Raw genomic sequence first — 120,091 nt, forward strand, 5'->3', positions numbered from 1 at the left:
AGTATAACTCAATTATTATTATTATTCTCACTCCCAAAACATATGAGATATAAAAACCTAGGTTACTAACTACTACCTCCGGTCTTTATGAGTTTATCCGTATTTCTTTTTGGGGATGTCCCTTATTAGTTTACCCATTTCTTTTGTTTCTATTTTAAAATGGGACCATTAACTTTCCTTCACACATACATTCAACTTTAACATAAATAAAAAAACTAATATGAAGCCGGTGCACACTAATATAGTGTGCACCCGATCCATATCACGTGAGTTTAGGATAATGTATGTTAAAATGATATAGTGTATGTTAAAATGATATAGTGTACCTACTATGTATAATATAGTATATCTATTTTTGATATAGTGTATCTATTTTTGATATAGTGTATCTATTTTTGATATAGTGTATGTTTCTGTAATGCGTTTAAGTAAATATTTTCCTATAGGATAAAATGTACCTAGTTATGATATAGTGGTCCTATAAGATATAGTGTGCGTTAAAATGATACAGTGTATGTTAAAATGATATAGTTTATGTTAAAATGATATAGTGTGCGTTAAAATGATATAGTGTATGTTAAAATGATATAGTATATGTTAAAATGATATAGCGTATGTTAAAATGATATAGTACTGTGTTTTTGGATAGTATATATTGATATGAGTACTTCTTAACGGGTCACATGTCTAGGCCTGGTCCACACTATTTTTAGTGTGAACCGGGTCCATGCCAGACGGATTGTAACATAAAATAATAATTTCTCTTTCTTTCCACGTCTCACAATATTGTTTCTCCTAAAACTTTGTTTAAAAGAAACGTGTAACTAATAAAAATCGAAGAGAGTAATAAGTAAAACTTAATGTTTTTTGGCAGGGAAAGAAAAAGTCTACGAAAGCAGCATGTAATAAATTTTCGTTATTAGGGCACGTACACTTGCATTACATGCAGGAAGCTTATCTAACAAAATTTTGTCTCTCGTTCCTTTAATGTCACATTCATAAATTCAGTATATAGAACTATAGAAGAGAAAAAACAGGCTAAGATCAAAATTCAAAACATAGAGGTCAAGTTAGCTGCTAGAAAAGAAAATGGGTGATATATCAAGTGGAAGCTCAAATTCGTGCGTCAAAATCCCGGATATCAAGTTTACAAAGCTTTTCATCAACGGGGAATTTGTGGATGCTGTTTCAGGTAATTGTTGCATGTTACATCAAATTTTTGAGTGTAATTGTTACGCTATATGTCTATCCAAAAACTACCACTTATTTTGTAAAAAGAACTCAAATGACATGAAAAATATGACATATAATAATATAATTTATGTCATTTTAAGTCATGCATTTTGTTGCAGTCTATATCTCTGATCGTTACGAAAATTTTTACCACAATAAGTTATGATGTAACATGTTACACCCCAAGACGCTCTCCTTTTTCTTTTGGTTGCAGATACTTGATCTCTATCGCTCCAACGTCATTTTTTATCCTAGAGTTCCCTAATTTGGTGGATTTTTAGCAACCAGTCTAAGTTCTGACGATTATAAACATTATATATATCTAAAACAGGAAATACCTTAGAGACAATTGATCCTAGAAATGGTGAAGTGATAGCAAGAGTGGCCGAAGGAAATAAAGATGACATCAATTTAGCCGTCAAGGCAGCTCGTCGAGCCTTTGATCATGGCCCTTGGCCTCGCATGTCCGGATACGTAAGTATTACTTCCTCCGGTTTTTTTAGTTGTACCATATTGACTTTTGACATTATTCACTAATAATTTCGTTTCACCATATTGTATTATTTACATGTAAGGAGATAACAGATATATACAGTCATGTGGGATCTTGTTAGCACTTAGCAGGGGTGAAGCTAGAAAGGGGGCTGGCAGGACCTGGCCCCCACAGCCCACCTTTGCAGTCCACATATTTTTAAAATGGTTTCTATTTTTTATTTTTTTTATTAGGAAATTAAGTCAGCCCAAGGGTTTAAAGTGGCCTCTATAGGTTTGTAAAATGTACTTTATTAAATTGGCTATTATATCATATAAATTCTCTTATTTGAGTGGTAAAGTGGGAAAGGTGACATTTTTTTAAAAAAATTGTTTAAAATATTATTGGCTCGTTGACTTTTGATTCATGACTTCAACCCTGCTTGCTGTCAGATTATATTCCTCTCGACATATATTTTTAAGATATCAACTTTTTGTAATTTTCTTATATATATATAATTAGATATTAACGCAAATAAGTACATGCACCCAAGTGCATGTAGAGCATGGTGCACCCTTTTCTAAACTACGTCGTTTTATCATTTTTAGAGTCTATAATTTTAAAAGATTATTGTTATTTGTTTCCTTAAATTTTGTAAGTAAAGATTCCTTTTTCAAATTTAAATTTCAAAGGTATATGTTCTTTTACCTTAAGTGTAGATGTTCATTTACTATATGTTCTTTTCATTATAACATTTGTTCTTTTATAAATATAGGTTTACACATTCTTTAATTTTAAGCGTTGTGTTCTTTTTTAAAGTAGAAAAGTTAGTTGAAAAAAGTCCGTGTTCTTTTATATTAATTGTATGTTCTTTTTGGGTGCACAATGAGCATTGTGCACCCTAGTCCATAATCCACGCTTTGAGATATTAATGTCTAAAATTATATATCGGCAAACTTGCAAAGTACTTTGGTTACCACAAAAAAAATGGATCAAGTATAACACAAACTCCATACATGACATGATCAATTGTTAATCTCTTAACTTTTTCTTTCTTCCAATTTTTATTACAATTAGGAGAGGGGAAGGGTGATGATGAAATTAGCAGACTTAATCGATGAACATGTGGAAGAACTTGCAGCATTAGATACAATGGATGCAGGAAAACTGTTTGAGAGGGGGAAATCCTTGGACATCCCTGAAGCAGCTCATTGCCTCCGATACTATGCCGGAGCAGCTGACAAAATACACGGCGCGACGTTAAAGATGTCAAGTGCAATGCAGGGATACACCCTAAGAGAGCCAATTGGGGTGGTTGGCCACATTATTCCATGGAATTTCCCAACTACATTGTTTTTCATGAAAGTGGCTCCTTCGTTAGCTGCTGGATGTACTATGGTGGTTAAGCCTGCTGAGCAAACCCCTCTCTCGGCTCTTTATTATGCTCATCTCTCAAAGCTAGTAAGCCAAGGGTTCCTATGTTTTTTGATTAGTAGTTGTTCTATTTGAATTTTCATGGTACTAATCAAGATGCATGTTTTAACCCGATAATTATAACAAGATTACACGTGATAATGTTTATAGACACACGCAATGACACGAAGTATTACAAAAGTTCACCTTGAAAAGTCAAATAGAATTACTAGAAAAAGGATGGAGCGAGTAACTTATACTTCAATTCCTTTGGTTTTTTTAGCAATTGTTTGACTTTCATGTTTGTCAATGTATAACGTTAACCATTAATATCTTTTTTTACCGATAATTAAAAATTATGAAAAGTAGATATTCGAAAAATATACATTTAGACGAATCTAACAAGATCCTACATGAATATATGTTTTTCCTTAACTATAAATCACCAAAGATAAACAAAGTAAAGTTGGTGAATAGTGTAAAAGTCAGATTGTTGCAAGTAAAAAAAAAAACGGTTGAAGTATAAATGATACATGCAGGAGAAATTTGCACTATTATGAAATTCTCTGAGTCATATATAATACACATAGAAGAACATGAATTGAAGTTCTATGTCATGACTTCAAATGCTCAATAATACACATCATGATTCGCATGAAATTACACTAGGTAGTTTGTGTTATTTTCATATGGGCCAATTATGTTTGGCATGACAACAGGAATTTATAAGTTGAAAAATGTAGGCTGGTATACCCGAGGGAGTGCTAAATGTTGTGACTGGATATGGACATACTGCTGGTGCTGCAATCGCCTCTCATATGGACATTGATAAAGTATGTAAGACTATTTTATCGCAAATTTACCTGTTCCTTAATTTTGAGTTGTGTGTTAAGTTTTTAAGTCGAAAAGTTGTTAAAAAAAGTTCGTATTCTTTTATATAAATGGACAAACGGTATGTTATTTTTGGATGTACAATGAGCACTGTGTACCATAGTGCATAATCCACGCTTTGCAATTTTATTTTGTAAGTTAGACCCTTCAATATAATTTTCTAAATGTTTTTATTACTTAAAGAAGCTGATTTCAAACTTATAAATTTGTAGGTAAGCTTCACAGGATCTCCAGAAGTAGGGCGTCTCGTAATGCAAGCAGCTGCAACAAGCAACTTAAAACCTGTTACCCTGGAACTTGGAGGGAAATCTCCTCTCATCATTTTCGATGACGCCGATGTCGATACAGCGGCCGAGCTTGCTATTGAGGGCGGCCTCTACAATAAGGCATAATCAAATACTTATATATCCATAGTAATTGAAAAGTGGATTTCTTTGTTCTGTTTTGATGTTACCAAAAAGAAAAAATTACTTCGTTTTCCTGTGATGCATCACATGATCAAATGATAGCGTGACATTTATGGGTTGTCTTATATATGCATAAAAAGTATCATCATTTGTGCTTGCTAGTTAGTAGAGGTGGGCATGGACCTAGCCAGCACGTCTAGATGGCCCGTAGGTCGAACGCTTCTTTCCTTTATTTTTTAGCATAAAACTGTCAAAATTCCAAAAATTCAGCATGAAATTAAACATGGGTCAGGCCTGCAGGAGGCACGAGCCTGGCCCACGGGCCATGGGCAAAACTTGTAAATTTCAAGCACGGCCCAACATTTTCCCAAACCCGCGGGCCGAGCCCGTGAAATGGTCCGACCCAACCCGGGTCTACTAGCTAGTAACCCAATATATGTATTTATAACGCCATTACAACTTTAATAATTCTTGCTCATATAACCCTATCTATATATGCTAATCAATTTTCTACATCGCACCATCAATTGATAGTGTGTGTGGCATGTCTCTCATACAAGATTTTTGTAAAATAAAAAAATACTAATTCTAGAATTCTAGAATATAGTAAGAAATGTGATTTAAATATGTCTTCGTGTTTGTTTTATTATTAGGGAGAAATTTGTGTGGCGGGATCTCGTGTTCTTGTTCAAGAAGGAATTTATGAAAAGATGACAAGAAAACTAGTAGAGAAGGCTAAAAATTGGGTTGTTGGAGATCCATTTCACCCTGATGTTCAACAAGGACCACAGGTGATCACTTGTTTTGCAACACTACTACTATTTTCGTTTTCTTTTGTTATTCCTATTTGGAAACTTTTCGTAAGAGGAAATCGATCAAAGTAGGAAACACTTTTGGAAACGTAGGGAGTATTATAACTGGTCTGTTAGTACATTCGTTCAATCTCTGATTACAAAACCATAGTTAATAATCCAAGTATGGTCTAATCCTCTTTCTACAAAGTAGACAATGAAAAAAATTCTAGCTAGTAATTTGATCATATTCTCAATCTCATTGCATTATAATACCATTTTGATTAAGGTAATCTTTCACTATGTAGGTTGACAAGCAGCAATATGAGAAGATACTTTCATATATTAAGAGTGGCAGAGAAGAAGGTGCTGATTTACTAGTTGGTGGCGAACCATGTGGCGAAAAAGGATATTACATTGCCCCGACCATATTCTCTGATGTTAAGGTAACTTTGCTAGCTACAACTAAATAGTATTTGGTCACTTGACAAGACTTCTACCTTTGATCCTTTAGGTCTAAGGTTCGAACTTTGCCAAATGTGGTATTTGGGAGTAGGGATCCCGTTATCCCCTCCCCCTTATTATCAAGCACTTGATCAATCCATGCATGTCAGACCAAAAAACTATGAGAGTTGAGGTCTACATAAAGACCTTCTTACTATTAAAAAAGACTAGGAGATCATATCCTATATATCTTCAGTTTGACAATAGTTACCTCACAAGTCACATCAGAACGATCAAATTGGCTTAATACCTAATTATGTTTGACTTCATCTCCAAATATATATTTTTCTCAGTTTATCTTTAGATGCAACATCTGCCTTTTTGATGAGTGGATTGAAAATAATCAAATATTGCATCTAAAAAAACAGAGGTAGTATAAATATAGATCAGATTACATATTTAGTTGTCCCATATCTCACAAACTATAGGGTACATTCTAGCTTAGTGTTACATTAATAGCAAATTATAGTTATATTACATAGTTTAGTATCTAATTCTGTCACCAAGTAATGCAGGACGATATGAAGATAGCAAAGGATGAAATTTTTGGCCCTGTCATGTCTTTGATGAAGTTCAAGTGAGTTATATCATGCTGCACATAATCCTTACATGTTACTTGGAATATGCAGATTAATTTCTGGGATTTTTGTTTGGAACTCTTTAAACACCCATGTTTCAAGTCCAACTTTAAGGGACCTAAAATTTTCATTTTGTGAGAAATTGTAGGACTATAGATGATGCAATACAAAGAGCAAACGCTACAAGATATGGTCTAGCAGCTGGGATAGTAACCAAGAACATAGACATTGCTAATACTGTTTCACGATCGATTCGAGCTGGTACCATTTGGATCAATTGCTACTTCGCCTTTGATTGCGATGCACCAGTTGGTGGATACAAAATTAGCGGGTTTGGGCGAGAACAAGGACTGGATGGCCTCTATGCATACACTCAACTCAAATCTGTTGTCACCCCTCTTTATAACTCCCCTTGGCTGTAAACATTGCTTCTAATTAGTGTCTGTAAGTTTGAACTGCAAGATATTGCATCTTAGCTTTAGTTGCTTTTGTTGTTTGATTTCACATAAATAATTTACAACAAACACTAAGTATAGAATAATGTGCGTGTGTCTCGATTCACGTGCATGAGCTTGATGCACACAAAATTTTACTATGAACCAGGTTTACATACACAAGTCAGATTGAAAAAGTTATCATATAGCACCAAGATATACTATAAGAGTATATGAATTTTTAATGGACAGAAGAAATAGTAGTTTTCTTCATTACTATAATACACAGTAACCCACTATATATCACAAATAGATACATTATATAAGATAGAAATATACTATATCACAAAGAGAAAAAAGTAGTTAAAATAAAATATATATGTATATGTATTATCAAAGGAAGTTCAAAGTAGCTAAAATAAACTTTCATAACAATATGTGTATTGAAAAAAAAAAGTTTATGATTGAAGAACAAATTAACATAACTAAAACAGTTTTCAAATCAATTACAAAATCAAATACATAAAATTTTAATGTTACCTAAACTTTGAAATGCAATAACAATATACCAACATCCATTGACAAGTAATAAAAATACCAAGAAAATAACTTTTTCATCAAGTAATTTTTATATTTTGTATTTATACCATAAGATATTTAATTAGAACTAATGATGATTATCAATTACCTCCTTCAAAATTACATTTAGATGAAATTTAATAATAATCGCTAATATAATTCACGTACGCATCGCGTACAATAAAGTCTAGTATTATAAGACGAAGGGGTATGATTTATGGGCTCGTCATGGAGAGCATATCAATTATCATAGTCACCAATCTCAATCATTTTTTTTTTTAAGGGGAATCAATCTCAATCATTTTGATTAACCAAGTATTATTTCCCTTTCCAATCAATTCAATAATCATGCAGATCACTCTAGGTTAAATTTTCATATTGTTTTACGTGGTCAACTTGCATTGTTGTCATGGTCATGCGGACATGCCACCGTGTCCTAATTTTGTGCTTTCATTTATCTGTCTTTAATATTATGTGCAAGTTTTTAGAAAATACTAGTTATTAGGCCTGGGCTATACTAGTTATTAGGCCTGGGCTAAGCCCCGGGTAAGAAATTTATTTATTTATTTATATAATGCTTTATGAAAAACACTAAATACAATTTAGCCTAGTGGTTGAAACTTTAATATATGTACTTGAGGTCTTGGGATCAAACACTATATTATGCAATTTTTTAATTTTTTTTATTGTACATGGATTACATGAACTAAAACTCTCTAGGGAGAGCGCCACGTGACACATTTTCTTATTTTCGCACGCCTTTTGATATATTTGTATAGATTGATCCGTTAATAAATCAATATATATTAAACTAACCAGCTATATTGAATTTGAATTTAAAACAAAGATTAATTTATAGTGTATCATTATTTAGAATGACTTATATACCACATACATATTGAAAACGACCATTATTAATGTAAGTGGTCCATAATAGATGTATAACGAGGGACCGTTAATAAATATCAAAGATTTTGTAAAAGGACTTAAGGTTAAGATCAAAAACTAGAAAGCAAAATTATGCTATATACTCTACAAGGAGAAAATCAGAGATAAAAAAATGGGTGATATATCAAATGGAAGATCTGAAACATGCGTCGACAAAATCCCAGAGATCAAGTTCACAAATCTCTTCATCAATGGAGAATTTGTTGAGGCCACTTCTGGTTAGTTATTTCCAACACTTTTATACTCCTATCTGTCGATTTGGTAATCGTAGTAAATGGTGGTAACGAACATGAATATTAAGTGTAATATTACAAGAGAATTAGAGAAGTGCCCTTAATGTTGGGTATATGCCGTCAGAGGTGTATGAGTGTGGAGATGAGGTTCGTAAAGGGAAAATGTCATATGGGGTATAAGGCTGACTTTGAATGCACATATCTCTCAATCTATAAATGGTTTTGAGGTGATTCAAATTGAAGGTGATAGCTTGTTCCGAGAGCTTTCCAGCGATAGGTCATATGCCAATTCCGCTGAGAAACGAGAAAGTTATGGGTGTTTTAAATTTTTCATAGAGAAGAAATTTCAACTACCAAACAGGATGTATATCAAGTCTTGAATCATAAGATTAACATAAAGATGTTGGTGTTAAAAAAAAGGATTAACAAAAAGATAAAGAAGTGTATGTTTTTGTAACATGTACTTCATCAAATACATATCTATATTTTGTATGTATGTATTCATGTTAGTCATTAGAGTAATTTCTAAAGTTGAAGCTTACCTAAATATTTGTTGGTTCATATAGGAAACACATTTGAAACAATTGATCCAAGAAATGGTGAAGTGATAGCAAGGCTTGCAGAAGGAGATAAGGAAGATGTTGATTTGGCTGTTAAGGCTGCTCGTGAAGCCTTCGATCATGGACCTTGGCCTCGTATGTCTGGATATGTAAGTGCTCTAGGTCTAGTATTGAAATTCGAGATGATTATGGTAATGATAATGCATTATAGCGTAAATTTTTAAAGAATATCTTATATTCTGATATGTTGGTAATGTTACTTCATATTCAAATATTTATTTTCTTCTTAAAATTTCATGATCCATTATCAATTGGAAAATTAGATAAGGGTGGTATTGAAAATATATAAAGGAAACCCCTTGAGCTGTAATGAAATAAATTTAATCATCATAGATATCGATATTAGAATTTCCTTACAAATTTATACTAAAACACGTTATTATTACTATAAAGGTGTTTAAAGTTATTGTACAATAAAATAAAAATTAGTTCATAATCTTTTTTGGACAAAGTGAGGTTGAGTCGTACCACTCTTTACAACATTTTTTGGGGCATAATTATAACTCTCTTTTTTTCTTCTACTTGTTGGAATTTTCACGATCTGATCTCATGGAACGAACTTTAATCAATGTCTCCTTTTATACTTCTAATAAATATTAATATTACTTTCGAAAGCACCTAAAACTAGATGCTCTTTTCGCTTTTTGTTTCACATTTTGCGTATTGTTCATTTGAGCAAAATATGTGACAAATTTTTTAAAAGAAATATAATTGTGAGCATATAGTTCTAGATGCTACGGACTCTGTAACATTTAAGAATTTTCTCGCGAAACATCAAGTAATAACAATTTTAATTCCTCTCAAAATTTATTAAGATCAATAACTAAGCCTTGCATGTGTGACAAAAAATGACGGAAAAAAAAATTGTAAGTACTTCTTCTTCGGGGTAAATGTTACAAGTCAAAATGACTTTGAGTCCGTTTTCCACGTTGTCGAAAAAAATAACTTTGAGAATAAGTAACATTAGCCGTTGATTGCATTATGTAATTGTTGTTACTAATTTCACTTTTCTCATGATTAATTAGGATAGAGGAAGGGTTATGATGAAATTTGCGGACCTAATTGAAGAACACGTGGAAGAATTGGCAGCGTTGGATTCAATTGATGCAGGAAAACTCTTTGGTATGGGTAAAGTATTGGACATTCCAGGTGCAGTCCACTGCTTACGATACTACGCAGGTGCAGCGGATAAAATTCATGGAAAAACATTGAAGATGTCACGTGCGATGCAAGGGTACACCTTAAGAGAACCAATAGGTGTGGTTGGCCACATTATACCATGGAATTATCCAACCACCATGTTTTTCTTAAAGGTGGCTCCAGCCTTAGCAGCTGGGTGCACCATGGTGGTCAAGCCAGCTGAGCAAACACCTCTCTCCGCTCTTTTCTACGCTCATCTTTCCAAATTGGTAAGTCGGTTTAGAGACGAAATATGTTTAATTCGACTGTCTTGCTGTTTATTTTAAGGGATCATTTTCGTTACATTTTAAGAGCTCTCTTTGAAATCTAATTTAATTTTTATTTTTGAAATGTGTCTTAGTCTCATGTCTCTATCTATCATTAAACAATAATACTTGATGATGGGGGTTAAGCAATTGATGATCTGTTAAACTTATATCCCCGTATTTTGTGCAAGAATCTTAAAGTAGATAACTTATAATAATAACTAGTCGTTAGGTCCGGACTATGTCCCGGATAAGAAAAAAATTCATTTATTAATATAATACTTTATGATAATAACACTAAATATAACTTAGTCTAGTAGACTTTAGTATATGTACTTGAGGTCTCGAGATCAAACCTTATACTATGCAATTTCTAAATTTTTTTATTGTACATGGATTATATAAACTAAAAATCCTTAGAGAGTATTTGTATAGATTAAATCAGCTAAAAAAATTTAAAAAATAATTAACGTAATGATGTTGATGTTTTTGGTCAAAACATGTAATCTAGAATATAGTATGTAAAATTAGCAATTTGAGGTTCCAATTTTTCTCTCTAACGTGGGCATTTATCAATCAAATAATTTGTAGTTATGCGCAATTCCACTTTGAAGTTGACTTATTTTATTATTGGGTGGTAATAAGTACTAACTACTAACTAACTGGTATACAATTACAGGCTGGTGTCCCTGATGGAGTACTAAATGTTGTGAATGGATACGGTGAAACTGCTGGCGCTGCAATTGCCTCTCATATGGACATTGACAAAGTATGTAAGATATCATGCATCACTATATATCATGATTCATGCATGTATGCTTCTTAAAAAATTTAATCTCGAATAATTTATGAGTTTAATACATAAAAAGAAACGAGTGGAGTAACAAATTAACATGATATAGTATATTATGTTATATGTATTATCAATAAGGGAATTGTATATCATTATAAGACATGAAAAGGTACATTTTAGGCCTATTAGTTTAATTTCGTCCCTATAGGATCGATGAATTAACACGAAATAACCAATGAGATATAATGGCGAGAACCATTTACTTTGATGATATATCAGTATCTTATATTAAGAGACTTGTTTGAAGTTTATATGAAAACACTTAGAGAAAATACAATGTAATTTTCTTGTAAGCTTGCAAGTTTCTTTGTAAGAATGAAAAACTGATTTTTCAAGATCATACCATTTAGAAAGAAGTTATCCTTTTATTAGTTTTAAAGATCAACTTTAGAGAGGTTATTAATGATGTTTATATATCCTAAGTGAGTGAAAAAAGACCTATCTATACAAATATATTAAAAGGCGTGCGAAAACAAGAAACTTTGCCATGTGACACTCTCCTTATGGAGTTTTAGTTCATGTAATCCATGTACAATAAAAAAAATTAAAAAATTGCATAGTATAGGGTTTGATCTCATTGCCTCAAGTACATATACTAAAATTTTAACCACTAGACTAAGTTGTATTTAATGTTATCATCATAGAGTATTATATTAATAAACGAAATTTTTTTTTACCCGGGACATAGCTCGGGCCTAATAACTAGTTAATTCACCTAAAACCGGATAATAACGAACCATCACAAAACAATGTACATAAACGTCAAAATCAAAACCCACAGCGAAAAAATCAGTAGCGAATCTCACGGTGCGAGCTATATATAATAGCTCGCACCTTGTGACCTCGCAACCCATGCTCCTGATTTTAGCTCGCGTTTCCTTTAGGGGGTGTTTGTTTCATAAAATGTTATGGGTTTGAAATCAGGAATGAAACCAATGTAGTATAGGTTTGGAACTTGATACCTGATACCATGTGTTTGGTTTTATTTGGAAATGGATTTTTTTTCTTCTATTTGATACCTTGAGCTATTGGTATGAGCCATACCCACCTACCCCCTTGGGTTTCTAAACTAAATACCTTATGAGTTTGAGGTATTGGTTTTAAATCTTTTAATTTTGTAAACAAACACTAGGTATGGATTTTGTTCATTTTAAACCCATACCTCATACCAAAATCATATGAACCAAACGCCCCCTTAGTAATCCAACAACCTCCATAAAACCATTCGATCCATATGCATGATCTAAAGCCCATTTTACTATAAATGTTCCAACATATCATCGATTACTTTGCCTATTAAACGTATTCTTGATTCAAATAATAGAATAGCTAACATTAAATTTGACAATTTGCAGATAAGTTTTACAGGATCTCCAGAAGTAGGGCGCCTAATAATGCAAGCAGCAGCAACAAGTAACTTAAAACCAGTGTCCCTAGAACTTGGAGGGAAATCCCCTCTTATCATTTTCGATGATGCTGATGTTGATATAGCTACACAGCTTGCTCTTCAAGGATGTCTCCTTAATAAAGTACTTCATAATTTATTACATTACCTAAAATCTTTATGAAACAATTTGTGTTTTCTTTTTTGCTTCTATATAGTAACAATGTATTCTCACTAATGCTATTTCAGGGGGAAGTTTGTGTGTCTAGTTCTCGTATTCTTGTTCAAGAAGGAATTTATGAGGAGATAGCACAAAAATTAGTAGAAAAGGCTAAATCTTGGGTTGTTGGTGATCCATTTGATCCTAGAGCTCAGCAAGGACCTCAGGTGATGTTTTTTTATTGTACTGTTGTCTAATGTCTACTTATAATCTTATATCGTCACTACTACTACATTATTGGGTATACATCTCAAGTCCCACATCTGATATATAAAGAGTTACGTAATTTATAAGAGTCCACCAACTATATTAGTATGAAGTAATTTGGAAAAGAGCTCAAAACAATCCGTGCGAGATAAGCCCAAATTGGACAGTATCATACTAATGATGGAATTGTAGGTGGGCTCATGGGTCCTATATACACTTCTTATTGTTAATTAATTTTGAAAAACAATCTCATTCAAATATGTTTACCAAGTTGGACTAATTTTCTCTTTGTTTTATTTTTAACCTCTTCAAAGGTTCGGATTAGGCTAGGCTAGGTTATACCTTAGTTTGAGATGGGATCTTATCCAAAGTCCGGTTTGGGCCGAACTTGGATAGACTCGGCCCAACTTCACCATAATGGAATGTATGGAGATGGAACAAAGATATCATAATGTAGAGTGTAAAGAATTTGAGTCTCGCGAGTCGTGACCTGTTTTCTTCGACATAAAACAAATGAACTGAATTAAACTGAATTGAACTTATTGCAACTGAAATGAATTGAATAGAATTGAACTGAACTGAATTAAACTGAAATGAATTAAACTATAACTAATAGAAATGATAGTTGGAGCTGAACTGAATTGAATCGAATTGAACTGAATTGATTGCAATTGAACTGAACTGAACTGTGTTGTTTGATCAAAGATTTTCTTGTTTGCAGTACTATAAGTACTAAAAGTTGTAATATTATTTTCTACAAATGTCAAATTAGTAAATATTATATTTACAATTACGTAGGTCGACAAGAAACAATTTGAGAGAGTACTTTCATATATTCAAAAAGGCAAAGAAGAAGGTGCTGAATTACTAGTTGGTGGTGAGCGTCATGGTGAAACGGGTTATTATATTTCCCCAACTATATTCTCTGATGTCAAGGTAAAGTTATGAGCTTTTTATTGATTAAATGGGAATTAAGAATCAATAATGAACAAGTAATTTCATCAAAATTTAGTTACTAAATTTGTCACCAATTTCTGCAGGATGATATGCAAATAGCAACGGATGAAATATTTGGCCCTGTCATGTCTTTGATGAAGTTCAAGTGAGTTTTACTTTTACCTACCATGAGCAAAACTTTAACAGCCCGTTTAATTAGTGATTATAAGTAATGATATAGCTAGTAAAGTAATTCAGTGTAAATTTGTATCCGTAATATCTATTGATTTCAACGAATTATCAATTAAAATCTTTTAAGTCCAACTTGATGGGATGCTCGTACTTAAAATGATCAATAGATGATATTTCGATCCAATTGCACCTAAGGGTATCATCCTCAATTGTCAATAGAATGGTTTAAGATTTTAAAATCATTATAATCATCTTAGCTTTATGTATCCTTTATTATGATCAAAGTAACATTATTATCCTATGGAAAAATGTAGGACTGTAGATGATGCTATACAAAGAGCAAATGCCACAAGGTATGGTCTAGCAGCTGGAATAGTAACCAAGAACTTAGACATTGCCAACACTGTTTCGAGGTCGATTCGTGCTGGTTCCATTTGGATCAATTGCTACTTTGGTTTCGATTATGACGCACCATTTGGTGGATATAAAATGAGCGGGTTTGGGAGAGAACACGGACTTGATGGCCTTTATATGTACACCCAAGTCAAGTCTGTTGTCACACCTATTTACAATTCCCCTTGGCTGTAGAACATCAAATGTCACCTAACATTTTTGCAGCTCAAAGAGGTTACATCTTCCTTTTGGTTGTGTAATTATTGCATAAAGATATTCACTCATTTTTATTGTGAGCCTTGCAATTTTTAAAACCTAAGTTATTATTTGTACAAACATGTTTATTATTACGATTGAATTCACGAGGCATAAACAGTGTAATGAAAGTACGAAACCCATGTTTGTTTTTACATCAAACGAGATACAATTTAAAGTTTACCTTTCAGCAGGCCCGTAGCAAGGGGTGTGCAAAGTGCCCCTTTGCACAGGGCCCCAATTTGGAAAAAAAAATCGTGTAGTTTAGAGGGCCCAAAAGAAATTTTAGCCCACTACTTTGTCATCCTTCGCGCTTCACTATTCACGGCCTTCAATCTTCAGATTTCACGCTTCAATATTCACTCCACTAATTAAGCAACTTTCTCCCTCTATCTTGATTCACGCTCCATTCTTCAATCTTCATGATTCACCTTCCTCAATTTTCAATTCTTTCAAAATTATGCGATTTTTCATCAATTACTTCTCGATTTCTTAGAGCTTTTCATCAATTATTTCTACTATCTATGGAAAGTTGGGGTTTTTTACTCACTCTAATAGGAAAAAAATTATTTTTATCCAATTTGAGATTTCCATTCATTATCAATGGCAAGCAACAATTAATTTTGATTTCTCCTAAATTTTTCATCACATACAGCTAATATTTGAGAGGTATATATAAAGGAGGAATTTTCAAGGTTCTTAATCATCCACTTCCCAATTTTCAATCGGGTTCATTGAAGATTTGAAGTAAGTAGTATTTTGATTTTGATTTTCTACAATTATGTGTTCTTATGCTTGAATTTGGTTCAGTTTTGAATCCGATTATTTTTCTGCAATTAGTTTTGTGTTAAATTATGTGGAATATCCTTATATCTGAATATGCTTGATTTAATTTCGATTTTGATTAGTGTAAAAGGGAAATATTACATTAATGTAGAATCAGGGGAAGTATATAACAAATGTAATTTATACAAGGCACAAAAAAATGAACTATTGGGTATTGGCAGCATGAAATTTGTGGTGGTGGAATCTTATAGCTTCTCGTATGTTTGTGTTCTCGGAGGTTTAGATAAATTCATGAATTACTTGGTTGTTGAAAAAAAATTCTTGACACATTGTGGATTATTGTTCTGGGAGCAGACGAGTAGTACCAAAGTGCTTATGCTTGATAATTGTTACCTTGTTGGTTGACTATTGTTCTACAATTGTTGCCTTGTTGCTTGATTTAATTTCTGCAATAAATTTTCGATTTTTTTTCTGCAATAAATTTTCGATTTTTTTCTGCAATTATAAATCCTTGTTACAGAAATTAGTAGTTCATTATTCATATATACTTGATACTTCATAAGAATGAAGTGTTACAGAATTAGATGGTTTTTAGATATTCAAGATCATGTAATTCATGTTACTATTATGTCATTTACTTATTTAAAATGCATCACATATTGGTTCTTTAACTTAAGAATAGCTTGTTCCGAGTTCCGAACCTTGTCCCTGATTTTGAGTTATGCAGATGAGATAAAATGATGAGATGATTAAATTTACTTTTTCTACAGCTTATATCATATCTTGAATGTATATGTGTATTCTTAGCTATAACTATGTCAATTCCAATTTCAATTAGTAACTATGTCATGTATGTGTATTCTTTTCAATACAGCTTGTTGATTTCAATTAGTAACTATGTCATGTATAGGAGTCTAGATCTTGATATGTGCATATTATGTCGACTTTGTAATTCTTCTAATTTTCATATTATTAATTGGTAAAGTTTAAATTGTATTGATTTACTATTATTGATTTGAATAAAAATTTGAAAATTTTGGTGTTTAAAAAGATATTTGTTCTGTTGAGAATGAATATATATAGGGCCCAATTTCGATTTTAGAACAGGGCCCCATAAATCACCAAGACGGCCCTGCCTTTCAGTGACCTTAGCTTCTTGTATTTTGCTTATGCAAATGAAGCAAAACATGTCACTTTTTCACAAACTCGTTTTCCGTGGATGTATGTTCCATTACATTTTCCTATATCGTATAAGTTTTGACATTTTCAACCGTTTAATATAAACAAAAAATATCATGTAAGAAAGCATAATTATGTAGTGAGATTTTATGAAAATTAAATCGAAGAAAAATTAACCCATCTAACTCGACCCGAATAGAACCCCAAAAATAGCATGTTAGGTCAGGATTCTCAACCCATTCGACTAAATGGTTTGAACTATTTGTCGTTTCAATTAAATGAGTTAGGTTAAAGAGTAACATTTTCAACCTAAAATTCAGTTTAATCCTTTAACTCGTGAATATACTATTTAGAATTTACATCTTACATTTAGTATCTTTGATAATTTGTACTCCTCCCGTCGTAAACTTACTATTTAGAGGGCGTTTGGTATAATCAACGTAAACGGAATGGAAAGGGTTTGGATAAGAAGGGGAAATAGAAATAATAACCATTACCTTTAATAGTTGTTTGGTATCCTAGTGGAATGGTAACAATTGAGAGGTTTATGATTGAGGGAAGAAACGTGGTTTGTTTCCACTAGCTTGATACGAGTAACAAACGAGGGGATTATGTTTCCCTCCAGAAACGATATTTGTTACTTAGCACTCATCCCAAACAATTAGAAATGAAAACGCTTATTTGAATCTGTTTCCTACATCAAAATTTTCCATACCAAACGCCCTCTTAGTATTTACATCTAATATTTAGATTATCATTAATAATTTATACTTTCCTCATCTCATAATATAGTACTTACATTCTACTTTAAGTAACCTAAAATATTATGCCTACTTCATTTTTATTAATTTATTTTCACTAATTTATCCTTAATTTTTACACAAATTCTGCAAAATATTCGCTATCTTTCTTTTCAAGTATATGTTCCTATAATTGCTTTTATGTATTGCTTTACGTCATTTCAGAAAAAAATATATTACTTTTTTTCTTTTTTAAAAGGAAAAGAAAATAAAAAATACTACTTCATTAATTTTTTTATTTTACATTCCTACTATTCTCTTCGGTTTCCTTAATTCTCATGACATAAAACAAGTATATTATAAGAGAAGGGAAGTATTTTAAAAAAACACGTACTTAAGTAAAGTCAAATCTTGTTATATTTATTTCAACGTATATTTTTTAACAATAAATTTTTTATAATTTTTAATAATTAATAATTAAAAATAGGATTTTTTGTTCAAAACCATCTGAACTTTTCACCTTTTTAAAAACTCCCACCTTAATGATTTTTTTTTATAAATTTTCACCTATCATTTCCTATTTTATTAAAAACTCCCACCACGTAACGATTTTTGTTAAATTTCGTTAACAAAACCGTTCAGTAAACCTCGCATATGCATTTCATTATTAATTTAAGCTGAAATCGAAGTCAATTTCATCAATTTAAGGACAAAATCTCAACAATTTTGGAGCAAGTTTGGAAGGAATTATAACTATTTGGAAAGACTTGCAACTATTTCAAGTTCAATTTTGTTAACAAAATGTATATGAGGGACCTACTAAACGGTTTTGTTAACGAAATTTAACAAAAATCATTAAGTGATGGAAGTTTTTAATAAAACTGAAATTGATAGGTGAAAATTTATAAAAAAAATTGATTAAGGTGGGAGTTTTTAAAAACATGAAAAATCTAAGTGGTAAGATGCAATTTATCCTTAAAAATATTAATAATTAATATTAAACTTATGTATGGACATGTAAGAAAAGAGGAAGTATGAGTTTTAATGAGAGATGGTACTGTAGAAATTTTATAAATACTAATAGCAGAATACATCTCTAACAACTTGTTAAGTCATTACATTACAACATTACTATTTACTAATTACGCCAATTAACCAAATCAGATCATTTCCCACCCTTCCCTCTAAGTTTAACACCAAGAACTCTTTCCATTTTAGCAAGAACCATATGATTAGGAACAGCTTTCCCATTCTCATACTCTTGAACAACTTGAGTCCTTTCATTAATCAATTTACCAAGTTCAAATTGACTCATCTTCTTCTCAATCCTCGCCTTCTGAATAGCTAATCGAACCTCAGAAGATACCTTAGCTAGCGCAGCTGGCTCGGTCTCCTCATCGAGTTTCCGAGCATTCACCGCCGTAGAAGTTACCTTCTTGTTTGTCCCTGCTACGCCTTTTTTCACCGTCTCCACTGCTTTGCCTGTGCGTAAAGCTTCGTTTACGGCTTTTCGGTCTCGGAGATCTTGGGATTTTGGGCGGGTTTTGTGGAGTACTATTGGTTCCCAATCTTGGGAGATTGGCCCGGATGATCTTGTTGGCATTTTTCAATGGAGGAATTGAAGTTTTAGAGGAGAGAGAATTGTATTGTTGATGGTGTTTTGTGGGTTGAGAGGGAAGAAAGAAAAATGGGGTATTTATAAGGTGAAGAGAGTCTGGAAGGTTCTTGGAGAAATGAGAGGAGATATTTGTGGTGGATAGGATTATTAGAAGGTTCTAGGTGGTGGGAATGTGGAAACTATGGGTTGGGTGTTTTTTTGGGTTGTCTTGGTGGTCAAGGTAAAGGGTAAAATGGGAATTTTAAGTGATGAGTGTTTTGATAAAGAAAATTATAGTTGTCTTGGTGGGCAAGTTATTGGAGGAGGAGAATTTTCAAATTTTTGGATGACGTTTTCAAATTATAGTTAGTTTTTTTACAAATGGGGAACTTCAATGTAGGTGCTCTTCAATCATCAATGGTTTAGCCTTTTTGAGTCTTACAAGGACAGATGGGTAATATCGTCATATTATTTTATTCTTTAGTTTTTTCAAATATTAGATGTTCATTTTATTACCTCTGTTTCATTTTACTTGTAATACTTATTATTTATGGTTGTTTCAAACTGCTTGTAACACTAATTTTTTTTGAATATTTTTTCTCTTTATCTTCACCTAAATTATTGTGCATTACCTCCTTGTTGCAATTAGAATAGAAGGCGGGTAGTATATCTCAATAATATTCTAAATTAGATCTTTAATGATCGCGAATGTGAAGATACTCTTATCATATACACATAAGTTTATGATGTAAAATTAATATATTCGACATAAAAAAAATTAATAGATTTTAAATTCAAAACCTATGTGATAAAAGATAAAAGACTTGTCAAGTGACGATATACCACTTGGTAAGTACTATTTGAACCAGCGGTAAAAAAAAAAAGTACTATTTGAAAGTGGTAACTCACCAACAAGAGTTACCTCAAGTGGTAAGCAGCTTGATGTTGCTTAAGGGAGGTCTCGATTTCGAGCCTCACCGTATGCAAAAACTCTTGTTGGGAGATTAACCCACCAAAATCAGGTGTGCAACCCGAATCGGATCCGATGTAGTCGGACTAAAACTCCGATGAACCGGGTGGGCAACAAAAAAAAAAAAAAAGTGGTAACTCGTAAAGCCAAGTCAATTTGCCAAGCACTTCAACTGTTAAAAGATACTGGATAGTAAAACTTGTAGAAAAGCTAAGCCCAAAAAATTCATATCCCTATCATTATAAGACTGGCCATATATGGAGTTGAAACTTCGAAAGGAAGAAGTTTAAAAACATATCCGCAATGGGCCAAATGGAAAAGGGCCATACAAAAGCAAGCCCGAATCCTTTCTCCTTTTTGCAATATTATTTGGGCTGAACGAAACTCTCGATGAACGGTAGAAGAAGTAAAGAATTCCTCTGGTGTGCGGATCAACAAATACACAAAACAAAGTTAGACATAAATATTACTTCCGTCTTCTTTATATAATAATTCCTCTGTTTCTAAATAAGTGCAACATTTGCATAGTGTTTACTATTCACAGTTTAAACTTTAATTAGTTTTGGTGATTTACATTTTAGGAAAAACATAGTAATGTGGGATCTTGTTAGATTCGTCTGAATGTGAATTTTTTTAATATCAACTTTATATAATTTTTATTTATTGATAATTGAAGATATTAATGGTTAAAATAATGCATTGGCAAACGTGAAAACAAGAAGTGTTGCACTTATTTAGAAACGGAGGAAGTATTTGATTATTTTAATATTTTCTCCATTTCAAATTACTCGCTACACTTTAACTTTCATGTTTGTCAGTGCACCACTTTGACTATTAATATCTTTAATTATGTATTAAAGTAAAGTATAAAAATTTAATTTTCTGAAAATATACATTAAGACGAATCCAACAACATATTATATTATAACATTTGATTTTATCTAATAGTAAATAATGCATGGTCAAACCTCGTTAATAAATAGTGAAATTTTCAAAGTGTAGGGAAATTCGAAACAGAGGAAGTACATTTATTAATAAATCAAATTATTGCATCTAAAAAAAATAATAGTACTACATTCATTCAAAATGAACTTTACATTAGGTTATAAGTGAAAAGATGGCTATAGCAGATGTGAAAATTTGTAAAGGTAGTAATATAATAATATAGTGACATCATAAGTAATAATTGAGAAAAGTATTTTTCATTCTACTATCACACATCTAAAACATTGAGACAATAGCACTACCTCGAATCTAAATTAACTTGACATTTTTCATCTTGAGGTGTTCTATATATAGAATTGAATTCCTCCGTTTTTTTTTTCAAATGATAAAGAGAAAGTGTGGAAATAATAAGGAGCGAGTCTACAGATAAAAAAGTCGGGACCACATGGTTAAGTAATATTAAGTGATAAAGTAAAAGTGGGTCGCAATTTTTTAAATAAGTGGAAGAATTTTTTTTACTCATTTTGAGGTACAGCCGTACAGGTCACCTATTGTGACCTTTTTAAATAAGAAAAGCATGTCACTTAAAAAGAAAAGTAGGAAATACTTGTAATATTTATTTTTCACGCTTCCTAATGTACAACTTAATTCTTGATATCTTCTATTATCTATAAATTAAAGTCGTGAAAAATTGGTATTTTGAAAGTATACACCGAGAAAAAAAAAAATCTAATAATGCAAGATGAACATGTTTATCCTTACATATTAATCATACTAAATGGTCAAAATAGTATAAAGATATATTTGTTGCAAGTAATTTCGAACTTTAGAACGGATGAAATATAAGAAAACAAAAATTTTAGGATTTAAATCTTTACATTAATCTCTATTATATAAGGGAAGGGGGGAGCAATGGTGTCCTCTTTTGAAACGCCTATTTTGCCACCCTTCCCTTCTAAATTACAAAAGGAATGTTAAAATCAAAACTGACACTCAAATAAAACTACCAAAAATAAATTTACAACACTCACTCACAAATCACTTAAAAGAAGAAACTTTACAATTCACCCATACAATTGAGAAAATCACGTTATAAAAATCACACAAATCACTCAAATAATCAGGAAACTTTATTAAAACGTAAAATAACATACAAACTAAAACTAGCTAATAACCTAGAACGTCAATAATACATACAAAAACATTTACAAAAATTTACTTACAAATCACTATTCTCAAGAACCATTCACAATTAATGGTGGGTCATGATAAATCAAATAGGGCTTCAAACAAAAATATCAAAAATATAATTATAACAATCACTCACAAGTCAACTAAAATCATAAAATTGCATAATTTACGTTATGCAAATCACTAAAATGAGGAAACTTTGCAAAAACTTAAAAATTCACTTACAAACTACAACCTATGAAAAAATTGACTTGAAATCAAAGTGTCTACTTTCTTTACACTTTATGAAGTACTGTACTTAATTCAAAAATCAACTAAAAAATTATAATATTAGAATCATAGATAAATACAATAAAATTTCTATTTTGTTCATAGAATTAAACTTTGAAAAGTAAAAATAAAAAATAAAACAAAAAAAATGGTGAGAGACTTAAGTGACATAAACTAAACCAATCAAATTTTGCAACTAAAAACAATTATACTTCGTATGTCTAATGTTCAAATTTTGACTAAAATTCAAGCACGCATCGCGTGAAAAAAATCTGGTTTCTTATGGACATATTGGACTCTTTAAGATTGGTCTACAGATAAACATAGAGAGGGGAGGGGGGAAGCTTAAACATTTGATGTATCACATACTCATATAATAACCTTACATTAATTAAAAACATATACAAACGAGCAATTTTCATTAAAAACACAAGGAGTAGAATCTAGAAGGTAACATTTTTCAGCCAAAACTTGCAAAACCAAACCTAGCTAGCTATCCCTAATCCTAATTTTGCAAAGTGATATGCTTAATTATATCAAATAACAAAAGCTTGGCTCTTATTTCACAAACCCTAGATTTTGTTCCCACTAACCTAATTAGTGGAAATTGCATGCATATACTTGAGAAAAATCCAAGCATATCAGGAATCCAACACCTTACTAAGGACATTTAGGAGCTCATTATGTGCAGTCAAGTGTGGGAAATGGCCATCAACATCGATGATTTCGACCTTCGATTTCGCCTTGATCATCTTCTTTTGCATGTAATAAGGCACTGAGGAAGGAACTACAAGGTCATTTGTGGTGCTTATGATGGTGCATGGTGTATCAACTTTTTCAAGAACATGACGATAATCGCCTAAGAAGATGATCTTTGCAACAGCTAGGGCAACTTCTGGCTTCATTTTCTTTAAACTTTTCTCAAATTTTTCAGCTAAAAGAGTGTCTCCACCTACGGCTATAGGAGCAAATGCCGTGGTCCAAGGATAGAAATTGGTTTCTATGGTAGAAAGGAGTTGCTCTATTTGTAAAGCGTCAAACCCTCCTTCATAATCTTCTGAATTTAAGTACCTATGAGTTCATTTTGTGTACATTAGATCATCACATTGGTAATACTAATAGAATAATATCATCATCATATGTATTATGAAACTACACAGATATTGTACTAAGGATTTCAAGTATAATTAATGAGTTTGAGTACAAGGATACATACTTCCTCCGTTCTATAATAAACACTTCTCTAAAAAAAGCTCTCACATAAAGGAGAGAAGTGTTTCACTTACTACCTTTGTTTTTATTTATAAGTTGCAACATTTTGACTTGCACGCTTGCCAATGTACAATTTCAAATCGTTTTATCTCTAATTGTATGCAAGTAAAAATTATAAAAATTTAATATTATGAAAGCATTTCAAATCGTTTTATCTCTAATTGTATGCAAGTAAAAATTATAAAAATTTAATATTATGAAAGCTTAAATCGAAACGAATCAAACAAGACCCCACATGACTATATTTTGTTTAACATATAAATCAATAAATGTGGTCAAGTAAGAGAACATGAATACTGCAATTTGTCAAACGTTGCAACTAAAAAAGAACGGAGGTAGTATTATGGAACGGATGAAGTATGTAGTATGTTGGTATATGGGCATAAAGAAAATTAATAGAGGGTATATGTACATTGTTTATTGAAAACTGGTATATGGGCATAAAGAAAATTAATAGAGGGTATATGTACATTGTTTATTGAAAACTGACAATCAGATCGAACAGGACAAATCTAAAAGTGAAATATATGTTTGAAAATAAGGGAGTAGCAACTCCTCGATATATTGCTAAGCAATAAGTTAAGAATTTGTTTTTTTCAACGAAGAAAAAAATAAATTTAAATAAGTTTAGATAAGCTATTTTAAGTTCAAATAATATCAGTAATGATGAAGTAGGTACAAATTAATACTCCATCTGTTTTATAATATAAGTCATTCACGCAATCACGCTTTACGGAAATTTGCTTTGACCATAAATATCTCTCAAATACGATAAATAAAACTTATACCGTTGGATTCGTCTTGAAAAATACTATAATAATATTATTTTTTTTGAAAATTTTCTATCAACATAAATTAAGAGTAATTAATGATCAAAGTTCGACCTCAAATATTATGCGTGCCTATATTGTGAAACAAAGTGAGTAAAATTTAAACATTTTCTAGTTAAATAGCTTGTGTCAAGTTGCTAATTGGCCACAAATAAGAGAGAAAAACAATGCAGAGAGCAATTCCAAAAGCTGATATTGAATAGTATTACAGTACTAGCTTAGCTGTCATAAACCAAACATCTATTAAGACAAAGCTCCACATGAATAGGAAGCACAAGAAAAGATTTTCAAGCCGATTGTTTTGTGATTCTAAGCCAACTACTTGTTGCCACATGCCCAATTAGGCAATGACTCTTGTCAATAGCTTTCTGAAATTTATTGCAAGCAAAAAGTTAGGAATTGTCCACATTCTTACATGCAATTTACATCACTCAATTATCGGATTCGGATCCTCTAGAGTTTTATGAAAACTCTACAAAGTAGAGTTGTATCCTGACCATATATTATTAAATCAAGGGCTCATGATTAGTGGGAAAGGAAAAAATATGGGCAGGATATTCGGGGGGAAAATAGGGGGGATTTTTGGGAAAGAAATACAAGCCTTTGATTTCTTAATCAACGACTGATATTTAACGAACTCTACCGTGTAGAGTTATTTTGAAACTCTAAAGGATCTCAACACCTCAATTATCTTAGACCTAAAACGCCCTTCGTCCCTACTAGTAATTGTGAAAGTGACTTTTTTTTTTCAACAATTCACACCATTAATTTAACTTCTTGGAGTAATTTTCTGCATTATTTTTAATGCTAAATTTGGAAATACCTTTTTTTTTAAATATTAATCCGAGTTTAAAGTTGACTAATTTTACAAGTAAATATTAAATCTATATGTCATGTTTTGATTTACTATAGTAGCTTGATAAGTAGAAAGAAGGGTACAAAAGGGGGGGATTTGGGTATAAGAAAAAAGTAAAAAATGTTTAAACATGTAATATAGGTCACTTGGACTAATACATAACTATATTTGTAAACATGAGATTATTAATAAAATATTTTAAATATTGGATTAGTAAGAAAAGACCTCCGAAATTTTGAATTTTTTATTTCAATAATTATATAAAAAGTAGTTGTTAAACATGGTGACTACTTTAATTACTGCACTTTCTAACTTTATAATAATGCTTTTTTTGTAAGGGCAATTGATATATGTAGACGAAATTTGATCCCTGGTATTAAGCGTCATCTCTTAAGACTTTAACCAACTAAGATAATTGACATCCAATAAATTTATGATAGTGTAGATGTAGCTACATATACTTTTGTAGCATAATAAGTTAGGAATTAGTTAGATATAAGTACTAAACAACTTTCAATTTTTAGTAGGTTATGTCTTTTCATTGAAACAAAAGAAAAAAAAAACTTAACTTTTAGTACTAATGGTCTCATAGTGAGTTTAGGATATACTTCCTCCGTTTCTAAATAAGTGCAACATATGCATAGTGTTTACTATTCGCAGTTTAAACTTTAATTAGCTTTAGTGATTTACATTTTCGGAAAAACATAGTCATGTGGGATCTTGTTAGATTCGTCTGAATGTGAATTTTTTTAATATCAACTTTTTATAATTTTTACTTATTGATCATTGAAGATGGTTAAAATAATGCATTAGCAAACGTGCAAACAAGAAATGTTGCACTTATTTAGAAACGGAGGAAGTATATGGTCATTTTTTATGGCATGTGACCATAGTCTCAGACTTCTCACTCTTAAAAAGTACTAAAGTCCAAATTCCTAAGTAAAGGGTAGGGACCTATTTGAAAATCTATTTTACTAAATAGAATAAATCATGAAATATAACCATGAATAATTATTAAATACTTAAATATACTAAACAATTGATTAACAAATAAGTAGAATTACAAGAATATATGCACTGAGAATTCATAGATGATGATGGTGTTAATCTTTTAAGTTGCAAAACTATATTCTACATAGCTACTTGTTTTTTGATGCAAATTTAAGATGATTAACATAGAATAAAGAATTCTCAAAATATTTTCTATACAACAGTTGGGTGTATTTTATATGAAGGTAATTCTAAAGTTGCTTTAAAAAAAATAAAAAAATTCTAAAGTTGCTTGACTGTCAAAATATATATTTGAAGAAAGTAAATTCCCAGCAGAATTGCCAAGTTATAGACGTAGTTTCAGTTCTCAACTAAGTTTGTAATTCGAGTTTTATTAATGCAAGTTTTTCTAAGGTAAAAAAAATAAGTTGTTTTACAAGCCCAAAGCAACCAAATTCAACATGCATATTAATAATTAATCAACAAAGTAAAGTAGTGTTTTAGTTACTAACTAACCTGGGTGATGCTCCAATGAGTATAAGCTTCTTAAAAAGGTGAGGCCTTTTAATGGAAGCAATACAACCAATCATACCAGACATAGAGTGTCCAACAAAAACACATGATTTTATGTTCATTTCATCCATTAAACTCACCAAATCATCAGCAAAAGTATCAAGAGAACCATACTTAATCTCATCAAAGGTATGATTATCTTGAACTTTATCATTAAAAGCACCAGAAAAATTCCAATCAAAAACAACAACTTTGTGTTTTTCTTCTAAAAAAGGAGCAACTTTTTCCCAAAAGGATTGATCTCCACCATAACCATGAGCTAAAACAATGAACTCGTCCCCGGTACCGGAGATTTTTGCATTCATGGAAGCAGAAAGACCCTTTAGCATCACCATGGTTGAAGCAAGAGAGTTGATCTAGAGAGAGAAAGCTAAGGAGGGTTTTTTAGTAGGAAGTGATGAAAAAAAGGGTGTAAAGGGTATTGTGTTAAGTAAGGAGAGACTTTGTCTTATATAGAAAAGGTGATAATAGTGCATTCATAAATAAATTAGTTAAATGGAAGAATGGGGTCATATAACTATCTACCACTATTTGATGATATGTTATGTTAGCAATATATTGGTGATTATATATTTCTATTTTCTTTTTCTTGACATAGTGTTGTTTATCTGATGATTGTGATAGAAATCTAATTTGGTTTTTAAATCATTGTCTTCTATTTCTATATATGTATATGTATGAGATCATATATAATTAATCATATGTGTAAACTTAAAAAGATGTATTATTAGTAGATAAAAAAAAATTCCATCCAAAAAAAAGACTTAAAATTACATATTTACTTAAGGTCATTTGTTAATACATTTGGTATCATTATCCGTTTTTTATAATATGTGATATAACAATCTAAACAAAGTCACTTATTACGATTTTAAGAAGTTTGAAAATAGTAACTCGGAATATAAAATCACTTATTACGATTTTAGGGATTTTGAAACCAATTAGAATTATAAATAATATTAAATGGCCATTATTGAGTTCAAACTAGGGATTTAATCGGCTTTAATTTCTCAGGTTCTTTTAGGATATAAAACTTCACTTTTCAACACAATAGTCAAATAAAGTGCATCTTGGCCTAATAAAAGGGTTTCTAAGAACTTTTTTGTTTTAATATGATGAGACAATATAATCTAAGAAAGGAGATTGGGAGAGCTAAAACTTGAAATAATCCTAAAACTAAATTATATCCTCTTTTGGTTAAAGAACTTTTTTAATTAAATAGATAGTTATGTATTAATCTACTCCTAAGTTCTTTTTTCCTATGGGATCCAACTTCTAAGTTTATCTCATCAATTTCTATATTCTATAAAAAAAAATTCACCAAAAAACATATTAAGATTATATAAAAACCTCCAAATGTTTTGAAAGATAAACAACTTTCACTGCTATATTTTAAAATTATCACTTTGCTAGGACTTTTAAAGAAGTACAATATAGAATTGAATTTCAACAAATTCAAATTATATATTTCGTTTTCTAATTTATAGCGAAAAACATTATCCATTAGAAATAAATGGGATTATGAAAAGTTTATTCAAAAAAATTGCTATAATATATACCATGATATTGCAGTAATCGGTAATATAATGTATGTTATATATAGATATTAACTAGGACTTTAGGAGTATTAATCCGTAAAAAACATTGATAACTAAAACCTTGGTTCCAAATGTTGGTTGGCTATATAAGTTAGGTAAAATTGGCCTACAGCTTGAACTATAGCGCGGTTGCACCAAACCGTCCCAACTACGGCTTAAAACACCTCAAAATACGGATCTGGGTGCAATTCGTATCATAAATGAGGTCGGTGTCTAGAATTCTCACCGGATTCTCTCCCATTTCTTATTTTCTTTTTCTTTAACCCTAATCTTTTTACTTAAACAAAAAAAAGCATGTGCCTTCATTTTCTCTTTCCTCAACTAAACACAAAGAGTTTCTTCCCTAAATTCCTTCTTATTTCCCCAAATTCCCACTTCTTCCCAAATGAACCCTAAATTCTAAAAGAGTAAAATCCGCATAACAACAATGAGCTCCACTTCATTTTCAAGTTTCAAGAAGAAATCATATACCAGTTTAGGACTTTAGGTAATGGTAGGGTTTATAGTCGACATTGATTGCTTGCATTAGTTCAAACTACTTAAAAGTTCAACAACAATTAAGGAAAACGCTTCTATGACTTCTCGGTATCTAACACTCGACTTACAACCAGTGAGAATTCCGATTACCGACCTCATTTATAATACTTTGAGGTGTTCTGACTATAAATTTTAGTTGGACTATTTGATATACCCGCGCTATACATGAGGTCAATTTTTTCAAGGTTATGATTTTTTCATATAATACTTAATGCTTATAATATGGATTACTTTTCAAAAAAAAAAAAAACAAATTTTTACATTTGCGTGCTGAGCATGCAGAGCCAATCTCGGCACCACGGAAGCCAAGAGATTTATAGATAACTAGATATTGCTCGAGTGGAGGAAGATTATGAAAATTGAAAGTTCATACTCATCTTATAGACAGTTGGAAGCCATAAATTGAGTTAAGAGACTTTTTAGATTAATTGTTTTATGATGAGGCCCACATTGCCTGCCTTTATGCTTTAGGTATTAGCATCCCAATGACTATGACCCCATCCACACAAAAACACAAACATTATCTTTATGCCATTCTCAACTTCTGATGAAATTATAGACAGCCGAAATAAGGTGTTTTGGTCGTTCTCGTCCAACCAACACAATTCAATGACTAAGTTTGCTTCTATACTTTAAATCTACTACTCCCTACGTTTCACAATATAAGACATACACGATGTTCGAAGTTGAACTTTAACCTTTAATTACTCTCAATTTATGTTGCTAGAAAATTAAAAAAAATAATATTATTATAGTATTTTTCAAGACGAATCCAATAGTATAATTTTTATAATTTTTATTTATCGTAATTGAGAGATATATGTGGTCAAAGCAAATTTTCGTAAAGCGTGAATGCCTTATATCTTAAAATAGAGGGAGTACCATTTTTGACCTCTAACCTACAATTCAATAAACGTTATGTATATAATTATTAATAGTAATTATTCTAATATAGAATATATATATATATATATAGATATATATCACTTAGCTTGATAATATATAGCGTCACACCAACTCTTGTGCTCTACAAGTCCTTTTTTTCAAGTTCTAGTTAATATTAAGGGTTAGGCCCTATCCTCTTAGCTAGACACACTTCTTTAATTTTTTAGTATAAGATAGTTTGACTCGTAGAGGTTCAATTCAGTTTAAATGATTTTAGTTTAAAAAAATAGGGCATATGTTATTAATTAAATGATCTACCCACCACTATGCATGAAGTTAAAATTAGAGTTAAAAAATATGCATAAGGGGTAAGAAAAAAGCATACATACAATAATATGAATCTCGCCATGAGACTAATTCAAATAAATCTAGTCACAAGAAATTTGTTCATGTCTTTCTTCTTTATTAGCTGATTTAAATTGAGTCAAGGCTTAAAAAAAAGTAACATCTGCAATCAAATGCTACATATATATATATATATATGATATAGCGTTTAGTAAATATATATCGAGATGAATATAGTAAAACCTTATATGCTTATGTATTTGCTTGTGTAGATATTACATAAGTAAAAACGGAGAAGGTATTATTTGAAGGAAGGAAAGCCCAGGTAAACAGTTGCCTGTGATTCAAGGCAACCAGAATGAGCAAGCCATCAAAGGACCTAACAAGTTCATAAATCAGAACACAAACCACAAACAAGTGGTTAATACTTAATTAATGACATAAAGGACCTTTTTGTCCTATATATATTGGATCTTTCCATGAAATAGAGTATTTAAACCTTTAAGATACTTCCAACGTCCACCTTTTTCTCTATTTAAAGCACTGGGAGCCACCACGTTCAACATTTTTGTGCAAGTGCACTTATTGACATGATGGATATATATGACTAATATGAGTATATGTAACAAGAAGAAAACATGCTTATCTGAAGGAAAACCCAAAAAAAAAAAAATTGCTATGTCAAGTCATTCAAGTGAAAAGTAGGATTTTTTTTAGGAGATTGGTAAATTTTGTTGACAACACTGGGAAAAAAAAAAAAAAAATTCGAGTGACGAAAAAGTAAGATAAATTTTTTAAAACATGTAGAAAATAATTTGAATATTTATTGAAGTAATTTGAACATAACATGAACAGGAGTTATTATTTGTGGATCCTATTAATAAAGAAGAAGTTACTGTATCATGGTTATGTTTTTGATCATTAAGGATTTTCTTTTGTATGATGATTATTATTGGGGAAATTAAGTACATGGACACTTAGTAATCAATCAATTTTGTGTTCAAATTACGTGTTTTTAATACTTTTGTAGACATTAACACATATCAAAATTTGATTTTAAAACAAGTAAATACCATTTTGAAAATGATGATCAATTTAGGTATTATACGAGAAAATGCTGAACAATTTAATTTGTTGATTTTATGACTATTAAAAAAATAAGTTGTACATATTAGAATACACTAATAGAGTATTAGTTTAATTATAAAGGTTTGTGTAAGTACAATCATATGATATAATTTTTTCTATATCTCTACTTTTTATTTCTCTCTACGACTCTACACTCTAAAGTCTAAATATCTAATGCTTCTATAGTCGAAGTTGAAGGTTGGTCTTAGTTAAAAATAAAACCTATGCGTGATAGACTTTGCTAGCAATGAAAATGTCATAATAAGAATGATAAAAGCTTCAAGAATTTGGACTTTTTTTTTGACGGATTCACGGATTTGGATTTTATTCTCTCATTACATTTCAAATTTTCATCCTATGAAAGTGTTCAAAATCTCTTTCTCTCTTATTTATCTTTTTATTTTTTGAGGACAAAGCAAGTCAATATTCTTTGATCATTTTCTAATTAATTACATTTGTTTTTGGAGGATATTATTCCAAAATCTAAATGTAGAAGATACATTGTGGTGATTATCAGTGGACCACTAATTTTGCCTTGTAGTAATCTCTATCTATGCAATTTTTGAAAGATAAATATCATCCCAAATTATTTAGACCAATTATATTTGGCCATATTTTAAGCCTCTTATAGTCATTATTGATCGAGAATCATTTTCTGTATGTACAAATTAAAGATGGAGTGCGACAAAAAAAAATTAAATCAATTTTTTCTCATTCAATCTATTGATCCTCCCTTTTTGTGTGTCAGATGCCAAAAAAAATACATACAAATGTGTATGACTTTTACGCATAAAGAGGGGGATAAAAAGAAGGATTAATGAATAAAAGTTGGACTTCTTTGGCCAGTTAATGACAACTATGTCTGAAAAAGTGTCATCTAAGGTTTTTCCTAACAAAAAATTTGAAAAGTGTTTACTCACAAAAATTATAACAAATAATTAAGATCTTATCAACATAATTTTCGGCTTAGGAAATTATTATTAGTATTATAATCCATTCAAAATTACTGTTATGTGTAATCGCTTGGTTTATTATTGAATGAAAGAAAAATGATATTTTCTCTTTATTTCTCTATTTCAGTATGAAAACTAAGAAAATCAATCATAAGTTAGTAACTAGTAAGGTCATCATATTTTTGAATATATGATAGACAATGTCGATTTCAAACCTTTTGGATCATATATTTTAGAGTTGATCAACTCCGGCCAGGCCCGGTCCGATTTTTGGGCGGGTTTGGGTAGAATTTTTTGCCCCACCCCCCTGATTTTTTTTGCTTTGGGTTGGGCTTCGGACAAGCCAAAAATGTCCTTTTAGTTTATTTTTTGGCTCGACTTGATTTTGGCCCGAAAAGTCCGCTCATTTTGGCCCGAAATAGCGGGCGTTGGGCATAAAATTTAGCCCGAATATTGGCCCGGTCCGGCCAATGATCACCTCTAATTTATTTGCTCCTTGAAAATAGTTTTTTCTTTGTTTATTGAACCTAAGGGTTGAATTAGTTATATATTTAATGTTCTTTCACCCATTATGAACCATTCTCTCTCCTAAAATCAGCTTTTTTTTCAAACAACATCAGTGATCAATTGCTTATCACTCATGTTCTACTTTCCTCAATTCTCGTAAAAAAATTAGAAATAAGCATTATATTATAAGACGAAAGGGGTAATAAATAAAGAGATTAATCTCAAGTACATATCATAGCTCAATATAGTAAATGCACTCTATATATATACTCCTACAATAAATGTAGTTTTAAATTTTCCAATTCTATTTGCGCTGCTTGAAAGGCCACATTTGCCCCTTCTTCGGGGAAAAAGCCTCAGACCGCCACGGCTAAAATCTAAATGTGGTGCCATGTGAAAGAGTGATGCGAACTCTTTCCGAAAACAAAGACATGCATCACAAATTTTGTATGTTTTGTAAATTTTGGTAGGTAAGAAACCGACATAACAAGACACAAAATTTTATAGCAAATTTCAACAACTGAATAATTAAGACATCCATGTCTATCCAAATAGCTAGTCAAAAAATACTGTTTCTGTTCCAAAATATATTTTATGTTTCTTTTCGCACAGTCTTCAAGACGTATCTTTGACCTACGATATCTTGTATTTCGTATTAGTAAAAAATATATAAAGTTGATTTAATGAATGTGTACACATTGAGGCGAATCTAACAAGAGAACAGGCCCTTAGTTCATGTAATTCATTACAGTTCAGTTCAGTTCAGTTTAGTTCAATTCAGTTCAGTTCAGTTCAGTTCAGTTCATTTCTGTTCAATTCAGTTCAGTTCAGTCCAGCTGTTTTATGCCGAAGAGAACAGACCCTTAGTTCATGTAATTCATGTACAATAAAAAAATAGAAATTACGTAGTATAGGTTTTGATCTCGTGACCTCAAGTTAATATACTAAAGTTTTAACTATTAGACAAGTTGTATTTAGTGTTAATATTTTAAAGTACAATATTAATAAATAACAATTTTTCTTACTCGGAGCATAATTCGAGCCTAATAACTAATTATTCTATAAAAATCCGTCTTTTCTTAACTGGAAAATTTACACAATCTTCTTAGATTATTTTTGATAAATTAAATGTGTTCAAAGTTTGAATTAGTTATGGATAGTTGTAGTATAAATTTCGAAAGCAACTCTCTTAGAGATAGTAGTACTGACTGAAGGAAATTAAATATGACCATGAAAGCGATGATACGACATCAACACATTTTAAAAGTCAAATGATGCATGAACCTAGCTAGTTAGCTAGTTAGGCTAGTAAGTGCTAACATGCTTTTTAAGGATAAGAAGTAGGACTCCTCTTTATACCTTATAGGTTAAGGCCCTGTTCAATCTAACTAGAAAGATTTACCAGTGAATGAAAAATATTATTAGGATCGGAATCCTACTTTGGATTGTAGGAATGGGTATGATCGAATCGGTGGGATCGGATCATGAGATCGTCTAATTCTACAATAATTCCGTAAAATAGAGATAATTATGTTAGAATATGATCAGAAACTCATGTTAAAAATTTACACAAATCAATAACGACTTACTACCTCCGGTCCTTATTAGTTTACCCGTATTTTTTTTTGGGATGTCCTTTACTTCCTTTGTTTCTATTTTTGAAATGGGAGCACTAACTTTCCATCACACATACATTCAACTTTAACATAAAATAATAGTTTATATTTCCTTCTATGTCCTGCAATATTGTTTCTCCTAAAACTTTGTGCAAAAGAAACGGGTAAACTAATAAAGACCGGAGGGAGTATTCATTAACAAATGGTTATAGTTTTTCAATACTATAAGATTGGAGTAACATGCAACCAAACTCAAGTTAGAATCAAATCTAGAATCGTAGAATCGTATTAAGATCCTACCATATGTGATCATTTTTTGAGGTTGGGTAGGATCGAAAGATCCTACAAGATTAAGATCCTACGTGAATAAGATCCTACGTAGGATCGGGATATATAGGTGAGGTCCTTCCGGATCGTAGGATCGTAAGATCCGGATCGAAATGTTAACAACAATGCTAGTTAAAGTCAGTTTAGATTGACAAAAAATAGTTTTAATTATAATTAGCAAAAATATATTTCAGTTTGTAAAAACAAACTTTAATACTTCCTCCATTTCAATTTAGTTGTGACACTTTTAAAATCACGTTGCTAGGCAATTTTCGGAGAGAAGAGGGATAGAAAAAGAAAACAAAAGGGTCCCATGTGATATGAGATAAAGAGAAATTATTACCTAAAACAAAAGTGCAACAACTAATTTAAAACTTCCTAAAATAAAAAGTGTCACAACTAAATTGGAATGAAAAAAGTATATGTAAAATGTTCATGAAATTTGTAGGAGGGAAAAACACTAAAGTTTCAATCTTATCAGTTTCATCAAGTAATTTTTTTTTTTTTACATCGTGAAAAATTAAATTTATTAAAATAAAGTTTTAATCAACAAAAACACCTAAGTTAATCGATTTCACTTTTGTAAAATCCAAATAAAAAGAAGATGGCATAGATCTATCAACCTTAAATTGGCCTACCCACCATTCACATTGGAGAAAAGAACTAGTGGTGTAATCAGCTGCTTGACTTTCATGTTAATCATTCAATCTTCATCTTATTTTCCATGTGCTACAAACCGTAAGAATTGCAGGTGAATTTTTCAAATAATGATAAGATGATCCCTAGGATTAGCAATTCTCATGAAAGTATTAGAGATAAAAGCACAAAAAAAAAATCGAAATCTCTAAATGATGGATTTAGAATTACTTTTCCTATATCTCTCCTAAGGATTGCTATTTGCTAACAATAGACGAAGTTGTATTTTTTGTTGTTGTGTTTAAAGAGCCACAAGGACAAGTAATCAGAATCGATCTCAGGATCTTTTGGAATCGGGAGAGAAGCTCTAACCAACTGACTTCTCCCCCGCTCTCATTTGAGTTTGATATATATATATATATATATATTACACTCCTTAATTTGATGATTGCCGCATGACTAATTATCGATCTCCTATAATAAATTGTCGAACTTTTCCCTTATAAAGCTAACCCTTATAGCCCATTTGGTTACTGGTAATAAATAATAGTAATGGTAATGAAATTTAGTGTAAATATGTAAAGAAGTTCTCATGTTAATGACCATAGAAATGAAACTTTAGCAAAAAAACATGGGTTTTCCCTTTATGAATTTTCATTACTACCCAATAACACATTCTTAAGTGGTAATAGATAGTAATGAAATTTAGGAAGAAAATGAATATCTTGAATTTTTAGTGCAAGTTAAATTTATAATACTGCATTACCATTCTCAGCATTTATGGTCTCGTACCAAACGGGTCGTCAAGGTCATTCGAATAATTTTCGAATCTAATCGAATCTATCTTAGAAAATAAGGTAAAATGAGTACTCATAAATCCTTAAGATCATTCTGATTTCTGATACATCAAAAGGACAACGCAAAAGAGTGGGATCAGAAAATTTAATATGTAGATAGAGGAAGAAAGACATGTTTAATCATACAAGAAAGAAAGAAAGAAAGCAAGCTATGATTCACACGGCAAATAGTGGAAGAAACCAATACTCTTTCAAGCTCTGCCACAATTTATGTGTATAGTTTTGTTAGGTGTGTGTTCATTTAAAGGGCGGTTCCTAAGCTCTTTTATACTAAATGTTCGATGTGTCCATTTAACTAAGTTAGATGTATTTCACCAAAACAAAAAGAAAAAGAAGAAAAAACATAGATGCACAAGTCTTTATCATATGTAAACCACAAAAAGGTATTTATCTTTGGAATTATTAAAAAAAATCTTACAAAGAATTCTATATGAAATACTATTTGTTAAGGAATTTTGCTTATTATAGCACTTGTGAGACTCCTATATATATAGATGTCAAATAAAGATAATCGCAAAACCAAGAATAATTAACGTTTCATTATACTAGACAATATACAACAAAATAATACTCCTAAATTTTGTATTAGTATTTAAACATATTTAGTTAAATTGGTGTTTAAATATTTGGTCTTTGATACTAGAAAATGTTCCAATAATTTTTACAATAATTATACTTCATTCGTTTCAAAATACAAGGCATTTACGCTTTAAAAAAATTTGCTTTGATAAAAAATATCTCTCATAATATGGTAAACAAAAATTATAAAAATTATACCTTTCGATACGTCTTGAAAAATTCAATAATATTATTCTTTAATTTTTTTTATCAACATAGATTGAGAGTAATTAACGAACAAAGTCCGACCTCGAACATCGTGCGTGCCTTATATTTTGAAACAAAGGGAATAAAGATTATTCTTGGAAATATTATATTGGCATTCGGAAGTCCATTTTAGAATTTGCAACCATGTAAATGTGCAATGGAGGTGCATAATGTTGATCGTGCACCCGGTTGAAAATGACAATCCCATAATTTTGAATTGTATGTACAATATATTGTTTTTTTTAGATAGAGATTAGCCATATTGATTGGTTTTGAATTGTGTGTTGTCTTTACTCTTTACTTAATACATGTGTTCCTTTAATTAACATTGGAGGTTCTTTATAATATTTCCTCTGTTTCTTTTTAAATGTGACACTTTGACATTTTAAACTATTTACAAATTCATTTTGTTTGTGATTTTTACGTAAATGAAAATATTTATAGTCATGTAATATCTTGTTAGATTCGTCATATTATCTAATTTTTATAATTTTTACAATATAAAATTAGAGATATATGTACTCAAAGTTTTGCATTGTCCTGTGTAAAAATGAAAGTGACACATTTCTAAAGAAACGGAGAAAGTATGTTATGTTCATTACAGATTATGTTATCTTAAAATGGAGATCTCGTATGTTCTTTTTAAATAAAATTGTATGTACTTTACAATACATTATCTTCACTAAGCCTACGTTCTTTCATGAATAGATACTAAACGTGTTATTTGATTTTGAATTGTGTGCTCCTCCTTTTACCTAGATTGTATTTCCTTTTACTATAAATTGTGTTTTTTAATTCCAAATCAAGTATACAACGAGCATTGTACACTCTAATGCACTAACAAGACTTTGACTTGAAAGTACTTAGTTGTAACTAGCTAGTAATTGCTTAGTTAGTAACATACTATATACACAGTCGATAATACTTCAAGTAGTATTAAAAGAAATGTGTTACCTTTTTAATCTTCATTTGCTAAAAAATCATCTTATCCCATTTATCGTCTATATTTAGACTTCGACAATTAGTGGTCGACCAACCCTAGTCCATAATTTCACTCATAACAAGTATTTTCGAGCTTATAACTAGTTGTTGGACTCAAGCGATATCCTTGTTTTTTTCTTTAAAGATATGACATGACACAACTATATTTTTCTAAAGCGATGTGGTTTATAAATAAACAGATATGTGGTGGTAGAATAATGACACAGCTTGTCCCGCAGCAGTACCTTGACCAACTCCAGGTCCAATAGAAGCAAGCCCTACAGCCAATCCAGCAGCAATAACGGAAGCGGCAGAAATCAGTGGATTCATGATAAGTTCCTCATACAAAAAAAAAAGAAATGGTTAATGATACAATCAACCAATGCATTATGACTTAATTATTCCATTGCTAAGATTCATCCAGTCGAAATAACTAAAAACTTTATAGTGATATGATATGTGGATCAAATCTTGCTAAACAACTTTTTATTTTCTAAATTGCAAATAAAGATGTAATGTCATGTCCTACATAGCGCCATATCAATATGTTGAAACTTGGTGATACATGGGGGACTCAATTAGTATACTTCCTCCGTTTCATTTATATCTCACAAATAATACTCCTTTGATGCATTTAAAATGAAATGGATGAAGTAGATTATCTGTAGTCTTACCGTCTGCAAAACCAATATATGAGCTTGGTCAATAACTCATTATGGCCTTTCTATGTATGAGACATTGTAAAAGCCCAATTTCATACCATACCTTTGGACCAACCTTAAAAATATGCATTACTTTGCTAAACCATCCCAATTCTGAATAATCGTCCTCATATTCTAAGTACCCAGGCGAGTTCATCCTTCTTTCTCTCTATTGAACAATATATAACATACTTTAAGAAAGAAAAAGTTACAATTGTTATATGTTAGGTTGCTTCGATTTTCCCTTGATTTCATCTGTCATAACTTTATTATGATTTGAGTCATAATTTCATTTTATTGGATTGATTATTCTAAGTCCTCTCTAATTACGAATTTAATTTGCAATTTCTAGCTGTCTTTTTTTAGTTTGTTTCTGGGTTTTGTTGATGTAAATCTTTGTTAGTGGTATTGGGTTGTTGTTCTTTGGTGGCGAAACTTGCAAAAATTTAAATTTTAAGAAGTTAGGTTATGTAAAGAAATTGGTTATAAGAATGCACACCAGGTGTTTGATGTATTGCTTCTTTGAGAATTCAGTGTTGTATAGTACATGGATACTATAACTATTTTTTTCTGCTAAGAACAAATAAATATGCTGTCATATTTGACATCTGGGTCACTACATTTATCTTGAATACTAAGACAATGAATTTGGTGATGACTAACAGAGCATACATGTTTCTCGAAATGTGTCGAAAATGAAAAGATTCCTATATTCTTCTATTGTCATCCATGAAGGATGGTTTGGTGGTTGGTTAGAAGTTGTGAGATTTCCTGCAAGAGTCAGAAAGGATATATTTACTTGCAGAGACTTAGTCTTGTAAATGTAAAGCTGAAATGGGTTAAAGATAAGGTGCTTGATGCAGCCGTGGTTGGTCAGAGGGACCTTAAGTCAGCTTGCACCCTTGTGTCTGTCATTTCCGCCTCTTCTGAGGGCCGTGTTCCAATCTATCGTCTTAGGCGCTACCGTGGACAGCTTGGTCTTCCTGATGAAGTTAAGCTATCTACCTTTGTAAGGAGATACCCAAGTATCTTCTGTGAATCGTCTTTTCTTGATAGTGGGGGAACACCTGTTCCCTTATTTAGATTGACCCCTGAAGCGTTGAGTCTGCATCAAGAAGAACTTAAGATTCTTCAGCAAAATGAGATGGATATAGTTATCCGGTTACAAAAGCTGCTGATGCTCGTGAGGGATACTACTCTTCCTTTACATACAATTGACCAGTTGAAATGGGACCTTGGTTTGCCCTATAATTACCATGAGTCTTTAATTCCCCACTATCCGGAAACTTTCTCTGTTGTCAACCTTGAAGATGACCGTGTTGGTTTGAAGCTGTCGTCATGGGATAGTCACCTTGCAGTTTCTCATTTGCAGAAAAATTTTGCTGTGTCAGCAGAAAATGAGGGTGTATCTGGTGATTGTCTAGCCTTTCCTATTGGATTTCCTCGGGGTTTTGGATTGAAAAGAAAGTGCATGGAATGGTTAGAAGAGTGGCAAAGACTCCCTTATACTTCTCCATACAGTGATGCTTCTCACTTGGATCCCCGGACAGATGTCTCTGAGAAACGAATAGTCGGGGTGTTTCACGAGCTTCTGCATCTTATGATCCAGAAACAAACTGAACGCAAGAATGTGAGCAACCTCCGAAAGCCTTTGTGCTTACCCCAAAAATTTACAAAGGTGTTTGAACGCCATCCCAGCATTTTCTATATTTCTAAGAAAAATGATACGCAAACAGTCGTCCTCAGGGAAGCTTACTCTGGATCTGATCTCATCGAGAAACATCCACTAGTAGAGATCAGACGACGATATGCTGAACTGATGAAACAAGGATTCTTGGATAGGAGCCGAGGTTTATATCAGGCAGCTAAAGATATATAGAATGGGAGCCAGGGTTTGAATGAAGTTGATTGCAATCATTTAGGAAACCAACTTGAGAGCTATCCAAAATTGAAGCTAACTCTTGGATACTCATGGCAGTGTGCAAGAATTCAAAGCTGTTTTGTCATAGCCTCACAAGTGAAATGCTGCTGGCAGAGGCATCTCCGACATCCCATCCATAATATAGACCTCAATGAGAAAGATAGTTGTGTGCGGTGACGCTTGTCATGATTACTCAATCATTTATATGCAATGTGTGGTGTGATCCCTGCAGCAGAGCATGCAGCAAACCATGTCATACAGTCTGGTCTTCTCATGTAACTCTCCAGAAAAGCCTTTAAAGGCTTCTATCCTGTAAATCAAAATGAGAACTTTTGGTGGATACTTCTCTTTTAAAGTTTGGACGAATCGTCTCTGTGCAGGTAACTCTTCAACACTAGCTTTACTTGGACGAATGTTCTAATTAAACATTTTGATATATACTCTGCGAAATACAAGGATGAAATTATGGGCCTGCAACTCTTACTCTTGGCAAGAATATGCAGAATACTTTTTGAGAGAAGCGTGTAAATTAATTCAAAATGGAGGAAGTATTTAAGCATTGTGAGAAATGTCATCCTAATATTTTCTAAATGTTTTGAGTTTGTATTTCACCTGAGCACATACACATTTTGGTTTTTAGGTTACATGGAAAGAATGCAAGCACTTATGAAGCAAGGTATCAGTGACTCAATGAGAAGGTTCAAGTATCCTCGACGTGGTTGTCAGCTGTCTTGCCGGTGCAAACTGAAAAACCGTTTTCAGCCGAAACTGAAGACACTTCAACTTAGGCTATGGAAAACGGATTTCACTGTCAAGACTCAAGAGAGTGCAGATGACTGCTGTAAAATTTTCAAGCATCTGATTCTAAGCATCTGTTTGGAAGTGAACATATTCTAAATTGAAAAAACAAATGCGTTCTCAATTTCAAAACTAAGTAAATTATTTTGTAACGTACTTTTGTTCATCTAAATTGTAATGATTTGCTTATCATCTCTTTCTGCTGTACATCGGCTATTTTGTCTGGTTTTCGTTGTTGCTAATTGGCCTTTCGGAGCAAGAATGGACTATATATGACTGAAATTTGATTATTTTGAACATTCAAAAGAGTATTACAAATTATTTCTGAATGGTCATAGATATCTACATTACCTTTATGTGATTACAAACCTATCTCATTTTGCTAATTTCAACTTATCATGAAAATCAATCGCTAATTCTGTGAATTCTCTTTTATAGAGATCCTGAATATCCACAGACCACAATGTGAAGAGTTGGACAAAAATATTACAAATTGATGAGACTTGATCTTCATATGGTTGTATGAACTATTAACTGCACATAACCTTCTTGTTGAATAAACACATTCGTAGTTTCGTACGCGTGCTCAAATACACTTCAATCATCTGTACAACTCTGTTGTTTCTGCCAGTAAGCAAACAGGAAATTAAACTTTTAAGCAATACTATTCAAATCTGTTCAAATGAGGTGATTAGAATAAATCTCAACCTTAAACTGGTGTGGGCTGAGGGATCTCGACTAATCGCTCCATGGTCTGAAGTTGATCGTATGGAGCAATCTGTGGTAGGATATAAGAAGAGATTCATAAGATGAGATAACAAGTTATGCATAATTATCTAATGAGGTTTAAAGAACTTGTTCCCGGATTGAGAGCTCAATTGCAATAACTGATTTGAATATGAATTGATGTAAACTCACCTGGTTAAACCCATCTGGCCAGGTTATTTGCACAGCATAATTACCCATAGGTCGGATTTCTTCTGGTTCAATATCTTCTGAAATATCAGTGTACTGTAGCATTTGCTCCCCAGTCCATTCATCCTGTTAAAAGAATCACAACACATAATAACCAAAGGTTGCTTGACATGTTGGAAACAAGGAACAGCGCAAGAGCAAATTCTATTGCCTGCATAGGTAAACAACCAATTGAATCACAAGCTCAACTGCAACCTCGAAGTTCAACATTGTTCAAAGGTTGTGCTATAAGAACATTCATCGCAACAACTAACAGAACAGATATAATTCTATGTTACTTAGACCCGTGTCCAGGTGTCTAACTTGGCTACAAAAAAGTAATGGTTTCGGCCCAAAATGAAGTTTCAAGTGTCTATATTGGATTCATAGTGTCGAGGATCCAACATGGGCACTTGAGGTAAAGTGAAGAATCCAAGTAGCATAGCATCAAGTCAAGCACTTTTCTTAATAATATAATTTCCAACCATGGGCAGGTAACAGCACCAAGATATTTGGACAGGAAAAGAAACCATAAAGGTTTAGCATACCACACTCTGTGCAGACCGGTCATTCCGTCTCACTGTTGCAGGATGAAGTAAGAACTCCTCGTCCGAATCAGGTACCTTCACCCTTATTGCCTTCATTGATTTGTCGTAGCTGACAGCAGTTGATACTAGCAATAAAGATGAAAATATGGAGTGGCTTAACAAAAACATCATATGACTAACTCATACCTCTAGGGGTTTGATTGATTTTTTGTAATGCTATAAGCTAATGAGGTACAAACCTTGTTGGCGAATCTTCGCACATTGCTGAACAACACAAACCCCAAGCTCTTGAAATGTCGTTGCAACCTCTCCCAGTGGATCAGCTACCACCTCTGGTTGTCCACTATCTCCAGAAGCAGATAGCTAGAGAAGTAAAGTGTGGTTAGAAAAATGTTTTAGCACTTCCCTTCAACCAGTATCATCAAGGTTTCCAGCAGGTAGTTCAAACTGTGTAGGGTTAAATTCAATTCAGTTCATATATGGGTGTTGAATCATTTGCTTGGTCATATTCGGGTTTGTTTATCAATAAACTTATTATGAAAATCAATCGATATTGGTCATATTAATTTTCGAGTCAGATTGGATCGGGTTTGATGATTCGGATTGGTGACCAGGTACAGCCATACGGGTTAGTTTTGCCAGGTTTAGTTGCTTGTTGAGCCAAAGTCAAAATGGAACTTATACCAAAATCATAAGATTCTGCTTTACATAAGTAGATCACATGAGAGTGATTTTCTCAAACAAAACAAAGGATTCATGAATTAAGTTCCAAAGACATCCATGGCAGCAATTGACGTCAAAAGTATACATAATTCAGATTTTCTGGTTCTAAAGTGAATACAAATGGCATAATTTTATGATGTAAATGGTTTTATCATGAAACCTAGAACACTTACAGCTGGCTTGATTGGAAGTTCGAATAAATTTGGGATCCCAAACTGCTGAACGACCTGCAAAGATACGGAAGACAACGATTATATTAGCTTCTTTCCTAACAGGCTGAAGGATTGAAGCAGCTTTTGAGGAAGCTCAATGATCAACCATTGATGAAGAAATCAAGAAAGTCTGGAGATCAGCTGCATGCCTGAGAGCCTGAACCTCTACCAAAAGGGTAATAGCGCTTTCCGTCTGCATCAAAGTGACACATATTCTCCACAACAGCAACACATGGTACCTAGACAATGTAAAAATAACCCAAAAGATGTATCATACATCATATTGAGTCACCATAAAAAGAATGAAGTTATTAATTTACAAGCAATAAACAGAAAGCTGAAGCGAACGACCATATACTCCGTCCCAAAATCTAGATCCATATGCCTTTTCACAGTGTACAAGAAAAGCCTCTGACCATTAATATCTTTAGTTACATTTTAATGATGAATTCTAAAATATTAATATCTAGAAAATATACATTGAAACAACTCTAAAGAAAGCATACTACATGATAATGTTTTTTATAACTATATATTCGAGAAATATCATGGTCCAACCTTGAGCTTTGAGAACATGCGGACTCCTTTAGCAACATCAATGAATGCTAGCTTTTGAGGAGTTGTAACGATAACTGCTGCTGTTAACGGAACAACCTGACAAGAAGGTTCTAGAACTCAGCAAGTGCAAGGGTAAAGCCTATTTGATTATAATTTTGCTGTATTTCTCTTCTTTCATGCATCGAAGCTAGAATAAGCTCAAGTAACAAGAACCTGACACAAAGTTAGCTGAATGTCTCCTGTTCCTGGTGGCATATCAATGACAAGGTAGTCCAGTTCTCCCCTACACAAATTTGACTGAATAATTAAGAAACAAAATTCTTCATTGTGTCATATACACAGTTGTTACAACTGTTTTTGGCAAAATTAAAATGTAAAAACAGCAATTTGTCTACAATTTGGTTCAATGAAAGAGTGAAAAACTTTTAATGGAAAGACTACCATTCAGTTGTAGTAAGCAGCTGGTTGATAACCCCAGAGACCATTGGGCCCCGCATTATAGCACGCCCTTGCCCGGCAAATCCAAATGATACGAGTTTAACACCCAAGTATTCAGTTGGAATTATGGTTCTTGTCTCTGCCATCTAGACAATCAAATAGAATTATCACACATTTCAAAGGAAAACACGGAAATATACAAGTTCAAAGGCATTTGCTATCACCATTTCTAGTAGCCTATTCTCTGGTGAAACCATGGTTGGTAAACTGGGACCATAGACATCAGCATCGAAGATACCAACTCTAGCACCCATGCCAGCAAGCGTATATGCGAGATTTACAGCAACAGTTGATTTGCCTACACCTCCCTGTTATTTGGCAAACAAAGAGAAAGATATTAACTCCCAGAAGATGCACATGATTTTATTCAAAAGTAACCACCATAATCTCTGAAGATAATTTTTCATTGCACTGCATAATGCAATTGATAGATAGCTGTCAATCAATTTTGTGAATTGATCCAAAAGTTGATCACGGACAGGCTTGCTACAGCCAGAAAAAAACAGCCAGCTGAAAAATCTGCCAGCTTGCAAAAATCTGGTCAGACCAGATGGACCCAGATCACGCTGTAATCTAATATGCAGGCCAGACCAAACCCATTAGGCTGAGTTGAGTCTAGCAGCCCAGGTTATAATTGATCGGGCTTTACTTGATCCACTTTCACTAACAATATGGTGAAGCAGCATCCTGTACTTTACACAGTTCTTTTTCACAAGAGACATAAGTTGATAGAAGAACAAAAGGCTCTTACTTTACAACTAGAAACAGCCACAATATTTGAAATTGTCTGCAAGCCCTTCGGAAGATCTCCTGCAAAAACTGGTCTAGCTGGTTGAGCTGACATTGTAACATTTACTTTTGTAACCCAAGGAAGCGCCAACACCACTTCATTTGCTTTCTGCTCAAACTGCATATACACAACAGTTTCATGCCCCAAGTTAATGCATATGATTGTTGCCTAAATGCAAACTACAAAGAATTAGGCAGTATAGAGTAAGTCAGAAGGTAGCGGCATTCAAAAGCGACAATGGAAACTATCAGAAAGAAAATAGCATAAAACTAAGACACACAAATATGAGAAGTTTGCATAAAATATTAGACATTAATGTAATCTGAAAATAGCAACAATCAGATTATGGTTTGGATTTCACTAACCACATCCTTTACTGGACAGGCTGGGGTTGTAAGCTCCAAGCGAAACGACACCTGAAAGGCAATGTTCAGAGCTCAGTGGGAGGTAACAATTTCACAATGATATAAGAAGTCAAGAGCACAATGTCCTCTAAATGACCTCCCCCGCAGCTTCATCAATTTGTAGATCCTTCACAAAGCCACAAGAAACAATGTCTGTCCCAAAGTCTGGATCTATGATCTGAGACAATGCTTTCAGGACATCACTCTCAGCTGTTTTGGAAGAAGATGTTGAAACCCCGGCTGAATTAAGACATGGAGCAAGATGTTAATGGTGTTCAAAATTGACGAACTACTTTTAGGCTGAAGTTTATTATCAAAACAACCAAGGATTTATATTGGCTTTTAAGGAAGGGAAATTCAAAACATATTGTAAGTTAGCTCAAGTTAGTTCTCACTTCTCATGCATACTTTTTCTAACTAAATTCCATACCAACAGAAATGGGAATAGAAACCAAAGCTCAAACACACAACAGCAAGACACCAAGAGGACGAAGCCTAATAAATCTTCAATAGTGAAAAGTCGGAGACAACTATAAGACAAACACCATACAACCTTAGAATGATGCTCTGAACACCATACTATCTATAAGGCTATTCATTGGAAAATATGCCACAAACCCCAAGAACATGGCAACCAGAGGACAAAGCCTTGCATCTCCTTATAAACCAAAACTCAAAACACCTAACATGCATAACCATAATACTGAGCTTGAAAGCATATACTTCCTATTTTCTGGATAAGTGCAACAGTTTGACTTTAACACTCAGACAACGCAAAACTTTGACCATTAAATATTCTAATTATGTATTGATAATATTTATATAAAATTGATATTATGTAAATATTCATTGAGACAGTTCCAATAATGTTTTGTAGGATAACTTTTGTTTCTATATATTGATATAAAAACAAGGTCAAAGTATGGAATCTGAATAGTTTAAAAATCAAAGTGCTGCACTTAAAAAGAAACAAAGGAAGTATGACACAATTGTTGCATAATTCTATCTTCGCCAGCAAAGGATGACGCCCAAAATACTCAATATAGTAATCCATTGTCTGCAAAGACTATCACTGCCGCACACTGTATCCCTCCGAAACCACTTTCTAGAGATGCAAGTATTAATTAGCTACCCTGAGCTGAAGAAGCCTGTTCATAGGACTTGGTCTCCAATGTTAACATTTTATGCAAACTCTTATCTTCATAGAGTGCTTCAATGCCTTGTAGTCCCACAGTGCAAGTATGAACATGAACATAACTCCGAAGGCCTGGTAGATAGTCCTTTGAGATAGTAGGATTCAAACTCGTAACTTTCATCTTGTGAGATGAATTGTAGACCTCCAAGCCAACCTCAATAAAAAAATCATCTATCTCTGTTAACTAGAGCGCTCTATATCCGCCCAGAAGCTCCTACTTCCCCCAAATGAAAGGCCCCCCCTCTATCTATGTCAAAGATCGTCATTCTCCCTATGATGCTCATACTTAGTATGAGAGCTAGACTCAGCTATGCGTCCAATAGTCTAACAATGTTCATACTTAGATATCATAGCATTCTTTTAACAATGTTCCACCCAGTAAACTCATCATCCAATCATCCTAGTTCCATGCTTCTAAGTTATAAGTATAACATGTACTTCAAACAGTATATAGCAATCTTCCTCAATTCCCTTTTGATTGTCTCAACTTCTAATATGGTTTGTCATACTTACCTAAATTAGTAACATTCCATAATATCCTAAGACAATTAAAGCTCACCACCCTAACTATTTCCTATTCAGGAACTGTTGAGCATAGCTCAAATGATTGAAATACTACAGCAATAACTAACTAGTGCCACATCAGCACAGTTAGTTATAACAACTTATTGTATTGTTTCTGAATAGTTGTTATCCTACTGTAATGTAGTATATAAGGAAACTCTCTCTATTAGATTGTAATTCATTCAATATACAATACAATCTAAACCTTCTCTTCTTCTCAAACATTCTCTCTCTATCTCTAAACTTTCTTACATCTAAGCTTTCTTGTCTAAACTCATCAATGGAGGTTATAACAACCTCGAGCTGAATTGATACTAATCTGCATACTTTATCATGGTATCAGAGCTGCGAAACTATTGCAATCATATTCTTGAAGATCAAAAACTCACTGATGAAATCCAGATGTCTGTAAGTTCAAAAAAATTCTGCGATCCTTCTAAAATTCTAAAATTCCGCTCTCAAATTCTCTTGATCAAAATTTCTTTGATCTAAATTTCTTTGAATTCTGTTCTTCTTTTCCATATATCTCAATCTGCTTCTCAAATAATTTTTCTGTGTTTGATTCTATCTTTCTGTTAATACTGAAATCTTGAAATCTAAACTTGATATCATCATGCCTGAAATAGTAGAAGAAGTTTCAAATAGAAACATTAACACTGATCCTGGACAAGATTATTCTAGTCCTTTCTATGTTCATCCTAGTGATAGCCTTAAAATGTGTTCAGTTCCTACTAAATTTGATGGAAATGGATACAGTGATTGGAAGAGAGCAATGCTTATAGGACTATCTGCTAAAAATAAACTAAGCTTTGTAGATGGAACACTTGAAATGCCAGCCATTAGTGATCCTACTTATCATGCTTGGAAAAGATGCAACGATTTGGTTATTAGTTGGTTATTAAGTGCCTTAGAACCTACCATTGCTCGTAGTGTTCTATATTTCTCTACTGCAAAAGAAATCTGGAGTAATCTTGAAGAAAGATATGGTCAATCTTCTGGACCACAGTTGTTTTCTCTTGAACAACAACTACATGACATATCACAAGGAAGTGAAAATGTTGCTGAATATTTCACAAAGATGAAAATGCTATGGGATGAACTGGACATTGTAAATCCTATTCCTACCTGTACTTGCAATGGCTGTAGTTGCAATCTCAATAAGAAATTATTGACTGCTCGAGAGAATCAGAGACTCATTCAATTCTTGATGAAGTTGAATGAGCACTATGCTATGGTAAGAGCTAACATTTTAATGATGCAGCCACTGGTAGCTGTAAATCATGCATACAGACTTCTTGTCCAAGAAGAAAGAAACAGAACTATTGCTCATGATATGCAAAGTTCTAATTCTATTCTGCAGAGAATCATGCCTTAGTTGCTGATAGAAGAACACACTATGATCATAGCAGAACAAAGCCAAATGTTTATCAACCGCCTTATAAGCAACAACAATCTTATTATCCATCAACTGATAATAAGAATAAAGGAAAAGTGTTGGTCAACAACAGCAACAAGAGGAGTTTTCCATACTATTGTGATCACTGCAAGATCACAGGACATTCAACTGAAAGATGTTTCAAACTCAATGGGTATCCTCAAGATTTCAAACCTCAATTCAAGAAATATGCTCACCTTTCACAAGGAGCATCTTGACACTGAGAATTATGATAATTCAGCTGGTTTTGGGAATGAATTAGTCACAGCATCATTTACTCTGGATCAGTATAACCAGATCATTGATATTATGCATACTAATTACAACCCTGCAACAGATAATCTTGAAGAAGTTGGTGATGAAGATAATACTCATGGAACTGCATTTCTAGCAGGTAAAACATGCTTGTTTTCTTCTTTTCAGAGTGATTGGGTATTGGATAGTGGTGCTACAGATCATATGAGCTGTAATTTGTCTTTATTTGACAATTACAATATAATCACATCTGGGGAACATAGTATTACAATACCTGATGGAAACAAAGTTCAGGTTACTCATATTGGCACTGCTGTTGTGAATGGTGTTTCTCTTCAAGAAGTATTATATGTTCCAGGCTTCAAATTTAATCTTATTTCTATTCCTAAATTATGCAAAGATCTCAAATGTGAAGTCATATTCACTGATAATGCCTGTTTTCTTCAGGGCCATTCAATGAGAATGCCTCTTGGTAAGCTTAAAAGTGGCTTATATTGCACTGCTATTACTTCATCATCTGTTGCTGCTGATGAATCACCTTGTGACCTCTCCTCTGCTCATGGTTTATCTACCACTTCCACCTCAGTTCTTGAAGAAATCAAGCTTCAACACATAAGGCTTGGTCATATGCCATTTCAGCAATTGAAGCACTTATTTCCTTCATTACCATAAATGCATCTGTTGAGTGTATTTGTCAAGTGTGTCCTGCTGCTAGACAACATAGACTTCCATTTACTTCAAGTTCTATATGTACTACTGCACCTTTTCAGTTGATCCATGTAGATCTTTGGGGGCCCTATAGGGTATCTACTTACAATAAAGTATTTCTTCATGACTATAGTGGATGATTTTTCCAGAAGTACTTGGATTCACATGATGAAGTTCAAATCTGATGCTGTGGTTATATTACAGAATTTTGTTTCTTATGTGAACACACAATTTCACATTCTTGTTCAATGCATTAGAACAGATAATGCCAAAGAGCTTTGTGAAGGGGAACTAAAGCTGTTCTATGCTGCCAAAGGTATACAACACCAAAGAAGCTGTGTTGACACTCCACAACAAAATGGAGTTGTGGAGAGAAAACATAGACATTTGCTGGAAACTGCAAGAGCACTATTTTTTCAATCCAACTTACCTATTCATATTGGGGAGAGTGTATTTTAACAGCTGCTTACATCATCAATAGAATGCCATTAGCTTGCCTCAACAACATCTCTCCTTTCACCAAGCTTTACAACAAAGAGACTAATGTTTCTCATCTAAGAGCTTTTGGGTGTTTATGTTTTGTTGCAACACTCAAACAAGGTAGAAGCAAATTTCATCCTAGATCACAGCCTCATGTGTTTCTTGGATATTCCTCAAATCAGAAAGGATACAAAGTCCTAAACCTTGCAAATCATACTATTTCATTTCAAGAGATGTAGTGTTTTATGAAAAACACTTTCCATTTCACTACAATCCTTCTCCCACCTCATTTAACACCACTAAATCTTTTCATATTTTTCTCCCCTCCACTACTTTGTCATCTTCCATTGCTGATGTCCCTGATGTCTTTCACTTTCCTTCTACTACATCTATTTCATCAGACTCACCTTCTTTATCCTCACCTTCTAATTCTTCTCCAGCTCCTTCTTCTCCTCCACCACAACCATCTCTTTCTACACCTCCTATACCTTCTTCCTCTCCTTCACCATCACCTCCTAGCCCTTCTCCTCCACTCAGAAAATCAACCAGACCCACTAAACACCTTCATATTTACAGTCTTATGTCTGCAATCTTGGCTCTTTTACACCACCTTCTTCACATTGGTGTAATCTAGTCACTGCTGACTCTTTACCTCCATCTCATCTTTCTCTTATTGCTACCATAGATTCTTTTTCTGAACCTCACTCTTACAAGGAAGCTTCTCAATCACCTGTTTGGGTAGCAGCAATGGACAAAGAGCTTCAAGCTCTAGCTGACACACATACTTGGGATCTTGTTGCTTTACCTCCTCAAGAAACCTATAGGTTGTAAGTGGGTGTACAAAACTAAACTCAAGGCTGATGGTTCTCTAGAGAGATGCAAAGCTAGGCTTGTTGCTAAAGGCTTTACACAACAATATGGCCTCGATTATGAAGAAACATTTTCTCCAGTGATCAAGATGTCTACAATCAGGTGTATTCTTGCTATTGCTTCTAATAAATCATGGCCTATACATCAACTTGATGTTAATAATGCATTTCTTCATGGTGATTTACATGAAGAAGTGTATATGAAGCCACCTGAAGGTCTCTCTTGTCCTCCTGGTTTTGTTTGCAAGCTAAAAAAATCTTTATATGGGCTTAAGCAAGCCAGCAGACAATGGTTTGCTAAACTTCTATCAGCTCTACAAGCTCAGGGATTCATTCAATCTAAGAATGATTACAGTCTTTTTATTAAGAAGACTTCACACCACATTACTCTTGCAGCAGTTTATGTGGATGATATTCTGCTTACTGGTACTGACCTGCTAGCATCACTTCACTCAAAGCTTACCTTCACTCTACCTTCAGCATCAAGGATTTGGGGTTACTCAATTATTTCTTGGGTATTGAAATCACCAGAACTTCATCTGGGATCATTATGACTCAAAAGAAGTTCACTAAGGAACTTCTTGCCTCTACTGAGTTAGATCTCTCTCATCACACTGTTACTCCCCTTCCTTTACATCTCAAACTCTCAGCTCTTGATGGTACCCCCTCTCTATCCTGCTCAGTACAGATGTCTAGTAGGGAAACTCAACTTCCTAACAAATACTAGACCTGATCTCTCATTCACTGTTCAAGCTCTCAGCCAGTTTATGCATGATCCTAGATCTTCTCACATGGCTGCTCTTCATCATACTTTGAAGTATGTTGCTGGTACTGCTACTCAGGGTATTCTCCTACATGCTAGTTCTGAATTAAAACTCCAAGCTTTCTCAGATTCAGATTGGGGTGCATGTCCTGATTCAAGGAGGTCCATTTCAGGTATCTTCTTCTCCTAGGCAACTCACCTATCTCTTGGAAGTCCAAGAAACAAGCTACAGTCTCCAAAAGCTCATCTGAAGCAGAATATAGGGCATGGCCAGTGCAACTTCTGAAATTACATGGCTAGTTAGACTCTTGACTGAGTTGGGTGTATCTGATTTGCAGCCTGTCACCCTTCATTGTGATAATCAATCTTCTATCTATATTGCTAAAAATCCTGTCTTTCATGAAAGGACAAAGCATATAGATATTGATTGTCACTTTACTCGAGAAAAAATCATGGAAGGCCTTCTACAGCTCTCTTACTTGCCTACAAAGCATCAGTTAGCTGATGTGTTTACTAAGGCTTACCTTCAGCACAGTTTAACACTTTGTTGTCCAAGCTGGGAATGCTTCTTACAGTTCCAGCTTGCGGGGGGATGTTGAGCATAGCTCAAATGATTGAAATACTACAGCAATAACTAACTAGTGCCACATCAGCACAGTTAGTTATAACAACTTATTGTATTGTTTCTGAATAGTTGTTATCCTACTGTAATGTAGTATATAAGGAAACTCTCTCTATTAGATTGTAATTCATTCAATATACAATACAATCTAAACCTTCTCTTCTTCTCTAAACATTCTCTCTCTATCTCTAAACTTTCTTACATCTAAGCTTTCTTGTCTAAACTCATCAATGGAGGTTATAACAACCTCGAGCTGAATTGATACTAATCTGCATACTTTATCAGGAACTGAACACATGAACTTTTGTAACTGAACCAAACTTAAAATGTTGGCTATTGTCAAAAGAAGTAACACCATTTAAAATTGCTTCTCTTGCACTATCCCTACTTCTCATTATTAAGGGTATGACATGATTTTACGGGAGAAATCAAAAATTACTTATCTAGGGTAAAGGGATTTAATCTTTTATCACGCCCACCATCTCACATAATTTTACCTAAGTAAGTTAGTTGGCATCCACTATTATAACAGTGTTATAAATATTTTCAACCTACCACTTACTCCATCCGTCCCAAATTAGTTGCTACATTTTGACGGTAGGCACTATGCACGTCATAACTTCGACTATCTTTTACTCCATATACATAAGAAAAAACATAGTCATGTTGAATCTTGTTTGATTCGTCCCAATTTGTATTCTCCAAATACATAATTTTTATATTTCATACATGTAACTCAAGATATTGGTGTTTGAAGTTACATTTCGTAAACTGTGAAAAAGCAAATGTAGCAACTAATTTGGGACGGAGAGGGTAACTAATAGTCAAGTACTAGTTTATAGTATTCCAATCATAAACAATTACTATTATAATAAAGGTGGCAACTTTTTCCGGATATCCCAAATGGTACTCCACATGTCACATGTGACCTTTAAATTCCAAGACTGAGAAAGTAGAAATATACTCATGTGATTGAACTAAAATTACCTTCAACAGAAGCAGCTTTAGCTGTGATTGAACTAAAATTAACATGATTTTGCAATACCCATGTAGATTTTAACTGCCTTTGCTGCTGAATTAGACCATTGAATACTAATCCTGCATAAAATCATCAAAAAGTTTGCAAATTTTCAGCAGAAATTAATAAAGATTGAAAATTTTGAGGGAGGGCAAGAAATTACCATTTTTATGCTGAAGAATTTTTGAGGGTTGAAATGAAATATTTGGGGAAATGGGTGCATGAAGTAAATGCATTTTCTTGAAAGAAATTGCAGCACAGATAAGAGAGATAGAGAAAGTGTAGAGTTTGAGTTAAAAATGTCAGAAATTCGTCATCTGAAAATCTAATCTTTTTTGCAATTAAACGACATCGTTGAGTCTTGTTGGTTTTGCTTTGCATTATCGACCGTTAAGTTGTTAAGAGGCCCCACTGTGCCGTTACTTGTGGCTACCATAATTTATGTTATTTTTTGGATAGAATTGTGGCTAATATTTATTTTGCGCTTTTCTCCTCGGGAAGAAATTAATAGGAAAAAAATCTTTAGTACCCGTCTGTTATAAAATAAGTGCAATATCTATTTTTTCATCACATGATTTCCTCTTTTTACTTTTCTCCATCGGCTCTATGACTATACTAAAGCTTAGATGGTACACATATTAGTATGTGGAGTATCGCGCGCACATGTACATGGATAATAAGTCAAATGAATATATTTATGTCTCTAGTTGGTATATGTTCATTGGTATTGGTCTTGTGTACATAATCTAGTCCTGCATGTTCATCGTGGATATAATTTCCTTCTTACGAACGTGTGTATGTACTAATTTGGATGACTTCTCTCCTTACCTCTTCCCATATTGCATACTAGAATTTTTTGCACGCGATGCGTGCTTAAATTTTTTTTCGAAACAGAAACTCGATTTTCTTCGGCATAAGAGTCAAAATTTGAACATTAAACATGCGAAGTATAATTGTTTTTAGTTGCAAAATTTGATTGGTTTAGTTTCTGTCACTTAAATCTCTCACCATTCTTTTTGTGTTTTTTTTTTTTTTTTTTTTTTTTTTTACTTTTCAAAGTTAAATTCTACGAACAAAATAGAAATTTTATTGAATTTATTTATGATTTCTAATATTATAATTTTTTAGTTGTTTTTGAATTAAGTACAATACTTCATAAAGTGTAAAGAAAGTAGACACTTTGATTTCAAGTCAATTTTTTCATAGTTTGTAGTTTGTAAGTGAATTTTTAAGTTTTTGTAAAGTTTCCTAATTTTAGTGATTTGTATAACGTAAATTATGCAATTTTATGATTTTAATTGACTTGTGAGTGATTGTTATATAATTATATTTTTTGATATTTTTGTTTGAAGCGCCCTTTGATTTGTAAGTGAATTTGTAATTTAGAATGGGAAGGAGGGTAACATAGTCTCTTCATTCATTCGGGGACACCATAGCTCCCCCCCTCCCCTTATATAATAGAGATATGTTGTACTTTAATTCTTGAATGATATTTTACATAAATCTTTTTTACCTTGATAATTAATCGCTATTATGTAATAGAAAAAAATAGGTCCAAATATATGTAAAAGTTTCATTATATATAGGAAACACTATAAAAAAGTAAATAATTTTTTTCCTTGTCTAACTTCTAAATTTTGATTTCACTACAAATACACCTCTATTTATTTTTTTATCATGACCCACCATTAATTGTGAATGGTTCTTGAGAATAGTGATTTATAAGTAAATTTTTGTAAATATTTTTGTATGTATTGACGTTCTAGGTTATTATTAGCTAGTTTTAGTTTGTATGTTAATTTTAAGTTTTAATAAAGTTTTCTGATTATTTGAGTGATTTGCGTGATCTTTATAATGTGATGATTTTCTCAATTGTATGGGTGAATTGTAAAGTTTTTTTCTTTTAAGTGATTTGTGAGTGAGTGTTGTAAATTTATTTTAGGTAGTTTTCTTTGAGTGTCGATTTTGATTTTAACAATCCTTTTGTAATTTAGCAAGGGAAGGGGGGCAAAATAGGCGTTTCAAAAGAGGACACCATTGCTCCCCCCTTCCCTTATATAATAGAGATATTTTAGAATAAAAGAAGTGTTACTCTTCTCTTGTATAAATATTCTTGATCAAGTCTAATTCCTATTTATTAGTTAATTATTTGTATTTAGGAAGGTATATTTGAATAATTGAGAACTATTCAGAAATCATGAATCATATTTATTTTATTTTTTATATTTTTTAGTCCAGCTTCAAAATTTATATAGCTCTAGTAAAAATGAAAAATTGTTTGACTTGTTTCATTTGTTAAAATAATGTAGAAAAATCTAGAAAAATTATTAGTAAAGAATTCTAGAAATATCTAGGTGTAGCATGATGTTTGAATAGAAGAAGAGAATTAGGGAGATGATTCTAGAATTATCTAATCTAAATCATATGTAAGAAAGTAAAGAAAAACCTAGAAACAACAAGGATATTGTTTAGGTCGGCAAATCAACCGACATTACATAGTATATATATGTAATGATGTAAGATGCAAGTGAATCAAGAAATAGAAAAGCCATTTGCTTTACATCTTATGTTTACTGCCACTTCATCAAAACCAATTCTCCATCAACTATAAGCTTTGTTTCACAATATAAATTACCAATTTTCCCCTATTTCATTCTAACATCATTTTCTAATCTATTTGAAACATTACAAACAATAATTGAGAACTATTCATAAATCATGATTCCCATAAATGTATGAAATCAATAATTAAGATAATAAAATTAACCAATCTAACTTGGCGTAATTTGGCAAAGAGTAAATGTTCTACACTTTTAGATACTAAGTAGAGGCTCATAAATTGAAGCTCGTGAGGCCATTTAGCTTATTCATAGCTCTAAGTTTGGAGAACATAGGGTGAGAATGGAGTACGTTGGCTTCATATTTTTTCTCAGTCCTCCAAAACATGGAAGAAAATATCTCAATCTGCGCCAAAACGTGCTATCATTAATCAATTATCATTTATGTAGTATGTTATTTGTGACTTGAAATCTTGTGAAAATGTCGTAAAGCTGACTATGAATGCGCATATCTCTCAATCTATAAATGGTTTTGATGTGAATATGTGATTCAATTGGTGTTGATAGCTTGTTCAAGGAGCTTTCTAACAATAGGTCATATGCCCAATTCTGCAGAGAAACGAGAAAGTTATGCCGGTTAATGAATCACTGTCGAACTGAAATTTCGCCCGATTTGCCCTTACCAAACTACGATCGGGCTTATGACGCCCGATCAGGCCCAAGACATCGGCCAGTTTGAATTTGATGACTGCTCGATCGGGCATATGTCGCTCGACCCGATCCGGCGACAGGGTTTTTGACGCGGGATGCACGATTTTTTTTCGGATTTTGTGTGGAATATATTCTAGGGGTTTTCTTATGTTATAAAAGGACCCTCTTGGTGTTCATTATACACACACTTTTATCCTCTAGTATTTTAGGACTCCTTGTAATTATTCTCTCTTTTTCTCCATCATAGTGAAGAAGCTCTTGATTCCCTCACATGTGGACGTAGGTCTATTTTGACCGAACCACGTAAATCCTTGTGTTCTCTTTTGTTTATCTTCTTTATTGCTTTCTCGTTCTTATTATTTCATTGATTTGTTCCGTATTAATCAAACACTACAAGACCCTTTCCTAACATAGTAGTTATGTTGATATGTCTCTTTGACAAGCACCATTTACGCAACCTCGACCCCAATAATGTGGAGGCCCTATATTAATATTGAAAGATTAACCTACCTTTATATAAAAATATTCAAAGAAACCACCAAAATATGCAAGTAAACCAAATAATAAACATGCATTAAACTCATTTTCTCTCTTCAAGATCTTTTGTTACATTTCAGGAAAAGCTGAATTCAAAAAACTTATATAATTTTTAAGTATCAGCCTCAAGTCTTTTATGTTTAAAGATTTTTTTTTCAATTTAGGAGTCCCTTTGAAAGTGAGACCTATTTCCATGTCCCACTTTGAACATGTTAAGGGTCGGCCCAACATTTAGGTAATTCAACACATCTATTCTATATTCGGGTGTATTTATTTAGAAATATTTGCTTTTTCTAATATCATTGCTTGTTTGGGATGAGCTAGAGGGGTAGATGAGGGTGTGCAAGGAGCCCAACAGTACAGGGCCCCCAAAATTATAAAGGCCCCAGAATATATTATTTTGAAAATTTTACTATATATTTGAAAAAATCACCCTTGTTTTCCACCCTTAATAAATTTGTCAATGATTTATCTTTAAATTTTCAACTTTCCATCTTTAGAACTCTAACCTTTCATCTTTATTTTCTATAATTTTAGGGGCCAAATTTCATGCTAGAACCGGGGCCCCAAAATCTTCAAGACGGCCCTAGGATGAGCATACAAGTAGCGTTGGTGTGCATGTACTTGGTTAATACTCCCTCTCTCTTTTGTTCTTCTTGTATTTTTCATTGGGAAATTTCACAATGTTCTACCTATACTTTTTTTTATCTTTTTTGTTGACAAGGATGTTCTACCTATACTGAATCTTTTCATATGTAAGTAATTTTTTTGGACTAAGATACCCTCATTAGGAAAAGTAAATCTCACCCTTGTCCTTTTTATTTGGTCCCTCATTAATGTTTTCCAATTCCCAAACTATATTCACACACTACATCTGTCATCCCTTATCACCTTAATGCACACTATCCTTAGATATTAAGATCAAAAGAGAACGGAGGGAGTAAAAACTACTCCCTCCGTCCCATAATATATGACCTGTTTCCTTATAAGGTGTCCCAAAATATAAGTCTTATTTCTATTTTCAATCAATAATTATTCCCAAAATACCCTCATGAAAATAGTTTAATTCCCAAAATGTCATTATAATTTCAGCTTCCAATGCACCATTATTAATGACAAAATGAAATCTTTTACCCCATTGAACTCCTATACACATTAAACCATGCAACATTAAATGACAGTTTTTATTTTTGTTAAAAAGAAAAAAACAATGCAAGTGTTTCTCAATAAAAATAATATTTTTTATTCAAATAAAACAAGATTCCATTTAACCTTAATTCCCGCGTAAAAACAGAATCAGGACTTATATTATGGGACGGAGGGAGTATTATTGAGCGTTTTGCTGTTTGGTTTAGTATAGGACATAAGACATTGATGAAAAAGATTAGTTTAAGGTTGCTTATCACCTTAATGCACACTATCCTCATACCTCAGTACAACGAGAAATGCCTAAATTCTTTTTGAGGAAGGAATGAACAATGTTCCTCCCATGACATATCTTTAAATAAGTGATGACAATTTTGTAAATAATGTAGTATGTTTTTTTTTCCAGAAAAGATAAAAATAAATAAAATTTTATGTTGTTTTCCAAAAATAGTAGACTAGTAGTGTTGTATACTACATCCGTTTCAAATTAATAGTTACACTTTCACTTTTGACACTATTCACAAATTTCTCTTTGACTATCATTTGTGAGTTATGGTTAAGAGAAAATATAGTCATGTGGGGTCTTGTTTGATTCGTCTTGATATGTAGTTTTAGAATATCGACTTTTTATATTTTTTACAAATACCAGTTAGAGATATAAAGGCTCAAAGTAGTGCATCGGCATGCGTGAAAAGTGTAAGTGTAACTATTAATTTGAAACGGAGGTAGTATATGACAGATGTTGTATACACAATTCTTAATGTTGTTTTAATAAATGATAAATGTTATACAAGAAATTATTAATGATTTATAAAAAATTGGTTTACGTAATTTTATCTTCCTCCTCATGAAACCATTGGGCAAAGCTCCCAGACCCCCCAGTTCAGAATGTCCTAAGGACAATATAGTAAGTCAGTTAACAAAGGATCATCTAATCTAACCATTTATGTTGAGCAAATGTACACTGCAACAAATCCAAACCTAAAGAGAATGAGGGTTTAAGATGGAAAAGAAGAATGGCTTTGGATTTTAGCAAACTAAACTCCACTAACATTGCGAAATCATGCGATGATGAGGAAGAGCTAAAGATCATGATACACCCTTCGAAGAAAACAAACAAACAACAATTACCATTGGAACTCCTAATTGAGCACCCTCTAAGATGTTAAAGTGCTAAAATAGAATACATGTCCACCAAGAACCAAGGGGAAAATATTATCATCAGAAAATTACTGAGCCAGGAAGCATCTTCTGTAGTAGTATGTCTTAAGTAATCCATGGCCTAGGATAGATGATAATTGATTAACCATCTAAAATAGTGGAAATCGAACTTAGATTAATATGTAAACACCCTTATGTACTATCATCCGAAAGAAATTGTCATGCGTACTTCTCTGGGATGTTAAGGAAAGAGCTTAAGGAAGTGTTACTATTATTATATGGATGAAGAGAATCTATATATATATATATATATATATGTACACACATTTCATTTCTATAAGAGACGGGAAAAAGTATAAAGAATTTCATGCTGAATAGTCATTCTACAAGCTTTCATTCTATAAACAGATACTGAGATAGCATAAATTCATATCCACCCTCTTCGTCTCTTGTAATCGCTCACTGACAGAATCAATGCATGTCTACGACCATCATTCTCGGGTACTTGAAGTCCAATTGTTGCCTCGATCCTCTGCTTCCTTGTCATAAACCCTGCCAAAACACCCTGGGGCCAACCAAACTTGTGCAATGTGTTCAATGAGATTGGTAGATCGAAATTGTGCAGCAGATTAGTTTCTATTATTCCTTGGTCTACTAACTTCCCAGCATCAGCGGCAGCCTCTAAGGCTGCTACTGTGGCATCAACTACGGACTTTTCTCCTCCCTTAATCTCAGTAATTTCTGCAACTTCGCCATTTGCTTTATTCTTAATACCTGCAGCTGCAGCTGCAGCATAGTAATTCGTAGACTTAGTCCACCTCCTAGAAAAAGGATCATACCCAGCTTCTCCTGACTTGAGGTTAGTGTTTACGGGCTTCAGATCATATGCATTTTTGAAGTTTTCAACTCTATTCTTTTTGTTCATCTCTGATAACCTGTGTGCCTTGGAATTTTTATTATCCTGTGCTAGCCGGACAGCTGCCAGTTCCTCTAATCTAGCCTTAATCTTCTCTACCTGAGCTTCGTCGTTCCTGTATTGGGCTGCTTCCATTTCTCTTTTCAGCTTTTCCTTCTCAGCTGCAATGTTCAAAGGCCTTCTTGTGGCTACTGACTTCTTCTCCTGTAACATATGTTTCACAGTTTCTGCTGAGTAAACAAAGGAGTTTGTTTTCTCAATCTCTTCCTTCTTTTCGGCAACTTCTTGCTTCGTTGCCATCCTTCCACTCGTGCACTCCACCTCTTTCTTCCACTGCTTGTACTCTTCTTCAAGAGGAGGAGCGTCAGAAATTCTATCCATCTGCCATCTAGCAGCAGAGCTCTCACTACCCCAGACACAATTCAAATACTTGTAAGTCATCTTGTTTTCGAGCTTATATTGTCTATCAGGCTCGGAGGCATCCACATTGCGAACAATGCATAACCTATAAATGTTTTTTCCAGACTTCATACCAATGCCTACTCTTACAAAACAACCCACAATCAAGTCCTCGAAGTAAGGCTCCATTAACCATTTTGCTAATTTCGACCTCCTAATTGTAATTCCCCTGATGTCTTCATATGTAGGAATATTGGACTTATCATCCATTCTCCTAGCCCTCTTTGATCTTCCATCTTCACTTTCACTAGAGCTGCTCAGACCAGCCGAAGGAAAAGTTTTTCTAGCTGCATCTATGCCCTGTTGCCTCATCCGCTTTGCTCGCAACTCATTCAAAGCATCGGCCTTATGAGCAGCTCGATCTGCCCACCGTGCAGATGTGCGTACCCCACGAGAGGAAGCTAAACACCTTGATTTAACTCTTTCATGTAACTTGTTATCATCAAGCTTTGTTGCTCGATCAGATAAGATTAACTCTCTCTTAAGTTCAGTTCTTCCAGCTGCCTCTAGTAGCAAATTTTCCAAGTCCGCCATAATCTGCAACTTCTCTATCAGTCTTGATCACTCCTACTGCTCTGATTAAATGCAAATTACAAGGATTCAGCTATATACGTATTGCAAATTTGACAAAATAGGTAGAGCGCTTAAAGCTTAGGTATTATTACATAACATATATATATAGCACATCAAGATATATACCGAATTAAAATAGGACATGGATTTAGGAAACACTCCTAAGTCCTAAACCAAATACAATACTACATAACATATTAGATAATATGAGTAAGGATGTTCTAGAGTTTTAAAAGATAAAGTTGTATCTGAACTATATATTTTGTTTTAGAGTTTCTCAAGGATCCAAACGCTAAATAATACTACCACATATCCGAAAGATATTATTTGCTAAATCATATCCTAACATAAATATTATTAGCATAATTTATATATTATCTTATATCACTAATATTTAATATCCCTATAAAATTACCATCCAATACCAAAGCTTCCTCATAAAGAAAGATGTGTAAAAACATTAGTATACTACTATTTTCTTTTTTGCTGAATATACCACCAAACATTGACACGAAACAAAATTGTTCATATCCGATATGAACCTGTAATAATTTCTCCACATCCTAATGTTCTTTGATTAATCATATTCATATCAATATCAATATCATTGATGTGAATTCAACGAAATTTTTACATCACATACAGAAGACAAAGTGAAAGAGTTTTGTACTTTTTTGCTTTAATATATAACTAGTGTTTGTAAAAGGATATATGTGGTTGATATAAGGAAGGTTGTTAGTGTTCTTATATTAATTGATTTTTAGGGTATAGAACAAGTGAATTTGATAAATAGGTGCTTATAGACTCGTTGTATGGTGTGACTGCTAAGAGAAATCTCAGGGATGTCAACACACATGTGGTTAAGTTACTTATATAGTATAATGGTGGTAGCTTTTAGTTGTGAGAGTAGTATTTAGCTGTGTTGGTAGCTGTTATTGATTGGTGTGTAGTGGTTAGCTGTTCAAGTAGCGATATAAGATGATATATCGAATTGAACTTCAAACGAGTTGTCTGACGTTGCAGAATATTTGCATTACTTTTGGTGCTTCTTTTTCACAAGAGAAGGTGGTTGGAAATTAATTAAGGACCCAAAAGACCAACTATTTCACTCAGTCAATGGAATTTCTGGCAAATACCATTAGCATATTTCCACCACTAATGGACGTAAAATTCGTCAAAAGGGTGATAATTTAGTGGCCAATTAAGCATTGTTTATACTCCCTATTACATGTAAATTGACTTACTATATGCTAAAAAGACTTTGCTATGCCTATAAATGGAGGGAAAGATATTGCCAAATTACAAAGCAGTAGAATTCAGTGAGTTCAAAATGGGCATGAAAGCACTCCTACTTGCAACCTTCGTGCTTAGCCTTGCCATCACTGTTGCAAATGCTAGTGTTGGGCTTGCTGTTTATCATACTCATAATACTCGTTAGTAATTCTATATCTCGCTTCAATTTAATCGTTGATATTGTGGTGGTCATCTTAAAGCTGACTACAAATTTAGCGGTTCAGAATAATTTTGTACCTATCTCTTTTATTATAACACTATTGTGGAGCACTATCAAAATTTTCCATCATCATCTTAATAGATATATTTGGATGAGTATGTCAGTAGTTATTTTTTATACCATTTGCTAGTGTAAGCATTTTTTATACGTCAAAGATTAACGTTATGTCCTATGATTCTGAACATCATGTGGAGTCATATATAATGAATATTATTGTTACGTATTTTATGTAGTACAACTATTACTATGCATCAACGTCGTAACATGTTTTGTCGTAAGTCATTGATAAAGGGTTAACATGCATGCAGCCTCGGCGTGCTATGGGAACCAAGACCACGGGCCATGGATAACAGGGGTGAGTGGTGCCCTATGGAATAATAGAGGAGCATGTGGGAGGTATTACTGGGTTACATGCATAGGAGGAGCTAACTTGGCTCCTCACCCTTGCAAAAGAGGTAGTGTGCTTGTTAGAGTTACTGACTTTTGTGCTAGTTGTGCTGGTGATCTTAACCTTTCTCAACAAGCTTTCAATCAAATTGCTGATACTAGAGCAGGCAAAATTCGTGTTCGTTACGACCCGTAAGTATACATTCTCACTTCCAACTAATTAAAAGTCCACTTTGTAAAGAGTTGATCTATTACTTCCTCCGTTTTGTTTTAAATGCAACAAAGGAATATTTTATATCTCACAAGTAATATCCTTTTGTTGCATTTAAAACGAAACTGAGGGAGTATACAATATACTTGTCAAATTAAACTTTTATGAAAGTTTTTGAAGTATGAATTGCTATACATGTGCATGCTATTGACTTCTGTTCTAATGATTTATATTCGTTTTGTCTGAACTTTTTCCAGAGCATAATTAAGTCTATTGTTCAAAGACTGAAGATGGAGCGAGGAATCTTATGGTTTATATCAATAGATACTACTATGAAGTAGCATAATAATGCTTGAAGTAGAGTTTCAGAATTTATATAAAACCATTGACGATATAATAGTATGTGTGTGTAAGTGTGGGTAGAAGATCAAGGTTGACTTAGTGATTATAAGGTTCTTCTCGATCCCATCGAGTTTGATTCTCCTGGAAGTGTGTGTGTAAGACTAGTTATTTGGCATGGCTTAGATATGTAAGCATTTTCTCTCTTTATTTTTTTTCCTTTAATTTGTTTGCCTCTACAATCTCCCATATAGATTGTTCATCAATACTATCTTTAGCTTCACATTAGTAAAACTATAAAATTGAAGTAAATAATCCAAAAATATATATTGAAGTGGAAATTCTCACATAACTATATCATTCTTACTTCTTACCTATAAAATTTCAACTATAAGGTTCTAAAATTTATTGGAGTGTTACCCGAGTGTATCATAAGCATTATACGCCCAAGACTTGCTTCTACCGTTTATGCATAGTCAAGCAAAATGCTAAATATAATCAAACTCCTTCCGATTATATATGTCCTTTCATAAGAACTTATATAGACTTGATCCGCACTAAATTAGTGTTGACCTAATGCTAATTCATGTGTTTTGTGAAAAAAAAAGGATCACTATATAAAAAAATACATATATGAGAAATGTCAAAATTCATAATTGCATGAAGTAAACATTGATGCATATATGATAAGTCATACGTAGTATTTCTTAACAGTTTCAGTTATTGAGAGTAACTTTTTCTTCTCAATGGAACATAAAACTTCCCATGACTTCCATATGCCCAACCAAACAAAAAAAAAACAGCACCATATGAACAAAAAAGAAAGTATAGCCACCAAAGCTTCCTCTATTCAGTAAGATAGCGCAACAATGATCGCTTCTATATCGTTTCAATTTTATCAGATGCATGAAAGACAGCAACTTGTCGAATCCAAAACCTTTCTGCAGATGTAGCCATGGAGAATCTAAAATTTGACAGAAAAAGAAACCACCTAAACATGTAGAATTATCCAGAGATGGAGACATGAAGAAGCTATTTTTTCCAATAACGCCTTCTCCAAATAGCATTGATCGAACTTCTCAATATCAAACTTGGTCACTGTCATAATTTCATTGAATGTTTTCACAACAATCCCAACATAAGTCGAAATACGAAATCCCAAATTCACTATAATCTTGCAAACAGAGTGCAAAGAGATTTCTTCCTCAAAACCTAAAACCTAAGGAACAAAAATGGTGGCTCACTCTAAATCTTCCTTAACCATCCTAGACAACCTAAATACTAAGCTCATTTGGTTGGATGGAAAGCATTTTCAATGAACAATGATTTGGCATGAAAATTATTTTCCGAAACAAAACACAAATTTTTAGTAGTTTACAGTGCTTCGGATCCATACAAAAAAAGTTGGAGAGAAGATAAAATAAAAATGGAGAGGAAGAGAAGAAAGGCAAGGTAAGCAATAGAGAGGAAAATATGGCATTCCTTTCTTTAAAAAGGAAAAAAATTCCATCCTTTTGAAATCTATATTTCATCCTTAACAGATCAAAAAGCAGCCCTTTAATCATTTCACGGGAAAACGTTTCCTCCTAAATAAAACACTCTCTAAGTGTACACAGGATTCGCCCTTTTCTACTATTTTGATTAGTTCCTAAAAGAGGAAAGTTTTTGCTCGAGCAAATAAAATGTACAAGAAAGAAAAAAAAAAATATATATATATAGTACTTACGGTTTATGTGCCGTGGTCCATATCTACATAAAAGAATGACGGCATGCTTGAAAACAGCAAGACAGGGCTCAGACCAACCAACCAATAGAACTTTGCTGACATACATTCTTATTGCAGTTGGCTCTGTTCTATGACCCAAACATCTACATGTCAATAATTGGTGACTAAACAAATGAGTTAAAACAGAACAAGTATTATGTTTATGCTAACTCTTGTCAACAGATACAGTATTTGATTGAATGAGTCCAAATATGTGAGAATTGGCATAATTAAAAACTGAATCTTGCAAAAGCCCAGCAAAAGAAGAAAACTGATCTGATCCTTGAGAAAACAAACTAATTAATTAGTAAATTGAACTAGAATTTAAATATTCATTGAAGCATATATCCTTCCTTCAATGCGAGAAGGCAACAATGATTGTCTCAATGTGAATCTTTCTACAAATGTGGTCAATGAAAATCTAACAAATACCTTCTAAAATGTGCAGTTAACCACTGATGGAATCCCTTTCTGGCGGAAAATCAGGTACTGCCTCCTAAAAATTGTGTCCTAAACATCTGAATTGTATCCAAGATATGTGTGCCGTCCTTAGTTAAGATTTATTTAGGAAGGAATGCCTGTAATTAGCATGACAAAATTAGTCCAAAACTTCAGAATAAGAAGAGGAATATAATTGTTTGAAAGAAGACATAAAATTTCTCAATCAAAGAATAACTATAGACATATAAACTTACTAGTGAAACTAGTCCTGGGCCTCTTGCTGGATATGAGATCTCCAAAGGAATCAACTAGCTGTCCTGCTAAGCTCTTTGGATCGTCCATCAGAGTTTGAATGAAAGTGCTGACTACCCGACGCTCTTGTTCAGTAGACCTTAAGCTAAACCAAGTCAATAATTTCAATCTAAATTCCTGTTTTAGATAGCCCTCACACTCCAACCACCGGATGACCTTCACACAATACTCAAAGTTACCGTCTAGAGAACCAGGCCCGCCCGAAATCCGAAATGGCGATCCATTTATCAGAGTACTGTCACAGTCATGTGTCTCTTCATTCGCACTTGAAGACCTCTTCCGACGGGTCTCTGCCAAGGAATCAACAGCAGGCACATCTCCATTTCGGATGAGAGCCCAAGCTTGAGACTCATCACTTGGCCCACTACCATTTGACCTGGCTAGCCCAAGCCCATTCTTCTCAACACCATGGGAAGCAGCATCATCATCAGGCCCAGTAGCACGCTCTAGCGTGCATCCGTTGTCTTCATCCCTTGAAGACTCTAAGGGTGGGGTAAGGTCTTCATTTAAATCAGGAACTGAAACTACATTTAGGTCAAGCTCACGAGAAACAGGTGGAGGTGACTGGTGATCTTTTGGAGATTCACATTTAGTTACTCCACAGCATTGTTCTACATCAGCACTGCAGAAACCTTCAAGGCAACCCTGTTCTTGGGCCCATGCTAGGTGCAAGATTTTCCCAAGGTCCCGCACCTTGAATCCAGAAGATATTGCAGCCAAATTTGAATTGTGTTGCTCCTTTGCATTCGAGGAGCTCCTCTCAACACAAGGATCTTCCTTCTTACAACCCACTGTGGTGGTTTTCTTACTAACGATCTCCATACTCTTGGTGAAACACTTAGCCTCAGAGTGACCTAAATCACCAGCTTCTGTGTAGGAAACTATTCTGAATGTGTACTCGGTGCAAGGCTTGAGATTCTTTACAGATATTCTTCTTTTCTCCCTTGGAAAGACGGATGTAGGCTCCCTTGCAAAAATCTCCTGTCTACTTTTGCAGTACCATAGCTTGTAGCCTTTGACAGAATCAGTCATTGGTGTGGGGATATCTATCAAAACTATAGCAAGTGAACAAGAAGTAACTTCTTCAAATAGAAACCTGCATGCAGCAGGAAGTGCATCCACTGCCACCATTATGCCAAAAGAAATTAATAATTTATTATAATAGAACACTCACCAAGTAAATGGAGAACAATAAAGGCTGTATGTATTCTAACCTTTGCAATTTGAACTAATGCTAGAAACGTTGGCGAGCCATTCATTAGCTTTATCAATCGCGTGCGAACAGAGCTTTTGCACATCTGCAGCAATAGCAAGCCTGCTAACAATACCTCTGGCCATCTTGACAGAGTCTCCGTTCATAGGACCCACCTCTGCCTCCAGCTTTGTTTTAGCTTCTGCAACAATCTCGTGGAGGTCCTTAAACTTAGCTGTGCCCTCGAGGAGTCTGTAACTCAAAAATATTCTATAGCAAAGCACATCGACACGTCGAGCATCCTTAGCTATAGCCAATTGCTTTTTCCAACACCTGCCATTAGTGAGTAAAACTCAAGCATATAAATTCAACTGAGCCTCCACAGTAATATCAAAATTAATATATCTCATAGTTTTCTACTGGCCTTGTAATAGTTGGGCATGCAACATTTTTTTTAATTATTTATCTTCCATCAAAACAAGCATGACTTCAGGTCAATATCTCACTACATAAAACAGAAGTACTGACCCAAGTATCCCAGAGACTTTGCCGCAAGAAGAACAACAGTAACTCCCATCCAAATGCATGTATTGCCCAAGGTTCACAACTCCCAGCTTTTCTTGTTGAAATGCACACTCAATATGGCATGATAATCCACAAGAATCACCCTGCCCAGACTCGGATTCACAAACCAACCAAAGACTAGGGTCTTTATTATCATCAAATTGATGACAGATGCAGCAAGAACACCTCCGACAGAACGCATCATCTATAGACAGAACAGCTCTACATGCAGAATTTTTACATATCCAAGTACTAGAACATCCAAAATCAGAAGATTGCTCTCCTAACGGAGTAATGCGAATAGGATTTTCTCCCTTCCTGCTTTGCTTCCTAGAAGCAGAATTGTACGAAGTGGAAGCAGTCTTCCTGCTCTCCGGATTCTTCACATTTTTGTTGCATGCTTTCAGCTGCGGTTCTATCATACTGCCTTACAGAGAGGATTCTAATTTTTATTTTCTTTGTCAAAAAAAAAAAAGTCTTGATCGCTCTCTTTGGAGTTTGGAACAGATTTCAGGAATTCTCCAGAAAAGTTCTAACCATCTCAAAGTATAACTGGGATTTCCATTTTTCTCCGAGGTCCTTTGCACACTAATAAAGATTTTTGAATACCTAAAGCCAATAAAGTGAATGAAGCCAATCAAACTTGAGTAGTAGCAACAAGTACAAATGAACATCCAAAATGCAAATTTCTTCTACATAAATAGACAAGTAAGATATGCAAATATGCCATCCTCATTCCTCTATGACACTTGTACTTTATACCTGAGCAAGCATACCTGTTTTCACAAAAAACAGAAATTTATTTCACAGATCTTAATACGACACTACATAGTAAAATCACTCCTAGATCTCAACAAATTCCTGACAAGATACAGAGACAAAACAAACAAAGAACAGAGAGCAGGGAAAGATATAAAGAATAATCAAGAAAGTTTGCCTGAAAAAGATCCACTACAAAACAGAGTTATCTAGCATTGTAACACTTAGGAAGTCTAGGAGTCCCTCAAAAAAGGCATTTAAAATTCAAACAAGCAGAGGATCACACCATCACATATCAATAATGAATGAAGAACAATTTCGCCAAATAATCTCAGACTCAAGCAGTATCCACAAAATTCTAAACTCAAAGACAAACGAAAAATTATCATGAACGTGACCAACACGATCATGTGAATCTCAGTCTGAGTTTCATATAATCATAAGATTTTAGCAACAATAGCACACAGCCTTTTGCCATTCTACCAGATCTGATCTGCTCAAGAAAGATAGATTTTCAGCTTGTGTAATTAACTCATTCCAAATCTGTTTATGGTAACTCAACCTCATATCAAAGGGGAGGAGGAATAGATCTAGCTACAAAACAAACAAAAAAACGAATGGACGCCACAAGGTGGGGGGTTTCGCAGGGAAGAAAGAAAACAGAAATTCAGCAAGGTGGAAAATAAATTCTAGTGTACCTGAGAAAGGTCCGCTGTCAATGAAGAGAAATGACGGTAACAAGAACCAAAAGAAGGCACAAGATAATGGATGTTCTTAAAAGCATAGAAGGGGCGGAAGAAACGAGGCTGTGTCTTATTACTCTATTTGACGATTTGATGTTTAATCCTGAATTCTTTTTTTTGAAAATACAGTAAAAATCCTTTTTCATGATATTTAGAAAATATACAGTATACATTACAACAATCAAGCTTATTAGCACATTTAGCGAAACTTGCAAAAAATTATGCCACTAAATGACAAGGGATAAAAGTAGACTAATAAATTAAAAAAATAAATAGCGAGAAAGCAAGGAAAGAAGGGGAGAAGAATCCCGTGAAGAAAGGGGGTTACTATATCAAAAGGAAATGTTACTAAAACTAGATGATTTGGTGTATCAACTGGAGATATATGAAAGATATTTGTAATGATAAATTATATTGTTGGTGATTATATTTTAACTTCATCGAAATGAATCAATTGGGAGCTCAAAGGTAGACCTACCGCGCCTCCAACCACGAGGTTGGAGCATAGTCTCATCCACTTTTCTCGTTAGAAATAAATCACTATTAATTGCATGCATGCACAACTTTGTGCGCCAAAGAACCATAATAAGTTTTGAACACTTTTCTTAGAAAGGGTGGCTATGATATTGTCCAATGCAAAAATCTCGGGAGGAGTTGCATTACCAAATTAGTTAGGTATTTTATAAAATGTGTAATCCTAGAGACAATAGCACGTGAAGACCTACGACTTTATCAGAATTCTCGAACATGGAGTAGAAAAAAATTTAGTACAATTATTATATCTCTGACTCTATAACATGGAACATACACAATGCTCCCAGACGAGAAGATAAAAGATATGGCCGATGCTGGGTAAGCAGAAACTTCCCTTCTTACAAATGTCACAGGCAAAGAGCTTTTAATCAATAAGAAGGAGAACTCACACAAGCATTGCTATAATGCATACAATACAAAATCACAGCGAGCAATCTAAGACAAAAATCAAGCAACAAGTAGTGAGTTGGTTCCCCTGGTGCTTTACATGGATGGTCTTCAGTAGCATGCTTCTACCATAAGGGAAAGGGGGGGGGATTCAGTAGCATGCTATAATTGCAATTAGAAATCATCAACAAAAGTTCCAAACATAGCAATAATTGAGTCTCAGATATGCGAGAGGACAATCTGAACACCTAACACTCATAATCAAGTCGCACATCAATCTTTCAACTGCTTTTGGACGTATGAGCCCCAAAAGGAAGTGGATCAAGACATCCTATAGATAAACAATGGGACAAATGTCCAGCTAGAGGTAACCCGGCATTTCTAATGGCATGTTACAAAATGAATAGCCCAAAAGCTAGCCAGAATTGCTGAGAAGAACTTCCATAACAAATTGCAATCGCTGACAGCTAGCGGGAATATGTAAAGTAATGTTGTGTAGTAAAAGAAGGGAAGAGATGAGTAGATACCCCAAGGAGTTTTATGTAAGTTTTCAGTATCAGGAAACTGTCCATCAGTAAAATGACAACCTACCCAATAAATTGACCAGAAGATAGAAAGGTAACAAGAAACAGAATGGAAGAGGAGGGAAATACATATAAGACCAGCAAGAAGACACTAAGACCTGAGCATAAGAGATTTACGATGTCAACCCTGAGAGATAAGCTTCATATTTTTCAGTTTTCACTTATAAACTCCCTAAACTTATCTGAGCTTAATGTACTTATGTACCTAACCTGAACTTTATTTTCATGGTGAACTAAAATTGGTAGCCTTGATATGAAAAGAAAAAGGCCTTGGATCTTGGCAATTATAGTGAGTCTCTCTCAATAAATAAGCCAGGAGTAAGTGGTAACTAATAACGTCTCATTTCCCTTTGTAGTCAACTCACCTTCAAACCCCTCCCCCCACCCAGAAAAAAAAGAAAGAAGAAAGGCTTTCATTCATTGTTGTATTCCTGTAGAAGCATTCATATCCTAGACTATGATTACAAAGTCCGTCAATGACTCCATTCTCTCCTATCAACCAAGGATATTTCGTATCATAAATCATAGAAATAACAAAGTACCAGGAAAAGCGACTCCAAGAAAGAAACCAGTATAGCACCATACCTATTGTAGGGATTTGATCTTCCAAACTCATGCTCTAAACAGCCAGTTTTCAACTCCAACAGATATCCATCCATCTAACAATGAATCGCTTAGATATTCTTCCATAGTCATTCCTCCTTTTTCCTCCTCTACTACAAGACATGAAAATTGTGTTAAGGTGGTGCCAAAACAAGGACAACACCCGAAACTAAGAAAACTACAACGGGAGTGATTCTAGAAATATTAGAAAGAAGGAACTACTACATCAAGACAGCCTGCATATAGTACAACCCCACTGCAACGGACAAAGATGATGAGTTCTGTTTTTCTTTTTTTGCCATCAAAAAGTCTTTATCCCACAATCTATTTATGGGAAGAAAGGCATCTATGATCATTCCAGAACAAACATGAAACATTGATTAGATACAATAGGCTAAAAGTTGCCGCAAAAAATCGACAAGGTTAAAACATATGTGCTGTCATCCAACATATTTATCAGACACTTGTAAGAAACAAGCAATAAATCAGACTTGAGCAAAAAAAATAAAACAGAATTTTGCATTTCAAAATAGAAGTTCGAAAGGGAGTAAAAGGCACAATATATGAAATGCACATAATATAGCTCAAGGAAGTCTTCCGTTACTTTCGCTTTTCCATCAAAATAAAATTATAGAGAGGGAGAAAAGATTTATCCTCTTACTTTCAATCTCTAGGCTTCCACAGAATCTAAAAGCAGGGTTAACAAAATTTGCTCATTACAAAAGAGTTTAGAATCCCATAAAAATTTATTAGAAAGTAGTAAAATTTAACCCTTCGATTCAAAACAATGTTCCCTGGGACATGTAAACTTTTGGTACGTGAAATCGATACGTAATTTGCTTCCTAATTTACTTAATCTAGTACAAAAACCGCCCCACTGTCCACAAATACCAAATCGCACGATCCACACTGTAGTTCGAGGGTGAAATAAGCAATTAGGTAATTCTGCTTAAAGCACCAATTGATCATGCTAAAAAGAGATCAAATTGAACCATAGTATGCAAAAGCAGTCCATTAAATGCACCTATCACCCCCGTAGAAACAAGATAGACTTCATCCGGGTACGCTTCCGCACAAACCAAAGAAACAAACAAACAAACATGCTAAACTCCTAATTGGTTCATGCATTCAAGCATATTGGCTCTCACAATCACAGCAGCAAGATATACATATAGCTAAAGTTTCAATCTTTCTTGCAAGATATACATATAGCTAAAGTTTCAATCTTTCTTGCAAGATATACATATAGCTAAAGTTTCAATCTTTCTTGCAAGATATACATATAGCTAAAGTTTCAATCTTTCTTGCAAGATATACATATAGCTAAAGTTTCAATTTTTATTGCTCAAATTCAGGAACACATGACTCCTGGAATCAAGACACACTCACACACACTTGAACAATATACTACCATAATTCAATTTGGACACAATCTCACATACAATCATAATTCTTAAAGTACAAGAAAACACCAAATTCTCATATCACATACACATGCATCAACCATTCTCTTCATAATATCAATCAGAAGTTTCAAACATCAAGACAAACGCCTAGTAAACCAAAATAAGCATGCCCAGATTCACATGTAACAGTACATTGTCCAAATAATAATAAAATTTAAACCAACAAATAAATAAAAAATAAACCAAACCCAATTAAATTCAAAAAAATGCCATTAAAAATTGAAGCTTGCAAAAAGAAAAAACACATAACAAAGCACAAAAAAAAACCCAGATTCATGAATGCAACATAAAAACGGATCTGACACAATATATGTAATTTGAGTTAAAAAAAATTAACTGGAATAAAAGGGTGAATTTTAAGAGAAGAAAAGGTACCTGGGTTTGATGAAGGTGAATTAAAGGGGTAAATCTAGGGTTTTTGGAGGGAGAATAAAAACCTTAGAAAGAATTATATGGAAAAAAAAATAGGGGAGTTTTATTTTGGTGGTATAGGAAGAGAAGAAGAGTAGTATTTTCAATTTTGGTTGCGTAAATTGGATGAAAAATGAAAAGTCTCCCCTGTTTGTTAGTAGTTGGTTAATGCCCACCTAGGCTGGACTCTTTTCTCTTTCTCTCTCTTAACTTAGAAATTGGAAAGTTTCATTCTTTCTTCTCTACCATGGAAGGTTGATGAGAGAGGCGCGTGAGATGTACAAGGTCGTACATACTCAAACAACACTTTCTTTCTTCTTCTTCTTCAATTTTGTTCTTTTTCTTCTTTCTTGATGGTTCACACTTCACATGACTACATGAGGACCATGAGGTCCCATGGAACAAAATTTTAGTAATATATCTCCTCCTGTCTTTATTAGTTTATTCGTTTTTTTACACAAAATTTTAGGAGAAATAATGTTGTGAGACATATAAAGAAAAATAAACTATTATTTTATGTTAAAGTTGAATGTATGTGTGATGGAAAGTTAGTGGTCTCATTCCAAAAATAGAAATAAAAGAAATAGGTAAACTAATAAGGGACATTCCGAAAAAAATACGGAAAAACTAATAAAGATCGGAGGTAGTAATTTGGTGGCTGAGTTTAGTGGAGATGAGATTTGGGCATGAAGAATCGCATTAAGAAAAAGTCTGGTTTTTCGGAGTTTTGTGTTGTTGTATAAGGAACGTATGTTTGTGTTGTAGGGAAAATTAGGTGGTTTGTATGTCATTCCGTGCGGTTTTGTGATTTTGTGATAGGTTGATAGTCTTTTATGTATTTTAGGGTGTTTGAGAGTTAAGTTATGTGGTGTGAAATTCTCACATTGGAGAGGTTGGTGAACCTTGAGAAAGAGAATTCACTTGTACGTATCATTATCTCATAATTCAGAATATTGATAGATTTTAGAGTTTTTCACATGGATATCGGGTTTCCATGCTAATCTTTTGCGTGTTCTTACTTGCTTAATCTTTATTATCTCATGTCGTTTGATTTTCTCTTATCATTTTTAACTACACAATTTGTTAGCACCAGTTGATCCTTGCATAAAATGTTCTCTATGTGACTCCGATATAAAACAATAACCTTTTAGGGTTTTTAAAGAGTTCATTTCTATGTCTATTATTGTATTTATATTATTACAAAAGTAGGTGTGCGTTCATGTGCTATGTGAAGTAGGATGCTCTCGCTATATATCTCAAAATCTTTCCTATTTATTTCATCTTGGGATATTCCAATCACATTATCATCATAAGTTTTGTGTACACATATCTTTCCTCACTACAAGAACAAATACTACCACTATATAAGTTTTATATGCACGTTTTATGAGATAAAAAGGATCACCACAAACTACTCTTGCTCCTATTTTTTTGTGCCTAAAAGACATAAGGAGTCATTAGAAAGACGAATGAAATATTAGTTTATTGAATGAAAGGGATATATAGCCTATTATAGAGGTCTAAATGTGATTATGCATCTCGCTTCATTATAGTTAAAAATTTAGGATTTAATTGGTTCTCAATTTAGTGTACAAATTTAGGGTTTTAGTAAATTTATTTGAGGGATAAGTTGATGTAATTTATTGGTTGAGTTTAATACAAAAGAGGCTTAACATTATACTTTTAACTCTATAACAAATGCAGTTTAGGGATTTATAATTTTCAAAGGAGTTATATGAGTCGAATATTGATAAAAGAAGACAAAAAAAGAAACACATATGATCAAGAGAAGTATAAAGAAAATCGTTAAATAAGAAAAATAATATAAGAAGTTAAAAAATGAAAAAATTAAACAATAAAGCATTAATTATACCGATTAAAGCGTGATTATGTCATAAACTTTTACACTAATATTATTTTAGGAATTTATTTAATGCTTATATGCAACTCTAAGAACTGCATATATCAATAAGTCATTCAAATACCAAGGACCCTTGTGTTCAATGGTACGACTTACTATCTCTTACATGAGACTGAAGTTCAAATCTTGATTGAAGCAAAATAAATTTCAATATTATTGGGGGAGGGGGGTTTGGGTCCTATTGGGCCTCTGGGTGAGCGGCCCTGTGCGAGGACAACGTAGAGGATATTCATCTTACCACCGCTTCCCAAAAGGGGGTCCAAATAAATAAACAAATAAATCATTCAAATTAAAGTAGAAATGTAGCATTTATTTTGCAATTTTACATATAGAAAGAAAAGTATTGCATTTTTGTTCAAAATAGAGAAGTATAATGAACTGACATTATATTATCTTCATAGTTTTTTCTTTAAATTTATAATGCTAAAATTATCACAAAATAATATAACCAAGTAAGGCTTGGCCTAATTGTAAATGTATGGCCTCATAACTTCAAGGTTATGGGATTTCCTAACCGTTCCCTATTTTCCTTTATCTCTAAGGAGTCTAACCTGCAAACCTGGTTGGTTATTTATTTATATATATATATATATATGGTTGGGTTCTAATGAGAACCCTCTTATGGTGAGAACCGTGAGAGCCACTTAAAATGAGCAAAAAGTTCCTAAAATGAGCAAAAAAAAAATTAACAAATGAGCATAAACATAAAATGAGGAGAAAATATTAAGTTATCAAAAACGTAAAATGAACAAAAATGTAAAAGAAGAAAAACGTAAAATGAGCATAAAAAAGTTCAATGAGAAAAAAGTAAAATGAGCAAAACGTAAAATGAGCATAAAATTGTTAAGTGAGCAAAACCATAAAATAAGTGAAACAAAAAATGAGAAAAAATATCATGAAATGATCAAAATCTTCGTAAAAATGAGGAAAAAATAAGTGGTTCTCACCATAAGGGTGGTTCTCATATGAACTTAAACCTATATATATATATATATATATATATATATATATATATATATATATATATATATATATATATATATATATATGATTTTTTACTTAAACAAAATTAGAAATACTACTTTCTAAACCACATAGGATTGAAACAACCCATTTTATTATTCACAATCGTTTGATTTTACCATATAGTAACAGTTGATTATAGAAATACTGCTTCTTGAATCATATGAATCGAATAACATATCATATACTAACAGTTGATTTTATCAAAAAACTAAAAAAATACAAGCTAAGGTCAAATATAGTAGGTGAATAGTGCAATTTTTAAAGTGTAACATTTATTTTGTTACGTAGGGAGTATTAGTTAAAGAAGCATGTAAAAGGAAATTGAAAATCAAATTGTACAACAAAAAAATCACACAAACTATATAAATTTACAAAAAATCTTATAATTTTTTAAAATATATTGTACAAAATTTGATAACCAATTTTCAAACCTACATCATATACCTATGTGTACTTTTTTTGTTGCTACGAATTTGATAACCACTAATAGAGAGTACATAAAAATCTTAGCGAAATCAAGTACGAGGGACAATAACTTCGATAAGTACAATCTTACAAAAGTTACCCATAAAATATAAAGTTGGCCATGAAGTAAGACTTTAATACTCATTTCTTGCTCATTGAATTCTGAACTATTGTTTGTTTATCAAAATCTAATACGTTAAATATAAAACTAATACTATTTTCCACTAGTACAATTCAAAAAAAAAAAAATTGATCTATAAAATATGGTAACTTTGTATAGTAGATACATACAAAGTTGGACCGAAAATGAAAAAAAAAGTGAAAGTGCGAAGGTTGGGTGGTTTGAATCGGAAAATGTTTGAATAATTCTTAAGGTCGTTAATCCTATTTATAATATTGATATGTATAAATGAGGGTATAAGTGATGTAAAAATAATGTTTTAATATATTCTTAACTAATAAAAAATCAATAATAAGAGAGTTGACAATAATTATTAGGGTCACTCAATCAATATTCGTTGGAGTCGAAGCAACTAGCAAGGCAGGAGGAGCGTGGTTTTAACATAATGCAGCAGCGCGTGGTTGTTGAGGCTCTGACAAAGATGAAGCACCTACTTAGATTACTCACTAGTACTACTTCCTATTGAGTATTGAGTATGACTGCTGCAAATTTTTAATTTCTTTATCATGCAACAGTAAAGGAACAACACTAGGCCAGCCAAGGCTGGGGACTAGCCTCAATTTTATCTTTTTTTTGGAGTATTATTTTCTTTCATTTCCCTTTTTTTTGGAGTGTGGTGGTCTTGGTGGGGTGTAAAAACAAATCAAAAGTTTTTTTGGGCTTGTATTAGGAAGTGGGGTGACAAAGAAAATATATACAGTTGAAGTGTTGCATGCAATCATAGAGTATAATAGTGGAAACTGAATATTGGGGATCACGAACACATGATTAGATCAACTGATAAGGGAATTGTTCTAACTTAATCAGAGGTCTCGGGTTCGAGCCCTGAGAACGCAACAATGTGTGTTGGGAGAGCTTTCCCCCAATTAGGGACTGACCCGACTCGAATCCGGATTAGTCGGATCCAAAATGAATTAGAAAACCAGATAGGGTTCACCCCAAAAAAAAAAAGAATATTGTGGATGAGATGGATAAAGATTACAAGAAAATTAAGGTGGAAATTAAAAAAATGGAAATGAAACTAATAAAACTCTATTGACATAGTAATACTTTTAAGGGAAAAAGCTATATGCAGCCCTAAGGGCTGTATATACGAAGCTAGAAATGGAAATAAGTTGCATTAATTGATCATTTATTACATCGGTTGATGCAAAATTTTTCTATGAATTCACAACTTATTTCCATTTTAAGTAGTGTATTTATATCTTATATACAACTTTGAGGACTGCATATAGCATAACCCTACTTTTAATAATGTATGAAATACTGATACATTCTCGGATTCTCTCTATCAAGGTTGTTTAGCTTTCGGTTATGTTACGAAGCATCTTTAGTGTTCTCATCCAAGTCGGTGAAAGCAGTGTTGTATGGCCGTGCAAAATACTCCATCAGTAATTTGCACTCGACATAAAGCTCCTTAGCATTGACAAACTTATGGACACATCTACATGATCTTGCTATCAACCCTAGGGTTGTGCTAAATGCTAATATCTAAGCTCTTCAAAGTCGAATCATCTCCATAATCGCAATTCAAATTTGATAAGTTTTAACAACAACAACAACAACAAACAGTCAGATTTTTCTGACGACAAATCTAAGTCATAAAGACTACTAGAGTGTTATTATATACCAGTGTAAAATATAATGATAATATGATTTCCCCTCAAAAAAAAAAAAAAACCGTGTAAAGTTACTTTGAAAAATGAAAAGAATAGTAAGCACTATTTTAATAGAGAAGTCGATTTAAGAAAGCTTAATTCATATATAATTATATATGTAATATCACTATCAAGTAAGTGTTGGCCCAATGGTGATGAGGATTGGCTTTGGTAGGACGAACCCGTGTTTGAATCCCCGCAACACCCTTGGGAGAGGAATGAAACCTAACCACCCCGAACTTGACCTCGATCCGGAGGGTGAACCGGGTGCAAACACCCCCCAAAAAAATGTAATATCACTATGGCCCTTCAAAAAGAAATGTAATATTATTATGGGTTGCAAGAAATAAAATACCTTCAAAATAGTAAACACGCACCTTACTATTGTTTTGAAACATTAGATAATGGTATGAGTATGAATGTATGATCATGCACAATTAGTCATAAAGACATATTCTCCCTCCCTTTAAGTTGACCTTGTAATTGAAATCCACATAATATATACTTTAATTACTAGAATTTATAGACTTATAAATCTTTCAAATCCTTCATGATATCCATATAGAAATAATTCTATGAATTTCATCATGTGTGATCAGAATAATATAAAAGGGAGCATGGAATAAAAACTTCGGCATATCCTGTATATAAGTAGTTCATACACGCAGTTTTTTTGCGGTCTTCGTGTATTCTTCTGCATTGGTTTTATAGGGAATGAAGTGTTGTGCATATATTCTCAAACTGTTTTAGCAGCTTTGTGCCTTTGTTTTCTAAGTACTACTATGAGATGCTGCTTATCTAAGAATAGAATTGGGAGTTAATCACGTTCTAATGGTAGACTGTTTAGTCATGTTTTGAACAATTTGTTAGTGCTTGTTTGGTTGAATGTAGGGAGTGCAAATTCCTTGGAAATTTATTTTCCCATGTAATTATATTTCCTAGGAATTGCTAAATGTTATTTGAGAATTCATGGGAAGTGAAAGTTCCATGGGAATTTCCACTTACTTAGGTCCCCCTAGGTAAGTAATTTCCTCCATTTTGTGAGAAGTGGAACTTCCTAGGAAATTCGTTCTACTTCCCATGAATTTGTCAATCAAACAACACCAAGAAATTTCAATTCCTAGGAATTTCAGCTTCCTATGCTAAACAATGTCAACCAAACAACACATTAGACTTAGGGCGCGTTTTTCCGTAACTGATTGGAATTTATCTATATTACTGCACTTAGTCGCTCATTTGCCTAAAATAAAAATTATAATTGTTGATTTTTAGAAAATATATTCAACATTTTGCCACTAATTTAAATAGTCTCTTTCCTCATCGTGAAGACACGTTTGGCATTGGTTCAAAATAGGAATTCCACGATACTGTAGATTTCGCCTTTAGATTTCCCGGATTTGACCCTAGCCTCGTGGCTAGAATTATGGATTGGAAAATTTCGTAAAGAAGATGGTTATGGGGGTAATCGGTTGCCGGAGTTTATTAACACATTGTGGGCTATATGGACTACGCGAAATGGCCAAGTCTTTCGACAGGTTAGGGCATCTTTGCAAACATTAGATGGCCAAGTTCGGGAAGGTGCTGGTCAACACTCACGGTTTATCGATGCGAATGTTTTTACCCCCCCTCCGCCTCCGGCCCCTAATTATGTTCGACCACCAGGCTTCATCATAGCACACCTAGGTCGAATGTCTACAGGTACACCGGATGTTATTATTCAGTTCGACGGCTCTTGGAAGGCAGGAGATGGGTCAGGTGGGGTTGGGTATGTGGTTCACCAACAGCATCAGCGCCTACATCAGCATGGGATGTCTATATATACATCTTCTGCTCTACAGGCCGAAGCAATGGCATGTCTTCACGCCATGAGGTGGGCTCGAACATCACTCTTCTCCAACATCCTCCTGCTCACGGATTCAGAGTTACTGGTTCGCATCCTGGAGTCTCAGAGGCAACCGCAAATCTCGGTAACTCATACACTGACGGACATTCGCAATTTGGCGGAGGGTTTTCAGTGGTGCTGTCTAATGAAGGTTTCTCGTTCTCAAGTTCAACAAGCACATGTGCTAGCGACGCAAGGCCGTCGAGTTAGGCTTCATTTTAATTAAGTTTCTTTTGGTTTTACTTGTACGTTACTTCGATGTCAAAAAAAAAAAAAAAAAAAAAAAAAAATTAAATAGTCTCACATCGAGTCAATGTGAGATTAGTGTAAATATTCTAGGATGACATTTTATCTTTTTGTAGAGTATATCTTTTAATATACAAGCTTATAATGTGCGATCGTTTCATCCAATATTTGGATACTAGTCTCGTATGTACGCGATGCGTGCGATAATATATATTAGTATATGTATGTACCGATATTCAGAATCGTAAATATTAATATTATCGCAAAAAATAAACATGTACTCCCTATATTTTTTTTATCGTTCTCACTGTTTATTAGTGCCTATTATTTTAACTACTCAAATTACTATGATTAGGATCTCTCTATTTCTTTCCATCCATTTTTTAATCTTAAAATGATAACACCGAAGTACCTTTTTTTTTTACAGCCCTAAGACTTAGATTTATCAAACAAAGTTTCATCATATCTAAAATTGATAGAGTATAAATCAAATCATGGAGCCTCAACCATCAGCTTAAGCTTTTGGTTGAGTTGGTCCTTCGACATGGTATCAGAGTTAGCGTGACAAAAAAGGTCACGGGTTCGAATCTCATCCACCCCTCCTTTCTCAGTGGAATATTTAGCGTCAGGTATGAGTGAGAGATGTGTTGCATCCACACTTTAAGCCCAAAGGGCTCTTGCGTGAGGGGGTGTGATAGAGTATAAATCTATTCCTTGAGCCTCAACCAAAAGGTTAAGCTGATGGTTGAAGCCCTAGGAATAGATTTATACTCTATCAAAATACTATATTGTCTTACAACAAAAAGTTAATAATTATTTTACAACAAAAAGTTAATAATTACTCCCTCTGTTTTTTTTTTTATCATTCTCACTTTCCTATGCGCGTCTCCCAATACACCTCTTTGAGCTTAAATATCTTTCATTATATATTAGTAAAAATTATAACGATTGAATATTAATAATGTACTATTTGAGACGAATCAAACAAGACCCCATATGACTATGTTTTTTCTTATAAATTATGAAACAATTAGAAGATTCTCTCTAAATATGAATAGTGCCAAGATTCTAAGTGAAAAAGATAAAAAAACAGAGGGAGTACTTTACTAACACCCTTTTTAATGTCTATATTATTATTTTACACCGGACGATGTCCCAAGTCAGTTACAATTATCAAAGATATTATTCATAAATTTCATAATTGATTCTATCAGCTTTTCGTAATATTTTGTCTTGTACAAAATTATAAAATGGATATTATGGCATGATAAGTTGTTCACAAAAAATATTATAAGGAATTGGGATAAAAATAACAATTTCAATGGAATTTGAGTAAGCAAATGTTATTACTTAATATAAGTGTTAAAGATAAAAAAAAGTTTGTCTATATGTTTTTATATTTACATATAATTATGAGATTTTATTATGTTTTACTTTGAAACATTAAGCATTAAAATTGTATTGGATTAATGGTTAAACCCTCACATTTCATTTCAAGGGTCATGTGTTCGAATTCTATTATATTTGTATAGATATTATAAGTATAGTTAAGGAGGTAAGGGAATTCGACTTGTAAAGTGTTTCATTATATCTCGGCTTTATGAGCTGCTTGCCCCTCTATATTTTTTCGCTCTCAAACCCAAGCCTCCCCTACCCTTTATTCGTCAGTTAGGGGCTGCCATGGATGATTTTATCCATGGTAAGTCTCTTTTCCTCTTTTATTTTCAATTTTAGTTTATTTTCTCATTTTGTTGAATAAATTTGTCTCACTTTTTGAGATTTTTTAATCCATGTAATGAGGATTTTAATCTCTATTGTGGAGATCTCCTTATCCCCTATGTGAGTCAGTTATGAGTAGGGTTGTTCAATGTCGGATATCGGATCCGATCTGATAATTTCTGATCGTAGGGATTACGATCCGGATCCGATCTGAAATTTTCGAATATTCGAATTGTCGGATTGGATCACATTTTTTATGGATCGGGCTGTTGACTTTTTTCGAAAACATTTGACACGTGCCCGATCCGAATTCGATTTCTTCAAATATAAAATCCAAAATGTCTGAAATCTTAAAATCGGATCGGATATTCAGAATTTCGGATCGGTGCATCGAATTTCCTGATCATATAATTCGGATCAGATTTTTTTGGGCATTCCTAGTTATGAATATTTTTTTTTGTGTTTAGGTATGAGAAATTGTTTTTGTTGGTGTAAGTTTGAGACTCGACATGAAGGTATTGGAATCTCGGATGCGATCGACATTACTCGATCAATAATTCTTTTCCCAAACTATGTCAAAATGATCGACTTCCTCATCAATACATGTTTGATTCGTCAAATACAAGGGGATTCCGCTGTATTGCTTGATCTGGTTCATTGTAGTTTATTCGAAGATGAATTTGATTTAACCTTGTTTGCTTTTATTTTATTTTTCTTTAATTCCTATTGTAGATGTTTAGCTTTTAATTAATGAAATTTCTGTTTTTTTTAAAAAAAAAAGTCTGTAAAATGTTTCTAGTGGAGTTTGATTAATTTCACAACCTAAGGTTATGACTTGTGAGATACAAATTTTTTCACGAGACGAAGTACTACTTGGTGGGGAATGAATTAACTAGATTTTTAATGCGTATTTAAAGAACAATATATATCAAATCTAAGATTTTAATCTAAAAATAAAAGAAAAAATAAATTTATTGCAAAAATTGGAGAGTCTCACCAAGAGTTTCCCAACATACACATTATAACACATATACCAACTTGAGAAACGTGCTTAAAATATGATAATGGAGGAATTATCAACTTTATAAAGCCATCATGCCTAATTACCTATTATTCTGAAATTCTTATACCCTAGCGTTATCTTATTCTTAGGCCTTAGTTTTTTTTTTTTAAAAGAAATTTCATTAATGGAAGGCTAAACGGCATCTACAATAGGTATTAAAGTAAAATAAGATACAATTAAACAAGATTAAATCAAATTTGTTTTCGAAGAAACTACAATGAACCAGACCGAACAATACAACACATCCCTCTTGTATTTGCTGAATCAAGCAGCTATTGATGAGGAAGTCTATCATTCTGATATAGTTTGGGAAGAACATTCTTGATCGAGTCAGGTTGACCGCATCCGAGATTCCAATACCTTCATGTTGAGTCTCGAACTTCAACCAATGAAAATAATTTCTCAAATCTAAAAACAAAAGAATCATACTCACAACTCCCATAGGGAAAATGAGATCTCCAAAACGGAAACTAAAAAGTAAAAACCCCATAACAGGATTTGAGAAAATCTCAGAAAGAGAGACTAATTTATTAAACAAAACAAGAAAATGAATTAAAAACTGGAAATAAAAGGGGAAAAAGGGCTTATCATTGATGAAAACATCCATGACATCCCCTAATTGATGAAAAAGGGGTAGGGGAGGCTAGAGTTTGAGAGAGAGAAAAAGAGAGGGGAAGCTAGCCGAGACATAACTGTAGTATCTAGTGATTTGTTAGGCCTTAGTTAGAAACTAAAGCTTGGGTCACTTTCTTGAATTCCTCTAATTCCAAGAAAAATCATTCTATTTCAAATTACAAAATATTACCCCTCTTTTCCAAAATATAATTTCTATTTCTATTTTGAGTGCCTCAAAATATAATTCTTATTTTCATATTTAGTTTCACATTTTTCGTAATTTGCTTCGAAAAATCGTGTTCCCATCATTTATTTGTCTTTTGAAATCAGTTTTTTGCTTTGTTTATTCAACTCAAGTGTTACAATTCATGCTCTTTCACCAATTATTTTATCATTATATTTCTTAAAATCATCTTTTCCCATACAACTTTTATCTAAATAAATAAAAAATCATTACTATAATTTTTAAATTCTACTTATCTTAATTTCTTTTAAAAATTATATTTTAGAATCGAGGAAGTATTCTACTTGCTTAGGTAATACCCTAATTGATTGACACCTCACCTCCAGAAAAACAGCATGAACTTAACACGTATCACTATCACATGATAATTTCATTACCAATCTTTTAATCTTTAGAAACGAATCAACCAATTAATTAAGATCAATAGCCTTTAATCAACGTGCTAGCTACCAAAGACCGAAATAATTATATTATGTAGGATGACCTAATTTTTCTAATTGTTGGCCTCAACAAGCAAGGCATATTTTTTTAATTTTTTTAATATATAGAGAGGCATATCTTATCTATATGACTATATATAGTAATATAAAGGCGCCAAAGATTAATATACGCATAGAAAAATTAAGTTAATATGTCTTGGTCTAGTGGTTAATATTGAGGTGTTGTGAAGTGTGAACAATAGGCTACAGGTTCAAATCTTTCTTCTATTTCCTTTATACTTTATACTGCTTTCGTTGGCTCATATAAATAAAAAAAAAAAAACATAAATAAAAATGAAAAAACCATTGGTTGGACACACCAACTTTTCAGAAAACCTTTCGGTTTACATTATTCAAGTTGATCATATTTTACCAAGTTTAGCTTCAAACTAGTTGTAACTTGTAAGGTTTATCAATCACAAAAGACAAAAATCATTATGTAGTAAAAACAGTTTCAATTTGTAAAAATCAATAAATTGTATAATATATTAGATATAAGTAAAAGTTAGTTTTAATCAATTTTAGGCACGAGCTACTCTCCATTAGTTATATCTTTCATTTATAAATTTTATTTTAAAATAATAACATCAAATATCACTTGATTTAGTAGTTAAAACTTTAGTATATGTGCTTGTGATCACATTGAATCTTACACAATGTGTTTTTTTTTGATAATTTGCGAGACTCTTTCATTGATAATAATATGAAGGCAGCCTCTAAACTCAAAATAGGGTATTCCCCCACTAGGTGGGCGACGTTTTAATAGTGCCAAAGCACACCCAATAGAGAGGAGTCCCCCTTCAAAAAAACTGATACAATCGAGTCTCATTACAAGTAGCATGAAAAGTAACAGATTAAAAGAAAACAAATTACATTTTTTGGGATTGGGGAAAGATGTCAGCTGGGAACATTCGCCCATACATTCCTGGTCTTGAATTCTAAAATCTGAAATCATAACCAGGCCCCTATAGCTCACTGATTGCACCCTGCCTTGACAAAATAGCCCTCACAGCCATGCTATGAATTCGGACTTCCTGTGCAGCCCCTGTTTTGCCATTGAATCAGCCACGAAATTTGCGCTTCTCCCCCGGTGCACAATCGATATATCAATTCCTCCCTTGCATACATTTCTGATATAGCTTAGTTGAAAGTTTAAATTCCACGGACCACCACTATCACTATTGCACTAACACATAGCATTTTTTGAGTCAGATTCAAGAATCAGTTTCGCCCCTTTTAACGCTTCATTTGATGTAGTTATTTTCACAGCTCTATATATTGCCAGAATTTCCGCACTGTTAATCTCCATGAAAGGAATGGGAGAGGAGAACAAACACATGAAATTACCCAGATGGTTCCTTAAAACCCCACCGATTGCAGATCGCGAGTTAAAGGGGTGAACTGACGCATCAACGTTCCATTTAAAGGTGTGAGCAGATGGGGGGCACCATAAAACTGCGCTTTTGCCACTGGGGGCACCATAATCTTACACAATGTGTTAACTATTTTTTTTATTGTACGTGAATTCCCTGGAGTTAAACACTCTAAGTGAAAGCGTCAAGTGGCATTGTTACTTACTTAGGAATGCCTTTTAATATATTCGGATATTAAATTCTTAAATAAAAAAGCTAAAAACAAAAACGGCGTGATTATACTCTAATATTTGTCTCTACTCCAAAAACTCTTTCTAAGTGGCCCAACTTCTTTTTACCCTTAACTAGTTATTAGGCCTAGGCTATGTCCCGAGTAAGAAAAAATTTCATTTATTGAATAATACTTTATGATAATAACACTAAATACAACTTAGCCTAGTGGTTAAAACTTTAATATAAGTATTTGAGGTCTTGGGATCAAACCATATACTATGCAATTTCTTAATTTTTTGGGAAATTTCCTCAGGTACCCCTGAGGTTTGACGTAATTCCTAAATTACCCCTCACATTTGGGGAATTCCTCAGATACCCCCGAGGTTTGTGTTTGTGCTCCAAATACCATTACTCTTAACGGAACCCTAACGCCGTTAACTTTTTTTTTCTCTCTTTCTTCAGTTTCCCTCCTTCCTCTCATCCTCCTCCATGGATGAACCTCCAAGCTTTCTCGCAGCCCCTGCCTCGGCCGCCGCTCGCCGGAGCTTCGCCGTCCACCAGCATCCTCGTACTCTCTCTCCTTCGTCGCACTCTCTCTCTCTCTCTCGCTCCTCTCCTTCTCTAAAAACCTCTGACCCCTCATCAATGGTGGACGAAGCCCACCTCCCTCTCGTCACGACGACCTCATCAAATTCCACGAAGCACCCACCACGGGCCCACTTGCGCGAACCAGCCAGCATCCCACCACTGCCCCACTTGCGCGAACCACCCACCAACGGCCACCACTCACGCAAAACACCCAACCACCCACCTCCCTTCCTCTCGCATACCACCACCAATTCAATTCGAATGGGTTTAATTCGAAATTTCCCCAATTTAATTGCAAAATATGGGTTTCTCGAATTAGAGTTTTGATTGCTCGAATAATCTAGGTTTAATTCGAATTTGATGGCAAAAATGTTGCTCGAAAATTTGGATTTCTACTCGAAATTGGGGTTTTGATTTCCCTGCTGCAGTGGTGGCTCGCGTTGGGTGGGTGGTGGCTCGCGTTGGGTGGTGGGCTGGGTAAGGGTGGGTGGTTGAGTGAGGAGGCGGGAGGGGAGGTGTGGTGGGGCTGTTGGGAGGTAAGGGAAGGAGAGGAGCGAGAGAGAGAGTGCGACGAAGGAGAGAGAGTACGAGGATGCTGGTGGCCGGCGAAGCTCCGGCGAGCGGTGGCCGAGGCAGGGGCTGTGAGAAAAATGGGGAAAGTTTGGAGGATGGTAGGGGATGGTGGGAGGAGAGAGAAAGCTTGGAGGTTCATCCATGGAGGAGGGTGAGAGGAAGGAGAGAAAGAGAAAAAAAAGTTAACGGCGTTAGGGTTCCGTCAAGAGTAAGGGTATTTTGAGCACAAACACAAACCTCGGGGGTATCTGAGGAATTCCCCAAATGTGAGGGGTAATTTAGGAATTACGTCAAACCTCAGGGGTACCTGAGGAAATTTCCCTAATTTTTTTTATTGTACACCGAAGGACAATTTTGTATAGATTCTAGAAATAAGCAAAATTATACTCATCTCTAAGCATTTATCTCTAATCATTCTACTCATTTCTTTCCTCCTCTTCTTCTTCATTGTTCTCAGCTCTATCTGTTTCTCACCTCCATAATTTTCTCTTAATGTTCTACATTTTTCTCCAAATTTGCAACCATTAGTGAAATTAATGAATTAAAAAAACAAATATTGGAGCGTTAAATTTCAACAATGACATAACTATTTTATTAATGTTTTCAAAATTCTTCAAGGATGGTATTGATTGATGATCGATAATGCAAACGATGATTTAAAAATCAACACTAGTTTTAGATTTCTCTTACCTCTATTATTATTTCTCTAACCTAAGAATTTCTCTCTCCTTCATGGTTTTTCTATCAACATGGTCAATCAAATTGATGAACTGTAAATATAAATTGAGAAAGTTGGGCTTAATTAATGGCAAAAATAAATATTGAAGTTTTGAAGTTCGTCGATAGTTGACCTATTTCACATTTAAAATCAATATTACAATTTCAAAATAAATAAGCAAACGCTTATGTTCATTTGAGAAAATGAGCAAAAATGTTTGCTTATTTGGCCGGGCAAATTTTTTTACACATTTTCTCAAATGAGTAGAAATGTTTGCCAATCTGAAAAAGTTTGTTCATTTAAGCGAATAAGTAGAAACAACTAGAAATTAGTAAATTTTTGTTCATTTAAAAATTTTCAGATGAACAATGAGAAAAAATTATATTGAGTATACTATCAACATGGTACATCACATGATTTAATATAAATTTTCTCTAAAAATGATAGCAAAACAATAATGTCTTGATTATAGAAATGGAAAATTCCAATGTTGGACATTTGTTCTTCTAATATTTTTTAAGTTTCAAAATTACCAATATTATCTCGAAATATACCATAACTCTTAAGCTTGGATTATCGTTCCTTAATTATATATGTGAAAGATGAATTTATCATCTCTCAATTAGAAAGAGAACGAAACACAAATAATTGATAAATGAGACATCAAAGCTAAGAAATGATGGCCATGCATGATCAATTATTTAGAGGGGCTCCTCTTACGTAAGCTTTTTAGTGGCGCCAAAAATCGTACATGCATTATGCATAGGTCTTGTTTATATTCTATGCTTGTAATGTCAATTTGCATGGAACCCACTTATCACTTGAGTACTCTTTGTGGTCGAAAAACTAAGCTAAAAGCATGGCTATTTATATTATATACAACGGATTTCATTGCAAAAGAAAGGAAAAGTTCCACGTCCATGCATGACGATAATCTGATCTGATCTGATTTGATAAATAAATAAAGTCTATGAGAAAGAAAATTCTTCATCACCATCTTTCTTTAACGTTGTTGTGTCCTAAACCTCTGAATAGTAACAGTGAAATTTTATGTTTGCTACGTTTTAACAATAACAATAATTATATTCCATATTGCAAATCTTTTTATTTATTTATACATATAATCTTATTTGATAACATATGAAGTTGCACAAATAATAAAAGTAAAAAAAAGGGGTCTAATGCTCGCATAGAATGAACACTAATTAATCGAGATTATGTTTCTCTCACAAAAAAGTGATCGAGATTATGTACTAAGTAGTAATTAGTAAGTATAACCCTTCAAAAAAAGACGTACTACTAAGTATATGTGATAACATAATTTATTGGACAAATATCTGAGTGATGTTCTAGAGTTGTTCCGTTTGAGGCAAGTTATCACATTGCTATCCTTACTAATCTTATACTACTTATATACACCCCATTTTTTTTTTTTTTTGATCAGCAAAGAAAGCTAGGAGGTGTCTACAACGTAACAAGAGACACCCTCTAAAACATCCCGAAGGATGGTTACAAGATCAACATACAAACATCAAGGTAAACGAGAAGAAGAAAAGGAGCACAAAGGAACACTTGTACTGCCTTTTAACAATGTATATACTCCTATCAATTTAGTTAAAATGTCCATATACCTCATCCATTATTTGTCTAAAACTATACGTCAAGAAGTTTGATTGCAAGTGTTTTAATACGGGTAAAGTATATACACGCATGAAAGTGATGCACCTTCCTTTCCTAGAAGTTTTGAAAATGAAGTTTAGCTGATGCTAATACAAGATTGTGGCTCAAAGGCTTGGTGACTGCTTGCTTGGGCCAATGTTAATCGATGAGGTCGACTAATCGTCTCGCTTGCTAGCCCAACAACCACCCTCGAGAGGCTCCATGTTCGTAGTGGCCTTTGAAAATTTATAAAGATAATTACCCTTGTTAATGCCACAAAAAGTATATTGGCACAATATTTGTGGGTTTAGGCCAAACTTTAACAAGTGTTTTCCTAAACCTAAATTGAACGTATATATCTTAAAACACGTTTTTTTCCCCCTAAACTGAACTGAACTTAACTCATTATTATATATACTTGATTAGACATGATCAATCCTAAAAAGCTTAAACTAATTTAATTATACACCTAATTGGACCTGATCAATCCTGTAAGTTACTTTCTAAGAGATTTAACAGCTAAAACACCTCGAACTATTAACACAAATTTGCAAGCTCCACACACCCTACGGCTAAAAAACCAAAATATTTGAGTGATGAGCTTATGGCATTGTATTCTGAAACGAAGCCTTGTTTCTTAAACCAAAAGATCAAAAACTACTGCCATTGAAATAAATCATTTTTCCTTTTTAATCAAGAGAAACATGTACTTGACAAAATCTTCAGATCTCTCCAGCAATATACAAATATAAGCTGCATTGAGTTTACATCAGCCTGAGGTCGCAAAACCAGACTGGAAGTGCTCGGCGTTCGTTCGCAGCTCTCTACAGAATTCAAGTAATCAAGTGTGATGCAAAAGACTAATTGAGCCATGCAAACTAGTCTCTGACCTACAAGCTGAACAGAGACTGCAAATTCCACATACGGGATACAATGAAGTTCACATACCGCTTTAATGGGCGAACAGCCCAACCCTTGGAGCATACTACATCCCCAGGTGGAGTAGCAAACATCATACACAACAAACCTGCTACATCTATGTATCAAGTATAAACTAATGATCCAGATAATTTTCTTCCAGTGATGCTCATGTATGAACTAGATAATAGTTAAGCAGTAATTTTAACTTTGCAATATGTAAAACATAAGAAATTTCATACTACAAGTAGTATTTGATTTCAGGGAGTCATTAAGATAGCATAAATTACAACATATATATGTATATACACATACACACCAACAACAGAAGCAGTAAAATAGAGTACTATCTTAGCAGCTGCTAACTACAATTGAAAAATAACTTAAATCAGAGGGCACCAGCAGCTCCTAGGGTACCATACTTGAGACTTGAGAGCAAGAGTGGAGCCCTGCATTCAAGAACAGGGTTTGGACATCAAATTCATGGTCCGAAGTCATTTGTGCTTTGAAATAAGTTGCTTTAGAAGAAGGTTACATATGAATTTGATCCCTTGATATCACTTTTATTCCAAATAAGCAAGCAAATGAAAAGATGCGTAGAAGCAATGGCGTGAAAACATGAACCAAATTTGCTCAGCAAACATAGATAAATGATCATTTTTATACAAGTACACAAACGTCGTAACATATATCATATGTGAAGTAGTGACATTAAAACGAGACAAACATTGCAAAAGTGATAAATGACGATTGACAAGCTAGAGTAGCACTTGTACCATTCATTAACTCCAATGTCAAACCTTCTTTTCAAACAATCTCTTATTTGGAATTCTTCTTTAGACAGTGTCCAGTAAGGATTAACTATGCTTTCTTTGAAGCCAGAGTTAACTTTCCAATGAGTAAATGACCTCTAATTATACCATAGCTTGCTCTTCAACAGCCTACTGCCCTCATTCAAACTCATTCTGCACATCTACGCTACTTTTTGTTCCTCTTTTCTTGACTGACAAGGAGGGAAGTTAAATTTCTTACATATGTGTCAAGGACATATGGAGCTTTTTTCTCATATGTAACAAGACAATCTCATATTTGCTATCTCAAACTATCCCAAATGTTGTCAGTTTAAGTAACAGCTTGATCTTGATGTTCTCACGTCAATCTTTGTCACAGACTTGCTCTTCTTTCTTTCCTGTTCTATTTCCTTTTCTTTTCTCTTTCAGCATTAGAGAATTATATTAGCAAAGAGGAAAGACACCTCGATCAGAGCAACTTATAAAACAAGCATCGCATATCTACACTAATATTGGAGAATGCACTCTTATTAGGACACATATCACTCCCTCCTTTTTGATAAAAAAGGAAAAGGAATTACAAAACAGACTGAAACAAAACCTCTTCGCATACAATACAATGACATATTAATCCACCATCTCAAGCCCCTCTTCTGACACCATGATCTATGATCTCCTCTTCCATCAATCTTTTGTACTCCAGCCTCATCACACACATAACATACAACGTCTGCATGGCATGGGTTTCAGAAGTAGTTTTAGTCACCGAAAGATATCCCTATTGGCTACTCCAAGCAAAATGTGCAATGATATCTGCAAAACACATTTACCAAATGGCTTAGACATTTAAAGTCACATTAGATCGTCTGACAGCACGCGCCAGGTTGCCTATCATAGGTTGTTGCGCCCCTCTTTTTAAATGCATTTTTTTTGGTACCTGGACTCGGCCCTCGCCTAGGCTATTTAAACTGAGTTTACAAGCCACTCCATAGTCCATATACATCTCTGCAAATGCTTCTAAATTTTAGATATCGCCATGCAGTTCAGACTTCAGATATTAAGTCCCATAAATTTCATAACTAATGCTATAAGATCCCATTGGGCAACAAAAACAATCTTTCCATATAGCCACAACTTGCTCTCCCTGTATTCCCCAAATTTCAAGGCATCATATCATGCTTTCCAATTTCCACAATTCATCTGATACAAAATACAAAAAAAAAAAAGATTTGGTATAATTTCTACATGATACACTTGCATAGTCTTCCAACCTTACACTATATTATTCTCTATCTTCTTAATTGCTTCTCTTAACTTTCAAGAAATTTTGTGCATAATATCTCTTACCTGTTTCCTTTGCCTTTCATTCTTCCATTATATACATTTTGTTTATCTCCCATTCACAGTCTACTATTTCTTTGGGCATATAGCATCTCCGTTACAAGCTCCACATGTTCATTCTCTATTTCATCATCATCAGTTAAAACCATAGACATTGCCCTTGTAACCACCAAAAGGTCCCATTACTAAGCAAACATTTAGCATATTATCAGAAGGATTGACATCAGCAGTATCTACATCCTTTCAGTCACGGAGATACTCAGCTAGAGTGAACATTGAGGATACCAATAAAAGGATTAACCCTTCCATGATATGGTAAAAAACGATACTGGTTCCCAGAACATGTTATAAACTTTGCAAAAACCAGGATACCTTTATCTACCATATTCCTCCGGTTCATTCATCATTCACTCTTAGTAAATTGCTGTTGACCAATACATTTACCTTGCTGATGTCAGATGACACATTCTCATGATAACTTTATTAGCACGTCGTGCACAAGTCACACACCATATATTGCATAACCCACCTTGTCTTTCACATGCTCCCACCTTGTCTTTCACTTGTCGAGACACTATTTTAAACCTTTATATCTTTATCAATAAGAAAAAAAATACAAAAAATTAATATTTTGAAAAAATAACGACAAAGGTATACTTTCCTGAGGGTCAATTCCAATTAATCTCATGTTTTACTAAAAATCTATGTGCTATAGTTTAGTTCTTGAAGGAATTAACGCTATTCTGTATATTCTTCTCAAATCTTCTCTTTTTATTTCCCTTATATATTATTCATATGCATGATTGTGTGATTTAATGCTTATTCTGTTATATACAATACTCAGATACTCCCATGCTAAATATTCTTCAGCTTCTCCTGCCTCACTTATGAAAGATTCTCCCTACAAGGTGGAAAAGGAAGTCCAAAACTAACGTCTCCACCCCTCCATAATCTTACAGCTATTACAAGGGAAGTCAGTCCATACAACTGGAAAGCCAATGTTGCCTGCATTGAACATTGTACTCCTTTCCTTTGCTTCTAAACACAAAATCAATCCATCCACACCTACATGTACAATGTACCTCTTATTATCCAACAAATACGAACCTAGTGTTCTCTTACCATGCCACCCTTATTCATCCCACAGTCCATTCCTTCACTACTTAATCATATCACTACCTATCGTTCGATTCCTAGTTATAACATCAGCATACGCATAAAGTCAAGACCGACAACACTATGCCATTACAATGCGATAACTCCAACATAAACCAATCATAACCACAAAAGGCCTCATAAGTCACAACACTCAATCTTACATACCTCCAATAGGATGAATAAGCACAAAGCAACATCAAAGACAACTATTACCTAACAATCACTGCTCAATCATATTACACAACAAAAAAGTCGTGATATATTCGAAACATATCAACCAAAACTAAAACCTCATAATCCAAATCACATCAATCAAATTCCACAAAACAATACTACAAAGAATCAGCCGAAAGCAATCTCAATAACCAAAATACGACAAAAATTCATAAAATTAAGCTGAAAAACATGATTAATTAAGAAAAAATTAAATCAAAAGACAAACCTCGAAACTCAAATCTCTGTTTCAACCTCAAGCATCAGCCTTAGAACCCTCACATGGTGGACTTTCATCAAAATTCTTCGCCGGATACTTCGCACTCAACATTCCAACCTCAAAAACCAAATTATCACCACTCGATTTAATTCCAGTAATCGACCACCACTGAAACAAAGCCCTAACCCTAATTCCATCAAGTTCAGCAATCTTATTCTTGACGATTTTACCCCTGACGATCTTCGAGTACAGCGCGAGGTAGTTATCCGGCGGAAGAGTAAGCTTGCATTTGTCTCTGAAATTGATCGCAAATTCGCCGGAAGTATGATTGAGAGAGTAATCAGCGACGTTTTTAGGGAGAAGTCCGACGGGAAATCCGAAGGTTTTGAGTTCTTGATGAGCTGATGTTAGAGAATTAGGGTTAGGGTTTTCGGAGGAGAGATAGAGGAAAAATAGGAGAGAGAGTGAGAGAAGAGAGAGAAAAAGTTTCGCCATTGTTGAATGTTTAATGGAGAATTTAGGGATTTGAGGTTTATCTTAATCTTAATCTTCTTCTTCTTCAACGTTGAATTGTCAATGATGTGTAGAGGAAGATTTTTTTTTTTTCCAGAGTTTGTTTCGGGTTGAAATTTCGACGCACACGTTTGCTTGGAACGATGTCGTATTTTTGGGTTTTGAGTTTTGACGTATCGTTTTGGTTTATGTATATGTATTTTTGATGTATTTTTTCGGGTAGAGAATTTATTAATCAATAAAAGTTTAGGTGAACTTTGTCTGATTTGCTAGATTTTATTAAGCCACACAAAATCAGTTACAAGATAAAGTTTGGAGTTTGCATGAACAATGGGACTATTGGGTTCAAAAGTTCAAACATTGTCCTTTCCTTTCACACGAGAAAACTAGTCTTTTATGCAAGCAGTGCGTGTGTGAACTATTATTATATTTCATCTAAATGTAATTTAATGAATATAATTTATAAGCGTCGTTAGTACTTAACAAAAAAACATGAAGGTTTATTTTCTCCACATTCCCACAACACGGATACTCTTATTATATTGTGCTACGTCAAGTTATGCATACACTTCCGCTTTAACTTTTCGAGTTTTGCACCAATTAAGACCTTAAGTCGTTTTTTATCAATCAGACCTTTAGAGCATGTCCACTCATGCCTCAAAAAAATGTCATCCCTCTCTCTCATCAATTGTTTTCATCATCTTACAAAAGTTGGTCATGCTTTATGATCCAGTTTGACAAATGCACACCACTTATGATCCAAAAAGTAATTAATTTAGGATGTGTGTCAAATTATAGCAAAATTGATGTTTATTTATATATTTGAAAAAAATATAACTGTTGGTGATTTTTTTTTTTAATTGAATTTTTAAAGTTATTCACATTACAAAATCTAAATAACAAAAAATAACCTTTTTGATTCAGCAGCCACATGTCGAAATAAGGTTGGTTGGCACGCTGCCTAGTACTGACGTGTCCAACTGCTCCTGTGCATGCGTGGCGCTTCTTCATTGGCTCTTAGCCTCTTACCATTATTGCCCCATCAAACTTACCGTTTTCATGGTTTCCCACCCAAAATCTTCCCACTTTTCCGTGGGCTCCCCTATCTTCTTTTACATGACTTAATCCATGGTTTGGGTCATAAGATGCCCAAACATAGATTAAGTCATTTTATGACCCAATTTTAAACATGAAAAATCTATGGATGATAAGCAATGTTTTTCTTACCTTGATGAATGACCCAATTTCATGGCCAATTCTACCATGATGGGAATGCTCTTAATTCTATCTTTCTACCACTATACCCAACCTAAACTTACAGTAGCCGAATCAGAAGTAAAAAAGAAATAGGGCAATTATAAAATCTATCATACACGTCTATTCTTCCTTATTTGATAAGTGAGAACTCATCCCTACCACCTTCAAATTTTGGGTTCTCTTTCAACTTGTTCATGATAACATCTAAAGCTAATCAAAATTCATTCAATTACTTCATTTTAAACTCTACCTGCACAAATTCTTTAGCTAAAACGAATAAACGATAAATCGAAAACTCAATAATTTCATATTATTTCAGTTTCATAATTTTAAAAAACACTTGCAATTTTGGAGTCAACATTTATAAAATTTTAATTTTCACCATTATAAAAAAATAGTCATATGAGATCTAACAGATCCCTTTAAATATAATTTAATGTGTACTTTTGAAAAACTAAATTCTCATAATTTTTTAACTTATAATTAAATATATCAATGATTAAAATAATTTTTTGAAGACTACAAAATTATTGATGGTGGAACAATTATGAAATGAAAGAGGAAGTATATGTATTGCCAGGTTTAGGTGCCAAGTGAGGCCCAACATAAATTTGGGGCCAAAGCGACATGGTTATAACTTTGGATTTATGATGCACATGGTCTATGCTCTCCACTACCTTAGCAACATTGCTTGATAGTGTGTATAACATCTTTCTTTTTTCATTTGCTATTGCGGAAGGGGATTGATCATAATGAATACATACCACTAAAATGATATCGACTTTAAACAAAAGATTTTATGTAATAGGGACTTTTTTTTTTCTAGAATAATAGGGGTATCTAGTCTATGCTATATCTACTGTTCAGAATTAGGTACTTCCTCCGTTTCAAAATAGATGGTACATTGTGATTAAAACGGACTCCTAGGCAAAATTTCATAAGTATGTTTAAGTAGTATAAAGGGAGGTAGATTAATTCTAGTGGTCCCATGTGAAAAGGAGGGAGAAAGAAAAAGTTGGGACCACATGTATTAATTAAGTAAAATGGTAAAAGTGTAAGGCAAAAGTTACTAAATAAGGAAAAAAAAACAATGTATCATCTATTTTGAAACACCCATAAATAGACAGTGTATCATCTATTTTGAAACGGAGGAAGTATAAATTTGAGCAGTAAATAATAACCTAGTGTGGCATCACTTCCGATCCAAAAGGCTCGAGATCAAGTCTCACCCTTTGCAAGAGAAATCTTCAATTCTCCCTTATAAGGACTTCAACTTACCTATCTAAAAAGTAGAGCTATTCACGTGCGGGACGGCCCGCTAAGCCCGCCCAGACCGGCCCATTAAAGTTACGGGTTTGGACAACAAATTTTGAATTTTTTTAATAAATGGGTGGGCCAAGCCCGACCCGCTAATATTAATGGGTGGATATGGATAACCTCAAACATATCGCGAGCTAGCCCGCCTGGTCCGTTTATCATAATATATATTTTGTATGAAATTTAATTTTTTAATCTTACTAATTTAGTGTTAATTTATCTACTTGGAATATATAGTTTAATTGCACTAATATAGCTTTGGTAACAAATAATTATCTTTATTATTACCTTTACAACTTAATTTGTCGTCCTCTAACATTTTTCTTACCAAAATTTTTAACTTTCTCTTTAGCTTACGTTGTGATTATCAACTTTATTTCTATTGTAGCCAAAATTATGTTTTAATCTATATATATTAAAGGAAATTAGCTAGACTTATTTGAAAAAAATAAGTAAAGGTATTAATTGATCTATTAGGCTTGCGGGCAAGCCCGCCCGTTTATTAGGACGGGTCATGGATTAGTAGTTAAGCCTGCATAAAAGGACTTGGATTAGGCATATTAGGCCTGTTACACAAAAATTTAAGGTTAGGTCCAGCCAACAACCCGCTCAAGCTCGCAAATGATCAACTCTACTAACAAGAAAAAAAAAAAAAAAAAGGTGTAACCTTATCTTATCAAGTAGTATAATGAAACAATGCCTAACATTTCATGGTCTACTTGCAATCTAGCATCATAGTAGCATGAATGCATGATAACATCTAGATAGCCTCACCGGTGCACTCAACATTGAAGATTATAATCGTAGGTATGGCTCTATCTCATTTCTCCAAATGCAAAGCTATAGACCTACAATAATAAGTAGTTGTACATAGCCTAATTAAGCATTACCAACTTGTTCATAGCCTAATTAAGCATTACACCAATTATATTGTTGCTTTTCTGTACAAGATTACCTTAATGTACTCATTGCAATAAACATTTAGATGCTCTATTTGTGCTTTGTATCATTTAAGAGTCGGATCATTGAGCGTGGGAGGATCTTCTTAAGATTCAAAGAGGCCCAACATCAAAATCTGTTCTTGACTTGTGTTTTATTGGTGCAGATTTTTTTCTTGAGCTGTTAGAGTGAAAATTGTATCATCCTATTCATCCAAAGTCTATATTAAAAATATCATCACATATTGCGTGTTTGTTTTGTTTAAACAGATTATCTATGTGTTTCAAGCAAATAAAAGACTGAACATTTAGATGTTGGCACCCTCTTTATTTCTAACAATATACTTCCTCCGTTTCTAAATAAGTGCAACATTTGCATAGTGTTTACTATTCACACTTTAAACTTCAATTAGCTTTAGTGATTTGCATTTTAGAAAAAACATAGTCATGTGAGATCTTGTTAGATTCGTCTAAATGTGAATTTTTTTAATATCAACTTTTTATAATTTTTACTTATTGATAATTGAAGATATTACGGGTTAAAATAATGCATTGGCAAACGTGAAAACAAGAAATGTTGCACTTATTTAGAAACGGAGGAAGTATGTTAGTTGTAGGATTTTGGGGGTGGAATTTTCTTACCCCCACCCTCAACTTGTTTAGGGCTTAATTGGGGTAAGACCTAAGAGTACCTAGACCTAATTTGATTACCAAAATGAAATATATTAGAACTTATATTCTATCCATTCCGTCAATAATATCATCCACGGATACCTCTTCATTCGTCTTAAATTAGTCTTTATATTTCTATCTAGGAAAGACATATTGCTAATATTTTAATGCCTCTTTCATTCCCGCTTTGGCCCATCACACTTTTTCTCCATTAAACAATTCTTCCACAACTTATGTTAATTGTTAGGTTACTTTCTCCACAATACAATAGCGAATTCATAATCAAAGAACAAGTTGTTAAAAAAAAAAGTTACCCTCATAAGTGATAAGTGTCCACACTATTTTGAGTCTTCCATTGTCTGAAAATAATACTCAACTATATATAATATTTCAATCAACGATGTTTTGGTGTAGTGGTTAAGATTGAGATGTTGTGAATAATATGTCATATGTTCGAATCCTCCCTCCCTTTCTTTGTACTTTGTACTGCCTTCATAACTCATATGAATTTTTTTTACTATAAACAAAAAAGTGTTGATGATCGTTTTTCTTAACTCTGAAGGGCAAAAAATATATTTCACCAAAAAAAAAAAAAAAAAAAAGAAGGGCAAAAAATGTTGATGATTTAAGAGACTGACAATTAAGAATGCTTTATGCACCTCCACCTCCATTTCCACTTCCACTTCGTCGATCCTTTATTTGTAATAAAGCAAGAAAAAGTAAGTAAAATAGGCAATGGCCGGTGCGTTGAGGCATATACGTAACTCATGGATCATGTATAATAATTGTAATATTATTAAGTTATATATAGTACTCCCTAACTAATCTGATGTACCAGAAGGCGAATTTGATACCCTTTTTTTCTCTCTCCCCTCTCTCCCCTCTCTCCCCTATCTCCTCTCTACTTTCAAAAACCCTAGCCTCCATTGTTGATTTTTAAAAGGGCTTCCATCGGTTTTTACCGTTGGAAAGCCCCCACCTTTGCTTTTTTATTTGTTTTTAGGTTTCCAATAACAATTTCTCCCTCGAAAGACAGGGTTTTCGATCTCCTTCGTAAGAAAAGGTTTTTCGATCTCCTTCGAAAGACAAGGTTTTTCGACCTCCTTCGAAAGACAGGGTTTTTCTCCTCTTTTAGAGGGGGAATTTCTACAGGTTACAATCCGGGATACTAGATCTAATGGATTGCCGTGAAATTATTTTGTTGGTGAAGAATTATGCGGGATCTCAAAGGTTATCAATTTTTCGAATACGGTCAGATGAATCCGACGGAAATCATCCTCACGACTACAAGGGATCGTTAGATTGTCTCTCCAACAAGGCTGTATTTTCCAGCGATATAAGCGGGAGATGTTCCACATTGCAAGATTTGTTTGACGATCGTAGTTTTTATGAAGGAAATTTTTGTTTGATTCAACTTATGTATTTGTTTGATTCGATTGCTTATGTAGATGTCGTATGACTTTTTATTAATGAATTAATTTTACTATTCAAAAAAAAAAAACTAATCTGATGTACCACACTACCATATAATTAACAACAATCAATTATTAAGATGGATCCATAATTAGACGTGCAAATATAGCAAATGAGTCAAAGGAAATTAAGATGTGTCTAAACTCGAAAATACTATAATATTCCCTCCGATTTTTATCAGTTTACTCAATCAATACATATATTATAGCGAAAGATTGAAATCTATATAATATTACTACTAATTTTTGCAAAGTGAGAGAAGGTTTCTTCAAAATGAAAGTTCTCTCTTTTAATTTCCCTTGCAAATTACTCTACTAAGCATCACAAAGAATAAAGGTGGATGCATTAGATTTTGGCATAATTAGATATACAAATCATAGTTACTATATATCGTACTACGGATTATATGCCATGATTAAGTAATATAGCAATGGTATTATATAGCTTAATTAAGGGCCACAAATATTATAAATAAATGTACAAAATTTCCCATCCTCTTGTTCTTCCCTCCCTCTTCTCTGGTTTGTGATCCTTGCTCTTGCATTGATTGCTTCATTAGACGCCAAAAGTCCAAAGTTGGGCATTTTTCACTTTGGAAATACTCTCTACTACCTCATATGGAAGAATATCTCCAATGACTACCACCATCTTGCTTTCCAAGTCTACTTTGTAAGACATTACTCCTAATTTCGGTTTTAGGAGAAATAAAGAATACCCGAGTCAGTATTTTTCATACTTAACACTTATATAAGCACAAAATACGTATTAAGCTCGAAAAAATAATATTGCCTCGCCATCCTATTGATTATCATATGATTTTATTTTGACTAAATAAAAAGAAATTAAATTAGTAAAATTGTCTCACATGACATTAATTAAAAAGTTACAACATATCACACCCTTTAAACAAATTAATCCATCTTTATAGATATAGAATTGATAAGAAATTATTAGGTCTTGTTGCTTTATTTAAAAAAAGAATAGTGTAAAAATAATTTAATTAGTAAAACTTTGACTCGATCCGTTAGAATAAGTTTCAAACACTAAACATCAGTTTTTTAACGATAAGACAATAAACATCACTTTTGATAAATCTGATTAAGCTAATCACTAAACATAATTTTTTTTGTAATTAAAAATAATTTAAATTTATTATAAAATGAGAGAAATAAACAACACCTTGAGGATAGTTATTTTTTAAGAAATCATTGTATAATATTTCATATCATTATCCATAATTTATTCCTTGACCATAGAAAGACCCCACCTAGCCAACCAAATAATATATACAAACATGATCCAGATAATATTATTAAGCTACTCTAAAATCCAAAATTTCAAGCATAATAGTGTTAGTGTCGATAACAATTCATGAATAGGCCAAGTTTAAAACTATATATAACATGGTGATGAGCATTATTATAAAACTCTAATTATTTACATGTCGATGTCTCTACATTAGCCATACATACATATATATAAATAAAGAAACGTCATGTTTTTGTATGGTCCCTGTCTTGATATTTGAGATTAGACATATTCCTAGGCTGTGAACACTCAACAATTGCTTTGATATTGCAATTCTCGATCAAGAAGAGATTACACAATCAAGCATTGAAGATGAAAAAAGTTTTGGATTCTTAAATATTCTATTGAACATACTTTCTATCTTTCTTTTTTTTGTTGGTAAACATGTCATTTCATTCATTAACTAATATTGTTAAACATATTACAATTCGAGAATAGTTGATCCGAACAATAACTAGGGGGAGAGGTAACATACCTTCTATCTTTGAGATATGTTTCTCAACTTTCTTTGCACAACCTTGGCAATGCATAGACACCTTTAAAACCACCGTCTAAACAATAATAACAAACAAAAGAGGAAAACAATTAAGAAAAATGCAAACTAACATGTTAATCAACTTATTCAAATTATTATTAATTATTAGTATATAAGATGATATAGATTGTATATTATATGATCATCTGTAAAATTAGTATGCATTTATAAATTCATAAAAACTATATGAACAGGTTTGAAAGGACAGTGAAACAGATAAATATGAACTTAGTTTGTGTATAAACGAATTAGAACCATGGTCTAAACAAGGAAAAATGAAAGGACATCACAATTAACGAAATCCAAACCAACATATTAATCAACTATTTCAAGTTAAGACATTATAGTTGTGTATTATTGTATAAACAAGTCATAAAAGACAATCATATAGATGAGTAACGAATCTTAACGCGGGAATTAAAAACCGTCTCTCTATATCATGTAAAGTATATGTACCTACAAGTCCTACATATGTATGTATGGACAAAAATTATCAAAAGAGACGGTCTAATGTTAATATAAAAGTAGACATAGTCACTAAATATATTAAATTAATCACCGAAAGAAATTAACCTAGTCACAATTAGACTAATTCTCTTTTAATATTGGACTTACCATTACCTAATTTTAATTTAAAAGTAGGCAGTCTCTTACAAGACAAACTCATATGAATACATAGAAAACAAGATGAGAAGTATGAAGTAGAAGAGGAGAGAGAAAGAGATAATGGAGTTATATTACCTTAGGTTTCATGAGCAAAGCTAAGCTTTGAGGACCAGAGATAGCATCTTTAAGTGTCATACTTTGTTTCTTTTCAGTAACAAAGAGAGGTTTTCTTTCTTGCTCAAACTCTTCATCATCTTCATGAGCTTCCACTGAGTTAATGCAGAAACATGTGTTTGAATCAAAAGCAAGACAAAGTGAATCTAACATCCTACTTAACTTCATCTTCACCATTTCTTCTTCACTATTTCCTCAAATAAATCACTCAAAAAATATGCTAACCAAAAAAAAAACTTACATACATGAATACATAGGAAGATACTAATAACATGGAGTATGTAATATACTCTTCCTAATATGACTTAGCTAGTGGATTACCTAAAACCTTAAACAATGATTAAAAAAATATGAGCTAAACTAATTAATTAGAAGTGATTAATTAATTAAAAAGCATAGAGTCAATACATTGGGGAGCTAAAAATATGAACTTTCACAAGACCCAATAAACTAATGAGGAAGAAAGGAAGCTAATTAATTTAAGATGTATACTAAATTTTGCATTGAGTGAATGGTATATAGAAAGATACAAGAGATTGGGATTAAAGAAATTAATTATACACTTTACAAAAAAAATACCCTTTTTTTAAAGGTAGCTACTATAGTGACATATTTGTCATTAGGTGACAATAAATTCTATTGAAAAAGAAAGGGAAGAAGATGATGAGCAGCTTTGAAAGGAAGAGCTAGAGAAGATGTCAGATCTAGCAGCTCAATGGAACAATGAGCATCACACTCTCATGTGATTATATATCCCTCTTTTTCAAAGATACTCTTCCTTGCCATATGCATTAATAAGACATAATTGGACCATTTATAATTTTATACTCCCTACGTTTCTTAAATAATACTCCCTCCGTCCCTTAATAGAGTGCCCATTTCTTTTTTGGACACTATTCAAAGGTAAAGAAAGCCCTCAAAAAATATTTCTAATATATAAGAAAAAACATAGTCATGTGGGGTCTTGTTTGATTCGTCTCATTACGTACATTAAGAAAATCAAACTTTTATAATTTTTACTAATATGAAATTAAAGATATTAACGATACAAAACGTGCATTGGCAAACGTGCATTGGAGAAATGGGCACTCTATTAAGGGACGGAGGGATCGGAGTATATATACTTCCGTCATTTTTTAATAGTTGTAACGTTTTTTCTTCAGTTTTCAGTAAACAATTTCTATATTATTTAACTTTTATATAACTATAATATTAGCTTATATTTAAAATGAATGAAAATTTAAAAATATACATTGAGTTAAATCTTACAATATCCTAAATGTTGATATATACAATTATATATTAGTAGAGATAATTTAGTAAACTTTGTTAAATTTAAGCTTACATACAAAAGAATTGTTGATTTTATATATATGTCATAACAAAATTATATGATGCATTCCCCTTTTTTAAAATTATATTATGAGATTTCTCATATTTGAGGTCGTCTGATATTTTACTCAATGACACTTAACTTTAACCATATCTCCTATTACTAGACTTATATTGTCATAATAATATTATACACCATATTCTATCGAGTATCGATTAGGATAATCGTTATCCTTAACAACTTTCTATCAAAACCTCCTTCAAAAGTAAATTCTCGTGGAGGTATTACTGTACTAATTTATTTTAATTAGATAGTAATACTTGATTCTTGTAAGTTGGTTTTAATCCGATATATAAGATAAGTTAATTAAAAACGGATTAGAGGAATTACATACTATACTATTTTTTCCTTTCAAAAATAAAGTTATTACTGGTTTCTCTAAGTAGTATTTTTTAATATATAATACAAATTAAATTTACATACTACATGTACTGTTTGATTTATATAAAAAATAATTTCTTTCAATATATTGTACCAAGACTTTGAACGTAACTTGTTACTTTTTTGTGGGAATAGAACACTCGAATTCAGACTGAGAAGGAGTATTATATATACTTTATAATATATATTGTTACATTTCAATTTTCATAATTGTATGGTACTAATACTATATGGTTTAATTTGATTTGAGTAGAGCAACAAATGTCAGACAGAAGAAACAGAGGTCAGAGACACCAACTAAGGAGGGGCAATATATAGTGGTAATATATGAGTTAAGAACATGGGTTAGGTTAGTACTAGTAGTAGTATAACTGTATAAGTGAAGACAAACTATAGACTTCTCCTTCATCTTTTGTTTATTTATTTGGAATCTTTTATGGGCCATTTGGTTCATGCATCATATGCAACATTAGAGAGAGAATGTCTTGTCATGCCACCAAATTCAATGCAAGTTGGATCAGTTTGGATTGATCAAAACATTGAAAAAAAAATAGTACTCCTGAGTTCTGATAAATATTTCTCTAGGGTCAGAGATAAGAGAACTGTCATTAGTCAAACATGTCATAATATTGCTTGTTATTTTGAAGGGTAGTGTACTCCTATTACGGGTTGGTTTGTCGATAACTGTCAAAGGATTAACTCAATTAAGAGTTTAAGCTGATATTTGAGGTCCCAAGAATAGATTTATACTCTATTATGTCCCTTCACGCGAGAGTCTATTGGGCTTGAAATGTGGATGCAACACAGGCTCCCTCATACCTGTCACTGTGAAGTCTGTGATGAGAGAACTGTCATATCCTTATTCAAACATGTCATAATATTGCTTGTTATTTTGAAGTGTAGTGTACTTTTATCATGGGTTGGTTTATCAATGTAGGTGAATAATACGCAAATCTAACAAGCATGTTATACGATCAAAATTTGTGAGGTTTACCTTGCTTATACGCAGATGTTGTAGCTATTATTAAGTGAAAGATGTGTAAATAAATGATGATGAAGAGATAATTGATATTATCTCAGAGAAATTTAGAGAGAGAAAACTCTTGATTTTTATTTCGTCAAAACTTGAAATGATTTATACAGCGTAAAAACTATTTATACAAGAAGTAATTAATACAAAGAGTATTCAAGAAGCTAAGGAACTAACACTAACTAACTTCTTGACAAACTCTAACTGAATTGTCAGCTCATCAGTAGCAATTGAGGAGTCTAGCTCCTGAGTTACAGATGAAATTAAAAGGGATTAATGAAAGAGAAAATAAGGTTAGTATAATTGGAATTCCAATAATATTGGTTTATATTCTATCAAAGAGAAAAAATAACATCTACACCGTATAACACGGTATAAGATAAATGAAACGTATTATAGGATTGGTAATTCAGATTAATTAAATAGTTCATTTTCATCATTTTAAATCATGTCGGATTCAATTGTTCACAAAATATAATAAAACTATAATACAAAATATAAGATAATTACATCATATAACAAACGAGATCAAGGTCCACTAAAAATTGCATGATTTTGAGTTCATGTTGTATCAAGTTTAAAAATGTGTTTAGTTAACTTCATATTATTTTGGATCACGTGATAACCAGTTTTCGGACTGCTACAAATCTCCTATCGATAGACTCGTTATGACATCAAACAAGTGCTTATCAAACTTAAAGATTCCATGACATATAAATAGTTCAACTATAGTCCTAATTAATTCAAGCTACCCAATAATTTTCATAAATATATATATATCTCTTGGATGCATGCATGCGTCATGCACGCATTATGTACTGTTCATTATCTAAATTTAACTAAAATTATTACTATACTCTTAATCATCAAATCAATGGACGGCCAATTTTTGTTGTTATACTTGTACACACGACCTTTTAGAAGCATGGTGAGCCAAGAACAAATATAGTATGCAATTGAAAGCATAGAAAGAAACACCATGTGATGTGCGACAACAAATTCTCATTTCAAATGCTATGCATGTTTAGGAAAAATAAAGTACCATGCTAAATGTCATATATATATATAAGTAGATAGATTTTATGATCAATTTTCTAGGTCACATTATTTCAGGGTCAATTTTTAGTTGAACCTGTTTGAAAGATCCATTATATTGTTGCATAATTTGTTATAGTAAGTAAATAATCAAAGCTTTTGAATGAATTATTGTAGGTCCTCATGATGCATGAGCTCATATCGTATGCTCTTCAATTATTGGATGAATGTAAATTATTTATTAAAGTTATTCAGTACGTGTCTATTCTCTACAGGTTGGTCCATGTGCTTTTAAATTAAACTTTTTTGGGGTGTATAAGATATGAGCAAATAATATTGATAATGAAAGATCTAGACATTGATTCAGGTGGTTAGCTAAAAGTATGAGACTACATGTATTAGTAGATGTGGAAAATTCACTATGTGAATTAAGCACATGAATATCACTAATAAGTCTAAAAATCTAAAATACTTAGTGCTTTTAATCACCTTTATGGGCAAAATAAGAAGATTATGGATTCTATCTATATGCACATCTATCTCTATTATATAAAGGAAGGGGGAAGCAATGGTGTCCTCTTTTGAAATGCCTATTTTGCCCCTCTTCCCTTTTTAAATTACAAAAGGAATGTCAAAATTAAAATCGACACTCAAAGAAACCTACCGAAATTTAATTTACGACACTCACTCACAAATCACTTAAAAGAAGATACTTTACAAATCACTCATAAAATTGAGAAAATCACGTTATAAAAATCACTCAAATGATTGGAAAAATTTATTAAAACTTAAAATTAACATACAAACTAAAACTAATAACCTAGAACGTCAATACATACAAAAACATTTACAAAAATTTACGTACAAATCACTATTCTCAAGAATCATTCACAATTAATGGTGGGTCATGATAAAAATAGAGGTGTATTTGTAGTGAAATCAGAATTTCGAAGTTAGACAAGGAAAAAAGTTATTTACTTTTTTATAGTGTTTAGAATTTAGAAGTTATTACTGTACTTAATTCAAAAATCAACTAAAAATTATAATATTAGAAATCATAAATAAATTCAATAAAATTTTTATTTTGTTCATAGAATTTAACTTTGAAAAGTAAAAAAAAAAAAAAGACAAAAATAATGGTGAGAGACTTAAGTGACAGAAACTAAACCAATCAAATTTTGCAACTAAAAACAATTATACTTCATATGTCTAATGTTCAAATTTTGACTCTTATGCCGAATAAAATCGAGTTTCTGTTTCGAAAAAAATTCAAGTAAGCATGCATCGCGTGCAAAAAATTCTAGTACTAATATATTAAAAGGCGTAGGAACGGTGCCACGTGGCGCCCTCCTTAGGGAGTTTTAGATCATGTAATCCATGTACAATAAAAAAATTAGAAATTGCATAGTATAAGTTTTTTAACCACTAGACCAGGTTGTATTTAGTTATATCATATCAAAGTACAATATTAATATATGAAAATTTTCTTACCCGGGGCATAGCCCGGGCTTAATAACTAGTTATGAATCAAAGCATATATTTATATCTGCCATCAATGTTTAGAAATGAACTATTATTGGAACAAATGTGGATATCAATTACTATATATATACATAAAAAAGTAGTCCGAAAAAAATTCAACATATCGTACATTCAAAAAATTCAATTTTAATAGTTTCCTTCTTTTCTCTCCTTTCCCCCTCAAAATTCTAGTTTTTCTTTGTCATTCTAGGGCGTTAATCAGCCTCCTTGGTTGATGTTGATCCCCAATTAAAGGATCAGAATATAACATTTTACCTAGGTGAATATTTTTCTATCTATGTGTTTTGAGTTATCCCTTTCATCGTAAGAGTTCGGACTTCGGAGTCTATGTTGAATTGTGATATATTGAAAATATACACACGGATATGTATCATTGATCTTTGATATTTCAAAACTATGTATCGAGATTGTGTAAATTGTATTTATTTTGCATGATATAAACTTATTAGAGAACGTATTGTGTCGGACTCGTCCGACCATAATCTTGGTCGGACGACTTTCAAGTGGTTCCAATTTTTTTTCAGGTAGTCTTCATTTTTTTTCAGGTGGTTCCAATTTTTTTTCAGGTAGTCTTCATTTTGTTTTCAGTTAGTCTTCTTTGTTTTTCAGTAGGTTTTTGTGCTTCAGTTAGACTTACTTGGGTTTCAGTTGGTCTTTATTCTTTTTCAGGTAGTCTACATTTTTCTTCAGGTAATCTTCATTTTGTTTCAGTTAGTCCATTATTTCTTTCAGTTGGCCCATTATTTCTTTCAGTTGGTCCAACTGAAAGAAAATAAAGTCTAACTGAAAGAAAAGAAAGTCCAACTGAAAGAAAACAAAGTCCAACTGAAAGAAAACAAAGTCCAACTGAAAGAAAACAAAGTCAAACTGAAAAGAAAATAAAACACTAACCTTTGATTTCTCTCACTTTCTCCTCCTTCTTCATTCCTCAGAGAGAGAAAGATGATGGGTGAGACTGAGAAACACTCCAAACATCAACTTTCTCATCATACCCATTACCTTCTAATATCTCCGGCGCAACATAATACGGTGTACCAACAACTTCATTCATCAACATTACATTATCTTCATTATTTATAAACCCAGAAGACCCAAAATCACATAGTTTAACTTGTAATGAAATCATCGAACTATCATCAATCATCGTTGATCATCATCCTATCATCAATGGCTTAGCATTATCAACTATCATAGCAGCCCAACATCGCAATTCTTGCACCCTTAAGACTGATAGTTGCATATCTTGCACGCGTGACAATCTGATTTCGCCAGAAATTCGCCCATCGGAGACCTCGCCGGAATTCGGCTACTATCATCTTGAAGATGCGAATTGAGAAGCCTCAAACGTTTCGCTATCTCAAAAAGTCAAAAGCCTCTATTCAACCCCGTCCGACGGAACCTATTGGGTCAGACGGTCTGACCTAATAGTTTCACAACTTATTATTAGTTAGCTGAATTATTTTTATTGATTCTCTATTTATTGTTCTTTTTTTTTTTCCTTATATAGTTTACTTACTTTAATTTTAGTGAATTTATTTTTTAAAACTAACAAAAGTTATTTTTGGTGTGTATTATTTTTCATAAGGTGAATCGAACATGCCTTAATTCATACTACATATAAATTAACTATAACAATTGCGTTTCATTGGTTAAGTATAATATATGCAACATCCTCACGTATCACTTAGTCTGTCTGGCTAATCTCTAATTTGATCGCAAGATATACTTTGAATATCTTTTCTGGTTTTATGGTTTATCTCATGTTCTACTCTTATATTAAATTGATCGCATGTCTAAAAATATAAAAATAGTAATCTCTATTCTCTATAAATGCAATTAACTTTTTATTTTTGCACGACGAAGGCAATTAACTTTGTGATTACTAAAGGTATATAGTATCTAAACATGCATGTAATCAAATTTGATTCCAATATTCATTGCTATAAATGGATTTTGTACTTCTTTTTCATCAACATTAATTTATAGGTAGTTAGAAAACAAAGAAAAAAAAAGCATCATGAAAAGCACGTGTGATTCACATGACTTTTGAGGGTAAGCAACATTAAGATATGTAATAGCTTTTTTTTTTCAGGGGAACGACATTAATTTAAGGCATATAGTTGGGTTAGTTGCAACTTCTTGTAATATGGCTTTCATATGTTCTGCTTTTTGGTGACGGTGACATAAATTTGTGGGAGTTATTATAGCTTAGAAGCCATGGAAATAAGATTCATGTTATTTTTTTATGTCCCAATTTGTGTGTAGTTACAGCTATGAGTTTTAATATGACAAAATATATGTAGTGGAATCTGCAGAAATACATGAGTTTATAATGTATTACAAGTAATTGCCAGCCCTAAGCCCCCAAATGTTCGTTGTTGTTTTTTGACTTGTTTGAAATATAACAAGGTTGATTATTGGTCTCTAATATTATTCAATTATTTCGCTTTTATGAGTAATCAACAAATAGCGGCCTTGATTAGGCTTAATTAAGCCAAAATTTATAGAAAAAATTGTTTGAGTAATTAACATACAATTGTTTAAGTAATTAACAAAGTGCATGTGTTGATACTATACAATACTATTAGCTTTAGTAATTGACAATTTGTTTACGTCCGTATTTGCTTCTCTTATTTAGAGGTTTGTGAAAAAATTAGAATTTTGAACTCATATTAAAGGATCTGACTAGTATACTAAGTATTGAAAATTAGATAGTACATGCATTGTTTAATAAAATTGATTGACTATAGAATGTGAAACAATCATGAAAATCCCATTTCAAAAAGCTAGTGAAACTAATTGTTTTGTGAGATTTAATCTGAAGACTAATTTTTATAGGAAAAATTAATTCTAAAAATCCAATCTGAAGTTAATCCTATTTATTGATTAAATAATCCCAACTTTTGGGGTAGCTTCTAAAAATAATCCGAATTTTTATTTTTCTTGTCATCACTAATCCTTTTTGGTCTATTATTGTAGGTAAGGAAAACAAGAATTTGTATTATACTAGTATAAAGTTTCGATTATTCTAAAATAATCCAAAGTTTGATTAAATTCAGTGATCCGGCCAAAAGTTAAATTATGAAAATCAAATTTTCATTTCTATAATGGATAAATATAATTTGGAAGACTACCTACCAAGTAGTACTTGGTCTAGTGATTTGGTTTGTATCTTACAATCTTGAGGTTGTGAGATCAAACCCTATTAGAGGCGCTTTGGAGATGCGGGTTATTTTTGAGTTTACTGGTACGGTTTAGCAAGTCACCGTTATAGTTCTACTAAGTATTTTAGTGGTATATTGTTTCACATGTCTCGTAAGTGCTTGTGTTCTAGTCTTCTAGATTGCCACTTTGCTCCATGTATTCGGCGGATCGGAAACGCTCTACTGTTGATGGGAATCATTTTAATACCAATATTTTTCTGTGTTTCAAGAGAGTTAAAAAGGATAGGAATTTTGTTTTATGTAACTCTATTATTCACATATATGTGTAATAAGTCATCCTCATCTTTTTCACTCGGAAATATTTTTCATAATAAGCCATCAAACCAAGTAAAGGAAGATTAATAATTCGTTGGCATTTTTCACTACAAAATATTTTCCATGAAAAAATCTATTTTCGACGGAGTGTTTTCTATCAAATTAAATGGATGCTAAGTTTAAGGGTCTTAAAAAAGAGTACCTGTCGTCTTCATTTTCACAATGATAACAAATATCTCATCTGCTCCTATTTAATTACAACACTTTAAATTTTATGTTTATCATTGCACAATTTATACTATTAATATTGTTAGTTATATTCTGATAAAAATTATAAAAAAATAGATATTAAAAAAGTATATATTGAGATAAATCCAACATCTTACATAACTATTTTATATTTTTTCATATATATAAAACACAAAAGTTAATTATATGAGTGACTGTAAATAATGTCAAAATCAAAAGTGTTGCAATTAAATTAGAGTGAAAGTTATGTAGTAGTATCCAAGTTTCATGGTATAACAAAAGCTTTTGATACTAATGCTTTTGAAGACACCATTTCTGCTTGGGCTTTTAAGTTTTGGGGGCCGGGCTAAAAGAGAGGAAATGAGTATATGCGTATTTTGACTCTATTGGGCCAGAAAACTTAAAGTTGCAAAATGGCAATTGATCCAAGAAATACAAGTCCAGCCCATTTGTTGCAGGCTTGTAGCAGGAATCCTTATCAAATTCACATCCTACTCAACCATCTATATATATATACATATAAAACAAAGTTCAATTGGCTTATGTGTCAAGCTAATGCTCATTTTGCCACATGTCATCACTATACTTATTCTTATTCTTTTAGTGCCACGTGTACAATGGATCAATTACAATCTTATAAATTTGGTAAGTTTAAATCAACAAATGGAATTGCTTTACAATCATATTATTTACGGCACAGTTGCTAACTAATAGTAAACAATATAAATATTGATAAAACTTACCATTTTACATTACCATTTGTGTAACTTACCAAAAAAATAAATGTTATTATATAAGATGTTCATGTAATCACACCCTAATATAAACTGATTTTCTTCCACTTCTTTCTTTACACGAATAATAAAAAAAATTCAAATGAATCTCAAATAAAAAAAATAAAACTACCATGTTAGCATAAAAACAAAATGGCGTTACCGTAAACAAAAACAAAAAAGATGAAGTTTACTACAAAAATTTTAAATTCATAAAACCCTAAATATTTAACAGTGGAACAAACTTATATTGTCTATTTATTTTTTACTAACTTTAAAATTATTGTGTCACTCACCGGTAGAAATCATCCTTATTTCAATAATCTTAATTCTAAATTTTTTTATTTGATGGGTAATTTTTAAATTCCTAAAAACCTTAGATATTTAACAATGGAACAAACTTATATTGTCTATTTATTTTTTACTAACTTTAAAATTATTGTGTCACTCACCGGTAGAAATCATCCTTATTTCAATAATCTTAATTCTAAATTTTTTAATTTGATGGGTAATTTTTAAATTCCTAATTGACAGTTATACTACGAATATATTGAATTAATTTTCACTAACTGTTAAAACTTAGAATCTTAATTTTTTCAATAAATTTCTCACTCACTAACTGTAATAAATTACAAAATTTTCAATACATTGGCATATTGACTATTTCATTCCAACCTTAGCTTATATTATTGATTTTTCTCACTCACTATTATCAATTTTAAGAATTATATGACTCATTTTAGTATTATAATTATATGATATATATATATATATATGCTAAAAACTACATGGAAACATAAAATCAGTTCAATTTCATCATAATTAGTCAAAATGATTTTTTTTTAAATGAATTTACCAAATAATTTCAACCTATATTGACCCATTTAGAAAATTTCTTCAAACTCCATATCAATCCAACTCCATATATTCCCCTCAAAAAAAAAAAAATCCAACTCCATATATTTGCGGTTTTGCATGCGGTCTTTAAATCTTCTTCACTTTGTAGATCGAATGATTCTACACCTTGGTTGTATCAAGAAATTATAGTAACCATGCTTCAAATGCAAAGAACATGGAGATCAAAGGCTTAATTTCTTCATAAAACCCACATGCATGAGTTTTATATTTGTTGTTGATGCAAAAATCGATGACTTGGAGTATAATTTTGATGGATAATTTGTAGTTTTAAAGTATAAAAAAAATGTAGCTAAGAGAGATTTGCTAAAAAAACGTAGATAAGTTGTATGCAATAATCGATAATAAGATAGGTTTGGTTGTAATAAGTTTTAGAATCATCTAGGCGTGGGTTGTAATAAGATAGAGATTGTATGTAGAGAGAGATTTAGAATCAATTTATGGAGAAGATGATGTATGTAGTTGTAATAAGAGAGATTGTATGATATTTTTATTAAGTTAGAACACATAGTGGACTTGGAGCATTATTTTATAACCAAGGGCCAAATTGTTTGAAGCATCATTATAGTAAAGTGGTATGCTCATTTATGGAGAATACAAAATTTGAGCCATTTTGATTGTGTCCAAATATAGAAAATATAACTTTTACAATCAAAGTTAATCTTTAAATAAACACTATTTTACTAGCTTCCATTTCACTCTTTTTCACTAAAGGAAAGAACTTACCACTTCAGATATTCAAATGTGTAAAAAAATTATATGGACTTGGGCCACACTAAAATCGTATGGATCTATGTTGATTCATGTTATTTATTTAAAAAAAGTCACTATATAAAAAAATAGATATAATATCTGAGTAAATATATATTGTAAAGTTTGATGACGTGGAAAAAAAAACTGCAAACTTTGCGCTAGCAGACATTGAAGCTAAGCTACAAAGTAATGGCAGCACATTACGTAAATTCAGCGAAATGCCATATCCTAATGATCTGATCATAGAAGACGGGCAAAACAAAATGATAATGGACGAGCTTTCCTATGACCGAGGGAAGTTAAAAGAGGAGTTCCAGCGACTGTTTCAAGGATTAACAACTGAGCAACGTGGAATTTACAATGAAATTATGTCAGCTGTATCACGAGGAAAAGGAGGGGTGTTCTTTGTATATGGATACGGAGGAACAGGTAAGACGTATCTTTGGAGATTGTTGTGTGCCTCATTAAGGCGTAAAGGAGATACCGTTTTGCCAGTCGCATCAAGCGGAATAGCTTCTTTATTGCTTCTGCGCGCGAGGAAGAACTACTCATTCTAGGTTTGGACTCCCGTTAATAAATGTTGCTGAGAACTCAACATGTGTTGGCATTAAGCCGCTCGGACTTAACCGGACTCCTTATGAAGACAAAGTTAATCATATGGGATGAAGCTCCCATGATGCATAAATACTGCTTTAAGCTCTAGATAGGAGTTTAAAGAATGTTATGCAGTTTGTGAATCCTGCAAATCTAAGATATCACATTTGGTGGCAAGGTTGTAGTTTTTACTGGTGATTTAAGAAAAATATTACCCGTGGTGCCTAAAGGAAGCAGACAAGACATTGTCTTCTCAGCAATAAATAGTTCTTACTTATGGGACTTTTGCCGAGTACTTAGGCTGACAAAGAACATGCGCCTCACAAAGGTTCAAGTAATTAAAATGTTGATGAAATTTAAGAATTTTCATAATGGATACTCAATGTTGGAGATGGCTAAGTTGGAGGGCCAAATGATGGTGAGGCCGATATTGAAATACCCCATGAAATGTTGGTAGATGGGGGACATGACCCTATTGCGACAATAGTAGAAAGCACATATCCTGGCATAGCGGATCACATTTGGGAACCAAGTTATTTTCAAGAAAGAGCTATTCTTGCTCCAACCAATGAAATTGCTGAGACGGTTAGCGATCACGTGTTATCTCGATTGCCAGGTGAAGAAAGAACTTACTTGAGTTCAGATGCAATTTCAGTGGAGGAAGGAAATTTTGGAATTCATGAGATGTATTCAACATAGTTCCTAAATACAATTAAATGCGGAGGATTACCAAACCATAGTATATGACTGAAGGTTGGAGCACCAGTGATGCTCCTAAGGAATATTGATCAAAGTTATGGGCTATGTAATGACACAAGATTAGTCGTTAAGCATTTAGGCGATCGCATTATAGAGGTTATTGTGGTATCTGGTAGTAATTTGGGCAATAACGTCTTCATTCCACGAATGACGCTGACTTCGTCAGACTCAACAAAATTTCCCACCAAGTTCCAACGGAGACAATTCCCTTTGGTTGTGTGCTTAATGACAATCAATAAAAGTCAAGGACAATCACTTTCGCATGTTGGCCTATATCTTTCTCGGTCTGTTTTCAGTTACAGACAATTTTATGTGGCCGTATCAAGAGTTACTAGCAAGAAGGGTTTGAAAATTTTAATAGTTGATAAAGAACGTGGAACATCAAATGTTACCACGAACGTAGTGTACAAAGAAGTATTTCAGAATGTTGGTTATATACTCTTATTATTAATGTTACTCAATAATTAATTTTTATTTTCATCCACTTTGTTGACATGTATTTTTTTTACCTCAGATTTTCATGATTTATATTGCATGCGAACTTTAAGTGCTTCAAAATATATTGCAACAATATTTACAGATATTACATTTGATGTACACAATTATCTCAAAAAATAAACTTCCCGTGCATTTTTGCACGGGTTAAAAGCTAGTTTTTATATACACTTCAGGAATCATATGAATACGCTACAGACAGAATCTGTCTAGCTAACCTCCTCGTCACAAATTGCCAAAACTCCAATATACTTTAGAATTTCTTCCCTAGTATCACAACTAAGGGCCTGTTCTCCCCAGCTTATTTTCAGTTCAATTCAGTTCAGTTCAGATGAGTTCAGTTCAGTTCAGACTAGAGATGGCAGTGGATCTTGGACCCGCTCCAGATCCGCGGATCCAGATCCGTTTTTAAGGATCTGGATCGCAAAAAATTGGACCCATAGGATCCGGGTCGGATCCGGATCTACCCTTTAAAAAACGGATCCGGATCCGACCCGAAGATCCTTTTTTTTTTTTTTTAGAAAAAAAAAATCTGATTTAACTTAGTAATTACTAATGACAGTTAGCGAGAATAGTGACTTAAGCGTTAACCCATTACTCCCTAATACAGTAATATGCTTTTAAAGTTTTAACCCTAATACAATAAGTTTTCCTTGCCTCTTCTACGTTAACCAGTAAGTATTGATAGGCAACCACCTCTCTTCTACTCCACGCCTCCACGGCTCCACCTGATTGGACTTAGCCTCCTCCTCGCCGGCGGTTCACTTGCAGCCGAAGGTATAATATTACAGCCAACCTTACATAATTCAATTGCTTTTTGATCAGTGCAGATTTTATTATTGTGTGTGGGTTTATTTGTGGTGATTAAATTTCGAATTGCATTCAATTCTTTTAGTTATTCATTGTATTTTAATTTTTTTTTGGGGAGTATATATGGCGTTCTTGCTATTCCCGTTTCTTCTGTGGCTTCTGAAAGTGCATTTGATATGGGTGGAAGAGTAATTAGTTCTCACCGTTCCAGACTTCACTCTCAAACCGTGGAGGCATTGATGTGTTTGCAGAATTGGATGATTGATGATGTCAAAGGTATAACTACTTATCTAATTTAAGTTCACCTTTATTTTTTAAATTCTCATATGTTATAATTTAATTATTGTTTTGCTTAAACTTAGGTGCTATGGAAGGTACTTATGCTTGTTCCACCGTTACCGAAGATTTCGAAGAAGATGGAGACTTAGTTGACTTTATTGATATGGTAAGTGATTTTACTATATTTTCTTCGTACTTTAATAATATAAAAGTGTATACTTTTATATATTTTCACTATCTTTCTTTCTAAATTTTTTTAGGATGTTGATGATGTTGAAAGTGATAGTGATATGGAATACTACCATTAAGGTGTTGAAGACTTTGCATTAGATTTTCCTATGTTAGAACTAAAATTATTATTTATGTAGCACAAGATTTTCGGGATGTTTTAATTGATGTAATAGTTAGTTAAATTCCATTAGTTTTGACTCTTATTAATACTTTGATATTTGTTGATGTTAAATTTATTGTTGATGAATGTTTTAATAGTTATATTATATAGTAATAGAATTTTGGGCTATTGTACAAGTTTATTTCCCGAAAAACCAATGAGATTCGGATCCGGATCCATAGATCCGCGGATCCATAGGATCTGGATCTGGATCTTGTTTTTTAAGATCCGTACCAGATCCTACGGATCTGGGTCTCGGCTCATAAAACGGATCTGGATCTGGTACCATCAAGATCCGGTCCAGATCCGACCCGTTGCCATCCCTAGTTCAGACCAGTTCAGTTCATCTCTTGACAATACTTTTACTCTCACATATCACTATTCATTTCATTTCAGTTCAATTCAATTCAGTTCAGTTCAGTTCAGATCAGTTCAGTTCAGCTGCTTTATGCCAAAGAGAACATGCCCTAACTTCACACTTTCATC

General features: G+C 33.0%; 11 protein-coding genes across 15 annotated transcripts; 4 read left to right on the plus strand and 7 right to left on the minus strand.

The window, feature by feature from the left end:
• The first annotated feature begins 1,024 nt into the window (after positions 1-1,024).
• LOC104902158 (aldehyde dehydrogenase family 2 member C4) lies at positions 1,025-6,830 on the plus strand. Of its 3 annotated transcripts, XM_010689853.2 has the most exons (9): positions 1,025-1,192; positions 1,565-1,707; positions 2,783-3,166; positions 3,862-3,951; positions 4,222-4,395; positions 5,070-5,207; positions 5,516-5,653; positions 6,227-6,288; positions 6,438-6,830. In XM_010689853.2, the coding sequence occupies exons 1-9, from the start codon at positions 1,090-1,092 to the stop codon at positions 6,709-6,711; spliced, it is 1,506 nt and encodes a 501-aa protein (XP_010688155.2). In that variant the 5' UTR covers positions 1,025-1,089; the 3' UTR covers positions 6,712-6,830. The 3 variants fall into 3 exon arrangements, with proteins under 3 accessions (XP_010688155.2, XP_048491277.1, XP_057247269.1); XM_048635320.1 differs by lacking the exon at positions 2,783-3,166; XM_057391286.1 differs by lacking the exon at positions 6,227-6,288 and having other exon boundaries at positions 6,438-6,542.
• Positions 6,831-8,272: 1,442 nt separating this feature from the next.
• On the plus strand, positions 8,273-15,017 carry LOC104902160 (aldehyde dehydrogenase family 2 member C4). The gene is made up of 9 exons (XM_010689854.4): positions 8,273-8,468; positions 9,050-9,192; positions 10,129-10,512; positions 11,228-11,317; positions 12,757-12,930; positions 13,035-13,172; positions 14,011-14,148; positions 14,253-14,314; positions 14,655-15,017. The coding sequence occupies exons 1-9, from the start codon at positions 8,363-8,365 to the stop codon at positions 14,926-14,928; spliced, it is 1,509 nt and encodes a 502-aa protein (XP_010688156.2). The 5' UTR covers positions 8,273-8,362; the 3' UTR covers positions 14,929-15,017.
• Positions 15,018-18,728: 3,711 nt separating this feature from the next.
• On the minus strand, positions 18,729-19,453 carry LOC104902161 (multiprotein-bridging factor 1c). The gene has a single exon (XM_010689855.4). It carries the CDS (start codon positions 19,294-19,296, stop codon positions 18,859-18,861), a length of 438 nt encoding a protein of 145 aa, XP_010688157.1. The 5' UTR covers positions 19,297-19,453; the 3' UTR covers positions 18,729-18,858.
• Positions 19,454-23,025: 3,572 nt separating this feature from the next.
• Positions 23,026-27,627, minus strand: LOC104902162 (strigolactone esterase RMS3). Its single transcript, XM_010689856.4, has 2 exons — positions 27,131-27,627; positions 23,026-23,737 (listed from the first exon to the last, which is right to left on the minus strand). Exons 1-2 carry the CDS (start codon positions 27,520-27,522, stop codon positions 23,308-23,310), a joined length of 822 nt encoding a protein of 273 aa, XP_010688158.2. The 5' UTR covers positions 27,523-27,627; the 3' UTR covers positions 23,026-23,307.
• An 11,616-nt stretch (positions 27,628-39,243) lies between these two features.
• Positions 39,244-42,272, plus strand: LOC104902164 (protein WHAT'S THIS FACTOR 9, mitochondrial). The gene is made up of 2 exons (XM_048634486.2): positions 39,244-41,384; positions 41,645-42,272. Exon 1 carries the CDS (start codon positions 39,820-39,822, stop codon positions 40,960-40,962), a length of 1,143 nt encoding a protein of 380 aa, XP_048490443.1. The 5' UTR covers positions 39,244-39,819; the 3' UTR covers positions 40,963-41,384; positions 41,645-42,272.
• A 238-nt stretch (positions 42,273-42,510) lies between these two features.
• On the minus strand, positions 42,511-54,742 carry LOC104902163 (fe-S cluster assembly factor HCF101, chloroplastic). Its single transcript, XM_010689858.4, has 15 exons — positions 54,562-54,742; positions 54,368-54,478; positions 46,587-46,729; positions 46,451-46,501; positions 46,047-46,202; positions 45,460-45,603; positions 45,239-45,381; positions 45,011-45,080; positions 44,798-44,893; positions 44,389-44,478; positions 44,201-44,254; positions 43,544-43,667; positions 43,305-43,429; positions 42,721-42,843; positions 42,511-42,580 (listed from the first exon to the last, which is right to left on the minus strand). Exons 1-15 carry the CDS (start codon positions 54,632-54,634, stop codon positions 42,512-42,514), a joined length of 1,572 nt encoding a protein of 523 aa, XP_010688160.3. The 5' UTR covers positions 54,635-54,742; the 3' UTR covers position 42,511.
• A 6,167-nt stretch (positions 54,743-60,909) lies between these two features.
• LOC104902473 (protein RTF1 homolog) lies at positions 60,910-62,420 on the minus strand. Its single transcript, XM_010690260.3, has one exon. The coding sequence runs from the start codon at positions 62,418-62,420 to the stop codon at positions 60,939-60,941; it is 1,482 nt and encodes a 493-aa protein (XP_010688562.2). The 3' UTR covers positions 60,910-60,938.
• Positions 62,421-63,766: 1,346 nt separating this feature from the next.
• Positions 63,767-65,117, plus strand: LOC104902165 (EG45-like domain containing protein). Its single transcript, XM_010689860.4, has 3 exons — positions 63,767-63,892; positions 64,281-64,551; positions 64,828-65,117. The coding sequence occupies exons 1-3, from the start codon at positions 63,790-63,792 to the stop codon at positions 64,832-64,834; spliced, it is 381 nt and encodes a 126-aa protein (XP_010688162.2). The 5' UTR covers positions 63,767-63,789; the 3' UTR covers positions 64,835-65,117.
• A 1,840-nt stretch (positions 65,118-66,957) lies between these two features.
• Positions 66,958-75,027, minus strand: LOC104902166 (VIN3-like protein 1). 3 transcript variants are annotated; one of them, XM_010689862.3, is made up of 6 exons: positions 74,635-75,027; positions 72,776-72,903; positions 69,148-69,792; positions 68,642-68,952; positions 67,370-68,548; positions 66,958-67,252 (listed from the first exon to the last, which is right to left on the minus strand). In XM_010689862.3, the coding sequence occupies exons 3-6, from the start codon at positions 69,603-69,605 to the stop codon at positions 67,239-67,241; spliced, it is 1,962 nt and encodes a 653-aa protein (XP_010688164.2). In that variant the 5' UTR covers positions 69,606-69,792; positions 72,776-72,903; positions 74,635-75,027; the 3' UTR covers positions 66,958-67,238. The 3 variants fall into 3 exon arrangements, with proteins under 3 accessions (XP_010688164.2, XP_010688163.2, XP_048490375.1); XM_010689861.3 differs by having other exon boundaries at positions 72,776-72,906; XM_048634418.1 differs by lacking the exon at positions 72,776-72,903.
• A 17,378-nt stretch (positions 75,028-92,405) lies between these two features.
• On the minus strand, positions 92,406-96,567 carry LOC104902167 (hypothetical protein). The gene is made up of 2 exons (XM_010689863.4): positions 95,944-96,567; positions 92,406-92,660 (listed from the first exon to the last, which is right to left on the minus strand). Exon 1 carries the CDS (start codon positions 96,427-96,429, stop codon positions 95,971-95,973), a length of 459 nt encoding a protein of 152 aa, XP_010688165.2. The 5' UTR covers positions 96,430-96,567; the 3' UTR covers positions 92,406-92,660; positions 95,944-95,970.
• Positions 96,568-102,425: 5,858 nt separating this feature from the next.
• LOC104902168 (protein SODIUM POTASSIUM ROOT DEFECTIVE 3) lies at positions 102,426-105,465 on the minus strand. Its single transcript, XM_010689864.3, has 3 exons — positions 104,689-105,465; positions 103,888-103,963; positions 102,426-102,787 (listed from the first exon to the last, which is right to left on the minus strand). The coding sequence occupies exons 1-3, from the start codon at positions 104,902-104,904 to the stop codon at positions 102,660-102,662; spliced, it is 420 nt and encodes a 139-aa protein (XP_010688166.1). The 5' UTR covers positions 104,905-105,465; the 3' UTR covers positions 102,426-102,659.
• Positions 105,466-120,091: the final 14,626 nt, after the last annotated feature.

Source organism: Beta vulgaris, chromosome 8 (genome assembly GCF_026745355.1).
Source record: "Beta vulgaris subsp. vulgaris cultivar EL10 chromosome 8, EL10.2, whole genome shotgun sequence".
Classification (NCBI taxonomy): Eukaryota; Viridiplantae; Streptophyta; class Magnoliopsida; order Caryophyllales; family Amaranthaceae; genus Beta; species Beta vulgaris.

Excerpts from the sequence above, each read along its gene's own strand:
- LOC104902158 (XM_010689853.2), top strand. The coding sequence starts at position 1,090 with ATGGGTGATATATCAAGTGGAAGCTCAAATTCGTGCGTCAAAATCCCG. Across the intron at positions 3,952-4,221 it reads CTCATATGGACATTGATAAA|GTAAGCTTCACAGGATCTCC; the intron begins GTATGTAAGACT and ends ATAAATTTGTAG. Across the intron at positions 6,289-6,437 it reads ATGTCTTTGATGAAGTTCAA|GACTATAGATGATGCAATAC; the intron begins GTGAGTTATATC and ends GAGAAATTGTAG.
- LOC104902160 (XM_010689854.4), top strand. The coding sequence starts at position 8,363 with ATGGGTGATATATCAAATGGAAGATCTGAAACATGCGTCGACAAAATC. Across the intron at positions 11,318-12,756 it reads CTCATATGGACATTGACAAA|ATAAGTTTTACAGGATCTCC; the intron begins GTATGTAAGATA and ends GACAATTTGCAG. Across the intron at positions 12,931-13,034 it reads AAGGATGTCTCCTTAATAAA|GGGGAAGTTTGTGTGTCTAG; the intron begins GTACTTCATAAT and ends ATGCTATTTCAG.
- LOC104902161 (XM_010689855.4), bottom strand. The coding sequence starts at position 19,296 with ATGCCAACAAGATCATCCGGGCCAATCTCCCAAGATTGGGAACCAATA.
- LOC104902162 (XM_010689856.4), bottom strand. The coding sequence starts at position 27,522 with ATGGTGATGCTAAAGGGTCTTTCTGCTTCCATGAATGCAAAAATCTCC. Across the intron at positions 23,738-27,130 it reads CTCATTGGAGCATCACCCAG|GTACTTAAATTCAGAAGATT; the intron begins GTTAGTTAGTAA and ends ATGAACTCATAG.
- LOC104902164 (XM_048634486.2), top strand. The coding sequence starts at position 39,820 with ATGGTTTGGTGGTTGGTTAGAAGTTGTGAGATTTCCTGCAAGAGTCAG.
- LOC104902163 (XM_010689858.4), bottom strand. The coding sequence starts at position 54,634 with ATGCATTTACTTCATGCACCCATTTCCCCAAATATTTCATTTCAACCC. Across the intron at positions 45,604-46,046 it reads TGGCTGTTTCTAGTTGTAAA|GGAGGTGTAGGCAAATCAAC; the intron begins GTAAGAGCCTTT and ends GCCAAATAACAG. Across the intron at positions 45,382-45,459 it reads AGAATAGGCTACTAGAAATG|ATGGCAGAGACAAGAACCAT; the intron begins GTGATAGCAAAT and ends TTGATTGTCTAG.
- LOC104902473 (XM_010690260.3), bottom strand. The coding sequence starts at position 62,420 with ATGGCGGACTTGGAAAATTTGCTACTAGAGGCAGCTGGAAGAACTGAA.
- LOC104902165 (XM_010689860.4), top strand. The coding sequence starts at position 63,790 with ATGGGCATGAAAGCACTCCTACTTGCAACCTTCGTGCTTAGCCTTGCC. Across the intron at positions 63,893-64,280 it reads TTATCATACTCATAATACTC|CCTCGGCGTGCTATGGGAAC; the intron begins GTTAGTAATTCT and ends ACATGCATGCAG.
- LOC104902166 (XM_048634418.1), bottom strand. The coding sequence starts at position 69,605 with ATGATAGAACCGCAGCTGAAAGCATGCAACAAAAATGTGAAGAATCCG. Across the intron at positions 68,953-69,147 it reads AAAGTCTCTGGGATACTTGG|GTGTTGGAAAAAGCAATTGG; the intron begins GTCAGTACTTCT and ends CACTAATGGCAG. Across the intron at positions 68,549-68,641 it reads CATTAGTTCAAATTGCAAAG|TGGATGCACTTCCTGCTGCA; the intron begins GTTAGAATACAT and ends TAATGGTGGCAG.
- LOC104902167 (XM_010689863.4), bottom strand. The coding sequence starts at position 96,429 with ATGGCGAAACTTTTTCTCTCTCTTCTCTCACTCTCTCTCCTATTTTTC.
- LOC104902168 (XM_010689864.3), bottom strand. The coding sequence starts at position 104,904 with ATGGTGAAGATGAAGTTAAGTAGGATGTTAGATTCACTTTGTCTTGCT. Across the intron at positions 103,964-104,688 it reads CTTTGCTCATGAAACCTAAG|ACGGTGGTTTTAAAGGTGTC; the intron begins GTAATATAACTC and ends ATTATTGTTTAG. Across the intron at positions 102,788-103,887 it reads ACATATCTCAAAGATAGAAG|GAGTAATGTCTTACAAAGTA; the intron begins GTATGTTACCTC and ends AACCGAAATTAG.